Source organism: Aythya marila (genome assembly GCF_965140915.1).
Source record: "Aythya marila genome assembly, chromosome: 13".
Classification (NCBI taxonomy): domain Eukaryota; kingdom Metazoa; phylum Chordata; class Aves; order Anseriformes; family Anatidae; genus Aythya; species Aythya marila.
In genome coordinates this window covers 7,946,438-8,090,616 of record NC_139054.1, presented here as the reverse complement: position 1 = coordinate 8,090,616, position 144,179 = coordinate 7,946,438, and the positions used below count along the sequence as shown (strand labels likewise).

The 144,179-nt window shown below is 45.1% G+C and overlaps 1 protein-coding gene across 1 annotated transcript; it reads right to left on the bottom strand.

The window, feature by feature from the left end:
- Positions 1-64,479: 64,479 nt before the first annotated feature.
- Positions 64,480-135,733, bottom strand: GPC4 (glypican 4). Its single transcript, XM_082771037.1, has 9 exons — positions 135,405-135,733; positions 105,580-105,738; positions 90,345-90,736; positions 78,783-78,948; positions 72,258-72,388; positions 71,991-72,137; positions 71,416-71,552; positions 69,378-69,553; positions 64,480-69,052 (listed from the first exon to the last, which is right to left on the bottom strand). The coding sequence occupies exons 1-9, from the start codon at positions 135,571-135,573 to the stop codon at positions 68,844-68,846; spliced, it is 1,686 nt and encodes a 561-aa protein (XP_082627163.1). The 5' UTR covers positions 135,574-135,733; the 3' UTR covers positions 64,480-68,843.
- Between the last annotated feature and the right edge of the window lie 8,446 nt (positions 135,734-144,179).

Genomic DNA, 144,179 nt, shown 5'->3' with positions numbered 1-144,179 from the left:
CTGGAGTCAGTACCCACCACACTCCGTCTCCCTTCCCCGTGGGTGTTGTGTACCTGGCATGAGCTGTCCTCCAAAGTCCTTTAGAAATGCAGATCACTGTCTCAAGCTGGCTATCCCCAAAAATAACCAAAAAAAAATGTTAAAAAGATCTTCCTGCAAGCATCTGAAGAACACTGTGGTGCAGGACAAAGATACTCCTCCTCCAGCTACCTTCCTACACCAAATCCCTTCAGGGCTGTGCAGCCTTGGTTCAAACCAAGCATCTCATCATCCCGAGCATTCAGTGATTCACCAGCCTAAGCATACACGAGGCAATTCTGCATATGTCTGCTGTTCCTGTCAATCTGTCTCCCTGTGTACAGACAGAGAGAGAGAGAGCAGAGATCTCTGACAGTGGACAGATTAATAATACATTTATTTTCTCCATACATCATGAGGAAGAGGAAGAGCCATAATTCAAGAGCCTCCCTGAGAGTTTTGCAAGTTTTTCACAATAGGAGACAAGAGCAGGAAGGGAGCTTTTGTGCTTCAACTCTTTAAAGCTGGTGCCACTCTGTATTTTAATGTAACATTTATAGGTGCACAAAGAACTGTGCACACCACAAAATACAAAGTGTGGTTATTAAACCAGTCGATACAACCAGGACATAATTTTCTCAAGCTCTCAGGATCAAGAGACAGAGGCTTTACGTAGTTCTTTGTGGCACTGATGGCTCCTCAATATCTTTAAGGAAAAGCTTTTTGGGCACCCATAAAGACTTCAAAGTGAAGTTCTCTGTGGGGAAACCAGAGTGGAGCTAGTCTGAGGCACCAGGAAAGGTCTGGTTCCCCTGTGCTGCTCGCTCCCACTGAACACTTTTTTTCCAGAGTCCCTAGAAAGTTGGTTATGAGGGTGACCTCCCTCCAGGTACACATTTTGTTCATGAAATGGCTGTGGTTATATAAGCAAAATATCAAACCCTTCCAAATTGCCCAGCCGTACAGCCCCAGATTCACTGGTGCTGTGCTGAGCACTGCTTTTGGGGCACCCCTGAGCTCTCAGCCACCCAGAGCCAAAACAGGCGGCTCTGCTGGGGCCCATTTAAAAGCTGGTGCCCTCGAGTCAGGCAGGCAATTGAAGCAACATCTGCTTGGCAAGTGAAACATGCACTTTAAGAAGAAATGCAAAGCCTAAATAGCTGAGGCAGAAATCTGACCTGGCTGGTGTTCCTGCAGGGCTGGGAGGCAGCAGTTCCAGCCCCGCTGCCCATGTCCTCCTTTGCTGGCCAGGAGCTCTGTCCTTACGCCCTTTTCCCTGCTCATCCTTATGAAGTTTCCCCAATGACTGGATGAAAAAGATGATACAGAGAGAGCACACACTGCATTTCTTGTCCACTTAAACATTTGCATTCCAGTTTAGGGAAGGAAATTGTTATTAAAAAAAAAGCCAAAGCTATTTCTCACAGTCTTTATTATTTTTTTCCCTCCTAGCTCATTTGCACATTCACCTACTTTCAAACAAAGGGAAGCAGAAGATGAGATTTTCTGATATCAGCGTTGCTTTACATATCTGACGGGTAGGTACAAAACAGGGCAATAATGAAGGCATGTTGGCGTGTATTAATCAGAAACACACACAGAAAGGCACAGGCTGAGACTAGTAATTTATATGTCTTGCTTTCTTCACAGTTTTTTTGAAATCTTAAGAAGAGGAAAACGCAGAGAAATCTGAATAAAAATTACCATCAGATGTCTGCATTTCAGAGAGCAGATCTGAGCAGGTCTCCCCGAGCGTGCCAGCCCTGCGAGGTCATAGTATCCTTAGGGCTGCACAAAATAGAGCAAAAACAGTGAACTAGAGCAAAAACCCCAAATAAGATATGCAGACAAGGATGTGCTGGGAAAAGCTAAGCTTTTGGCTTAGCCAAGAGACCCATAAGCTAACCTGGCCAAGAAACTGTCTTTCAAATGCATGGTTTGCCTGAGAGTTTGAGGGTAAGGAACGGTATGCAGAAGACCTGTTTCTTAATGGCCAGCTACTGTTTTGAGACCACAGACCCTGTCAGTACAAGCATACTAATCACTTTTGTTTTTTAAAACTCCTAATAAAAATGACAGCACAGGGAAATGCTATTTTACCAATAGGTAGTGCAATCCATACCAATAACCCGCCAAAGACAGCCAGCATGCCCCAATAACCTACCAAAGAAAAGCAGTATATGTGACCTTGAGGGACAGTCTGAGTCCCTACAATACCATGCAGACACTAGGTGCCATAAGGATGAGGGGAAAAAAAAAAAAAAAAAAAAAAAAAAAAACCAACTTCAAAGGAACTAAATTCAGCTAAGAGTGTAAGTCATATTTTTCAATATGCCTGCATTATTGGTAACTCTTATGATCATGACATAGCATTATGCAACCTCATATATGCCTATGCTAGATACTGTTAGGCCATCATTTGAGCCAGTAGAGCTGCTGTTCCATAGGCATTTCAATTATAAAACTCCTTTGCAGAGATTAATAACATAGCTCATGCTTTAAGCCAAGAAGCAATTTTTTCCCCCTTCAAAATTTCATTAAAGTCTGCTGATAGAGCAAAAAAGCACAGTGACTTTTTTTGTACTTTCAGATGCTACTTCCATACTCTCACTATAGAGAAATTATGCTCCAGGCAATTAGTTCTTAGCTGGGACTAGTTGTTCCTGACCTCTAACATTTCAAAAGAAAACCCAGAATCTACACAACTCAAATACCACTGCAAGAAGTCTGTACAACAACAGTGATTCCCCTGCTATAACAATAGCTATAATCTATATAGCAGAACTTATACTAGAACAGAAGTATCAGTCTCAATATATTGACCATATTTTATGCTGTATACAGCCAATTCCCAGTGATATAACATATTTAGACTTAATTCTGCAAACGACTACACACATATTATAGACTTGGGCTGCACTGTGGAGCTTGATGGGTCTAAGATACTACCCCTAAGCACATTGGACTGCTGCATTCCCTGCCTGTTTTCCATCGTAGTAATGGCTACAGACTGAGCAAAACACATTGCTACATCACCTCACATCAGTCCATGATTCCTAACGAATGTCATTGTGATTTACTACCCGCAGTGTGTTCAAGATGGTGGAAATAAAACATCATTTGCAAGAAAGATCCTTCTAGCAAGTCACTGAGCAGTGACTGAAGCTATGTCTGGGAATTACCTCCAAACCTCTGTCCCCACTGCATCTTCTTCCCAAAGCCTCCACCTATGTGAGCCCTTCTGGGATACGGCCAGCTCCATGCAGGATGACCTTGGTCCTGCAAATGGGCAGCAGCAAGTAGGTTGTTAGTAGCCCAGTCCCATCTAACGCATTCCCAGCACCAGTTTAAGTCCTCACTCTAAACAGCATATTGTCTTACAAGGTGCCCTTTACAAAAGCCACCAACCTCATGGAGCCACCTCAAGCATTATTTCTGATCTCCACTGTCCTGCACTAAAGGGCTGCTGTCCCTTAAACACATATCTATGCCTTTTCCACGCTCAATTAATCTGGTGGATTTGGAATATTCTCCCAATTTTCTTTATTTTTTTCGCCAGATCTTAGCCTTCCCTCTGAGTTGTTTTTTTCCTGGGTTTCAGTGAGCCAAACAGCTAGATTGCAGAAACAATCATCTTTAGCTGAAGTGAAATTGAATCATAACATTACAGGATTCCTATCCATAAACATTCAATTCTCAATTTCAGCTTGTTTTGTCTTGCTTTGCCTTAATGGTCAATAGAAAGATTCTCTAAGACCTTGACAGGATAAGAGAAAACTTGTTAACATAATAACATCATCTCGGGGAATTCATTGCAAAGCTGCTGAGGGCTTTCGGCTCCTTACAAGCTGCCTCAGCAGCTTGCTCCTGAGTGATGCTGGCAAAGATCTCATCTCCTTCTCCCAACAGAGTTTTGTAGGATGGGTCCAGAGCCATTTGTAAATCGGAGATTCACATTATTAGGTGTAAAGATGGCTGAATGCACACAAAAATACACCTGCTTCTGTTACTAAAAAAAAATGTGCACAACACAGCGTAGAGTCAGAGAGATAAAATGCCCCATCTTTTATAACATACATCAGGGCTGGGGACATTTGCATGGCTCACCTATGTAGTACAGTCTTTCAGACAACACCTCATGCTGACATATCTTGAAATAGTGTTCCAGAAAGCAGCAAAATTATAATTCTTTCTTCCTTTTTTTCCCCCTCTCGTTTCCCATCTCCAGGGTGAGAACTCTGCAAGAAGTGAAACATTTTGCTTCAGTAAGATCAGGAGTCAAACAAGTCTTTGTGCCAGGAGGGGAGAGCTGAGGTTTGTGATGTTCTTTGGGTACCAGGAAGTTCCTGCCCTTACTTTGGAGATGCTCTCCAGAAAGCTGGGCTGCCAGGACAGACAGCCTTTAGGACAACTGCACCAGGTGCTGTGCAGTGGCTGTCAGTGCTCTCCAGTGTGCAGGTCCCAGGGTTCTCTGTGGTGAAGATGTAAATTCTAGGAAGTGGAAATTAAACCTGGCTTTGTCTGGACTGCTGGCAATAAACCATAGACCTCCAGAGGGTGGTCTGAACCACAGCTTGAAAATCTTTTAATCCACAGCCCTTGCTGCTGACATTTGCATTATCTTTTAAACTATACAGCCACAAGCAAAGGATGCTAAAGGTGAAGACTATGGATTTTTGTTTGTTTGATAAGAAATTTACAGTGGGGAACAAGCAGACCTGTTATCTTTGCAACAGTCCAGCATGGCTCAGCATCGTGTGAGGCTGATGGGGGCACAGCCAGCTGGGAAGTCCTACTCACAGCTGGACCAGCTCCGTAGCCCACATAACACAATCCAGCCTAGCAAAGGCAAAAACACAGCTGTCCCCAAGTTATTAAATCACAACCTGAATATACTTTCACAAGTACAGTAGCTAGTTGTTTGGCTAATTAAACCATTAAATTATGCTGGAAAATAAACATTTGGAAGTTCCAAGAAAGACAAAGCCATGAATACTAAGAACTCCCCAACTTAGCGTGATTGATTATACAAACAAACCCTATGTATTGAAGAAGTGTTACGAAAAAGCATCGTTTTCATCAAGTTTTAAGCGAACAGTTGGGGGGGGGGGGGGGATTAATTAATTACACCCTGAAACATTTTACTGATTGAATCCATGACCCCTGCTCTTGTAAGGTCATCTAATGATAGATTAGTGCTGCACAGAGTATCACAAATGGCATTTGCACTGGGAAGCTCATTGTATGAGACGTCAGGTCATGTAAATCATAGGAAACAAACACAAACATCCATCAGAAAAATGCAGAAAGTCATTACAGGCAGCAGAGAGGAGTTGAATTATTATGCAAAATTTATTTTGACTATTAAAATACAAAGAGGTGACACAAAATTGTCCTTTAAACAAACATAAACTACAAGCAGTCTGACAGGAGGTTTTGTTTATAAATGTTTCATCTTTTCAGTGTACCATGGCTGTAAACAGTACCTGAAAAACAAAGGAGGGAAAAAAATCCACACCACCAACAAAATAATGTTTCAATATTTGGGTCTCCAGATTTTTTATTTTATTCAAGATAGAGCTAGTCTTCCCACATCTGAATAATCAATGCAGGATAGGAAGGAATAGAGTGTAATTACTGCACGTGAGTCATTTGTTACGGATCCTGTCTGCTCAGAGAGAGCAAAGGCAAGCACTGCTTCTAGAGAAGCAATTATCTTTTTTTTTTTAGGGGGATGCAGCAAACACTTTGACAGAAATATGTGGATGCTCAAGAACAGAAAACCAAGAAGCAAGAGACACTAAAACAGAAAGGTTACTACCACCCTCCAGATGTCCACACAGGAATCCACTCACCGGTTCTCAGTACCATGAATGAATCCAAACAGTGAAACAACTTCTTCTGGAGTTCATTTCCTTGCTCAATAAAATAACCCCTCAGGTGTTCTTCCTATTTCTTTTTCATTTGCTCAAAGAAGTCAAACTCATGCCTGTTAACAGAACAGATGAATGTATTTTTGGTTTGTAGACCAGGGAAGCAAGTTCTTTAAGTCCCAAGCACAACAAGAGCTAGACTCTCTAGCCATAACTAATACTGATAATTCTGAAGCACTATAAATTACAACCAAAGTATAATTCCTCCATATTTAATTCAAATAAAAGTATCGTGTGTTTTTGTTTGTTTGTTTGTTTGTTTTTTCTTTTTAAAATTTCACACATTTTCAAGATAACCTTTTTAGAGCAATATCATAAAGTAGACTTAGATGGTCAGGAATGAGTTTGGGGAGCCTTTGTTCTGAATTGCTTGGCTGTTTCACAAAAGATAAAATCAGGGATGGTAGGTCATGTTTTCGGGTGGAACACAGATGCTTTGGTACTGAAACACCTCAAGGGTAGGTCTAAATCCCCCAGACTGCCCTGGAAAATCACAGCATACCCTCCTGAGTGATGCAGGTTCCTTCCAACAGTCACAGGATGATGTCTAATGAGTCACATCTCCTCTGAGTCTTGTTCCATCTTTCACTATTGTAAATCACTCTAATCTCATTTTATGAACACCACACAAGAAGGCAAGCACTGAAAATTACAAATAATAGGTCAAACTGTGATTTGTGAATATGGAATGCAATATCCCTTCCATTACCTGGAAGTTGTTTGTATGATGGAAAGGAGGAACTGGACCTTACAATGAAACAGAATAAAATAGATTTATTGGATCTTTTACCATCTGAAAAAATGTTTACAGTGTTACTAATGTAAGACTGATTGATATCAATTGCACATTTCTTCTACTGCTGCTCCGTGGTGGGATAAATTAGTATGCTCTGAACTTTCCTTGGGTAACAAGCCGTGAGTGCCCGACCACTGCCAGTCGCAGTACATTCAGTACTGCCAATATAAATTGCCTAGTCCCTTTGCAACCAGATAAATGGAGTACAATTCCAGTAAAATAAACACAATTCCAGCACTGAAAGAAATTGCATCTGCTGGTGATCCCTTTTCTATCAAAGCACAGAAGGGGGTTGTGACAAGAAGCTAAACATTGTTGTTGAAGGTGCAGTGAGCAGTCGAGTTCACCCAAAGACAGAGAAGAAAAATACTGTGATATCCAGTTCCTCCTGGCCATGTTTTTGGAAAGCATTGAGAGTACAGCATTTGAAGGAACCTGGTCAGTACTTGGGAAATCCCCTGACCTGGCGAGCAGTGAGCCTGGCAAACCTGCACTGGCAGGTATAAGCACTGTGGAAATGCGAAAACAGGGCAATAGGAATAGGAAGGTTGGGGTGGGGTAGTGGGAGTTTGCAAAAAATGTTTATAAAGTCGATGCAATCAGCTGCTGTGCCATTTCATATCAGGAAAGGTTCCTGACAATATTAGAAACAGTGACCTTGAACAACCATGTACTTGGCAGGCATGGCTGAGTGGGGCAAAGTGTTTCCAAGCTGAGAACAAAGGCAGGTTTGCAGAGGTCTGGTTACAACCTTTGGTGCTGTGACTGCCAGAGCTCCATCTGAATCACCTGGTGCAGAGGCACCCCAGGGAGAGCTTGTATCTTAGGGCAATATGTAGGGGTAAACCTCTACAGAGGCTCTTGGAAAAGGGTGCATGGTGTGATCCATATCTTCCTGCCGCAGCCCTGGCTCACCTCAGTGCTCCACACACTGCAAGTGCTGGCACGGACATCCCCACACACCTTCAATGCTCAGCTTAACAGAGGGCACCACACCGTGGGGGGCTATATGTGTCATGGTGCTACATCGTGGTGTGGCTTAACATATAATCCAAGAGGAGCTCACCTGGTGACATCTTTATCTTGAAAGCAGCAGCAACTGAGGTGTGCTATTTTCAGCTTCACAGGCTTGTTTTGAGCATCTCCCCTGCTGTTTCTTGAGTCGAAGCCCCAGATGAGTTCATCCCAAAGGATAAAGCAGTGATACTGGAGGTGAACACACAGGAAAGTAGAGTAGAGAAGGAGCTTGCTAGTCTGCCCCGACCTCTCCCAACACCAACTCCACACCCCATTCAGCAGCCCTCCCCCCTTTGTCCCTGTTTGAAATGGGGACAATACCAGGCACACGCTTGCTACCAGAGCACCCAGCCCCACTACTGCTCTTCCAGCTTCAGACAACACTACAATAAACTACTGCCGTATTATTTTAAATGGGGGAGGCTTATTAGACTCTCCTGTAAATCAGGCCTGAAATTGCCACTGTGGTTTCACGATAAGCCTGAGTCCTGCTGAACAGCTCATGCAGCTTCTGTTTGAAATTCCTATTTTAAAACCACTTTTGTGGCTCCCCCATGAAAGCAGTTCGATTTGCAGCCATACAGCACGGTACGGTGTGGCCCGCCAAGCTGGGAGAGGCTCTTTCCCTTTAATGACAGCCATCTGCAGGTTCCTATAACTTAGCAATGTTCCCAGCTATGATTTATGGAGGGTGCTTAGCTTTACGGTATAATCTTTACTATTTTACAGGGTTCCCTTTTTCTCAGTTAAATGTTGTTTTCTGAATAATTCCAAGCTGCCAGTAGGTTTACAGAGAAGAAAACCAGAATGAATCTCTCCTTGCTTTTATTTACTTCTATTTGAGTACTGTGTTTCTGCATCCATTTTGGAGATTTACAATGGTATTAAGTTTGCTTCCCTCGTCCTCATTTTATAGATTTCTGCTGCAATCATTTTGAAAGCCAGAAAGCTGACAGGAAAATTAGGAAATTAGATAGCATGTTCCTATTCCCTCCAGTGCCCTGATGAAGAAGTGAGGAAGAAAAAGAAAATGAAAGTGTAATAAATAACAGTATATACCCTGGAGTCCCCTTGCTGGTGCTGGCACCTCCTCTGGGCATCCCCACTACATCCCAGCCTGCCAGCACTGCTCTGACCCCAGGAATGGTGGGCAGCTGAGCCCTACAGCAGCTTCAGGTGGCTCCTGCGGAGGCTGTTGAGGCAGCAGTGATTTGAGTGCCAAGTTCACAGGCTAATTGTTTATCTAATTTTAATTGCTAATGGTGGCCTGTGGTGCAGCAGTTCCCTGTGCTGAAGTTATCTCAGCCGAGTTTTCAAAATTATTGAAAATAATCACCCCAGAAAGAGAGAAGTGATGGCAGTAAACCCTTTAGATTTAGGGGTGATGTTGGGGAGTGATTCCTTTGTAACTTATCATGCATGACTTGCAACTCCAACTCCTTCACTGGCTCCACATGAACACCCTGAGAGCACAGAGGAGCCTCATAGATGTTATGTGCTGGACTCATCCTGCACCACTCCAGGCATCAGAGGGATTTCAGAAACTGCTGAAGAAAACATTTTTCTTTCACTTGAGCTTTACTTTTTGTCTGAGTTGGCCATGATGGCAAAGTGATGCCCTGTAGAGACCCTCCCGCAGCTCATCATGCACTGGGAATTGCGCTAATTTGCTCCTGCACCACCAGCTTGCTAGGAAAACAACCTTCAAATCAGCCCTTCAAATCATCCACATGACTGCATGGACCCGACTTTAAAACCTTTCAAATCAAAATAGGCATGCTGTGAATTGCAAAGGGTTGCTTATCTAGTGACGAGCAAGGGCTGGTTATCTCACAGGAACTGGTACCACCTGCAGCCAGTGACAACCTCATCCATAGCATGAGCAATATTCATCTAGTTGTAGGTTTCTGTTCTGTTTTAGGTGCTAGTTGTTGCAGGCAAAACAAAAATACTGGAAATCATCCCAGCAGGTCACAAAGCTATCTATTTTTTCTGATTTCTTCCCACATCAGATTACAAAGATGGGTTTTTAACATAGTTAGGTGCTGTTTCCAGTGTTGTGTCAACTACAGAAGTGGTTTGCTTGCTCATTTTACCCCCAATACTGTTGATTTTCCACCTACCTTTAAAACCTGACTCATCCATGTTGCACAATACATTGGCCTTGGTTCAGGTTAAGAATAGTTATTTTCATTTAAACAGAGAGAACATTCAATCCAACTTTTCTGCTCTTTATGGAAACATCTGCAAAATGAAGCAACAAAACACATCAAAACACTGAAATTGCCCATCGAATGAAATTCTGAAATTGCATTCTGCCATTGTCATTTAGCCCAATAAGTTAGAAAGAGATTCAAGTATAGTTTTTATTTTGTCTTCACAGACTCAAGCTTTATACAACATAAAATATAACTTTATATTAATGGTTGATATGATATGCAAATAAAAATGTACCTACTTCTTACTGCACATACTTTTTACATTTGTTTATTTTTATATCTTAAAATGCAGGTTTAAAAACTCGTTTAAATTATAATATAAATTATACTCATTGGCTTACTGTTACTTTGATATGACACTTGATATTGTGATAGGTAATGGAGTATTTTCTAGTGCTGCAAGTATATTGAATATAAAAATAAAGGTTAAAATGAAGGAAAAATGTAATACAAATAGACTAACAACAAAGTAAAGAAAAATCAAACAGGCTGCTGGCTGCAGCATGGTAGCCCAGCTGTCCCAGCGAGACAGCCAGCTGGGCAGCAGGCAAGGAGGCTGGGCAGATGTCTGGCTTCTGCTGATGGCTTTGATGGCATTGACGTGTTCCCACAGAGCATCTTGATACCATTGAATCAACATTTTCCAACAGAAAGGGGCTCAGAAAACTATTCTGCTGGAAAATTGTTGACCTGCTCTATTGGCGGCTGATCATTCAGTAATACAGCTGAACATTGTGCTTTAAAATAAATAAATCAAGCAATAAACCCTATTCTTCCCAAATTAGGAGTTTAGTGCTTTTCCTCTTAAATTACAAGCATAACTTGTCCCTATTCACCTTCTCATCACTCATGATGGCCCAGACCTCTACCTTTTTCCCCTTCAGTCTTGTCCTTTGCAGGTAAAAGCCTTAAACTTATTTGGCTTTTTCTTCTGCAGAGGCCGGTCCTTACGTCTAACAATCTCTTTTGCCTTCTCCACACCCTCTGTTGTTCTCCTATGGTATTTCTGCAAGGGGCAATCAGACCTGCAGGCAGGATTTGAGGTGTGGGGATTTAGCGCTGGCATAGCAATGCTTCTTGTTCTCAGAGCCTTCTTCACTCTCCCCATGGCTATGAGAATGGTGCCAACACTTGGAGCAGCTGCAAAGGTGCCAGAACATCTTTCTGTCAAAGGTAAGTGCTAATTTAAAGCCCATCATTCTGTATATGTAGGTAGACCTGTTTTAACAGGGGCATTAATTTGCACTTATCAGTGCTGAATTTCACCTGCCAGTTTATATCATACAGCCACTTATTTCTGTAAATCATTCTGCAAACTACTGCTGTAGGTCTGGCTACCCTGCACAAATCTGTGTCACCTGCAAACTTTGCCACCTCACCACTCACTCATCCCTTTTTCTGGTTCCTTTCTTTTTTGGGCAGTGTTCAGCCCAGATACATGCAAGATTTCTACTGAAATTTCTATCCATTGTAAAAATAGATCGAGGACTTGATTCCTAGTCCTTGTCTCATACCTTTTACCAGTCCAGGAGAAGGTCAGTCTTGTGAGAGCCTAGTCATGTCAAGTCCACTTTGTGATTCTCTATTTTAGAAACTCTTTGGACACATAAAATAGGTTTCTAGTTCTAATATACATCATCCACTGTCATCCTGCTGGCCTGCTTTCTGGTGCATTTGCATGATTTTGGTAAGCATCAAATGAGCAATAGCTGTTTGCAGATAACATTGAGGCAATATACATTTTTTAATTTAATATTTCTTCCAATTTCTTCTTACCCTCTTTCCTCATTCTTCCGTATCATTTCATTCTTTTAATGTGAAATACAGCTTTTCCAGGATGTTTTTCCATAAGGACGCTGAATTCGATAAGAATAGTCACTGCTAAGGAATAGCTCATTTCTGGTTACATCTTCAGTGAGGTCCTCAGGTATAAATCAAGAGTTGCTCCTCATCACCTGGGCTTTCTAATTGTTTCAAATAGAAAAGGTGTCTTAAGGTATTTTCAAACCTGGCCTGTGTCTCATGACCGCTCGTGCTGTGGACAGCTCTTTATGGGGAACACTGCAGTCCCCCCTTGTTACCAAAGAAGGTGCTACCCTCTTTGCACGATTTCTGAAGGTTTATAGGGTTTTAGAGATACTCAGAAAAGCCTAGGCCTAACAGAACTGGGAAGGAGACTTCAAAGCTACCTCGTGGTTGTGTCAGCTTCAGCAAACCACCACCCGCAGCACACTGGGGAGGGCGGGCAGCACAGTCCCGTGGGCAAGAATGCAACATTCATCTCCCGTCTGGTGAAGCAGGGCCGCTCTGTATTGACTGGGTTAGAATTAGAATTGATTTTCATAGAACGATGTTGTTGATCCTCTTGGATTGCGTTACTTCCTTCTCTGGTTTCTTGTTTACTTTTCAACAAAGCTGGAGCTTTCTCCACCACACATTCAGCTGTGTCCAGAGCTCCTGCTAAAGGTGGGAGAGATGGGGAAGGGGCTACTGGCTCTGGGAAGCACGTAATGAAATACTGTACAAATCCTTTCTAGTAAATCAGATTTAATACTTTTATGCTATTACAAGCTCCATTGAAAACAGTGCAAAAACTCTTCGTAAATCTGTCCCCTAGGTGCCTTATGTCTGTATTTATTCTGTCTTTTGAAATTCATTCATTTACCCAGTTCAGTTTTAGCTTCTGGGTGTTAGTTTTTATCCAACATGATTTAATTTTATACTCAGGATTGGGTTTAAAGCTTGCACCATGAACTAAATAAGTTCATTAAATGCTCTAAGTTTCTCTGGTTACAAGCATAAATTCATCAGCATGGAAATAATGACATCTTAAACCTATTAAATTTAAAATATCTTTATGCTCAACCCCAGAGCTCAGATATGCCAACCAATGATAATCAAATGCCACCCGACCACTCAGAAATTCCAGGGAAGAGAAAATGAGCTGGCTTGAGTATGCCTGCGAGGCAAATCAGACTGTCAAAATCCTATCATTCTTGGGAGAAATTTACATAGCTCATATTAAACACACCAGAGAGACTGGGAATCCAGAGTAATTAAATGCTGGAAGGAGGCGTGATGCTGGACGTGACACAGCCAGGAGGCATGGCCCCAGGGATGGCAGTGCTGGAGAGATGCCCAGGGGGACCTGAGTGGCACAGGGGAAGGGGAAGCACTGGGCTGTGCACCCACAAACTCCTTTCTCTGTAGCAGATACCTCTGGTTGCATACTGCACAGGAGGGGGTGAACCCAGGGTGCTGCAGATTAGGAGCAGCCACCAGTTTGCACCATCATTCTTGGCTGTAATACATTAAAGCATTAATAGCTGCCTTGCACTGAATCCCCGCCAGTCCCCAGTCCCAGAACACAACTGGACTGCAGTTTTTTTGTGTGTGTGTGTGTGCATTTGTGGTTTTTTTTTGTGTGTGTTTTTGTTTTATTTCAAAAAGGCAATTGCTTTTGTTTAACACTGGTTTACAGCAGATAGACCCTGTCACTGTACAAAACATAAGGGACTTTAATCCTCCTCTTATTGACATGACATACCGTAATGGCTTCTTTGGTTACCTATCAAGTTACTGTGTACTTAGAAAGCTTTAATCTGTAGATTATTTACTCAATAGACTGTAACGGCTTCGCATAATAGCCCATAACGGCTTCCAGCAGTTATGGTCTATTGTGTCACAGGGAGTTTGTGTTGATTTTTCCCCCCTAAATCTAACACAAAGCATCTAAGGTAATATATGGTATTGTGCCAGCCTAATAAGAAGTGCCTACACTCTCATTTTGTTCAATTCTTTTGCTTTTAAAAAGTCAATATCAAGAATAGCATTTGTTTTCTGAAAAGAGCAAGAAAAATAGAAAGCAGCCCCTGCATGGAGGCTGGGCAGACACCCACTCCTCCACCGACCAGAGAAGAGAATTGTCCCATCACCTCCATCCCTGATCTTGTCTTGCACCATCTTGCACAGGCAATCATTCAGGCTGGTCTCCCTTCCCTCTCCAGCTGTGGACTTTCACAATACCTCTAAGAATTTTGTAACTCTTGAAGCTTCTGTCCCATGGCCAAACGTGGGCAGAAAACTCAGCGATAATTGGGGTTGAACATAAGTTACATCCCCTTGTGCTCAGAAATTACATTAATGACGTGCAAACTAACCTATTTCCACAACTTTCCTATTTACTTGTTAGTGTGAACATTGACAACAAGGGCAATAACGCCCCTTGAGAAGTTGTAATAAAAAAGGAAAAATGCATATTCAAGACTCCATTATCCAGGCTTGGCATGGGTCTGGGTGCTGCACATCTAGAAGATGTCAAGTAAATGCTGACTGCAATGTACACAGACTAAAAGGCTTAATTTTGATGTACTGTCATTATGACAATTACAGTAACATTAGATCATCAGCCTACTGTCCATTCTCTGCACAAATAGGAAAGGGAAAGGAAAATACATGGATGAAATTTCTTAAAGGCATTTTTAATTCTCATTGTCTGTAAGATGTTCACAATTTGAAGGACATTTCCCACCAGGTGAAAACAACTTTAATTTTGAGCCTAACTGCTCCAAATTGATTTGATTTCATTTAAAGCCGAGCTAATTAATTAAAGCCACTTGACAATGCCCCTTTAATGTTTAACCAAAGAGCACACTGTACTCCAGCTGAGCTGCTAAATGTTTATGTCTTATTAGCAGGGATCCCAAAGCTTAGAGAAAAGGATTTCCATGCAAGTTCTCACCACATCTTTTAATTACACCTAAACAACTCATCTCATTACAGTTCTACTATGAGCTTTGCTCATGAGAACACCCTGCCACATGCATTTACCAGGTAAAAACGATGTACACACACTTATGCTCACACATTTCTCTGTTTTTGAGTGGAAATTCCCCAGCTGAAGACCTCAGAAAATCACTCTGCTCCTTTTTTTTTGGCACAGTGAATACCAACACTTGTTTCTACATTAATTGAAAATATGAAATAAATGCATCATTAAGACTTGCATTAAAACAAGTTAGTATCAAGCAATACATAGATTTGCTCCTGGTAATCAATAAACTCACGGAAACTGCAAGTAATGGGGGCCATGGGCGGTGTGGGGAAGGGTGCAAACAGCTTTCCCTGCAGGATCTTTCACCATATGCTTCTCCCCATTTTCCCCCAGAAGAGCTGTGCTGCACTGGAGAGCTGCACGGGCTGAGCGCTTCAGGTACGCTGCTGAGCTCACCCTTTCCAGCCCCTCTCCCTGAGCTCAGGTCTCCATCCCCACTCCAGCACTCTCCGCCCATCCCACTCTAGCATCACCCCGTGTTCATACCCCCCTGCAGCTCCTGCCCAGGGATTTCAAAGGGGAGAGCCAGGCCCTTCAAGCCGAATTTTTGTGTCCCCCCAGCTGCAGGGGCAAGGTGCCAGTGCTGGTGTGTTAGACAGGGATGAAATGGACTTTCAGCAGCTTCGGTGGTGTTTTTCTGCAGTGACGGACTGATTCCTCCCCGTCTGCAGATGGTTAGTCACACAGAGCAGAAATAACTCCAAATGCAGCTTTCAGGTGCCATCAGATCAGGACTCCCTTCTTACCTCAACCTGGGGGCTGAGATGATAATTTGCTTGCACTTGAGTAATTTTTGAAAATATAAACAACATCTTGCCACATGCTGGCCTTTCTCTATTTACTGGGTTTGATTTCACTTCTGAAGAAAGCCCATTGAGACAACAGAGGGGTTCTGCAAAAAAGTATTGGCTGAACGAGTGAAATCATTAATGCCAGCTCAGGAGTCCTAATTGCCCCAAATGAGTTACAAGCTAAAATAGCCTGGCCCAGTTATTAGCAGCCAGCGTACCCTTAAGGGCCAGGCATTGCAGCACAGAGAGGAGGCTGCATGTGAGGCACCATTCTCAGCCCTTTCCCTCTCCCCATTGCTTTTCTAAACAATTCCGTTAGGATTTATACTGTCAATATGGGATTATTCCCTATACTTCTATTTCTTGTTCAAATGTATAGAAATTAATTTTCTGGTCATAATTTCAGTACCTCTGGGACATTAGCAGGATGGAAGTAAAAATAGAACATCATTACAGTGTCAGGTAATGCGGATGAGTGTGACTAATAACCTGAGTGTCATTGATTTAATAATCTAATAATGTCTCTGCACACTCAGCGCTCAGACTCACCGATTGCAGATCAAGATTTAAACCCAGCTGCAGCTGCAGATTAGAATCAGCACCTCAGTTTTAGGGATCAGGACCGATGATAAGCAACCCATGGCTGGTATCCAAAAATGAAAGCAAGGGAAAGAGGCGGATGGCATCTGCAGCTCATGCCGCAAGGGAGGCAGGTTTTCTATTCCCCAGGGTGATAGCACCAGCAGGTCACAGCTCCCCAGCAGAGACATTTTCCTGTCTCAAAAAGGCATGTTCAACAAGTAGGAAAGGTCTGGTAGCTTTCAAACAGCCGCCAGCCAACAAAAACTTGGTCTATGGTGATCTAAAATGCAAAGGAAAAGTGCCTTAAGGTGGAAAAGGTCTGATCCATAGGCTTGAAATGAGAGGGAAAGGAGGGGGCTTTGAATTTGTACTCAAACCTTCTAATTTAGGATAACCTGGATTATTCATTTGGAGAAACTGTACCATGACAGCCCTCAAGCCCCACATAAGGGAGGATTTCCTAGACCTTAGAGCATCCCTGCCGTTCAGCCAGGCACACCCCTCACCATCCTTCCACACCCTGCAGGGTGTACCGGGGGTAAGGTACATTTACACAGGCTGGGTGGCTGCAGGCAGCCTGGGGGACGAGGCTTTGCCCTTCCAGCACAGCCCCTGCTGAGCACCACCACTGGGTCTGGTGCCCCTGGACAGGTGGTAATAGTGTTGCTTCCCCAGCATTCCCAAGGACAAGATGACAAATGGCTGTCACCCACACTGTCATCCCCCCCCCTTGCCACAGTGCATGAAACTGTGCAGAGGTGCCAGCTAATGAGACATGACATCAGGTTTATTATAATTTGGATTCAAACAGGGACTATTGATCTTCTCAAACTGTGTGTGAAAATCCCATTCCCTGGCTAGGAACCTCTAGGCTTAGTGTGTTTGGGCTCTTTGTTTTTAAATAATGTGGGTTTTTTTGTTTGTTTGTTTTTAAGAGTATAGCAAAATTTGACTCTACCTGGGACTGCTCTGGCACCATGGAGGACAAATGCGGTTTATGCAAAACCTTTGAACACAGTAGCTTCAGGCCCCATCCAGCCATCCAGGTGATTCTTTTTTGTTGTTGTTGTTGTTTGTTTGTTTTTTCCAGACCACCACATCAGTCTTCTCCAACACCCCTTCATCTCAAACATATTTATTTTTTTCCACTTAACTTCACTGAGATAACAGGAAAACTCCCCAGGGAATTGCCATAGAAACACCCGATGGAGACCAGGCAAGATTAGGGGCAGTGGAGCCCGAAGATACTGTTAAGATTAAGAGAGATTTAGCCACAACTCTTCAAGTATCATCCTACTGGAAGAGGAGCAAAAACAAGACTTAAGATGGAAAATGTCTTGCATGGTTAGAGATGGAGCAGCAGCTGACAGCTCCTCTCTCTGGGGATACTCAGCACCACAACGCAGCAGAAAAGCTGGTGCTGCCTCACTAGGGATCAAGCAGGACCAGTGCATACTTTGCAAAAGCACTTGGGAAGAGACATTTTGTCTCTTCCAGATGCCTCATTGCAGGCAAACCCTGCAGCAGCAGCACTTTGCCCCCACGATGGGAAACCCTGCTCCACAACTAGGGTCCATTTCTAATTCAGAAATTAATATCTGTGGTAATTAGCTCTTCAGTTGCGCAGCAAGTGACTCTTACACAGAGTCCCTATCACTGGGATTTTCCTAGATGTCAGCCTTTGGAAAGGCTCTCTGACAGCTTTCCAGCCTCAGAAAAGCTCTGCTGAATCTCAATAGTACATGCGACTCCCATCTGCAAAAGTGTTAAAAACGTACCCAGATCTTTTTCTGTGCTTGGTGACATTGATAACCCTTTAAGCAAAGTAGTGTCCTTCTGACTGAGAAGGATGGGATTAAATCCAAGAAGGAAATATAATAAGAAGTGAAGGAGCTGCCTACCATTAGCAGCGATTTGAGTGTCAGGCAGTCTTTTTTCAGGCAATTTACCAGTGCTTTTGTCCAAGCTGTTCATTCAGCAAAACACTATTATGAAAATAGATATCATTGGAAGCACTTTTTAATACAGAAAATATTCTTTTTTATTTTTGCTATTCAAAAGTGTACTTAATTCCATTTTTCTATTAAACGCCGTTAATTTTCCTAGAGTTCAAACAGAAGGCCCTGACTGTAAGAAATTGGGGTCGTGGTTTTCCTTATAAGGAAAATGTTGGGCAGTGTTCCTGTGCTTCCTGCTATTTGATACTCATACACACAAATACTGAGAACCATTAGAAATTAAATATCCTTAACTGCAAAATAGAAGGGAATTCATCAACAATATTGATTTTTTTTTCATGCATGTGTAGCTCCTTTGGCAATTAGCTGTGGAACTGCTGTTTCTTTTCTGTGAACCAAATTTTACTTGCAGTGTTTTCTGTATTCTAATAATAAGCTTTTGTTCGCTTTATTTTTTCTCATGCAAATTGTCATCCTGGATTTGCAGGCATATTTCTCCTACAGCCAATGAGGTGGTTAATTAAAATGTACTCAGTGAGTCAAAGGTGGAGCTGATGAGGGAGCCTAAATAAAACAGGATCTTCATCAGGCAATGGATACACATGTGCTTGGGAGCTCAGGGACAGACAGCCCTAGGAAACAGATAAAAACATGCAAAACCAGAAAACTTCCAAACTAATGAAAAAAACAATTGGTTAGGACCAAATACCTAAAAGACTTTTTTTTTTTGGGGGGGGGGGGGAGGATAATAATAATAATAATAGTAATAATAAAAATAATAATAATAATAATAATAATAATAATAATAATAATAATAATAATAATAATAATGAAATGAATAATAATTTTAAAGGAAAAGAAACAATTTTATAGGAAATGCATATACTATCGACAAATATGTACCTCTCTAATTGTAAGCTGGAAGGTTGGCAGGGCTAGGTGGAATCTTACTGTTAATGTGTGTGTATGAACATTTATCTTAATTGCATTCACGTGGTTGTGGGGTGATTTGATGTGATCTTGAGATAACTGATGTCTGATTTTTATGTGCATTTCTGACAGGTGTGAAGTATGCACAGAGCAGGGAATGTATTGAATGTATGTACAAAGTTGTGGAAAAGGTTCACGATGCCATAACCATCAAGTATTAAATCTCAAAAAGAAACAGGCAAATTCTGCTTCTAACTAATTCTCATGTAAACTTGTAGTGTTAGTAGATGATACTCATTTCTTGGTTTATGAGCACCAGAGAGGCATGTCATAAAAGGGAGAATGATATGATTAAAATTAATGTAAAATATCATAGGAAGCATAGCTTTCAAGTTTCTTTTGTCCAATACTGGGACTTCTAGAACCAGCCAGAATAACAACCTCAGAGCTTATTGATTTCCACTGTAATGACACACAGAAATTAATGCTCACGGACTTTTCAAGAAAACTAGATCTTTCTTGAATAACAGAACTGTAATTGATCACTAACTGGCTTCAGCATCAGAAGAAACACTTAGCTGAATCACTCAGCTGCTCCAGGTTCATTTCTTGGTGTGCTAACATCTTATGCAATAAACACAATAAATGAAATATGGAATTACTCTAATAACAAAATCATTCCTAAATGTTAATCCCTGGCATAGCAAGTTTCAGGAAGGAAATCACACTTCAAATAGCTTCCTGCAAAGTTACCCTCAGAGAGCCTGCACTGAGCCCTCACTGCCACGAAGGAGCAGGAGCCCAGCATTGCCTGGGAAGTTCATTTCCTCCTATGTAACACTTACTCACTGAGGTCACTTGGGTTGCCACAGACTGCTCTTCCAATTCATCACATCTGGTAATTTCTGAGTTTTATTATTTCATGTTAAATTTATTCATTTAAGTTTTGAGAACTTATTTTCAAAACTCTATTTAGATTCTGTTCCCTCATGGAATATTTATCCTTAAGTTCCATGCTGATCCTGTCTAAAACAAGATCTTTTCAAATTTTTAACTCTACATTGGCCAAACCATATAGATTCTTATGGAAAGCATAGCTGCAAAAAAAACTTAAGTCACTGTAATTAACCTATTTACACCTTAATTTTCATATTAGATGCTAAGGAGCTTGAAAAATTAATAAGGTAGTCTGTGTTGTTTCCATCTTTGTGTTGGAGTTCAGACTGTGCCACCTCTCCTCTGCACAACTCCTGCCATATATTGTTTAATCATTTTGAAGATGAGACGATTGCATTTCTGACCCATGAGGGCTCGTCAAGCAGCTCATCACATTTGCAAACCCCTGTAGCTTATATAGAGTCCCCAGACATTCTCTTACATATTCTGAAAAGAACTGCTGCTGTTTGTGCCTCCCATCAGAGCTGCTATTTAATTTCCAACTGGATGTAAATTAACACATTTTATTAATCAGACAGCATTGAAGTCTGAACAAGAAATTTCAGCCATGGCAGAGCCTCCTCTCAAATTCATAGCATGGCCTGTGTGAAAATCCCCTGGCTTTGCTCATGACCAGGAGCAGATCTTTCTCCTGTCAGAGACATGCTTGGAGGCTAATGAAGACAAAGCCCAACAGGAGCACATGCAAAAGGACAAAAAAAATCTTCCATATACTAGCTATAAAAATGCAGCTTACACAGTTCATTGTTCTAGGTGCCAATGAAGTCAAATTATCAGTAGAGTTAACCTTGATGTAAAGCACCTTAAAGTTAACAATATAAAAAGACAAATTAGCCACACAGATGAGTTAGACAGGATATAGGAGTCTGGCTCTGTAGGGCAGTATATAATTCTCCCATTCTCACTGAAATGTAAAAAGCCTTACCTTTGGGCTCATTCAGAAATTTCTGACAAAACTTCCTCTCTCCTTCCTGCTCTCCTTATTCCTCACATGAGGAAAAAAAAAAAAAAAAGGTTGAAATGAAACTTTTTACAGTGATGTGCGAGACCTGGGTGACTTCCAGCATGGAGGGAACTGGCTCTGCAGGCTGCAACGCTGCCAACACAACCCAGGGAAGGAGCACAGGATATCTGCTCTGGACCCAGGCAAATGCCTGTGTTCAACATCTATGGCTTCCTCTCTCCTTTTAAAAATACATCTCCTCATGGTTTTGTTTGGCTGGTTGGTTTTCTGTTACTCCATTTGACTGTGTTCCTCACAGGAACACTGATCATCACTCCCTTTAGTTTTTAGATATAAAATTTAAGAGGCTGCAGGCTCAGCACTGGAAATTCAGCATCATGATGTTTTTCTTAAGGAAACATCAACACTCCAGGTACGAAATAATGCTTAGAAATGCACAGCCTTTGATAAAGCTCTTCCTTGGCAGACCACAGGCAGGACCCCTGCCAGCCTTGCAGCTGCACACCAGCGCTCTTAGGCCAGGGTATAAACGTGGCCCAGCACATCTGAGCTGGAGGGATCAGCACAAGTCTGGTCCCCCCCATCCCAAAGAAACTGATATCCCAAGAGCTGAGACATCTTGTGGGAATTGATATTACCTTTTAGTTTACCAAAGCAGCTGGTCCGTCACCACGTGGTAACTTGCTTCCTTGGGGCTCTGCCAGAATCAGGATCCCCAGATCAGTGGTGACCCCAGAAGTGACCACACTGGCTGATGAACTTATACCCACCAAGGCTTTCATGTAGTGAAGTGACAAGGGTTGCACACACCTCTATTCCCTGCTGCCAGCACCACTTATTGCTGGTTCTGGAAACAAAGTGAAAATCTGTGGTTAATGCCAGGAGATCACGCCTACACACCTTGTGAATTACAATAACATCAAATTGTAAAGTGTTTGGGTTTTGCATGCACCTAGATTTCCAAATGCCCATCAACTCTAACTCCAGGCACAGGACCTCATGTCTAACAGATTTTAGCTGTAGTCTGCCTGAAGTGTTTTGGAGGGTCATCAGAATCCCAAGATGTTTATCCTCATAAGCTTTCTGGATTTAACAGTGACAGCTTCTGCTGGGCAAATTAGGCAAGTCAGTTTTAAAGCCAAGGCAAGACATATATGGTATAATTAATTCAAATTTACACACCCACAAGCTTCTGAAGCCTATCATCAGTCAGGTGGGTATGCCTGCAGAAATGTCCAAGTAGAAGTAATTAGCAAGAGCCTTAAGACTAAACATTTCAGAGGAAAACAGAAATAAGCCATGCAAAAGCAGTCTGGATTGCAGAAAAACAAATTCTATCTTCCTACAGAACTTTGTTATTAACAGTAGCCAACAAAGCAAAACACATCCTGTAAATCTGATTCTTTAACATTACATGTAACTGTTCATTATTCAGCCTCTATGAAGAACTACTGGAGTGTATCCCATGCTACATATGGTCTATGATAGGAAACAATACCTCTGAAACACCAAATAGCACAATGCCATTCAGGAAATTGGAGAATGCTGTGCTTCGCAGTTACAGCCTTAAAACATCACCTGCTGATTTTTTTTTTCATTTACAAAAGCAAAGTGTCCACCACAGATATTTAATATGATCAGGTGATATGAGGGAAAATATCAAGGCCAAAAAAGCTTATCCTGAGACAACAAAGTTATTATTTGGGTGCAGAAGTAATCAATTTTGATGTATTCTAACACGTGGTCTCATAACTTCAGCTTGTTATTTCACGCATTGGACAAGGCTGTTGGAAATAGAGGCCAGGAAGCAATTTCGGACCATTAGGTTGTGGGTGGCTCGTAGGCCATCTCTGGAGCACAGTCAAGCTTTTCTGAGCTGTCAAATGTTAAATAGTTAATTGTACAAAGAGGAACAATAGCCAAAGAAATGTTGCTAAGCACAAAGGGCGGCACTGCTGGTGTACTGACAGCCTAAATATCGTGCATGCTGCCCTGATGCAAACAGGGACCAAACTGGGGTAGGTCTTGCCAGCAGTGCAGCGTGGATGCGCTGCACCAAGTCACTGTTAGGAGAATATTGCTTTGTTTTTGGTATTTGTGTGTGAAGTTCATCTCCAATACAACAAGAATGGCCACATTTGCTTCTATCCAAAAAAGCTTTCCTTGGTGACAAAGTCCCACCTCCAGACCATGGAGGCACAAAAACAGAAATGGAGCTGGATGCTGAGCTCCCAGAGAATGCAGGGCTCCACAGCCCCCAGCAGCTTGCAAGAAACACCAAAACTTTGCCAGCAGAAAAAGCACAGCAGCCTCACACCACCATTACCGCTACACTTACCTTTAGTTCTCCAAAAGAAAGAGAGGCTATCTGAGCAGAGATCCGCATGAGAAGAAATATGCTGGGGGGGGACAGGGAGGAGAGGGAGAGAAGGGCTGGACATGCAGTTCTACCCTGTGCTAACCCCTGCAGCCACTGCTTCTCCACCCCACTCCTGGGGCAGGATCTAGTGGTTCCACAAAAAGCCCAGTAAGCCCTTCTTCTTCACCAACAGCCCAGACAGCAGAGGAGGCAGGTCTCCCTGTGCCAGCTGCACCCCTGCTGCGTTAGATGACTCTGCAAGCACAGAAACCCACCTGGCACCTGTCGTGGTTCCGCTCGAGTGGGCAGCCGAGCTCCACCACAGCCGCTCTCTCACTCCCCCTCCTCAAAGAGGAATGGGGAGAAAATATGTGAAAAGGGCTCAAGGATTGAGATAAGGACGAGAAAATCACGCAATAATTATTGTAACGGGCAAAACAGACTCGGCATAAGGAGATAGTAAGATTTATTGCCTACAACTAACAAGCGAGAGAAGTGAGAAAACAAAGGAAAAAAAAAAAACAAAAGCACCTTCCCCCCCCATCCACCCTTTTCCACCTCCTCCCCCCGAGCGGCGCAGGGGAACGGGGAATGGGGGTTTTGGTCAGTCTACGGCACTTCTTCTCTGCCGCTCCTTCTCGGTCACTCTCGTCCCCTGTGCTGTGGGGTCCCACCCACGGGATGCAGTCCTTGATGAACTGATCCGGCGTGGGCTTCCCAAAGGCAGCAGCTCTTCCAGAACTGCTCCAGATATGGGTCCGTACCACGGGGTCCATCCCTCAGGAGAAAACTGCTCCAACCTGGCTCCCCTACGGGCAGCAGCTCCTGCCAGATCACCTGCTCCTGCGTGGTCTCCTCTCCACGGGCTACAGGTCCGGCCCGGAATCTGCTCCGGCAGGGGTCTTCCACAGGCGGCAGCCTCCGTCGGTGCAGGGCCACCTGCTCCACCGTGGTCTCCTCCACGGGCTGCAGCGTGGAACCCTGCTCCACCGTGGTACTCCATGGGCTGCAGGGGGACATCCTGCTTCACCATGGTCCTCACCACAGGCCGCAGGGGACTTCTGCTCCGGCGCCTGGAGCACCTCTCCCCCTCCTTCTACACTGACCTTGGTGCAAGGCTGTTCTCCCACTCCCTTGACTCTCCCGGCTGCTGTGTGGCGCAGCGTTTTTTCCCTGTCTTAAATATGCTCTCACAGAGGCGCAAAACAACATCGCTTATTGGCTCGGATCTGGAAAACAATGGGGCCCTTCCCAAACATGGGGCAGCTTCTAGATCTTTCTCACAGAAACCACCCCTATGGCTCCCTGCTACCAAAACCTTGCCACGTAAACCCACTACATTCCACCCCTCGCCTCTGTTAAAAGCATATTTAAGACTACTCACAACATACTCTTACTTTACAATTATCACAACAACCTTCACAAAATTCACTTAAATCAAAATGAAAAAGAATTCACCACACCAAAGTAAACATAACATCATCACAGCACCGACAAGGTGGACATTTTACACACACACCACCCCTCGTCCCTTCACCACACTAACATATCGCAGTTACTGCTTTCTTAAATTCTTCACAACTTGTACATTCCTAACAATCATCCTGCACATATTTTTGCCCGTTACTTCTACTAACTATCATCCTTATCTCAAATTCCTCGAGCCCCACGTTGGGCGCCAAAAAAGACTGTCGTGGTTCCGCTCGAGTGGGCAGCCGAGCTCCACCACAGCCGCTCTCTCACTCCCCCTCCTCAAAGAGGAATGGGGAGAAAATATGTGAAAAGGGCTCAAGGATTGAGATAAGGACGAGAAAATCACGCAATAATTATTGTAACGGGCAAAACAGACTCGGCATAAGGAGATAGTAAGATTTATTGCCTACAACTAACAAGCGAGAGAAGTGAGAAAACAAAGGAAAAAAAAAAAACAAAAGCACCTTCCCCCCCCATCCACCCTTTTCCACCTCCTCCCCCCGAGCGGCGCAGGGGAACGGGGAATGGGGGTTTTGGTCAGTCTACGGCACTTCTTCTCTGCCGCTCCTTCTCGGTCACTCTCGTCCCCTGTGCTGTGGGGTCCCACCCACGGGATGCAGTCCTTGATGAACTGATCCGGCGTGGGCTTCCCAAAGGCAGCAGCTCTTCCAGAACTGCTCCAGATATGGGTCCGTACCACGGGGTCCATCCCTCAGGAGAAAACTGCTCCAACCTGGCTCCCCTACGGGCAGCAGCTCCTGCCAGATCACCTGCTCCTGCGTGGTCTCCTCTCCACGGGCTACAGGTCCGGCCCGGAATCTGCTCCGGCAGGGGTCTTCCACAGGCGGCAGCCTCCGTCGGTGCAGGGCCACCTGCTCCACCGTGGTCTCCTCCACGGGCTGCAGCGTGGAACCCTGCTCCACCGTGGTACTCCATGGGCTGCAGGGGGACATCCTGCTTCACCATGGTCCTCACCACAGGCCGCAGGGGACTTCTGCTCCGGCGCCTGGAGCACCTCTCCCCCTCCTTCTACACTGACCTTGGTGCAAGGCTGTTCTCCCACTCCCTTGACTCTCCCGGCTGCTGTGTGGCGCAGCGTTTTTTCCCTGTCTTAAATATGCTCTCACAGAGGCGCAAAACAACATCGCTTATTGGCTCGGATCTGGAAAACAATGGGGCCCTTCCCAAACATGGGGCAGCTTCTAGATCTTTCTCACAGAAACCACCCCTATGGCTCCCTGCTACCAAAACCTTGCCACGTAAACCCACTACAGCACCCCAGGAGCAAGCAGGTGGAAACTTGTGTTAGAGGAGGCAGTCTCAGCAAAGAGGGGCAAATTTTCTCCTGGCTCTTCTCAGATGTAAACGGCACTTCCCTAAGCGACGCTGAATGACACCACCCTCCTCCACCCAACACTCCCAGTTGCCTACTTACATTAGCATTTGCCAGCTGTCAAGCTCTTGCTCAGTTCCAGTGAAATCTCCTGGATTTTCTCTGCTTTCAGTGATTACGTTGAACTGCTGGGATCAGCTCCTGCTGACACTGAAATTGTCAAATCACCCTCTGCTTTTTTAAAAATCTTTATTTTTTTTTTCCCCCTCTTCCTTACTAACCTGAACAATGCAAACCCCAGCACATGTTCTTCAGCAGGATGCACAAATGACAGCCACCCTCCTGGGGAATGTCTCCTCAAGGTGATCTGAGGCTCTTTGTAACAGAAACAGCTCTCGGAGACACCGAGAGCACACATCACTTAACAATGAGATCATACAAACTTAACGTCTTTTAGCGCTGCCTGAAACAGAAATGAAAACAAGTCACCTCCTGTCTCATGTGAATGGCCAAGTTGTCTCAGAGCAGAAGTCCCTCTAACCCAGTGTCTTGTCTCCGACACCAATGAGTTGTGGATGTCCACAGAAGAAGGTTAAGAACAGAATAGGCACACAATAATTGCCTGGGGTGCTCTGACAGTCTCCAGTGAGCTGGGCTTAGCAACTTTCTGAGCTGGAGGCAGTCTCTGGGTGTGTAATAGCCCTTGCTGTATCTTTCTTCCATGAACTCACCTAATTGTTTTTTGCACCATTTAAGCTTTTGGCAACCAGTCTCCTGTGGCAATGAGTGCCACAGTTGAACAGCAGGTTGTGATAGGAAATGGTGTTGTTTGCACCGACAAAGTCCCAAGGGACATCTAGGTATGTTTTTTCACCCTGGGTGACACAACTGGTGTTCACACATCCATGTTTGAAGCCCCCACAGCCAGCCAAGGCACCACCTGCCTGCTAGCCTACCAGCCTCCAGGCTACAAAGCAAGCCCAGCCCTGGGGTCTCACCTGTGTCTTCCAGCCCCAGGGCTGCTTTCTAATGGGCAGAAATAATCATTAGAGGCAGAATGAGACCAGGAACACAGGGTGACCAGCAAATATAAAGGACTAAAAAACTTGGCACAGTCAAAGTTTTACTTTCTCACAGACCCCACAGCTCAGCAGCTGCATTTGGAGAAGCCTTTAAACATTTGGTTTACCTGAACATCTTAGATCCACTCTGGGCTGTAGACCAGAAAATTTTGCCAAAAGGCAGGCATGGAGATGCAAGATGTATGCAGGCATGTAAAGATCCCTCCGTTCCACCCCTTTTTTCTTTAATCATTTTTTCCTAAAGCCCAATTTAGCAATCACAGTAGAGACTTAGTGTTTTTATGCAAATTCTTAAATTTACAGAAGTGCTGAGCTGAGCTGGGATTTGAAGTGAAGGCTTACTTGCTATTCCTCCTGCCATTTAAACACCATGCAGGGGTACACTGGTAGAGGCAGCCAGAAATAGCTTTGAGACTTCAAAAGTGTCAAAATCGAATTCTGAGAAAGTAAGGATGAGAGAGAACCAGCATAGTAGAGCCCAGGTCTGAGCACTCACACAGGGCTTCCAAAAACAAGGTTTAGCTAACAAAGTCATCACTGGTGAGTGCCATAATCCTTGTGCTTTGCTATAACTAGTATTTTCTGCCAGGCTGTATAAACTAATATTTTCTGATGAGAAATTGTTTTGCTGAAAGTTTTTGACTGGCTCTCTGAATCACACAGCACCCTGATGCGGGTTCACAGCTTTGCCAGATAACACATTTCTGCCCCGTGACACCGAGCGTCTTTGCCTCCACCCTAGCACAGGCCAGGCTGCAAGAGTTAATTTACTGTAAGTTGCTGATAGTGTCACTGACAGTTTATCATTCCTGGACTGGTATGTCTTTAGCCTGATTTAAACTGGTAGCAGCATGGATCTCATTTTTTATTACAGTTTGAGCATAGCTGTCTGATTATTAGTATAGGCAAAATATTGACATGCCAATCCGGTCATAAACCATCAGCCGGATCGCATAGAGGAACAGCTAAAATGCCATGTATGCTACTGTCATAAGAATCATTCCTAATAATGATGCACTCTATGACATATAATTTTTAGCAAGTTGTATTTAAAAAACAGATTGCTTTTCTGATATACCCTGCCAACAAGGTATTTAACAGAGCTGCGCTGGCTCTAATGTCCCCTTTTTGCATCCTTTCAGAGACAAGAATAGATACATCACCATCATGACGTTAGCAAACTTGGAGACTGCAGACACTTCATGAAATAAATTGGGAATGGCAGGCTAAGTACTTGAATTGACGATGCAGGAACCACTGGGCCTGTCTTCATCTGACACACTATTGCTGGGAGAATCAACAATGAACCCTGCTGCCTGCAGCATTAATGACTGCAGCTTTGCTGGCTTTGCAGGCTGGGAGTACAGCTGCAATCATCACCTTCACAAGGCCCAGGTGAGTCAAAATTAAGAAGTGACAGCCATGCTTTGGTGGGTGACTTGTTGCTATCCTGCTACTGAGCCTGCCATGTGCTTCACTTGCTACTTTAAATGTGTTTTTTGCTTTGTTCTCTTTTTTGTTTTCCTCTCTAAATGCCTCAAATACACTGCAGCATCAACTTGTCAGAGTACCTTCTTGAACAAAATGACCTGCCAGTCATAAAGCTCTTGACCTGATCCTAGAATTGATAAAAGTCTGGTGAAAAACAACCAAACCAACCAACCTAACAAAAACAAAACAAACAACAGAAATAGCTTACATTAAGGACCAAAAATAAAATAAGTAAAAAGAATGACTTAATTTAAATGATGAACTGAATAGGTAATCAATCTATCAATGTGTTTCTAATTAGTCAGGAAAAGAATGGCATTTCCAGATATTGTATGAAAGCTGTGAAATGGAGTGAATCTGAAGGAAGCACAACCCCCACATTTGGCAGACAAAGACTGCTGATCTAGCGTGTAGTCCTGCCCCCAGTTCTGACCCACTAGCATGGTGCCCTGTTGCCGTACCTACCTTTTCTGCTGCTAGAAGTGCAGGCTCTGAATTTAACCCAGAAGCACCAGCTCTCCTCTGGAGATCCACAGAGGATGGTGTCTCATGGCTGTGCAGGAGGCACCTCAAGAGGTACAGACCCACTGGACAAACTATCTCCTGTGAAAACAAGAGAAAACAACTGAGTACTACACGTGTAGTCCAACTCTAAGAAGGTGGGAAATGACCAATGGATTTCGCAAGCAAATCACATCAAACCAATCTGGCTTCCTCCTCTGACAGGATAATTAGTATGGAGGCAAAGGGGAGCAGTGGATGTGATATATCTTGGCTCAGGAAGGCTCTTGACACCATCCCATTTAACTTTCACATAAGCAAAGTGAGGAAATGGGAACTAAATGAAAATTCACTGCAAATCTACACTTTCAAAGTGCCTATCTGCAGCTCTCCATCACACACAGCCTTGTCCTGTAACCCATGTTTCTGCTAGCATGATGGACAGTTCATCTACAAAACTGTAAGCACATAGCTGCTAGAGGGCACGTCATGCCGGACAACAGGATCATGGTTCAAGATGACCTCTCCAAATGGGAGATACAGCCCAACATCACCGTGGTGGAAGTTCAGTGAGGTTATTTGTGGAATACAATACCACAACAGGTAGTTTGAGACTCTGTAAAGCTGTCCCTTTTCCTTTTGGAGGATTAGGCAGCCCCATTCATTGTGAAAACTTCTGCTGAGTCTGCCTTGAGAGCTTCACCTTGCACTTAAAACTGAGACTATTTCCAGTAACATCTGGGTTTCATTGGTTCTTCATTTTCAGGCAGGTGGCAGTGTGCCTCACTTCTGACCTGTGCTCCTGTTTCTGAGGGACCTGTGTACTTGCCTTCCTCCCTGAGCTTGGGCCAAAAGCTTTTAAGTGATTTCTGCAAGTGAGACCAACTCCTAAAAAATTACGTTCTTTCCCAAATCTAAACTGTACCTTTATATTTTTCCATTTTCAGGGGTGTATTTTTACTCTTCAGCATGATCTTGCCTCTAAAATACCACAAACAACATTTGTGGTATAGATAAATAATGTAAAGAAAATAAAATGGATGCTCTATCAGAGTACCCAGCTGTTCAGCCATCCGGTGGGGCATGCTAGACTGGGATAGTCAAGGGCTGCATGTAAACCTGATTACCCATTAAAGAGACACACATTTCACAATGCTGCAATCAAGGCTCTCTGGAGAATTAAGCATTGTGCCCATGTGTAATATGTCAGTTATTTGCCAGCAGGGGAAACACTGCAAGAAGTGAATGAGTTTTACTCTGTTCAGTGACATTACTAATGATTCATGCAGGATTATGGGTAACAAACCTTTGAAATGAGAGGTTGAGTTGTACACTACATTATACATCTGAATTTCATGGTATATTAGTGACAGTGATTGGTAATACAATATGATGGGAAATTGCTAACATCAGAGAGAAGTTAATATGATGCACTGCAATTTCTCAAAGAGTTCCATACTTTTTCTAGCACCACCCATAATCTGCTCATTACTGTTTGGCAAAGAGCAATCCCTCTCGTGGAGTGAGGGGCACCAGTGCTCTGACAGCTGGCCATAAATTTGAATAGAAGATATGCAATCTGAAACATTCATGTTTCCATGGATCGTTACCCAATTGTATCTCCTCTAAGAAGCAGGTGATTTTTTAACATCCTGCGACAGTTTGTTTCTGCCGATATTTTCTCTCTCCAGATGAATCTGATGCCAGCTCATGTCTTATAGCTTTTTTTCCCATTCTCATTCTATTAAAATGGCTGATACAGTCTATACACACGTTAACTAAACACCAGTTAATGGAGTGTAACTAAGAAGAATGAATATATTTACAAAAAGGGTATTTCTAGGCCATTAAAATAAGCGTAAAACATCTCACATAATGCATTAAATTTACAAATGTAACCACAAATTTATGTTTATAGACTCTGGCAAACCCCGTGACCACATGTGCCCCCTTGGTTATTCCTGATTCAGTCTAAGAAAATTTTAAAATTCTTTACTTGCTGTTATAACCTGGAATGTTTTGTGAGTGATTTACAAGGCCAGTAAATATCCACCTGGCCTTCTCCATTTCTAGATTTAGTGTTTTATGAGGTAAGAGCCCATGAATAAGAGAGTGCCCTAGAGTGATGACCCTGAAGGTCAAACCCAACATACCTGTATAGGAAGATGGACCAAGAGCATCACCCTCCCAAAGGATTCATTTGGAATGGTGATTCATCCCCAGGACAAAGTAGGAACGGCAGTCTCTGTGCCTTGTCCACACTCACCCCAAGCCCACTGTTGCTTACTTTCATTTCTTCACTCGTGTCTACATTGGTAGAGGTGACCATTTGAAATTTTTCTAGCTATTTCAAGGTTCTCTCTGTGTCCAGCTGTGAGTGTATGGAAATACTCCAGGTTTAACAGTGGGAACAGTTCATTTTTATGGGTCATTCATCACTGACACCTAGCACTGACCTGCTGACCCGTGGCAAAAATAATCTCTGCTGTTACATTGCCCTCGGGAGCTGAAGGCATCAACAAAGGGTCATTAATAAGCTTTAGTACCATGAAGTGTCTCAGTGCTTGAAAGCATCAGACCTGCCTAGGAGCATAGGGTTGATCCAGTAAGATCATAAAATCATAGAATAGTTTGGGTTGGAAGGGACCTTAAAGAACATCTAATTCCAACTCCTCTGCCACAGCAAAGGATACCTCTCACCAGACCAGGTTGCCCAAAGCTCCATCCAGCCTGGATTTGACCACTTCCATGAATGGAGCATCCACAGCTTCTCTGGGCAAGATCTTGAAGTTAATGGCTGAGGCCGAAGTGAAGTCACCCTATCGTAGTCACCCACTCCTCTGTGTATCTGTTTCTCTTCTTCCACTGGTCTGTTCTGTGCATCAACACCATCAACCCCCCAGAGCTGTTCACATAGAACGTCCCCCACAAAGGAGTATTCATACATCCTGGAGACTCCTGGTGTTACCTTGAGATAGGTAGAAAACAGAATTACACATTCTGCCACCGACACAGCTCAGCTCCCATAACAAAGCAATGGATTTAAAGACTAATATTTGATTTAATTCTGCTTTTGCTGGAGAAGATCTTGGATGGATGCCCAAAACACTTTGTTGGCAAGTCCATTGAAAGCCATAGCTGAGATTCCATCAGCAGGTAGGGACAGGAACTGGATGGTAATTATGACGAGTGAATGGAAGACAATATCTCCCTCCAGCATTAAATTCAAGCCCTGACCTTTTCCAACATAATGACTAACTCAACCTTTACATAATAATGTGTGTGATATTTGGAGAGTATAACATATGTGTCATTTTAATTAATTGAACAGAAATAGATTTACAGAAGTAAAATGAATTAACCAATCAGCAGTCACCTTTTTATCTATTTGATGTCAGAATAATTAGTTTATTCTCCTAATCTCTTGACTCCTCTAGAAATCATAACCTCACTGACCTCTATGAGAATAGGAGCTCATTTGAATAGTGTCATAATTGTGCTCTGGGTGCATTATCATCTAGTTTCATTTTTATTAAGGTAATCTTATCCCTTCATATTATGTCTCTCTCTCCGAAAGGCTGACCCAAACCCCAGGAAAGATTTCATTTCTTTGCTTAGTAACATCAGTGTACTTTGGATCAAGACCATAGCCAGCTCAGAATCCTTCCTCCAAAAAGGCTGGTCTTGTTGGATGGTGGATCAGCAATGTCTTTACTGTCATTCTGTCTGTCTATTCAGACATGTGTCCTGACATTGGCAGCTGCAGACTGTTGCCAACTAGCAAATGCTTAAACAAGATCACAATTTGTTCCAGAATGATAAAATGACCCTACCAAGTGAATTACACTATGAAAAATAAATGTAAAATACTGTGTAGATGCACAAATGATTATTTCATTATCTGGCCAATGTATGAGCGACAGATACAAATTGTTCCAATCATAGTGTGATGAAAGAGTAATGAACAATGGGTTCTTGAATGAGCACAGGAAGAAAATAATGAATTGCAGTTTAAATGAAATCAGGAGTCAATGGACTGGATCACAGACTGTCCTTCAGACATAGGAATTCTACATTAGTTAAACATTGTCATTTGGAGAAACGTCCTTTAAGAGAAAGAAATCTAAATGGGTCGAGAAAAGAGACAAATAAGATAACCCTGGCCACTGATTTGCCTTTACAGCCTGGATTGGAGCATTTCTATTCCTGCTGCTTTGCTAATTCAGATGGTGATCTACTGCATATTAGTGTCTTGCAGTCTAAAGTTAATAGACCGTTTGCACTAATGCTGTTTCCCTATTTTAACCTTACTCCACCTCTGCTACTCAATTACTTTTAGGTGACATCTGGTGAGATCCCTTGCTCATCACATAACTTCCACACAGAATGAGGACCAAGAAACCAAAAACTTCTGGGGAAGAAAGGGTTAGTGATGTTGAAATAACACGTGACAAAGGCTCCTTTTTTATGTTTGTTGGATATCTTTCTGCAATAGCCAATTTTCTCTTCTTCAGTTTTGTTTCGTACCAATAAACCAAGAATTAGGATTTTTAACATTATTTTCACAGATACATGTCACATTTCATGTATCACATCTATCCATCACATTGCACAACATCTTGTTAGATCTACACAGAAGCTGCATTTCACTTGCAAGTGTGGGACATCTGACCATTTTAGCTCACTGTACAGAATTTCTTTACACTCTAATAAGACATCTTCCTCTGGAAATAGCCCGCAGAAACAAGCTGGTTTCACAGACAGGGCTGGAGGAGTGACATAAACCAGCTCTGTCAGTTTGCCTACTGATGCTCTGCTCCTGCCACATCCAGAGCCCACGCTGCTCCCCAGCACCTGCCCTCCTGTTCCTCACACAAAAGCAAACACAAGAACAAGAGAGACAGCGCTCCAAGTCTCACACACCTCTGTAAAGGACACGGCACTCAGGGCTGGGCATCCCCAAGGGAAAGGTTGTCTTTTGTTGCCTGCTGCTCAATAACCTCAAGATATTTTAAAACAAGAAAGTCCCTTATCAAACAGCCCTGAGGCCTGTCAGAAGCCAGACAGTGATGGCAAGAAAAATTAAAATAAAAATAAAGAAAAATATAAAGTAGGAGAAAGCAGATATTTTAGTGCCTTGCAGACAGAATTAAGTACGTGTTTGGAGGAAAAACTGCAGAAGGGTGGCATCTCTGTTGTGTAAGTGACTGAAAGGCCACCTGCTTCTGCCTGATTCAATGGCATCCTCTGCAAACAGTCTCTCCCCTGAAAGGTCCAGGTAAACTTCATGTGCCTGCTTTGTACATGTGTGATAATGTCCTTCAAGCACTATATACATCCCTAAAGTAGGCAAACTGTCCATGCAGCATCAGGCAAAAGCCAACCACACCACTTAAAGCATTTTGAGATCTTCAGTTAAAAGAGATCTTACCTTACAGTAACCTTACAGAATGAGGTACCTCGTTCTTCAGCTTAACAGATCTGCACTTCAACAGCCCCCAATGTTAAGGATGTGAGCTCCTCCATGGACTTTCCTGCAACTCCATGAGGATCTCCAGGGATGATGGAACACAGGCCAGGACATCAAGCCTGCCACACCACAGGCAGCATACGGATCTATATAGCATTGTTAATGCATAGAGAGCAGAGGTGAAACAACTTCCTAGGGCAGTGCTGAAAACCAAGGAGAAAGCTTTCCTTATAGAAAAAAGGAGACATAATTCTCTGGCTTGCTGATGGATCTCCTAGTTTATTTTAGGTCTTAGATCATCTGTGGCATAGCACAATGTGATTCTTTGTGGTCTCCTCCAAACCTACCAGGTGCCAGATGTTCATTCAGATGTTCATTCAGTCAAGTGACATGGAAGTTCAAACACCCTGAAGAGCCACTCGTCCACCACCTTGGATTTGAAATCCAACTGAAAATATTTGCTGGGGCGTACTATGGAGAGGTCTGCTCCTGTCCAACTGTCAGATCACTTGCAGTGCAAATAATATGGCACTCTTCCTCAGTGATCAGATAGGCCTTGAAAAAACACTGGAACATGGGAGGACAGGAGGATGCTCCCCACTGCCCTAGCCAAGGCTCCAGTCCCTTGTCCTGTTTGATAATGAGCAACAGCACTGTGGTCTCGAAGAGGTGTTGGCTTTGAAAGGCATCAGTCAGCAGGAGCATTTCTCCTGCATGAATAGCTGAGCAACAGTGACAGCACTAGGTTTTAAAAGGTGGAAAAAAAATGCATTAGGCTATTTTGCATTAGGTTATTTTGGGTAGTTAGTCTAGAGATATGATCTGGCATGTGCACGAGGACAACCAGGATGATCCAGAAACTTGGCATTACAGTTCAAAGCCCTGATACAAGGCAATGCTCCAGCTCCCTTGCTTGCAGCTTCCCTGCTGCTGCCTGCAGCAGTGCCTGCAGGAAGCCCTGCGCTGCAGTGCAGAGGAGCCAGCTCTGCCTTGCTGGCATTCCCACGCAGCAGTGACCTAGCCCTGCAGAGCATGACAGCCCTGAGGTGCTGCAAAGGCTCTCTGCAAAGAAAACAAAGTGCAGTTTACAGAGAAGATGCACCCTGTGCTGAGCACTCCAACTTGGGTGGCAGATCACTGCCTACACCAGGAACTCTGTCACCTGCAGATGACAGCACAGTTTGGTCAGCACCAACAAAAACAGCAGCAAATGCTTGGCTAGCTGCTAGCACCCACATTACTCACAGTCCTGACTCATATCAAGGCCCATGCTCTCTCTGCTTCACCACTTTCGTTATCCCACTACTCAGACTACCACTGGCACCATCACCTGTGTGGCAGAACTGTGAGCTGCACACATGCTGTGTGAGAAGGAAGGCCCTGCCCTGCCGTGCCCAGCTGCATCCATCACACCTCCCTGGCTCAGGGTTCAGCCATCACCACACTTCAATCAGGACAGTCACAGCCAGATGGACAGACAGACAAGTCCTGGAGCTGAGCAGTGCCATCCCGCTGTAGCGCTGGACTCTGCTGGCTGCACAAACTCACCTGAGACTGCAGGCAGGGCAGAGCATCCCTGCAGACATTTCTCCATCCAGGTGCTGCTGCTCACACCACACAGGTAGCAGCCACCAAATGCGACACTGCAACATCTCAGTCTGGCATCCAGCAGGACCACTGCCAGGAAAGTTTTGCCCACTGTTGTGGTTTTCCTCAGGTGGGCGTCCAAACTCCACCTCAGCCACTCTCTCACTCCCCCTCCTCAAAGGGAAAGGGGGAGAAAATATGACTCAAAGGGCTCAGGGATTGAGATAAGGATGGGGACATCGCTCAACAATTATCATGACAGGCAAAACCAACTCAGAGTAGGGAGATAGTAAGATTTATTGCCTATTACTAACAAGATAGAGAAGTGAGAAACAAAGGAAAGAAACAAAAAATGCCTTCCCCCCATCACCTTCTTCCACCTCCTTCCCCTGAGTGGCACAGGGGAATGGGGGAGTGGGGGCTGTGGTCTGTCTACAGCACTTTGTCTCCGCCACTCCTCCTTGATTACTCTTGTCCCCTGTGCTGTGGGATCCCTCCCACTGGGTGCAGTCCTTGCCGAACTGATCCAGTGTGGGCTGCCCACAGGCAGCAGCTCTTCCAGAGCTGCTCCAGATATGGCTCCGTACCACGGGGTCCATCCCTCAGGAGAAAACTGCTCCAACCTGGGTCCCCCACGGGCAGCAGCTCCTGCCGGGTCACCTGCTCCTGCGTGGTCTCCTCTCCACGGGCTACAGGTCCGGCCCGGAATCTGCTCTGGCAGGGGTCTTCCGCAGGCGGCAGCCTCCATCGGTGCAGGGCCACCTGCTCCACGGTGGTCTCCTCCACGGGCTGCAACGTGAAACCCTGCTCCACCGTGGTACTCCATGGGCTGCAGGGGGGGACATCCTGCTTCACCATGGTCCTCACCACAGGCCACAGGGGACTTCTGCTCCGGCGCCTGGAGCACCTCTCCCCCTCCTTCCTCACTGACCTTGGCGCCTGCAAGGCTGTTCCTCACTCCTCTCTCTCTCCCAGCTGCTGTATAGCATCAGTTTTTTGTTTTGTTTTCTTAAATATGCTCTCACAGAGGCACAAACAACATTGCTTATTGGCTCAGCTCTGGCCAGCAGCAGGGACATGGGGTAGCTTCTAGATTCTTCTCACAGAAGCCATCCCTATGGCCCCCTGTTACCAAAACCTTGCCATGTAAACCCACTACACCCACTGAGCCCAGCACTCATCTCTTTTGCTGCTCACACCTGAAAGCTGGAAGAAAACTCCACTCCATCTGTGCCACCAGCCCACCTGGCTGGCCATGTCCCCTGCATACAGCACCTGCCAGCTTGAGAAACACCTCAACTGGCAGGAGCTGCCTGCCAAAGGATTGGCCATACCTCCTCACCCCCATTGTTTGCAGATTTTGGAAATAACCACAAATGCCTCCTTGCTTTCCTTGCAGAAGACTGGGGCCAGGCTATGCAGGAGGGAGGGGGTAAACACCAGGAGCCAGCCTTTTCATTAAGAAGCAGTCCACAGCAGGAAAATGCCTGGAAAACAGTTCACTGTGCATCACCCAGAAGAAAGCCAAAAAAGCTGGCATGGGGAGCAGTAAGCATTTACGGTGGGAGAGGTGGGGGGGTTGCAGGCTGCATGTTATGAATGCGCCCGGGTACGTTATTCACCTTCCATGTGAGCATGCGTCAATGCAGGGCTTTCTGTGGTTGTGCATTTGTTTGGTTGGATTTACTCTGTCCTTGTTTCTGTGTGCATAGCTGCACAAGTAATGAATGCGCCTATTAAAATCCAGCCAGAACATTTGTCTCTGTAGCTGGTAGAGAAGATTCCTCACTCCAGCAATGTGCTGCATTTCTTTTTATTTGTTCTGAATGCTCCACGCACTTGGTTCAGTGTTTTTAGACTCCAAGACAGGTGCACTAGATTGATTTTTAATGTAACTCATAATTACATATATCTGGTAATGGTGTCTCTACAAACACCTGAAGCAGACTTGAAGACAGATTTTGCTGCTTTAGACCGTGGCTTCCCACGTCCTTTATGTGGTTACAGAGCACAAGGACTCATTCTGGATTAATATTCGATAAACAGGAGCTTCAGTTGCCCAAATGTACATCAAAGGATAAATGCATTGTCAGCAAGTGAGCACAGCTTCACTGAAATCATTACTGGTTACAGAGCAATTACCTGGTCTTCAGTGTTACATTTGATTGCTTATGTCAGTCAGACTTGGTTGGTTATGCAAAACTTGCATGAGATTTCGAAAGCTCATCAAAAAAATAGTAAATAATAATAAAAGTTCATTGGTCACAGCTCTCAGTAAGGAGCCCGGTGTTGCCTTAATCACCTGCAGAGCTGTTAATGCAGAAGTTAGAGAAGTTCAGAATGGGCTTTCAGCACCGGGCATTTCCTGACTCCCGGACCTTTGGTTTTCTTTTCTTATCGTTACATTAACACTTGTGTTATGGAATATTTATGATGCACACCACACGCTTAATGGATTTCCTCCTTTATTTGCAGTGAGGCTGCATTAATACAATACTCACAGTATTCAATCTGAAATCCATCAAGGATTCATGGGCTTAATATCACCATCATTTTTAATGAGAAAGGAAATCTGTAAATCAAATGAGCAAAAGCAAAAGCAAAGGCTGAGTGGGAGCAGCAAAAGCAGTTCAACAGCATCCCTCATATTAAAAGCACCTGGAAATGAACTCTGATAATTTAGCCAGTTCTAAAGCTGTGAGTTACAATGCAACTCTCTGCCCCAAATTATGGCCATAGTTCCCAGAACAGGTGTCAGCACACCATCACACATTCTTCTCCCTATCTACCTGTACTGCAACATACAGGTATATGAGCACAGTGATAGGTTAGAAGTATTAGAGCTGGCCTTGGGACTCCAGTAGTATCACCAACCACTCCTATTTATTTTTTCTCATGGGAGGAAAAAATCAGCTCAAAACCAGGCATATATTGTGGTATATTTGTTAAGATCTCATTTTCTGGACACGAGCTACTTGGCCTGGTGCTGTTGGCACAATTAGATACAGATGAACACTCACCTTTCCTCAACCTTGTCATCTCTTAGTGCAACAGCAAACTTTCTCTAAGCACATGTACCACCAAGTGGTCATGTCACTGGGGGCAATGTGGACCATCTGCAACGAGGGAATACTTTGCCCAATGTGACTGATCAGCTGTTGTTGCTGACTGACATGATTTCATAGAATTTTCTGATATGTTTTTCATAATAACATGAAAATGTTGATAGGGAAGAATGACTTATCTTCTACATTCACACACACACACACAAGTTAACCCTGACTACTAACAGAAGCAACAGATCTTGCTCCTAGTGAGACCACTATAACACCATATAAATCAGTCCAACTGCTTGAAGTAACAGTACAACACTGAGTGTCATCTAGCCACAAGAGGTGCACAGAAAATGAATATGAAAGTGCAAAGGCAAGCTGATACAAAAAAAAATCTCAGTGGATGATACTTTCATGAAAGGTCTCTAGAAGCCATAAGGGTGGACCTCCTTCTTGGATACACATTAGTACACTTGAACTTTCTGTATTAGTAAATTTGAGTTCCTTGCTTCTGTTGTCAGACTCTGTTTCAGCAAGAGACCTCAGGATATGACCAACTTCCAGCTACTGCTCACTCCCCCTTTGAGGGCAGCAGGGCAATCACACATTTAAAGTAAGATGTCTTTTCCTTTCTTGGTCAAAGATGCCCTTAATATCACCAACTTTAAAGGAAGATCTTACAATGTTTCTATTCATCATCGTGCAAAGGGCAGAAGTTACAGATTTAAGAGTGAAAGGTAATTTCCCCTTCTGCACTCAGCAACAAGGAATAGTGCCATAGGCTTTCAAACAGACAATCCATTTTGTTACTTCACTGACAAGGTTAAAACAGTCAGAAATATATTGTGAACATATTGGAACGGATCATTTTTTTGCTCATATGTATCTAATTTCCACCAAGATGTTAGGTAAGGAAAAAAGTAATTAATAATGTGAGTTCATAACCAGTAGCAGAGTCACCAGATAGGAAGCAGAAGGCAAGGGCTAATTAACTATTTGCAGAACATTTGATTTCCAATGAAATGAATGCATTCAATGAAACAAAGCAAACCTGACAGTGCAGGAACTGAGCTGGGGGATGGCACATCACTCCCTGAGTGCACTGAGGAGAGAAACAGAAACTGTGGAGATGTCACGGGCTGGAGAGAAAATCCTCTAAGACAGTTCTACTCGCTTCTGTAAAACCCTTGCACACACCTGGTCAGAAACAGGATGCAGACATATCCAGGAGCACATCCCAGACAAGACTTGCTCTGCGGCATTTCAGACCATCTCACTGCCCAGACGTGGCTTTGTCAGGGTACTTCTTAGGTGCCTGCAAGCCCCCTCTGCTGAGCTAACACTGCTTGAAGCTCACCGCTGTTCTGCAGCATGACACTGAAGGCAATGGTACCCAGCCTCTGACTGAACACAGACAGGAGGCTGAGATAAACTACAAAGAAAAAGCAGTGTCTAAATCAGCACATGAAAAGAAGCAATCAGAAACAAGCATATTAGTCTGCATTACAGTGTTTCTACTCAACAATGGGTAAGGCTGCTACAAATTCAGACCCATGGCAATAAAAAAGCCCTTAGGAAAGCAGAGGGGCTCAGAAGCATCTCCTGGAACAGGCTCTGCAGCTCCATAAAAAGCCTGTTGAGCAGCTTGCACATCTGGGCCCATTGTGCCCAACTGTTTTCACTGCATTATTTAATCTTTCAAAAAATATAACATTTTGAAGCAAGGTAAATTATTTTTTTCTCTCCCTCCAAAGATTACAAAATGGTGTCAGTGGAAACAGATGATCTCAAAGCTGAAAACATGGTCACTTGGTGCAACTTTGTTTTTTCAAAAACAAAAATCACATTGTAAGAAATAGCAACCTGGGTAGAGTTTGAACTGCCTGTTCCCTTTTTGGCTGCTTGTAGTAATTAGTTCATATAGAGAGTGTGCCCTTGCAAAGCGCTAGCCCCACGTGTAATTCACATAAGCAAAATAAGCCATGGTGCAGAGAAGGGAAGGAAGGTGTGATGGAGCACAGTGGATGAATATTGATCCTGCAAACAGTGTTTAAACTCCACCAGTCAGCACAGAGCAGGTGGTTACCCCTTGCTGTGAGCATACCACATGTGTACTGACATCCAGAGGTGCTGAAATATCCAAGGGAGTGAGCTCAGTCTCTGCAGAGGCCAAAAGAGGGAAATCCAGCCTCGGAAAGGCTCCAGACCAGCACAGATCCTGAGGCAGAGTGGAGAGGGCTGGTGCTACCACTTTCCCATGCAAAGTGATTCAGGGGAGGGAAGAATCACATCAGATAGGGACATACTCTTGAATGACCCATTAAATTCCCCTGGAGGGGATGAGGCCATAATCCACCCCACACCATCCATTTGGGCTCACCATAGCCCAGGCAGTGCTGCTGTATCCCAAATAGCTTCCATCCACGCTGCTGCTAGCTCTGCTGTAACATCTCCAGTGTGCTGTGCTGAGACACACACATCTGGGATGCCAAGTCTTGGCTCCAAGACTGGTGTTGCATCTGGAGGCATAAGTTACATGTGGGTCAGTAAACAACATGCAGAAGCAGCAATTGCAGTGTTGGCTGATCTTGGTTGAAATCCAGCAGGTTCACACCATCAGATTTTGCTGCTAGCTGAAGACAGACCTCCCCCGGCATTTTTAGATGACTTTGTGATACTTATCTTCCCTTTCTACTATTTGCCTTACACTTGAAAAAATGTTATCTCAGGAGTCCTTTGAACATTAAAATTTATGCCATTCATGCTACTTTCTGCAAATATCTTAAAATATTCCAAATATAAGGACCTTGGCACAGTGCCTGGGATCCTGTCTTTTCGGATAAAAGTTTCAGATAACCGACACTTCCAATTACCATTTCTCCCTGAAGAGGTCATCTCCGATTTGGCTCCATAGCAGAGCAGGGAAGGTACCAGGGCTCCCTGAATTTCACAAAAGGTTAAAAAAAACTGCACAGTTGCTAATTAAAGCCAACGCACACTGTGTCTGACCTAGTTCTGCCTTGCGTTCAGGAGGTTTTACCTGAGTATCTTCAAACCACTTAAAAATTAAAATGGTTAATAATGCATCAGAGCCAAATGTTACCCAGGGGCTTGCTACACGGGGAATCTCAGTTTTGCATGTGGATGGCATATTTCTTACTTACTGTGGGAAGGGAAAACTACAAGTCTAAATCCTTGCCTTTATTCAACAGTGCACATGCTTATGTTAATTGATTGATGCCCCATACCTATTTAGGCTGATTTTTAAAAAGTGATAAATAACACACCAGGCAAATCAGGCACCAGGCAGGAGTAGGCCAAGCTATTCATCCAGTCCCCAGCACACCCATATGCACACTCCACAATTACCAAGAAAAATATTTGTGCATTTCCATGGATCCCTGTTATTGCCAGCTCCTCCGTAGGTTTAATTTCTAGGGAAAAAGAGCAGGCCATCTTAGGGCTCAGGAACCAGGGCTTAGAAATATTGTTTATGCTGCCGCGCCTTGTGCTGACATTAGATTAAATATTTATTCAGTAAAGTTTCATTTTACTATAATTTTTACTTGACTGCCACTTAGTGGCAATTTAAAGTAATAGCTTGGGGAGGTTTGTTGGCAAGCCCTACAAATCAATCTAGTATTTCAGTGACTCTTCCCAAACATGTGTGGCGGGTTACTCTTTCAAGGATTTGGTTTTCACTCCACACATTTTCCACGGGTTATGAACAAGGTTACAGAATCTTGTCTTCTGTAAAAAAGCACTAAAACTATCAAGGCAATTACAAAGGCAACCTCCATCTCTGTAGTGCTCTTCTTTCTTAAAAACTTTGCTATTTTCCACCAGCATATACCTGTAAAGGACTTTCAGAGGTCAGGATCAGAAGTACTAAAAGGTTCCTCAGCCCACTGGTAAGGCGGTCACCACACTGCAGTTGGGTTGTTGCTGCTTCACCCCGCAAGAGGGATCTGTCTACTGCAGGGGGGAAAAAAAAAAAAAGAGGGGGGGGGGGGGGGGGGGGAGGAAAGGTTTCTGGCTAAAAAAAGCAGACTTCTGGTAACCCATGCGCACCATTTCTGACATCCCAACACAACACCTCATGGGAATTCACAGTGCAAGGGGAGGACACCTCCCAGCTCCTACCTTGCCCACAGTGTCGGGACTGCATTTCTGAAGAAAAAAAAAATATTTTTTCTGCTGAAATGTCAATATTTGCTATGAGAACAGTGAAAATAAATCATGTCATTTTGATTTTATAGGGGGCAATTACAGCAACAGGAATTATCATGACAGAGTAAAATAAGAAAAGTCAAGTGAAATTTTCAAGAGAGGGACCTTACACATTCCCAGCAGAAGTTCTGTGCTCAAAGTCTGGTATCGTATCCACATCATGCAACAACTTTTATTACTATAAGTTTAATTTCTATCTCCATAATTGCACTGGCGATGTCAAAAAAAGATATAAATATATATATATATTTTTTGGCATTCTACATGCAGGTGGAAGAGAAGGTGCTGATATTACTGTTTGATGGAGCCTTCATATTACAAAGGCTCTGAGTTTGTGTTTGTTTTTTTTTTTTTCTAAAACACACACACACACACACAAAAAATGCATTGATCAATGTTGAGACAAATTTCTTGGTGTGAAATAGAGGTAAGTCCTTGTAACCAGACCCTGAACTCAAACTGCCATTAACATTGCATTTAAAAAACAAGAACAAAAAAGTGCCAGGATAATAATAATATTCAAACCTTAGAGAAGCCCTCAATTTCACCTCCTGCTCTTATCACGGCTCTTGCAGAGGTAAAGCTTTGCAAAGTCATCTGAAGGGCTCTCCGGCACCTCTTCTTGTCTTGTCCCCATCCCTCACACACACCGCAGCGCATCCAGCACTGTATGGGGTGGCTTTTGCTGGAGGGAGTGGCAATGCATCACATATAAGGGATACCCTAATACCCTAACTCCATTTCCTTGCTGTTCCCAAACTCGTTTGAAGAAATCACACTAGGCTGCTGTGTTTTGCCCTGCGTGGCTTAAAATGCCACCCTGGAGAGCAGAGGAGTGCCCCAGGCCATACACACAGGTGCTCAGGACCTCCAGGTCCTGTTCTCAACCTGTATGGGGACTCCTCACCTTGTCCATGGAGACCACAGCAGCACCCCAAGACAGCAAATTCAGAAATAGGTCAAAAGAAGCCATTTCTTGCACCATGGATTTCTTTGTTATGAATTTTAATGGTACTGCAGATTAGTTCAGCTGCTGAGAGCGTTTTGCATCCCATTTGAACATCTCTACCTGCTCCAGCATTAAGATGAAATGTTTACTTTTCATATGGCTGCACTTTAAGCTGTGCTGCAGGAATCCAGCTTTTCAGAGCTTGAGCCTGACTAGGAATTTAGATCCCTTTTCATCCTCTTTATCAATTGTCTCCTTGTGGAAACATTTTGCCAACGCTGTGGATGATTAAAAGCTCAGGAGCACATGCCAGGAGGCAGCCCCTGTGTTCTGCCATGGGCATGTCCCCCAGCAAACACAACAAAACCTGAAGCAGGGTGACTTTGTGCTGCTGCCTTTTCTGTCTAGTGGCAAATGGCACTGCAGACACAGGGAGAGCCTCGTGTTAACCCACAGCAGCAACAGAGGCAGGGTCAGCTCTGCTGCAGCTGCCATCATGGTTGGAAGCTGATGTCCCTTCTTTGGTAGGCAATGTTTTGCTCATTGCACCCCAGAAAGCTCCCATCTCACCTGGCACTCCTCTCTCGTCAGCCCTTAACCATGTCACCAAACCCAGTCCAGTGCCAGGTCTGGGGCTGCTCACAGCATGAGGAAGCTGGAAAGAGAGCTGGACACCAGGCTGGGCATTGCATCCCTGAATTAGCACAGAGCAATGCCTAGCAGAGTGATCTGCTGAAGAAGTTAGCCAAAAAAATACAAATCTTCACAGCTTCCATGACACTGATTTTGCTTGCCTAAATTCCATTGCATTTTACTCCCTTAGAGCCGTAAGAAACATTCAGATGGAGATGCCTTGGCGGGTGCAGATGCACACCCAGCTCTACCTGAGGGTAACTTGAAGGGTTTGGCTGACAATTACAGGCAGTTTCTCAGGTCTAGAAAGAGCCACCCATATCAGGCAGCTGCAGGAGCAGGTAACATTTAGTTTGCTTCTTGACAGGAAAGAGATGATGGTAATAACACGGAATTAAGATATATTAATATACACAATAGAAATAAATAACACAAGTGGGTTAAAACACAATAAAGCTGTCTGTGGTAGAGATACAAACACAGTAAATTTGTTTAAGGCACAACTGGTTATTGGGGGCTCTCTTGATGTGAAGATACTTTGCCTTCCTTGGGAAGACACTTCAAAGCAGGACTTCATGCTTTTTGCTTGCCCATACACAGTGAGAGACAGAGGCAATGGAAGCTTCTAGGAACGCACTTGCAATGCACATTTCATGCTCCCAATGTAAAGTTCAAGGCACTTTGTAGGTGGGAGAGATTCCCCTCTCCAGCATCCCAGAGTAACGGGCTTGGCAGGACAGCACTTTTTCCCTTTGAGCTAATATTTTAGGGGAAATGGGATAACTGCATTTTTTAAAAAGGACAGAGTTAAAATTCTGGCACGCTAGCCTTGCCTTGCCCAGGGCAAGTAATTTTTTTGACAGGTGAATAAAATATCATTAGCTTCTCCACTGCCATCAGTCATCAAAGTGAAGGCTGTGCGAGTAACCTCTCCAGACAGTCCCAGGGGACTGCATTAGCCCCTGGTTTCTAAAGAAGCAGAGAGGGGCCGAGCTGGGAGGCTCCCATTTTATCTAAATGCATGGGAGGCAGACAGCTAAAACCTCTCCACAACTCTGACTTTTTCCCCCCGAGTGTTAAAAGCTGACAACAGCATAGAAATGTAGATTTCACGTTGTCACTCCAGCCTTGACCAGCTATTTGTGCCCAGGTAGCCCGAGAGCTCACAAGCTGCGCTGTATATTGTATCGCGGCATTTCTGAGACTGGCGGCATAAGTTAAGGAGAGAGAATGACAAATCTGAAGCTTTTGTCCAAAGGTCACACACTTGATGCTTCTTTCGCATTTGTGTGAGTTAATTTACTTTAAAAAAAATCTTCACAACAAAGAAAAATGAACAGAAATCTGTCCCTGAGACTGCCGTGGCCATGAACTTCCAAAGCTATTGTGTTTTCTATAGAAGAATAGGAGACACTGCCATCGAAAATGCCATTGATATTGTAACAGATCATTGCCTAAATAGACCATAACAGCCCTCATTTCAATGGTTACTGAGAAACGCTTTAACCCCTTCACTTCTGAGCGCCTGCACAATCTCTGCGTGACACATCAAAGGAGACATACCAGATAGTATGAATTTCACACCCTTTTTCTGCCTCTGTCAGCATTTCTGAGCTTCCCTGTCCCTTTCCTTTTCTACACTGAATCAGAGCTATCTGCAAGTGCAAATCCTTTTAAGCACAGGCAGAAAACCTGGGGTTAGGGCATTGTCTCACCCTCCTCCCCCACCCTGAGCAGCACTCCCTGAACCACCCAAGAGAAGGCAAAAATTTCCAGCATCACCTCTTGCTTGGCAGCAGTTAAAATGTCAAGACTTTACTGCAAGGATATATTTACCTATAGATAGATAGATGTACATACACACACATTTATATATATACATGCACGCATACCTGGTTTTAGTTATCAGTTAGTTATAACTCTAAGCCCTTCCAACTCCAAAAGGATTTTTTAGGAAAAAAAAATTAAAACAAAAAACAGTGACTCTTGTCTTCCAGTCCCAAGGAGGCTGTTGCAGCAGACCCCCACTAAGCTCCTGTTTGAAGTTACTCATTTACCTTGTTCTTGAAACTTTGCCATGTCCCACCACTGGTGCACCTTGCCTTCATCAGGACCTCCTGGAACATTAAGCTAAACTTCATTTAAAACGTGCCACACTTCCTTGTCACCTTGATTTACAGAACCTGGGGGGGAAAGAATGAAAGCAGGTTTCTTCCCATAATGTTGCACTTTAATTGAATTTCAATCCTTTAATTCTTTACTAATTGAGCCTGAAGCCACATTTACCATTATTTAGTGTGGGATAGATGCCAGGCTAACCAGAGTTGATTGCGTAGAGCATCCTGCCTTTCCTGCACCAAGATCCAAACACACACCTCCCTGGATTTGTGCCATGTTTTCATTTCTTCTCATGCTTACACACGTTACCCATGTATGTGTATGAGTAAATATAAATAACGCATGAAAAAAAAACTAGCTTCCCTTCTTATTTGGTTGTTCATCTCAAGTTTCTCTAGATTTTTTTTTTTTCTAAATATCACCCTGTAATACAACAATTCACTGTTTTGTGAGTTTTAAAAGCTCTTTGCCATAGCCTTGCAGTCTCTTCTCCAGAGGGATACAAGCAAGAAACACACAAGAAGCACCCCAACTTTCCATGGGGCTCAGGGCCTGGTGTTTTCTCCCTGCTGAGAGCCCGCTCAGCAATTTGCCACCTGAAAGCAGCATGGGGCCACCAGCCACACAGGCACAGGGACCTTTCAGGAGGCTTCCAACTGTTACCAGTCAGTTTTGAATTAAGAAATAATTGCAGAAAGTGAATACACTTTTTGGTGAATCCCACAAACAGTGGGAGTCATGGGGAGGACACCTCTTGGGCTGAGGGCTTGTTAATCCTAATGGACTTGCACAGCTCAGGCCCAGCCCTTCTCAAGTGCTCTTCAGCTCCTTCTGGCACCCCACGGAGAAACCCAGCCTGTGAGGAGCCTTCTGTGGTACCCACAGGGCACACACACATCCTCCAAAGGGGCTGCTATGGGACTGAAGTGCTTTGCAACCATACACAGATGGACCAACAGCAGCTCTGGGAGGTGCCGCAGTGGCAGTGAGGATGCTTTTGGTGCTGGCATGGACAATGCGGCACCCATGCTTCAGCCCACCTCTCTGCTAATATCTGAGCAACCTGTGCCTTAACAAGACACCAACCAGGACATTATTCCTTTCTCTACCAGCTCTGGGGAGAAGAAGGTGACTACTATTTTTCATTTCAACCCCATTACTTATGAGTCTTAACTACTTTCACATCCCCAGAAGATTCAGCAACAAATAACCACAAAAGCAACCCCCGTCTGCAAACTGAAAGGCAACTGATTCACACAGTTGCCACAAAATGACTCTGATAACCCCGTCCTTTTTCATGTAGGCCTTTGGGAGAGCCCAGTACAATGAGAAATAAAGCTACACTTTGCAGAGCTTCAGTGGCAATTTCCTCCCCATATGTTTCTCAAGACACTCTCTTAATTTAGTTTGCCTATAATGAATTCTGTCATTATTCCAAACATCCATTCTCATGACCTAGTCTTATAGCATATCACCACCAAGTATCTTTTTTTGGCTATACAATCTCCCTGGGGAGCTGAAAATTGTCTCCGTCTGCAGCACAACTATGCTGGGGAGCAGCCTGGAAAACAGATCCGAGATTATTCCTTTCTGTGTCAGTCATTTAAGCTTCTTTGTGCTAAAGTTGACATTTGTCTCAATGCTGTCTCAATAGGCCCCGCTGGCTGGGTTTCATTCAGTGCTTTGAGCTGGGGGAGAACTTGCCTCTTGTTTTACTTTCAGGCCATTATTGTGCCAAAGCGTGAAGGGAGGGAGCTGAATAACCACAAACAGGTGAGGCGGGGAGAGGCTTTCTGTCTCCACTCTCAGCTTGCGAGAGCTGAGCTCTTTGGATGCTTTTCAAAGCCAGGAGAAGCCAAAGGCAATAATCCCCACCATGGGAGCAGGCAGGAAGGAAGGGTATCTGGTGTTGGCCAGAGATGTCCCAGCGCAGGGGAAGCGCATTCCCGCGCAGTGACATCGCGCTGCGCCAGGGCAGCCTCAGTGAGGCCAGAAACTTAGGGTTTGAAAACCATCCAAGCTCCACACCCACCTTGACTGGAGCTGCAGACGAGCAGGGCAGGGAGGGATGCTTTTTTTCTTTTTTTCTTTTCAAGTCTAATTCATAAGAAACAGCTGTTATGAGTGAGGGGTCTTTGCATTAGCCACCGCTGCCTTCCTCTACTTCTGCCTCTGCCTGTCTCCATTAGCAATCTGGAGGTGTCAGAAAAGGGCTTTTCAGTAAATCAGAACCATTTATCTTCCCTTTTCCTCACTACCCCATACCTTCTTTTAATCAGCCTTGTAAAAATGCTCTTCTTGCCTGACCTTCACACAGCTTGAAGGGCTGATTGGCAGTGGATGAGGGCCAGCAGGAAGCACAGGGAGCATCCTCCATGGGACACAGGGCTCCTGGACTCCAGTCACACTGTCCAGTGCATCTCACACCAAAAACTCCTGTACCAAGGGATTAGGGAAGAGGCTGGGAATGTTAAAACTCTCCGCTGCAAACTTGTTTTGAAGTGTTTGCAGCCAACTTGTCCTTTGCTTTGTGAGTCTGAGGGCTGTATGTGCATGGGGCATCCTGCCCAGCAGCAAACACCACTGCCCTGCTGCTGCCCACAAGCTTACCCAACAGCATGGCAAAGACAAAGACTACCAGCAGGAATGTGGTTCCCCAGGATCAACCTGTGCCACATCAAGAACAAGCATCTGTACACATCTTAGTTTCCCATGGCGCAAGTCCCGGTTTAATTCCCAGTTGAACAGGAATGCAGGATGCCCCAGGAGGACAATACTACCTCAAAAAAATTTTTGCAATGGAAACAAGCTCATTCCCTTTGTCATATGCAGGAGCCACATTCACTCATTAGTGATATTGGAGGGGATATCCCTGACTATGCTTGAAGGCATACAGTCACCCACCCCAGCCCAAAATCTAAGGCTTGTATGAAGCAGAATGAATATCCAGGACTTCAGTGAAAAGACGGATAACATTTTCAAGAAGAGGAGGAAAGCAGCAGAGGACATTCACATCACGGTGATGCAATACAACTTCTCTGTATGAACAATATAGGCAAATAACACTCCTAGGTTTGGTTCAAGCAGGTAACCCAAACAGCCCAGAGCCTGATCTGGCCCTTTCAGGTCTTCAGAGATAACCCAGAGTTTTCTCTTGGCATTACACAGAGTTACACCACAGACCCAAGCTCTTAGATGTCCTTTTTCAGCTCTTTCTCAGCCCCTCCTGTCGCATCTTTTTGGAATTTGAACAAGGAGTGTCTCTCACAGGGTGTTTTTGCAACACCCCAACACCAGCAGCTGCTGCACGGTGCAGGCACCATCACACCCACAAGCCCAGAAGAACACAAGTCCTCCCAGCTGGAAAATGCACGTCTTGACCACAATGGGGTTTGAAAGGTTTGTGGTAGAAAACAGTTTCTCAGGGCCTAGTTTGGACTAAAGTATGAAAGAAAACGTTTCCCAGCCAACATTAGCTGGCAGAGCTGGTTCATAATCAGCCAGGACAGATGGGAACACACAATGCCTTGAACCCAATCAAGAAAACATCCCAGGAATGCCTGTTAATGTGAACCTTTAGTGGGGTAAAATGGTCATTCAAATCAGAGCAGGATGATTGATTCCAACCTAAGAGAAAAGCACAAATCAAACTGATTCCTATCCAGGGGACAGAAAGGTTTGATCTGAAGCAAGACTTGACAGCACATGAATTCAAATATTTTCAGCTTCCAAGATAAACTAGTACAATGGAAATCTGGATGCACAGGCATTGAGAAAAGCTGGATAGAGAAAGTCCCATTCGTATATTTTGTAAAATCCAGTGAAGGGTTACATGCCAACTCCTGCAGGCCTGTAGGCATTACTTTCCTCCTAGGTAGTGCCATTTTCCTACCTGAATCAACAGTAAATAGCATTTGCCACCTTGATATAGCACTGTGGAAGCAAGCAAGCACTGGCCCTTTGGAAGGGCTCAGGTTTGTGAGTGCAGTCACCTCCTCTTCTTAAAATTTCCCTCCATGCAGAATTATAATCTTATGTGTCAGTATGCATTTTGGTTTATAAAACAGGCATGCAACACATTTAGAAGAAAAATTGCACCTGTCAAATGTCCTACCCCATGAAATAAACCTGTGTAATTTCACTTTTCACCTAGTAAATACCCAATCATTTTCCAGAACAGCCCCTTCCAGTATTCAAAACTGTTTCCATTAATATTAGAAGTTAGGAGGGTTTGGGAGAAAAGGAAGGAATTGATTAAAAGCAGATGGTATTCATTATCTTGCTAATCACAATCCTGCAGGGTCTTTACAAAGGAAAAAAAAAAAAAAAAAAGAGAGAGAGAGAGAACGAAAAGGCAACATCAAGAAAAGGTCATGCTAGGACTTTTCAAATAAAACATTAGAAAAATAACACTTCCAAGGATTTACTCCACTCTCATGAGAAAATCAGCTTGTTTCATATCACAGCTCAGCCATGCTGGGAAAATGTCTTTGTGATACAGACATCATTCTCACATTTTGTGCTGGGACTGCAAACTTTTGCAGAACATCTGAGAAAAAAATTCTGGCAAGGATGATTACCGTCTGCACGTCCCACTGCCTCTGAGAGCACTGGTGTACCTCCGAGTGGTTTGTTTCCTAAAGGGAAGTCACAAATAAGCAAGCAAAGCAAACAAAACCAAATAGAAATAAAACAAACAAGCAGCTTATTGGCCAAAAACAGCGTAGTGGGAAAACACAGGGATAGATTATGTTCAAACTGACTGGCTAGAGTTCACTCAAAACAATTTTCTTGGGAGGATTTTTGCTGTTGGTATCTGATCCTGCTGCCATTAATGTCAATGAAAATACTGTTATTAACTGTCCATAGCACTGGGACAGGGAGAGATGCTGGTAACAAAGGCACTGGCACTTTTTCACATTATGAAGTCACCAGAATCAAAAGGGTCATGTTCAGCTTTGCTTCAAGACAGCAAAACAGGATGCCACTCACGAGGAGGCGGTTTGCAAGAGAAAATCCCAGTGGTGTTTTGCAACTGCAGGAACACAAGCATTTGCTTGTTCGTGACCACACTCCCCTCTGCCTTTTCAAAATGCACCACTCCTTCACAAAAACTACCCAGAAACTAAACCTGTAGGTGCTCCAGCACATCTCCAATCAGCTAGCACATTAGGACCGGTGCCCCAAAGGTGATGAGTGGGCTCAGGGTCAGGGCCACAGAGGCAAAACTTTCTGAAGACAGGATGCAAAAACTGGTTAGGACACACTCAGCCTCTTGGGCTGAGAGGCACTACAAAACCACCAGCAGTTGTCACTGACAAGAGACCTTATTCTCCTGTGATTTTTTATTTTTTTAATAGGAAGCGGTTTTATGACATGCAGCCAAAATGTTCCACAAGTAGACATGGTGCTACGTAAGCCAGAGAAACTATGCACTGGTGAGATTTTGTGGTCTTCAGGCTGAGATTCCTACGCAGCTATTTATATGATAATTTATTTTTTAAACCACAATGACTCAAGACTGCCTTGAATGGCAGCAGATTCATCGTTAACAGTCTTTCCGTGCCATCTCACAAGATACTAAATAGCTGAGAGGACAACCAACACCACTCCTGCTCCCCATCTGGGTACTGTTAGTACATCTGTGCTGGTATTTAGACTTGACCTAAGGTTTTCCATCAAATATCCCCAAATTCTTCTGCTGTCATTTTCTTATTTCCAGGTCAGTCCTTTTGCTAGGCAAGGGTCTCGTCTGCAATGAATTCCATTTTCAAGATGGTGTGAAAACATGTGAAATGGAAAGAGAGAGATAGGTAGATTTAGGTTTTGTTTGCAAGCACAAGTACAAGAAAAATAAGCAGACCTGTGAACAGTTATAAGCAGAAAACCTAGTTTTCTGCAGCTTTTGCCTGTGGGTTTTCTAAAGGCAACTAACCACCACTGAGACTCACACTGTGACTTTCTTCCCAAGGGGACCAACTTGAGCCCACTTGACCACCCTGGTATTTATTTTCATGAAACCTAGAAAGCTTAATCTCTTTGGGGTATTGACCCACCAGGAGTGGAATCAGGCAGCTGGATCAAAACCTATTCAGAGGGGGAAACACAGCCAGACAGGATGACTCTGTAATTCTCCCCTAAGCACTATTTCTTATGAAACCAAATGAAAACCCCAAGGCCCCTTGGGCATGTAGGGGGCAGCATGTTGTATCTTGATGGGATTATGTCTAGTCTCTGCATCCCAGTTGCATAAGGACGTTCGTGTGCATCAATTTAACCACACAAAAGCAGAACTAAAAAGTCACCAGCATTCACCAGACCTGCTGCAGCATCTCCTCAAGGAGCTCAGCAATATTAAGAGTAGTCATCTCCAAAAGCCCCGTTCGAAGGTCTCCTCTTCCCCAGTACAGTGCTTTAAAGCCTAACCGTATGCACTCTGAGGCATTGCAGGTTGCATTCCTCAGACCATTTTTTTTTGCCTCTTGTTGTGCCTGCAAGGCCAAGTCCCTGTGGTATTTGTGAAAAGAATGCCAGAGAGCATATATTTCTGGTTAGTTAGCACTTACTAAGTAAAAAAAATATCCCAGATAAAAGAAAGGGATACTGTATGAATGCTGACACTGTGGAAAGCTAAGTGCTAGCCCAGAGTAATGTGGGGCACTCGGTTCTCCTGTTCAATGGAAAAACCCCACCCTGCATGCCGAGAACAAAGTAGGGTACACAGTCACGGTGGGCTTGGTGGTGACCGCCCAGTGGTGAGCTCAACCCGACACCCAGCCAAGAGAGACCACCACACCCAGGAGAAGCAAAGCCCTCCAGGAAACGAGATTCTCCTCCATCAGTTTTTGTTTTAATAATTTTGTTTTACTTTCATTCAATTTCCTTGACCTGCAAGCAATTCTGCTGGGTCAATCTTCTGTTACCACAAAGCTGACATCCAACAGCTCCCTCTTCGCTTTCTGTCCTTCTCCATCTACAGGTATAGATGGAGATACCATTAAAGAATTAAAAACACCACCATAATAAATAAACCAACCAGATATCTTTAATTTTAAGTTCATAGTCAGCATCATGCATAGCTATTTTGGCAAAGTGCAAGGAAATAGCCTGTTCTTCATACCTCATCTGCAAGTAAATAGCACCAGACCCCATGTCCATTACTCCTTAGCTGAACACCACAAGCTGTGCCATGACACAATGTGCCACAATCCTTTCTTGGAGCCAAAACCTGAGTCACCTGGTAGAATCAGAAGAAAGGCAAAACATCCCAGTAATGCCCCTCGTCCAGCCAGGGCTTCGTGCTGGGGATGGACACTCAAGCTCAGCAGCTCCTTGGTGGCCCAGCTGTAAACCTTTCCACTGGAGCAAGAGCATTATTTCTCCCTCACACAAGTTACCTGGCCAGACCCAGACTAGATCTTTAAACAATAATCCTTTGGGCTAGGACCATATATGGCAAAACTTCAGCCAAAAAGGCTAACTTTCCAAAGGAAAGTTTGCTTGTCAAGATAGGTGTGGGTGGTCATGGAGAGAAAAGAAATGTTTATCCATCACCCACAGCTAGGCCATCGAAATTTAGCCAGAGGGGGCTTCCTCAACTGGAAAGACATCGCCAGACAAAACAAAAGCAATACAAACAAATGCCAAACATGTTCCTTGCAATATATATTTTTTCCCCCTTATAAATATTGTCACTTGTGGATCATGAGGGAGGTTTGCTGTCCAACTTCCTGGGGGGGGGGGGGTTTCAGCCCTGGGAATCCACCAGTACTACTCCTGCATGCATGGCACAACACAACCATGTTTTCCATGCCTGGGGAGCATCACCAAGCCCTCAGCACAGAGAGCAAAGGAGCAGCCATGGGAACTTCCAGCAGCTCCCTGGGTCTCAGGAGAAGAGCTTTGCAGGAAAGGGCTCCAGCTGAGCAGAAGAAATTTTCCCCAAGACAAAACGCTTTTCCTATTTCCCCACCACTCCCCTGAGTTGATGTGAAACTGTTTGCAAAACTAGAAGTATCCCCCATGGAAAATTCTGAAAGAATTCAAAGAATGAAACAGCTGCATTCTTTAAAAGTCACTGGAGTGGAGTTTGATGGAAGGTAAGATCTTCTCCATAGTGTTTTTTAATGCCTTTAAGAATTCAGTGGCAGAGATCTAATTTTCTGTTAAGTTCCACAAGGAGGTTACGAACAAAATCCATCAAGATAAAACCGGCTGTTCAGTACCATACGCTTGGGTTTTTTTCATTCTTTCTTCCTAGATAATCAAACCTTCACCTAGATACTAAGCAGCAGAGGTTTAGCTGTAATTTTAAGATAGAGCTCACACACTGAAAGACAGATCATGTCTTGAGCATATTCTGAAACATACTTTTAGGTATTAATTCTATTATGAAAGCTCAAACATCAACTTTCGACTATAGACAGAGATGGCTCTGCAGTTACAGAGGTAATCATGCTGGTGCACGTGAAAACCAAGTGCGCCTTCTCCAGCAGACTGCATTGGGAACCTCTGACTAATACTGCAGCATCAAAGCGGGGCTGGGGCCAGGCCCTGCTGACTTGCAAGCTGAACTCACAGGTTTGAAGGTCACTAGGATAATTCAGGAGTTATTACCTCATTTTTGAAGCTTGTCTTCAGAAACCAATGGTTTGTTATCAGACTTCTTTTTACCCCAATTTATTTTAGTTCCAGATCCTCCTCCAACCAAATACCCTTGAAATAGGCTGTTCTAGAAGAAAGGGTGGGAGGATGTTGTTTAGCAGTGAATGGACACCATTCCCTCCTCCAAAATCAGTTCCAAAACAGCAACAGTAAATGTTTGTTATAAACTGAGAACATCCCAGTTTTGCACCCTTTCAGAATAACAGGAATCCAGTACATAGCTAAAAAACACAATAAACAAGCCTAAACCACTGCACTACTATTCCTGATCTGTGGTGCAATGAAGCATAAATTTAGGATCCTGTAAGTTTCCAACACTTGAATTTCTTTTAACTTCTAATAACTACCTGTGCCTGCAAATATGCCGTATGTTATTCATCTGTGGAATAAGCACCACCCTAAGGTAGTCACAGCTAGGGGAAAGGGCTCAGCTTGAGCAGCTGCAGACATCCTTGGTTGGCCACCACAGGTAGTGCAGAAATTACATTGCATTTCACTAACAGCACATCCCACAGAGCCAAAGGAATTGATGCTTGGGTTAAATAAGAAGGCTCTGGGTGTACCTCTATGAAGAGTTTCGAACTTCCAAACAAAGTCACCACAAGGTCATCCAGCTGTAGAGGCAACTCTCATTGAAAGACTTTCTTGAGACTTCAACTGCTTCGATGAGCAATGAGAAATTAAAGTAGACAAGCCTGGCAGAGTGAGGGCCAGCTAAATACTCAGTCAATTTAAGACATAAATATGAGCATCATACTTATTTACCCAGCAGATGAACACCACTCAGACTGGTGCAATGGTAATATTTGGACACTGGTACACCAAGTCCACGCATACAAGTAACTGGTCCCTTTAGTAAAACTGAAGAATTCTGACATTATTTTACCATCCTTCTATAGTCACTTTTGCCTACTGTAGTCTCTAGAATTATGTCCATACATATGCTTCCTAATTCATCCCATTAAGAAGTGCATTAGAGATGATGATGCTTTATTTTCATTGCTTTACATGCTGCACTGCTTGAGGCCTGTTTTTTTTGGAGAGGGAATATAATTGGTTTGAGATCTCGTGAATCTAATGAGGTATTTTTCCTGAGCATGCAGTAAAAATATATATTTCCTGTCCACATCACAGTCCTAGATATAAATGTTCTGGTTCTCTAAACGTCACATTACCCATGTCTAAAGGAACACCTAGGATTGAACTACATTTTTGGTTTGCTTTGAAATCCCATTTGAACAAGCAGTGAAGTGGGGAGGGGAAAAGGTAAGTTTTTATGCTTTATGATGGCACAGTTTTTGATTCCTAAGACAACTGGCTTGCTCGTTTCAATTAGAGAAAAGGAGTCAAAAATTACAACATAGCTCAGCATTAAAATATGAACAACAAATTTTGTGGAGGTTTGCTCAGCAACCTGAGGATGAGATCCAGCAAATCCAGCCAGCTGATGCTAACCATGAAAACTGCTGTAGAAAGTCACATCAGAAATGGCAAAACATCATGCAGGTGGGGCCATTGGCAACATGCAAGAAGGGCAGAAAGCAGGGGGTTAATGGCTCCGAGAGCCTTGGAATAGTGCTTTTAGCTGAAAGCTGTCTTAGTTCTTTCTCACAGATAAGGTTTTATGTCTCTGAGGGGGTAATAGAGGCATAGAAGTGACTTGCCAAAGATCATATAAAATATATCTCAGGCAAAACAAGGCATGAAACCAAGAATCACTGATTGACAGCGCTGCAATGGCCCAAACAAAACACGCAGGCCGAGTCCTTCTTCCTAGAAGCTCAGCTGCTCACAATGCTTTACTTTTCCAAGAGCAGCTCTGCTCATAGCCTTGCAGTGGAAGGAAAGCAGACAGCTCCCCCTTCCATTCAAACTCAAATACTCCACATGGTGTTAGAGCAGCTCTCCATACAACCAGGTGCAGAGAAAAGACTTTTTGCAAGTCTGCAGAGCAGTATTGCATCACGAAGTCTCTGCATTACTAGTTCTTTTGGTGTTTCCAAAAGGAACCCCACAGTGAGCACAGACCTATCTGCCCAGGGGGAGATTAGTTCTGAATGTTTTCCGCAAACATTTCAGCGGTACCAACGCTGATCATGTAGGAGAACAATTTGGAAAGTCCGAGGACATGGATACATTGAAATGCTAATACAACTCGAATAGTACTTCTGTTGATCATTAGATCCACCAGCAGCCACATGCTTGTGCCCTGCACAGATGCCTCCAAGCAACAAAAGGGAACTCTGAATGAAAACCAAGCTGTTGTCAAGCCCGACCACTCCAGCCAGGACTCAGTGCTCAGAAGGACACAAGCAGGAGGCTGCAGACATTTCTAGAGGAGCCTATCCCTCACTGACCACCATCTGGGAATGTAGGACTTCAGTTTTACTTGAATGCTATCCAGGATTTTCAAGAGAAACTGCAAGCAAGGGCAGAAACAAAGACACATTTGAACCTCTGAAGCTCAGGGTTTGCTTTGGCGGGACAGCAGATGCTCAGAGCACAAATACACAAGTGTGCATTGCGCAGTCCCAGGTGCTCTGGTAAAGGACCGCACACCCTGGCATGCAGATACAAACACAAAGAAGAGTATAGAAATAGCAGCAATGCACCTTTGGTTCTTAAAACAAGCTCAGAATCTAAGGAGCAGGCAACAGTTTAGGAAGACTCACAGGCTTCCAATTCCTCTGTTCTTAGGATGCGTTACACATTCAGAACCAGCTGCTGTATTCAAGGAACCAGGTAAAGCCTGCTTGGATGCATCCTCTGCCCACACCTTTTTGCTGCACCTGTCACTGATCCCAGCCTAGTAAAATCCTAAAACAGAGGACTAATGCAAAGCTGTCAGTGAAGATGGCAAAAGGGAATGGCCTGACACAAAAAGGTTGCTGCTGGTGAGGGCAATGGTACCAATGTACCCAGCAAGCATGGGGGCAGCTGGCACGGTATGGGGCCTTGCAGCCCCTCGTCCAAAGCCCTGCCAGAGCCCATTCCCCTTAGCTAAGTTGGCAATGCCATCTAGTGCATATAGGCAGAAATAGCACAGTGTCTGCAGGCAGACAGGCGTGCACAGCACCAGATGTGCAATCCAGATGTGCTCTCAGCTTGGCCCATGAGGCCCACGATGGCACCAGACTCCAGCCTGCTGCCTTCAGTACCAGTGCCCTGGCCATGCTCACAGCCCTCACAACGCAGGTTTATGGGGCCTCAAACATCACCTGCCCTGGATTCTTCCCACCAAAAAAAGAGACTAGCCTTATCCAGAAAGCTCCACTTGCCTCGAGAGGAAGGGGAAATCCTTCCCTTTCCCCAAAGGGTTTCAATTTAATTGTTCCAGCTTTACCAGCTTGTGGTCTTTACGGCCAATATAGCTCAACATTTTGGCTCTCTGGCGTCACTCGAATGTAAAACATCTCCCAAAGAAACATGTTTTTCACGCAAGACAAACACTCTCTCAGTAACAAGAAACATTTTTCTTAGACATGAACAAAGGGTGAGGTTTCTGCAGACAAAGGAACTGAAGGTTTCATTTTATGGATCGCATTCTCTGACGCAGACCAAAATCTTTTTGTGTTTTGGGGTTGTTTTTTTCCTGAGTGCCTACTTTTTCCAAAAATATGTCTCATCTGATTATAATTTTCACTTGTGATTTAAAACTTTAATGGAAATAATTTGGCTTTTAGAGTACTTTAACCAAAAAAATGCATCTTTCACTACAAACGCACGACCTCTATAAGCAAAGTATGTTGACAGCTATTGAAAGCAGATATTTTGTGAGGAATATAAGTTGTGAACTTTTTGCTTTGTTAAAAAATGGATCTATTTCTAGCTCTGTAAGATACAACTTTCTCCTAGTATTCTCCTAAGCTGTTACTCAACCTGATTTAAAGGAGACAAGTTTATTTAAAGCTTTCAACTTCTTCCATATCATTAACACAAAGCATTCATAGTAGGATGATTTGCACGTAGAGCAAAGATATTTCTCTATAGCTACTGGTGTGCTTAGAGGGTCACATTCACCTAGGCCATGCAGGGACTGGGCACAAGGCTCCCTGCACACAGGGCCTGAGGTGGGACAGGCTCAACCCCAGCGCTGCTGGAGGCAGCGGGAGCTCCTCCACAGACTTGGAGCAAAGTCAGGGCTTAAGTAGCAAGTGGAAGGATAAAAGCTTGTGGGATCAGGCCTTAAACCAACAGCTCCTGACTCATGACAGCCTTGGAGAATGTCTGAAATAACCAATATTGTTACAGGCCCGCATGTTAAAATAAATGAAAATCCATAATGTTAATAGACATTAATTCATGCTAATGGAATCACTGCTCCAAAAGCCGAGTTAATAAGCCCAGCTAGACCACTACCACCGTCTACACATTAAAAAGATCCAAAACATTTAAATATTGACCACATTCCTTTGAAATTAATAGTATTTCCTTTGGATTACGCATTGATCTCAGCTGAGCTGTGCTTGACATCTGGAGCAGTTAAAACAGCAACCTGAACAGCCATAGTCTGCCACTAATTTTGAAAGGAGAAAACCAATTTTAACTTATGTGCTCTCATTAAAACCACTCGGCTGTCTCAGTGCTGGGTCCAGCAGAGCTGCAAAACCACTGCCTGCAATCGGCTGAGCCAGAGTGGCTGCCAGTGCTTTAGCCCTGGAGCTGGCTTGCATGGGTCCCCAAAATCCCTGTCTTCCTGGGGAAAGGCCCCTTGAGCACAGCTCCGATGGTGGAGAAACCATTTCATTGCTCTTTGCATTGCCTCGCCTGATCAGCGTGCACGTGGTGGGGAGGTTGGAGAACTTTTAGGTTTTGGTATTTTATTTTATTTTTTTTTCCTCTTCCCCTCTTTCCTCCCTCCCCCCCCCCCCCGCTTTAACACTTTTGAAAAATCCAAGGATGCAATACCTTGCTTCTTCCATGCACTGAGACAGGACAACTCACAGTTGTGTTCTTGGCTGTACTCAAGTTCTCCACGCAGCTCTTAATTGCACAGGTTTAGCAACTGCTCACAGTGGGAACTCCTAAAATGATCCTGGTGTGAGCAGCAAGGGCACGAAGCTGAGGAAGCAGCAAACCACCCTTTGCAATGCACCAGCAGCAAATCCTGCTGGAGAAGGTTTTCCCTTCCAGAATCCTCCAACTCATCTCTGGTTCTTGGCATTCCCTGAATGGTACAGCACTAAACTTGTGTGAAAACCTGACTCCTACCACCCCACCAGCTACCCAGGGACCTTGCCCCCATCCACCCCGTCCCTGTGAAGCTCCCCAGCAGCTTCTCCTGCCTGATACTGTATATGCAAAGCATAGCCCTTATGTTTTCCCATAGGTGCTGCCTCCAGCAGCACAACAGCAGCAAGCAGGGGTGTTGTGGGAGCACCTTATGAGACCAGCAGAGCTATCTGCTGTCTGTACATTACCCCCTTCAGCTAGGAAGCCAAATGTCAGAATTATTTAGCATAAAACACACAGGCAATATAACACACCTAATTTATTTGGCTAATTATTTTCAGACAATGATGCTCCAGAAGACCTCAGTCAAAGACAACGGCTTCTTTGTAATCTGTCCTCTTGGCCTCTGGCTGGCAGCAAACACTCCCTCTCACCCACACAAACGCTGGTCCCCAAAACTGTCCGTTCTGGTGGGAACGCTGCTCAAACCCCAAAATCCCACCACTACATTACAGCAACAAATGCTCACTTGATACTCAAGTCTAATATTTTTGGAGGCATAAACATCCTAAAAAAATACATAATGAATAAATAGTGATTATGTATTCTAAACTTCTCCAAATGTGGACTTTTTTTTTTTTTTTTTTTTTTTTTTTACCCCCTATGGGAATAGGGGAAGAAACAATGCCATGACACCAGCCAAATTTCCACACTTGCCCCCGGCCATGGAGGCACCAGAGCCTGACACAAGTCAGTGCCTCGTCTTCATTTCCTGACATATTTTACCTGGAACATCCTCAAAAAGCCAACACAGACCATGCTAGTGCATGGAAAATTCAGAGCAAACAAACTCATTTAGGTCTGGTAGAGTGGCAGACACTTTTCCTGTTATGCCACACACCCATCCACGCATCAGAGTACCCAGCTCCTCACCTGCAAACAGGACACGCTTTGACCACCCCAAAGCCAGAGGGATGTTTTGAAGAAAAACACATTGAATCATGCCTCTAGAACCCAGCCACACAGGCACAGATTTATTCAGGATTTCCTATAGCAGCTCTGATACATATTCACTCCATCATGGAGATTCAAATGAAGGCAGCCATTAAAAAAGAAAATGAACTCAAACAAGCCTCTTTGTTAAACCAGAATAGCTTCTCTACAGCAGCAGCCTAGTTGATACAAATCTGTGGCCTTGTCCGGATAAAAGTCCCTGGAAATGCAGATGCACCTCCTGTTAACATCAGTGAAAAGCCTCCTGTGGACTTAACCATCTTCAGATCTGCTTCTTGCAGAAGACAACAAGCGCGTGTGTGGTATTGGCATGGGGGCAACGGCTGAACATGTACAACAATTAGCTTTATAAATGTAAGATTTCAGCTATTGTTTTAGTTGCCTGTCCCTAGGGATCCTCAGCATTACTGTATTATTGATGATGCTAAATTGGGTTTTCAGCAAAGCTGTTCTGAAGGCTCGTGAATGCCAAAACAGCATTTCAAGCCATTAAACTTAACAGACGAAACAATTTCTTCTAAAAATAATCATAATTTCTTTCCACCAGAAAAAAATAAAAGCCTGGCCAATTCCTAACGTGCCAAGTTTCAAGCAGGCCTGAATTTTACAGCTAGACTTGCAAAGTTCTGAAAAAAATCAATTTACATTGGAAGCAGCAACAGACCTGGACTGTAGGTAAAGAGCAGCCACTCTACACAATGGGGCTGTGAGCAACTACAGGCTAACACATTCCACCTTGCTAATCCTGAATTTTCCTGTTCGAAGGAAAAAAATGCGATGTCTTAACTACTGCTAACATCCTCACCATTATGTTGATGCAAATACAGTCACGAGGCAATTACCAGCCCAGCCAAGGGCCAGGCATTGTGGGGCTGACAATAAGTCGTCGAGCCACTTAGAGGAGAAACAAATAGCCTTAAACTCCTCCAAGATTTTAAGTCTCATTAGTATAAATCAGTAACCCAATTAATGAGGGTTTTAGCATATTGATTTGCATCAGATTACATGAATTAATGGCACACATAGCAGGAGACAACGTGGTGGGAACCACTGGGAATACAAACAGCTATGTAAAGGAAGGCTCTGGGAAGATGAACAGCTATGTAAAAGAAGGCGATGCAGAGCACCGATTTTGACTGAGTGTGGCAGAAGGCTCCTTCCAGACATGAACACAGTTCCTCCATCATCTTGGTCATCCTCTGGTAGACAGATGGGACAGCTACAAGGACACGGCCCCAGCTTTTTCCACCCTCTCCTCAACCATACTGCAGTGCACCCAGCAGCCCAGCAAATACCCACATTGGCAGTACTGGGCCAAAAACCCAAGTAGGTCTGTAGCCTATTTGGTGCCCTTCCCCATCAAATGGCCCATTCCTGGGCTTCCAAGAGAAACTGGCTTCTGAAATGTGTAACATGGTTAGGTGGGTTTGCCAGTGTAAATTGTAAGAGCTGCTTTAGGAAGAATATGGAAACTCCAGTTTAACAGTTGCGGTGCTCTGTGGCTGGGGATTAAAAGGACAGATTCTGGAGGAGATGACACAAGCAAGAGCAAGATCCACAACAGTGCAAGAACTATGGGAAGAACCAGCCAAGTCAGCAAGGAATAAGGGGCAAAGGCAGTGAGAGTGGGCTGGAAGGAGCCCAAACAAGCTGCCAACAAGGCAGAGCAGACTCAGGAGGAAAAGCAGCTCCACCAACTGCCCCAGCATCAAGCCCCCCACACTTGGGAGAGAAACCAACGCTGGGACATGCCACCAGCATCCCCCGGATGGAATTATGCCCGGGGATGAAATGTTCATTCGTCATCCGGTAACTCTGCAAGACCTGCAGGGTTCAGCAAACACCTCCTGCCCAGCCCTCCCCCCCATCTCGGCAGGCTGCCCAGCCCCACAGACTGCCAAAGAGGACGGCCCTTTCAGAGAAGAGGGACAAAGGGGACGCCTTCCCCTCCTCCCGAGGCAGGCAGCCCCTCCTTGATCCAGCAGTTATAAAAGGGCTCTCAATCCATGTAATCCATTAGATACAAATTACAGCAATTTAAGCACACTTGACCCAGAATTACAGCAAGCCCATAAAGAGCTGCATCTTCCCAGGCAATTTACACTGTTACATGCCCTCAAACAAGCCAAAGCAGAGGATTTAAAACAGAAACAAAAACAAACCATAAAAACAACACCAAACAACCCCCCAGAAAACATGCCTGCAACAGCAGTATCAAGAAGAACTGAAAACCAGTACTAAAGGTTGGCTTACATTCAGGTTGTCCTTAAAAAAAAAAAAAAAAAAAAAAAAAAAAAAAAAAAAAAAAAGCCACAGTTACACAATCTCTAATCAACACGTGTCTTGCAGATATGGATCACCTTATGCCATTAAATCACAGCCACATGAAAGAAGATGCTGTGAAGTGTGGCATGACACCACACGACTGTTTGGGACATGGAAGATAACCACACCAAGCACAGGGGACACTGGCGCAAGGCCAGCATGGGACAGTGCTGACTAAGGTGGCTGCTCCACCCTCCCAGGGCAGCTACTTGCTGCAAATCTCACCCTGGGGTGTAACCCTCACCATCCAGGTTGGGGATTGCAATACTCCTACATCAATTTTACCACTCTGCTTTCATTTCTATGTTTTTAAATTATGACTATCCTTATAGACAGCATCCAAAGAAAAGCAGCAGCAGAGGAAGGCCCCCTCAGCCCATCCTAAATGGGAAAATAAAACCAACAGCATTAAGGAAAAAGACAAAACAAACAAACAAGCAAGCTGTTTTCTTCCAGCAATGGGAGATGGATATATCCAGGTTTGGGTTTTCAGCCACAGCCACCAGCTTCCACTGGCACAATCCTTGTTCTTCAGCATCCCCAACATGCGTCAGGAGTGTCTGTGTTGGCAGGAGATGCTCATTACTGCTCCCAGCTGTAGGGATGTGCAAGTGCATAGGCCTTCCCACCAACAAGAAACACTGAGGTTTTGTGCTGGAAAGTGAAGTGCACAAGAGCAGCAGCACTGGTGCAGAGCGCCACTGGTGTGGTTTACTGTTGCTGCCAGCATGTCAGCCATGCACCATGCATCACTGCTTTCACAACAGGGGACTGCACAAGAGAAGTGTGAGGGTAGAGGGTGCCCGTGGTGGTGGTGGTGTGACAAACAGAGCCATTGGTTACTGTAGGACATGCTACAAAAACATCCAAAGAAATTGAAAGGATTTTTGTGCGCCTTGCCCTGAAATGTCTGATACCAGATGCTACCATGACCAAGGAGCCAGGACCAGGTTAGAGGCCTTACCTGGTTCAGCAAGTCTTGCATCCAGCTAAAGCAATTAGAGGATGGGGAGGGAAAGTTCATCATCATCAGGTATAAGAAATAATTAAAGTACTGAGAAGTTGCACCTTTCAAAAATACATATGCCAACTTGCCTGTGAGGACAAATGCCAGGTTAAGCTCAGCCTTCACTGAAGCATCACCCATTTTGCTGCCCAGAAGCCTCCCAACAAGAATCACCTCAACAGGAGGCAGTGCCAAGGCCAGAACAGCACCAGAGGGACTCCTCCTGCCGCTCCAGTCACCGGTCTCGACTTCGGGCCACACCATCCATCACAGGATGAAATGAGAGGCTGTTTGAATACAGGAGTGCCATTGTTTGCTCTCTTTTTCACCCTTCGTTACTATCAGAAGTGTAAATAGGCAGGCTGGTCTGCTGGGGAAACACATAGCGACCTGTACGTGTACATCACCTGAACAGCTGTCGCAGCACAGGGTGGCGTGTGCTTCACTCAGAAGAGCGAAAGAGTCACTGATCTGTTACAGCAGATCCTTTCAGAGGCTGGATTTTTTTTTTATTCAACTCTGGGAGACAGCACCTCAATGCCACCAAGAATACCACCTTCTCTGGTTAACTTTGTTTTTGAAGCTCATTAGTACTTGCATTAATAATTAATTTATACATGGGAATTTTTCTTTAAAGCACGACCATAATGGCAATGGTTATTTGGAAAAAAACAAACACTGGAAGAAATGGAGCAGATGCCTTCTGACGAGCAAGCAGCCAGCAGCATGCCTCAGTCCCCACCCGTATGGTTTAGTTTACAAGCTCATGTCAGAGAGCCAATTTCACACACAAACACAAAATAAAAGCAGGAACACAACTTTTCATCATCCTACATTGATGTTTACTCTTGTTTCCTGTAGCCCCAGGTGACAAATCTGTCCTTGATATAGTGGAGGATTGTTGTGCTATTAACAACGTCAACTGGACAAGTTTAAAACTCACGTCAGGTCTTTGCATTGTTTGCTTTTACCAAACTAATGAATAATAATTAGTAAGCAATTAGATGTAAAATGATAAATATAAATTCAGAAATGTTTTTCTTTAAGTACACACTGGGCAGAATGCTTAAAAGCAGGAGAATTTACAAGCAACTTTCTTACATATGAACATTTTTGCCAAAAACTGAGATCTTGGAAAAGTCAGCCACTCTGAACACAGGGCTTTTGTTTCACCATTCTCTGAGCTCTGAAGAAGTTTAATTTTTTTTTCTTCATTTAACTTTGCCGGCCTGCCAGCTGGGTATAAGCCAGAAGGGTTATCCAGTCAGACCTTACTGTGATATATTTACAATGGTAGTGCATCTAAGGTTTGTTTATTTCAGGATTAAAATTCAAATGGTTAGAACCATTTAAATAATTAAAGGGCAATCAGAAAATGCCATGAAACCAAACAAATCAGTAAAAGTCATGGAAACCATCAGCAATATTTAATTCAGAAATTCTCTTTGTTAAGGAACTTAGCTGAAAGAAAACAGCTGGATGTAGTTCAACCCTCTAAATTAAAAACAATCTAACAAGGTCTATAGGGATAACTCTTTCAGCTACATATTGGAGACCAGATTCACTTCTACCAAGTAAATGTAATAGCACTCAAAGCTAGAAAGGAAATTCCTCAGAACTGAGGTAGTTTCTAAGTATCAGCACATTTTCCAATTCCTCACAAGGCAACTTAGCTATTTACAATCCATTTTTTCCCACACATAAATTTATAACTTTTTCAATTTTATGCTTCCATGATTTATTTTCTAAAGAAAAATAATCTAGCCAGAATATCCCTACTCTACTAACATCATGTTTTAATAAATAACGGGCTACTTCTAGTAAAATTAAGCCTTCAGGATTGTTTATACCAGCCAAGAATATTCCATCTTTATAGCTTTGCAGAAATTTGGTGTGAAAATAAAGTTGAATATAACACTGACCCTGAGCTAACAAGTAATTAATGCTTCAATATAAAAATAGAAAATCATCCTTACAACACAAGGGTGGAATACAGCAAACCCTCCCTCTCTCTGGATTGCTCTCCTGGCTGGATCCCAGCATCCAGCCAGACCTAAAGGCTACCCTAAAGCAGGAGGAGACACACGCAGAATAATTTTGAGTCTTTCTGAAGACTTCCCCCCCCCCCACTCTTTTAAAAATTATTTAATATCTTTTTCTTAAAAATATACTTTTCCTTTATTAATGAGTTGTTGTACCACAAGACTGTTCCAACTGCAAAAGCATACGTAGAGAGAGACGGGCGTCTTGCATAGCTTCGAAAAGCTGCAGTCACTCTGTGCTTGAGCACTGGCTCCCAGGGGACCAAGAGCACCAAAAAGGAGGCGTCTTCAGCCCTGCCAGCTCCTGCCTGCAACAGTGCCACAGGGCATTCTGCCCAGCCTTCCCTTCTTCCCCTGGTCAGAGAGGAGACAAAACTCTTGCAAAAACAAAACCAACAGTTCTCCCTCCTTCACCCCCAGCAAAGTTTTCCTAAAAATAAGAAATAGAAAAAAAAATCAATCCAGCATTCATCTAACAAATTTGCAGACAAGACACGTGTTGGCATTTGGATCTGTGACACAACAAGTTGCTTCCAACCAAACAAGTTTAATGCCTTATTCCCACTGGAGATGCACTTCAGGAACTGACCTACATGAGTTACAGCTAATTGCAAGGATCCTGGGGAACAACTGATAACTCTTCTTAGCATCTGCAAAACTGGAATTCTCTGTAGTCTCTTCCAATTTAACCAAACATCCTGTAAAGAAAGTACAACCTGCTCCTGGCATTACCACCTTATGCAAATGGGGCACTTGGCACACTGACCGGTTCTGTCTTCATGTTGTTTCGCTGCATAATAAAGACAAATTACTTCCACTTTTTTCCAGATAAGGCAACTAACATTACGTGGATAAACGGGAAGTTAACTACATGAAACATGTTTTCTGCTTGTTTGGTAATTATTTTTCCCCATAAGATAACATGATAAATAAAACCTGCTTCTGTACAGATATTTCTCATTTCAGAAACACATACTTGTTACATGCCAAGAAAGGACCCTGGGTTTCTTCTTTTTGTAAGAAATGTGGTAAAATAAAAATAAAAAATAAAAAAGTGATAAAGACAAATGCAGAGCTAACTACAGGCTTGTATATACATTTCTGTTATCCACCTCTATCATGGACTCTTGGTGAACGGGACAGACTGGTAGGCCCCATTCCTGTTATTCCCAGAATAGCAAGGGAAAAAAATCAGTATCTTAAAACCAGTGGCAACATAGTAAAAACTGTACACTGTTGTCCATTAACTTAAAAAGCAAAGTCACTAGATGGTATAAAAGTGAAAGCAGGTGCCTTCTAACTTTGATAATAAAAGTCTTTTTTTCCCCCCTATGCTGCACAATTATCTCCATTGTCTTTGCATGGCCAAGAACAAAATGCTAAGGAACAAGGCTGCTTGTGATAAACCGCTACTGGTAGCGGCAGAAGTGTTCGCTTTTTTATCACTCTTGTTGGAGTTTCCAGTAACTTCGGTTGCATTGAACTCGAACTCCGGGGAACACTGCTGGAACTCGCAGCCGCTGCCGCTCTCCTCCCCGCTGCTCTCCTCACCTGCAGGAAACACACACACACGCTGTAGCCCTCTGCAGCTCAATGCTTTGTTTGCAAAAGGCAGCAAGGAAAAGAAAAAAACAAAATCACAATATGCAGATGCCTCTGTGACGCTCCTGGTGTAAGGAGAATGCCGACACTTCACAGCGCACAGTATTTCAGCATTTATGAGACTCTGCACGCAGCCTGCCAGAGATGCAATTTCTGACCCTCCTTACTAACTCACAGATAGCTGAAGCTTAGCTAGTTACTCTGTGTTAGCATGAACTCCAATTAAAAGGAGGAAGAAAAAAGTAAAGCAAAAGGCAAACAAAAGCAAACGTACTGATGTCAATGAAGTCAACGTCATTCCCACTGTATGCATTCTTCAGCTTGTTGGTCATCACCCGCAGAGCCATGATTTGCCGGCGAATCACCATGTCTGGCTTGGTAATATCGACTTCCACCTCTGGGTTATTCACTTGACTTGCCAAGCCGTTTCCAGTCACTGCAAAGTCATATCTAAAAAGAAACCATTCCTGGTGTTACTGGAGCTGCAGCTCAGCAGCGACCACGCTGAGGGGTGAGAGTGTGGAAAGACAGTGATGCCAACCCCGCTTCTCCACTCAGGTGGTTTTCTGAGCCTAATGCTTTCTTCCCACATGCTAGCCCACATGGAGCACTTCTCTGGCTTCTTAGCATGAGAAATTAATCAGTGTTCTTATGTATCCTGTGCCTTTTACATGCCTTGCCTTCTACCTGGGGTTGGGGAATTTTCTCCTCCGTTTGAAAAAAGAAGGAAGATATAGGGTTTATAATAATAATGGCTTAACAGCAGCATAAATCAGCTTGCTGCAAGGCAACAGAGCAACACAAGCTATTGAGATGCCCTGATGTCCGGTTAGATGACACTTGTAGGAAAACAGCCTTTGGGGTCATAGCTATGCCAGAGAAACCTACAGGAACTGTTGGAGGCAAGAGCCTTTCTGGCTTTGTATAATACACCTCAACAATAAAGCTGCTACATATGGACTGTTCACCACATAGACATGAGATGCAATTTCTCTAATAACCCCAGCAGGAAAAACATCTGTGATTTTGAAAATAAGATAACATAACTCAACTTATTGGTAGACAACAGCCACCCTACTCTGCCTGAGGATGTGCGTATGTTCAGGTCTGCGCTGCTGCACATCTAAACACAAGGACAATCTGCTGGTTTAAATGAGCTACTGAGCAACAAAACCCAACAGAATATATCTCCTGAAACAGGCATTTGTAGTATCATCTTATAGAGTAGGAATGACACCTTTTATCTTACAGACCAGATATATGACACTGCTTTCTAAATCCAATTACCTGACTTGCAAGAAAAATCATTGTTTAACAGAAGAAAATATTACTCTCGCTTAATTACAGTACCAACATTAGTTCCTGCAGACAGGAGGGCAGAGCCATTTCTTGTGACAGAGACCACAACCATAAAGCTAGCTGAGCAATGCAGAGTTTCAGGCACCCATGAAACAGTGTAAAATTTATGCAGTAATCCTGCACACCAGAAATATCTAAATATTAAGAACAAAAGCTGTAAATATGAAGAAAAACAGCTGGAAAACCATGGACTTTTATATATATATATATATATATATATATATATACACACACACATATATATATATTTATATATATACACACACAATGAACATCTTGGATTTTGCTTATTTCCTCAGTAAGCGAGCAGGAAAAAAAAAAAACCTTCTATTTCCAAAATAAAAGTTAAACAGTTACATAAACCATATGACAGAAATCCTTTGGCTTATTTATGTGTTGGTAATTTCTTTCTTAGGAAAAAAAAAAAAAAAAAAAAAAAGGTTTTGTAACTGTTTTTCCACAAAAAGTGGGCATGAAAACCACTGGTCCCATTGTGCCAGTGTCCTCAGCAGCAGAGAAGCAGACCTTTCTCTGGCTTCCAACTCCTTTGCCCTTGCTTAACAAGAAACCCAGAAATAGCTCCTGGTAAGCATCATGCAAGAAGCACAAAGTGGGGGCACTGAAGCAACAACACAATGTGAGCATCTCCAGTGTTTTAGCCAAGGCTTTGTACACCTCACCTCCCCAGACCTGTGAGTGGTCAGTAAGAGTCTTAAGTGCGAAGAGAGAAACCGCATCTGGGTATCTTTTAAAACAATCCACCACACAGAGCTCAGACAACCCTTTAGCTTTGCATCCAAGCTCTCTTGCCTACAAGAAGATGAGCCAAAGGAGCAGCCAGGCTCAGGGGAGATGTGTGTAAGCCTTGGAAGAGCAGTGGCTCATGGTGTTAGGCCAGCATATGGGGACAAACTGAGGGGAAGCGTTCACCCAGGGCAGGGGTTTCTCCAAACCTGCTCTTGGCGCTCCCGTTCCAGCACTCGTTCTCGTTGACAGTGCCTACAGACATCTTTTCATCATTGCAAATGTTGCCAGGGAGAGATGACCAAAATTTTTTGGCTTGCTTCAGCTTTTCTTTTACATCAGTAACCTATTAAAAAAAAAAAAAAAAAAAAAAAAAGAGAGAGACATAATCCAGAATACCAAACACTCATTAAAAGCAAAGCTGGAAAGGTATTTTTATCACAACAGACGTGTACAAGCCAGATCTTTAGGCTGCATGTAAAGTTGTGTCGTTTTGATGGTTGATTTACTTTTTAATACAAAATTAAACACCACTCTTCAAACACATATTACTCATAAGCAAAGCCTTTAAACAGGCACTTTCTGACACACAAGTATTGAGGTAATTTACATCCAGAGCCATGGACAGATTACACCCCTCGGAGAGTTTAAGGCAGCCAAGGAATATTTAAGAAAGAAAAAGAGAAAACCACCAACCAACAACTACAAATTACAAGTGGAAAAAGAACACCACAGTACATAGGGGAGTAGCACCTGCATAGTACTGGCCAGACAGGGCACTCACCAGCCTGTCCAAACTCGTGCCAGCGGCTGTAGTTGGCCGCTCCTCCGGGTTGTATGGTCTAAAGCGAGCACTGAAACCACTTTCAGAGACAGAGCGAGCGGTTCGACCTTGTGCAAGTGTTTTTGGCTGGCCACATCCCTGGAAAACCTATGCAAGAGAAGGAAATGGTTTTACGAAACGGGAGTTACAAGAGACCTCCTCTTCAGAACCCAGAGGGAAATACAATACACTAGGCAAATAAAGCCAATGTCCCCACTGCCCATTTACCTTCTGAGACACCTGCATGCTGTTCTCCTGCATGTTCATGATTGCATCTGAAATTTTCACATCAATGGGATCCATGACTGACTCAATATTAAAAGGCCCCTCCAGCCTCTCTGCTACCAGCAGCATTGAATCTAACACAAAGAGAGAAATGAAAGCTTTTAATGAAGCTGCTTTAAGGATAACACACATCAAGCACACGGGGATGCACAGACCCTCTGCTCCAAAATGGGCATTTCAAGCATGCTCCTGAGCAGAACAACATCCCCTCCCCATCACTCATTAAAGGCAGTGTGGTGTTGCATTTGAAACTCCTCACAATCCGATGTGAACAAGTGACTAGTTTGCTCTGTACGAAGACATCAAGGCAAGACGTGGCCATGACCAGCCCAGCAGTGCTGACCAAGGAGAACCACACAGGTGCCACAGCAGTACACAGATGTTCACCACCACAGCATCACTTCTGACTAGCGCATGTCTGCAGGAAACCTTGTGCTGCATTCCCAAGGCCTATAACTTCAACAGACTGGCTGGCACTTACTGGGCTGCCAGCACTCAGCCACGGGCTCATACACATCAAAAGCAGCGCTAAGTGAGGGAGAGCCTTCGCAGTCTGCCAAAATGTAGTCTGTAATCAGCTACTCCCACTAAAACTAGCATTACTAAAACCCTCCTCTCCATGCTTATTTATTAAAGGTTTCCTTGTGTCACTTGTTTTTAAAGACTGCTTTCAGAGCTGAAAGAGAGAGAGCCACCAGCTTCGTCATGCCAGTCCTGACCAGCAGACACTGACACGGAAGGGTCCAAGAGCACCACCGCTGCGGCCTCTCCCTTACAGGGAGCTCCAGACTTGGCTGTCTGGAGAATACATGGGACTGTATGATCTGGCATTACATGGGCACAAGGGAGACTGCAGGAGCGTAAGACAAATGCTGTGCGCTGATGATATATATGGCACGTGTTCTATGCAAGGGCAGATGGAAAAGTCCCTCAGACAACACCAGCTCGGTCCTCCCGTGCTGACACGCACGTACTCTTCAAATACATCATTAAACGTGGCAGCTACTGTACTTCCATCACTTCCTCTGGGAAATTATTATTGGCATTAAAGATTTCACCCTGCACTGCATTTAATTTAAGCCTTGTCTGAGCCTCCCCTAAACAGCACCTGCAGGCCCATGTCTTGTGCTGGGCAATCACCTCCTCTTGTCCATCACAACCTTTATTTAACATCAGTTTCCTCTGCAATCCCTCAATTTCTGAAGCACTGTTTTCTGCTCTCCTCTCCCGTGTCGCTTCATGCTGCTTTGCCACAAATTCTTAACTTTGCAGTTGTATTATTATTATTTATTTATTTTTAATTTTTCTAGCCTGTGTGACACAGAGGTGAGCATAACAGCACCTACAGCCCCAAGGAAGCCCTCTCCCAAGGAGTGGTTCCCCATTCCCAAGGATACACCCATTCCCTTTCATTAAGGAAGAAATGAGTGTTTTACATTCAGTCTATCAATTTCTCTATTAATTTCTCTTGAAAAGTGTTTTTTGTGATGTTCATTCTCTTAAGTGCAGAAAGTACTTTTCACAAGCAGAAAATTTCTGTGGGCTTCAGTTACCAATTACAGTCCTATAAAGATACTCCAAATACTAAAACATTGACTAATAGCTCTGCCTGCATGTCCAATTCCTTTCAAGCTACACTAAAAAATAAAAAAATAAAATATGCAATTTATCTACTTACGTATTTAATAATAATAAAAATAAATCCCAAAAATTCAACACAAAAAACACCACACAAGTTGCAGAAGCATTCCTAACCTGGAAATCCACTCTGTAAAGACAAATCTGTTTTAAAGATTTGCTGGGCATGGATTGATCAGGGGACCAAGAGACCCTAAAAATTCCTTTGGAGGAGCTGGAGCCTCAGTGAGGACCAGTGGTGCCATCCAAGGGATGCTTAGGGATGAAACCCACAAGGAGCTCAAGCCCCAGGAAACATCCTCACCCCTCAGATGCACACAACCAGCATTAATGACAGAGCTGCTGCAGGGCATGGCTGGAATTTAGCCGTCACTGACTACAAACAGGTCTGAAATAAATGCATTTTTTTAAAGAAGGTAATAACAAATGAAACAAAGAGTCTTAGACTGTATTGTGGTGGGCTCCAATAAAGTGATGCTTCAAATCTCTGAGTAATGACTACTAGCATGAATATACCATTGTGCTGGAGGAGAGAAAAATGCTTTTGATGTGCTACCAAATAGAGACTTTTGTAAACAAGTGGAGCACAACTTAAATGTGTTCATCATTGTCAAAGCTTTTGGGGTTTTTCACGCACATAAAGAACATCCCATCGCAGTTTGGAGGAAGCCGCTCATTTCAAATAAAAATATTATGAATAGACAGATAATAAAACATACAAAAATGCATAATTTTTAAAAAAGAAAATCATTCCATTTTGTAACTACTTAATTCTCGGAGTGGCCAGGAAAGGCCGCAGATCAATAAAGTGTTTGTGAAAGACTGAAAGGAAACATAAACCCCAATTCTTCTGGCTGTTTGGCGTCTTTGTAAACTTTGAGCCGGGCAGGCCATACACAAGACCATGGGAATGTAGAGCGAATTGGGTCCTTTGTTACTGATGGTGCCATGGCGTTACATGTATCACAGCAAAGGAATGCAGCCACTGCTTTGACTGCTGATATAGAAAATGCATTCGGCCTCCAGCAGAGCTGCCAAAGCTGGCTATAAAAGATAAGGAAAGCAATAATTGCCCTTGGAGAATATATTCAACTGTAGCTCTTCAGGAGTAGTGATAGATACTGACAAGAAGCACTAAATGAAATAAACTTTCATTAAAAAGAGGAGGGGGAGGGGAATGGGGGACTCTACCCAGCCCACAGTCTTGATTTGGGGGTGATCCTGCAAACTTTTACCTCCCACCAGGAGCTGGCTGGTGTCCTCACCAGCAGTCATAGCGAGCAGTAGATTCCCTCTGGCAGCCACATTTGACATTAATAAGGTTGGCTGGGATTCAAGATAACATTAGCACTGCTGCACTTTGAGAGGGGAGGCAAGTTGCACTAAAATCATAAACTAAGCTTAGGTGTAACTTGTCTCCCAGAAAGATTTTCTTCCCCGCTCCCCCTCCCCAGCTCCAGTTCAAAATAACCGGCACTTACAAGCCACGGCAAGGTGGCTCTGCAAGTTTGATCTACTTCACAAAAGAAGTCTGGCAGAGTTAAAAACATACGCTGGTCATTTATTACAAACACAGAGCACGACAAAGACTGTCTTTCCTCACTGCTGGGGAGACAGAAGTGGATTTGGAGAGGGGAAAAAACAACAACAACAAAACAAAAACCCTACACCACACCATATAGCATCATCCCTTAAAGACTCTTTTCCTCCTGCATACATTTGTCCTTGCTACTGGCATTGAGACAATCCTTGGCGACAAAGCACCTCGCACTCATGAAGGAAAGCAATTCTTTTGCATTGTGCCACCAATAATCAGAAACCCACATCGTCAGCCTCACTGTCTGACTTGAAGAACAAAAGGCAGTTTTCAGTCTTAACCCCAAGATCTGATTTAAAAGGAGAGGGAAGGAGGGGGAAGACCTTGACCATTCATTAACAACAATCATTTTTTTTAAAAGGAAAAAATTCTTTGCACACAAAGTAGTACTCCAGATATGTATATGGGGAGCCTGAATTCTACATCTTTGAGCAGAGTAAACCTTTGTGGAAAAAAAATCATGAAAAGGCACTGGAGATTAACATTGTTAATTCAGGAAAGCCTTTACATATACTCCCACCCCAAAGCTTGTCTGAAACAAAGTATACCGCTGCCTAATTGGTGTACAATTGTGTCGAGAATGGATGGCAAAATAATTTAAAGATAGTTAAATGAGAATAAAAGAATACAATTCAGTCATTGTTTCATACATTGCAACTTAAATGGTACTTTGCAAAAGTAAGGCAGGAGGAAGCCTTTGTCTTGAAGAGCCTACAAACTCAGCATCCCAGTTTGGAAAAGCTTTACATAAGTGACTTACATAGAGAGCCACTAACTTTAGGGGTGCTATTCTTCTATTAAACATTGTCAATCTGGGCATAACCAGGCAATGAAGACAGAGATAAATAAAGGTTACTGAAAAGAAAGACAATGGTAAAAAAGAATCAGTAAGCTATACTATAGTCAGAAATAATCTTACAAATTAATGTGTGTGTGTTTTTTTTTTTAAACAGAAACATGTACACAAACATTCAGATGCATATTTTACACACACATACACATAAATTCACACATACTTCCAGTATCTATTGCTAGTTCCCCTCTTTAACTATCTTTAAATTATTTCACTCACTTCAAAATCTGTTTTTGGCACACAAATTATCATAGCTTAGTATTTACGCCCACAGTGCAAACCAGGATTAAGCACAAGCACATGCAAGTGAGTTGTTGTTGTTTTTTTGTTTGCTTTTAAACTTAAAAACACGCAAAGGACATTTGCCACATATGCACTCCCCAAAAAAAACACCAGATCTGTTTAATTTAGTTTGCCTCAAGTGTCAAATTGAGACGGAAAACAAAATCTGCAACATAACCAGCACCTGTTCAGTTATTAAATTGACTGAAGAAAGCACAGCTTAAGTTCTTGGTATCTGTGCTCCACCACAAGTGCAAATAGTGCCAGTAAACGTAACAAAGCGTAATACTGTACTTCAGTAATGAGTGGGCAAGACGCCTTTAGGGAGCAAGCGCTGCAAGAAGAAAGCTTTGCTTCCAACCTGGAATTGCACTTATTTATTTTGTCTTGTTTAATAGTCTTAATTATCGTATGTAGTCCCTGATCAGTCTCGTGTGACAGGGCTTGCTGGCTTCCCCCAAGTTTCGTTTTTAGTTGCATACCACCTACAGCAATTAGCTGCTTGTGCTTTTGTCTGTTTTCTGGCATTATGCCCTTCCCTTTCATGGGATTCCTCTTTTCTACTTGGACTAGATGTTTGCAAGTCTCCTGGCTTTGAGCTATTTCAGCAACAATTGTAGCTGAAATACTTAATATTCTCATGAGAAAGACGGCTGGCAGGAATGGGGGGGGAGTGGGGGGGGAGGAATGACAGCCTCCCAGAGAATGACTTAGAAACCCAATTTAGTGTCACATTTAACTCCCTACATGGAACACACAGGAAAAAAACACCTTCTGAAATAATACCCTTCATACATCCAGTTGGCACAAGCAATTAAATGAAAAGCCTGTACACAAAACACAAGTTCTACAATTTAAATCTAGCCTAGGACACCAATTATCAGCAATTTCCCTTTTTTATCTCACAGTTTAATGAAAGGGACTTTTTTTCTAACCGTTCATTTTTTTTCCCCTCCAAGAGCAGAATTGGAAGAGTACCACAGCCTTGTCAGTAGCTGCAGAAACTTTACACGTGCACTTCATCATACATTAAAACTATAGCGAAGTGACTGTTCCCAAAAGATGCTTTCACAGATAAATCAAAGCTCCTTGAAAAGGAGCACAAATGAAAACATTTAACATTATCTTGCCTGTGCCCAAAAAACATGATGTGTCACAGATTCTGCAGTCTTGACTGAACGTAGAATTTAATATTTCTGTCTACTCATGTATTAGACTAGTCAGTTTACTGCATATATCAAATAATAAAATTTATAAGCATGGAAAAGAAATAAACGGGAAGAAGATGATGGCAAAAGTATTTGCAAAGCACCACATACAGCCTATTGACAAAGATGGTAGCTTAGCACCAAATAAGCTGTTTACAGATTTAGACACTTTACGTTTCAATTTTTGCTATAAAATACAGGTCTACAGCCAAAGCTCACAATGGCTGATGAAGCCTCCCAGACTGCATAGCAAGAAAAACGACTTTGGGAAGAACAGACGTATGGTAACAACAACGTACAAGGAGTCATATGGAAAGAAACAGCTTATACCTACACCAGAGAGAAACCAGTGAAAGGATGGGAAGGCTGCGCAATGGGAGTCCTTGGAAGCAGAGGCAAAAGGACAGGGACCAAGTCAGCAAGAGAGGAGAGCAGATCCAAGGGCAGTATGGACCAACCATCCAACCAACGTGGCTTTACAGGTTGCAAGTCTTTGCACCAAAACAGGACACTGTTTCCCTATTTCTAACTGGCATTTGGTCTTTATTGACCTCAGCCTTTATGTTTTTGGACACCGTAATGCATCAAGACAGAGGAGATGCTGGAGCAAGCCCAGCTGTGACATAAGAGACATTCCAGGCCTACAAGCACATGGCAGCTCTATCTGCCTAGTTTCCTGCAATGGAGGTCACTGGTGCAATGAAAGTCTCGTGTATTTAGAAATTAATGTGAACTACAACAGCTTTGTTCTACACAGAGATGTGGAAGAAAATGCTAACCGATCAGACACCTAAAAATCTGCTGTAGCACACGTGGCTGCTCCTAAAAGCCATTCAAATGGGGGAAACAATATCAGGGTATCCTTACACACAGTTTTAACAGGACCTTACCCATAAAGGTATTCCATTCGGTGTCCAAATCCCCTTGGTTGGCCAAGCAGCCTCTCATAACATTAAAACAGTAATTGTAACAGGGCTTCACCGATACCAGACCTCGGCAGTACGGGCAGTACATCATTTTCAGCAGTGCTCTTGTACCCTGTGGTGTGGGGTTCACCTTTAAAAGAGAAAAAGGAGAAGAAAATTAGCCCTCAGTCACTAGAGCAAAGAAAACAAAACAAACAAAGAAACAAAAGCAAACAAACAACACATTTACCAGGGGGCTAGTTGGAATGGAACTGTGCAAAGGAGGTGTAATGAGGCATGATGCACAGGTACACAGTCCCAGAGATCTGGGTTGTGGATGAGGATTTTGGCTTACTTCCTTGGGCACACCTGCTAGTCATGGATCACAGCCAGTCCTCCCCTCTTCAGAATGTAATCTGCACTGTCATGCACCCACAGAGATGCTGAGGGACCTCTGCTTGGGCTGCAAGGACAGGCACCCCAAGGGAGACATGCAGAATTTGAGCTTAGTGAAAATGATCAAGCCAAAAGGGAAACCACAAGGCTGCATTACCCATGCCCTGCTTCAAATACACACCGAAGATGACGACTCCGGACTTTCTCAAGGAAAAGTGGCAGAAATGTGATGCTTGCTGATACTCCCCCCACAAAACCCATGAAGAGCAGCTCTTCCCTGACAATCACCCAGCACGGCTCTCTCACAGCCAGACCATCTCCTTTATCTGACATTCAAACCCTGCAACATAACATTTACATGACAGACACCCAGCTTCTTTTATACTCAGCACCCACCATGCTAAATAGCATAACTCTTTCTCCATGGAGGTAGCCACGATTGGTGGAGGTGGCAGCCTCTCGGCACAGAGTGCCAAAAGACAAGCCTGGAGGACTCCCAAAGCCAACATACCTGCAATTTTGCACTGTGGCCCGTGCAGGCGGAGCTATCTGCAGCAGGCAAGTCACCTCTGAACCCTCAACAGGGCTGTTTTCAGAAGTGACTCATGGTCATTCACGTTTGATTCACTCTCTGGCCCAGCTTCAAAACATTCATTGAAACAAATTCCACACCATTGGCCTGAGAAGCGTTAGTGCTAGCACCACGTATTGCTACTGACCATTTGGTGGGTCCATCTGAGGCACCAAACAGTCTCCCCAGGAGCCAGTCTGAGGGTTGATTAAGCATATGTGAAAATACAAAATTAGGACAGGATCGGAGATATGCTGACAAAATATAAACAGTCTCTAGAGTTTTAAGCCATGTACTTGCTACTTCTTTTAAGGCGTTTACAGAGTGCTCTAAATAGGTTATGATCCAAGACCATGCCAAGGGGAGGAGACACTGTGTGTCCTCACAAGGAAGAGAAGAGGTCATTCGGTACAAGTGGAACATCTCTGCCGGCCGCATGGGTTTTGTGGCAAAGAGGATGAGAAAGCTGAGAAGAGGCAAACTAACGTGAGGAAGCCCTCATACTGCACATAACGGCCTTGCTATTATGAAGCCCAGCATAGCATGAGGGCTATAGAGAAAGCACAACTGCTCCCTGCTTATTCTGGTACAAAATTGTTTAGCAGCACACAGAACTAGCAAGCAACAGATTTAAAAACAAAGAAAACCCGTCACATAATCAGTTCTTTGCACAAGATTAAATAGAGGGCCGCAACTCTGTCACAGATCTCCCATGCTGAAAGCTTTCATCAACTCCAGGGAAGGGTGGAAAAAGCTCAAGCAACAGTTTTTACTAGCACACACACGCACAACACCCCACACACTCAGGACTATGAAAATCTGCGGAAGAAAAGATCCACACAGAACTACCACATTCACAGAAGCACCACATCCATCTCCACCGGTCTGCACAGCGGTTTTTAAAAGGTGGGAGAACATCCTAAGGAAGTGACCCCATCACCGGCTGTGTGCTTGTGCTTTTCCCCAGGCACCACTGCTGGCTCCAGACAAATCTCCAACGCCTGACATCCCTGGGAACAGGCTAGCTTCGCCAATAATAGCAGCAGAGTTTTAAAACCTCATCTCTTTTCTTACAAAAAGAGATTGGGGACAGAAATCTGCTGTCTTTCTGCTAACTTCAGAAAGACCACGGTTTCTCTTCAACAGGCATGGAAACTGAGTAGAAAAACAGAAGGACAATCTTCTGTGGTTTAGAGAGCTTCGAGCTGGATTTTGGCTGGCCAGCAGTATTCAGACATCATCTGTACCCCGCTTATTTGCGGCTCCAGGGTACAGCTACAACTGCTCAGGCATTCAGGGCAACTGAGCTTGCTGCTGTCAACAAGAGCCACTTTAATTTTTAGAAAGGAAACAAGATGCCTTCATACACACTCCAAACAGAGGGCCTGCGACAGCTCTGAGACATGAGCTAAGATCCCAAGAAACAGCTCCCTGCAAATGAGGCAGACAGGGAAGATGCCATCAGAAACCACCACGTCTGGCCAAGACAAAATCATTTGCCGTCATGCTGCACCGAGCACACAGGACAAAGAACGGTTGTCCCTTGTCCTGCCGGCTGAGCCGAGCCTCTTGGGGACTTCACAAAACCAAGAATTCATGGCATTGTGGCAGGAGCACACGTGGTCTCAAGCCCTCACAAAAGCCCCCACGATAGGGGAATCCTGCCTACAAGAGGAGCCATCCACAGAGCCAAGAGGCCAGTCAAACACATCCTTGCAGAGCAAACCGAACAAATGCTGCTTTCTGTGAAGGCATCGTGTAAAAAAGCGAGCGAGACGGAGCCCATTTAGCAGAGCGAAAGGAGGTGGGGTGCTCAGTGCAGAAAACCGCTTGCGGTGGTGGGGGAATCCGATTTGGAGGCTTCAGAGCACACCCGTTTGGGAGGCTCAGCAGGAGCAGGAGCCCCAGCAGATAACTCCTCATTGGGGCAGCATAGCTTTAAAGCAGGGCTAGTTCAAGTGCTGGGAAGAGCTCATGCAACAGAAAACAGCTAAATCAGATGATTTATAGTAAGAAAACTGAAAACAGACAAACGTAAAGGTATCATCTGCCAGCCAGATGGTTCAGTCTTTGCACAACAAAAAAAGTTAAGGGGGGGAACTAAACATTATCTCATACCCAGAGACAGAACTTTTGAGGAACCCCCACACTGTTGTTTTTTGTGACAAAAAAACCTTTTCATGCCACCCCGCAGTAGGCGCCAGGACCTCCGCACTTATTGGAGGCTCGTCAGCAGATCCCAGCTTGTCCCACCACTGCTTGCTCTCACAAAAATGCTCTGCATCCTCCTTGGGAAGGAAGTTAGCAAGAGGTTCATAGGACCAGCCAGGTGCTAGAGCAGTGTAAAGTGCGCCGGGGGCTCCATTAACACTCTGATAGAAAGCTGAAGTTTCGTGAAAGAGATTGCATGGCAGAATGTTACGAAAAATCACCAGCCAGGCTGTGACCCAGGAGGCGCCTTCCCATCTTAGGTTCCCCATCCGCGCCGAGCGGCTGCAACCTCACAGCATCTGCCCTGCTTTGATATTTCATCGGGTTGATCTTTATGAATCCCAGCAGATGCATGGGAAACCGAAGCTGCTTTCCCACGTTCCATGGCAGACGAACCACGCTACGAAGACACCGGCCGCTCACTCAGATTAGACACCACACGCTTCCTTTGAACAAAGACCTCGCATGATTTTAAAAACAAACAGGGTTTTGCTTCCTTTCCTATACAGGTTTCTAACTCTACACAAAACTGAGCAGAGGATCATGCCAAGTGACAGAACGCCAGTTCCTTCAAACCTCAGCCTGCAGCAACTGCCTGGAGGAGCCATAGCTCATGATGGACACAACCCACAGGTAAGCTCCTGTTTTGCAATACAACTGCAGGTGAAGAGGAAGATAAAGTGGGAATTCACTAGTCCAGGTTTGTCGTTTTATAGCTTCAGAGAAGCAACAGGAAGGCACAAATAGAGATCGCCTGTAAGAGAGAGTTTCAGGAAAGATTACGAGTAATTACACCTCGTTACAACAGTGATAAATGCTTAACTGCTGCGTATCGCTGCAATGAGAACCTTACCCCTGGCAATGGGCCCACGCCCAGTCCAGACCAATTCTAGATCTGTCAGAGGGATGTGCCATATGTTGCACTGGCAATTCTTCACAAGCTTTTAATGTTCACTCTGCCATGCCAGGTGCAAGCTCTTAAAACACCATTGTATGTAACAGTAAACCCAGATATGCTTTGTTCTGGGGTTGTGTTTATCTTGGAAAGCAACTCAAGTTCATTCAAACTCTACTCTAGAATGACCCTCAAAACCAAATAATCTCCTTTCTAATAAAGCAGAGTCCCAAAGAAAGCTTTATTTGCTGAAGAGGATTTAGTCCAGTAGATTTGAACCCAGGTAGTACATTGTAGTGCACATACCCTGTAAAAGCTTATAATAGAAGTAAATGCACTCCAAACCCTTCCTTTTATCTTGTGAAATTTATTTCCTTTCTGTGCCGTTCCATGCCACTGCAGCAATCCATCACCCTGTGGTTTCATCATGTAAATTACAATTTGTCCATGTCTGTACGCTTTGTCAAACGTGAAGATTAAAAGCTGTTAACAGATGTGTTTTGGCACCAATCTTCACATTCGTATTGGACTCGCTATTTAAAAATTCAAGATTTTCACACAAACACAAGAACTAAGCAGAAAGCAAACAATTATGGGATTTCTGTGGTTAACTCAAACGTTTCATATCATATTTGTTGAGTACCCCCCCACACACTTACATTTACTGGGGAAGATGCATTCATGTTCCTGTAAAAATTATGTGCTCTCAGTGTAACAAAAATCTATGTGTTTTTGTTGTTGTTGTTGTTTTATGGATACATTGCCATTTTCATCACATTTTAGAATCTCACATAAGGGAAATGGTTTGCCCTGTGTCCTTAGACTTCTCCTAGTAGTTAGCAAGTGCATCTGGATGCATGCTTCTGGTACAAGCTTCACCTATCAAGTGAAATGCCTTGTTAACACCCTACATAAAGCCACTAAAGCTCAAGAAAACTGATCCATGCAAGCAGCTAAGGTTCAGAGACTCAACCAGTTTTTTTTCCTCCTGCTTCCAAAAGTAAGGAAGAACTGAGGAAGGGTGGTACAAGTCCAGCTGTGGATGGTCCTGCAATGCGCTGCAGCCAGACTGGCAACTCCTTCCAGCTGCCAGACAGCCAGAGCCACATTTTATGCTCTCACTCTACCCTGAAGTTAACATTAAGAATGTTAATAACAACATTTAAAACCCTGTCAACTTTAATAACTATTTGTAATAACACTGATAATTCAGGCTTTCTTATCTTCCAAGCTTACACAGTAATAGCGTTGCCATGCCAGCAGCACAGCCATCAGAAAACAAAATCCCACAATTTGAAAATAGATGCAGTGAAATTACTTTTGATTTATGTTGTGTTTTCTTTAAAAAACAATGAATTAGAGCAATACTAGATAAATAAGATTCAAAGAGTGACTTCTCAGTGACACAAAGATGATTTCACGGAAAAAAAAAAACACACAGCAAAACAAACAAAAGCCTCCAAAAGCAACTAAAGTAATGGTGGATGCTCCAAGTGAGCAGCCAATTTTAAGACAGGAGTCATCAATTTTGAGGATCTACACAACCTTACTTGTATAATTTTTTCCTCCACTGTCTTCTACAAGAGCATCATCTTGGCACATGCCAGTCAAACATCCAGCTCATCGTGAAACAGATCACTGCCATTTCTTGGAATACCCCACCCCAAATATTCCAATGAAAGTGTTTTGGAATTAACAACGCATTTCAGCATTTAACTGAATCTGCTGGCCTTGTGTTAGCATATGAATAATTTAGAAAGCATCTCATTCAACCGCAGATTTGGGCCTCCAAGGTCTTGCACAAGAGAGCACATTTAACAGCAATATTTGGTAACTACACAGCTCTGTGCCTTGTCCATATTCGCTACCCATGGTGACGTTTCTGCAGCTTTATCTGTCTGGTTATAGTCACCTCCGCATGAGGAAAAGTTCAAGAGTGCATTTACGCTTGATTCACTACTTACAGTTTGCTTGTCCCCCCCCCCAAAGCATATGCAGATGTCACCCTACCAGGGAGGAACAGAACTCCTGAAAACCAAAACACTTGACCTGCTAGGTTTTAATTTTAATGTCTTAAAAGGAGAGCACTGTGTGCTTGTCTTGGGAGATGCCATGGAGGATCTGTATTCTTTAGCTGTTGCTCTCCATGAGACATAGCATTGTACCATCCTGTCTGCTGCCACCACGCTACCCCTGCTGCAGGTCTCTGAAGTCAACCCTGGGCTTTCCTGAGGGCATTTGCATGGCAGAAGCAAGTGCAAGAGATGCGGAGCTGCCTGCATCCTGCCCAGGTGCAGGCACCCCAAGCCTATGCACGGCCATGCAGACACCTCTTCCAAATGACTCCCGGGTGAGCAGCTCCTTCTTTCCGTGTCCTCAGAAGCAGCATGCCCTCCAAACAAAGCTTCTTTAAAGCACCGGCCTCTCCCCAACCCAGAGACACAGAGGATAATTATGAGCATTTTGTTTGCTATAATGAGCCAAACAGTGAGAGCATTTATCTTGGCAGTGATACCAAAAAAACTTTCTTAGTTATCCCTCATATCATTTTCAGAATTAACAGCTGAGTCACAATGTGGAGGGGGGCAAAGAAATAAAAAGAAAGAAAAAATCCCAATGGACTGAGATACTCCTACGTGATGCCATGAGCTCCAAACCTGCAGCCACATCCATCCATGCACACTCTCAGCCTGTTAAATCCGTGATGACTGCTGCTCGAGTATGCTTTGAAGGCTATGTCTAGCACAGACCCTCAGATGGCTGGAGCTCAGGCAGATGCAGCCACATTCTTGGCAGGTCTTCTCAGGGTCATCTTTGATGTAGAGAAGTGCTTAGTATTGTTTTCTGCATTGATGTTTGCCCTTGACACATGGATGGAAACGTCCTTGTGCACGGTGGCCCCTCTGTTCAGCTCAGCAGCTTGCAACTTACTGCCTGGACATAACTTTTTTTGGAGGTCCCTTTGTAACACTACAAGGGCTCCTTTGCTCTTCTGGCTGGTTCTCAGTTGCTCATGAAGCAGCAGCATCTGCTTCCCATCTCCTCTCAATACACTCATACAAGCAACAAATTTCATTTCGATCTGTCACTTCACTGGGAGGATCTGCTCTTGCCCAACAGGTGTCCAGCTTCAGATATAGAAACATGAACTTCTTTCTGATTTAGGATTAAGGACACGTGCCCCATAAGTCCAACCAAGGACAAAGAACTCACAAAAGGAGATTGGACCTTTGCTCACTGACTAAACTCTTAGATCCAGATCATCAAATGGCAGTGGTGAGGGACACAACATTTACAGAAGTAAGAGTTCAGCTCCCAAATATATTTGCTGATAAAGGTTTAAATTCTTATTCTTTTAGTGTTTCATCATTTTCATCACCACTTCTCCTAAGCTGATGCCTGGTTCGCATTCAACATCCATATAGAAAAGCTCAGGAGCCACGGTTAAGGCACAGCAGCTGGAGGTAAGGGAGTTCACACAGGCCAAGAGTAAGTTGGTCTACGCAGGTTCACGTTTCACCTTGTGCTTAATGGATGCCTGATTAGAGATGAGGCAGCTCAGAGCAAAGAGGTTTAAAAAGCCATCAGGCTCTTTCTCCAGCTTTCAAGCAGCTGTGGGAAGGCAGATTACCTGCCCTCTCCCACAGTTATCTTCCATAAATGGTTTCAACAGAATTCCCTCTTTGGCTGCTATCATCACACTTCATTAGGAAAGAAATGCCGATACCAAAGAAGCTTTTCCACCCACTACAAACACCTCCAGCAGCTTCCTCTTAGTTTTTACCATCTCTCAAGGACCGCAGATCACAAAGTAGGTGCATTCTTCATATGAAGCCGTGCATCTATTTCATATGGCTTATACCTGTACTTAACAACTGAAATACCATTTTTTGCACATAATTTAGAAGCTGCTGCCTATCCTTGACAAAGCACACAGGGTTCCCAAGGACCATTTCCCTGAAATACCCTTTCCAGCTGCTAGGCTGCTCTGTAGACAACTGCATCTCATGTGGCTTTCAGCATGCCAGGGAAGAAATTCAAGAGTCTCCAGTGCTCTGATCAGACATAAGCATAGGAGGAAAAAGTGGTAATAGAACCTCAAGACAACAACTTAACAGCATCAATCCCCTGGGGAGCTACAGAAAACTCAGCACCATCACAACTGTGGCAGGGTCCTATCAGCACATCCCCACCTGCAGCTCTGTGGAGAGACTGGTGATGCAAACACAGCAATTCAGTGTCACACGGCTGCACGCTTCATCCTGCAACTGGCATTTGTTTCTGACTTTTAACCTCTAACTAGACTTCTCCTGTTACCCCTTGGGTCAAGCACGCTCCTCCTGACCCTACAAAACGCTGTCAGTGGGCTCAGTCCTTGACTTCACTTCTCTCTTCTCCCCCAACAACGGGGACCTCTGTCCCATACCTGCATGCAGCAAGCCTCCAGGCACTTTGCCCTCGAAGGTGTCACGACCCTGGACAGAGCCACGGGTTTAACCGCGTGTCACTAATTAAGGGAACGTCTCTGCAGCTTGAGAACTGCAGGATTGCCAGTTCTCACCCTTTCTCGGTCATTCTGGGCTCTGGCTTGTGTTTGCTCCTTTTTTCCCCAGAAAAGAGCCCTCTCAGCTGGGGCAGGAAATGTCAATGCTGGCAGCAATTTAACCCTGCTGATTTCAGAGCTTGTCAAGGGCTAAGTAGCAAGAAGTGATTACGGGATGGGCAGATTTCCGTCTCCCAAAGGCAGGGGCAGGAAGGTCAGAGAGAAAGTACCAGGCTTCAGCAGATGACAAAGGAAAGCATTGGAGGCCTACAGCCATCCACAGACAAAATCAGATGCAGGAAACATTTCAAGCAGGCAGAAATGACAACCTAGGCTTTTTTCTTAGATTTGCTGATCAGGACAGATCTAGAGAACTTTGTACTTCAGGTCCAAAGGAGGGAATTTGAGGAGAGAAGATTTAAATGGAAAACAAAAATGCATATATATGTTTTTTAAACACAATCTGAAAAAAGTCTGTGCTTTCAAAATCATACAGTGTTTTACAGTTGTATATTTGGGCAGCAACACGCCTTCTGATCCAATCACTTCTGAATTAAAGTTATTTTCTAGCACTCTGGATCTGAAATCAAGCACCCACAGCTTTTCAATATTCTCTCTTCCTTTCTCCCTTTCCTCAAACTTATGCAAGAACAATACCTTTCTAAATGCATCTCCCTAGCGAAGATGTAAAAATATATAGTATCATTAAAAAGGCATCAATGCTGTACCACTGTAAAGTGCTCTTTGCTCTCCTAATAGTACCATGTGAAAGTGAAAAACAGCTGGATCCTTTAGTAGTTTGTATTTCTCCTTCTGAGGATTCTCAATTAAGAATTTTTGACTTGCTTGTTACAAAAAGCATTACAACTAATTTGCATTACTTTGGTCATTTTTCATAAAGATGAAGATTTATCCCTCAAGTTAATCCATGATACAAGCAGTTATCCCACTACAACTCTTCAGTAAAAATAATAAGGAAGCCAAGTCAATAGAGTCATTATCTAGATCTCAGCAGAGCTGGGCTAATCTATATGTAATGTGGGAAGCCCCAAAACACAACCACAAAGCAGCAGGCATAAAAGCATCAGCTTTTAAACTCACGTATAGAACTTCCCACTGTGTCTTGCAGAAATGTGATGTTAGGCTTCCACTGAATGAGACTCACACACTATTAGAAAAGCTTATTCTTTCCACTACTGCAACGAAAGCTTAGGTATTCAGCAGCACAGACCCCTGCTACCACTTCGAAAAGCAGATCTGTTGCACGATCTCCAGTGCAACTTGTGAAACTGAAGTGGAAAGTGCAGTAACTTAATTCTTCACGGAGCAGGAGCTATTTTTGCAGCTGAGTGGGTCTCTGGATAACCTTGCACACTCGAGCAATTAATTCCAGAGTTGAAGGCAACTCTACACTCAAGGATCTTCAAAAGGAAAAAAGAAATCACGGTGCCACCTTGGGTTCATGACTTTTATTCATAACAGATGCAGGGACCATAGCCCTCATGGTACTGTGTCAAGTCTGGAGACGTTTTGATGAATTCTGAGCAGATGGGGCATAAACACAATCCCTCAATCACACACGTTTACTGTCTATCAAGTGATTGCACATTCCCCAAAACCATACTGGGGTTCAGCATTCGGATCTCTGGAATACTTCATCTTAATGGCCTAGCACTGAAAATTCCATCGCCTCCTGCCCTTTTTTTTTTTTTTTTTTTTTTTTGACCACGATACCTGCCACAACATAAAGCAGCCAGAAAGAAGCCACCAAATCTGAAACCCCAACCAAGATGTCAACAGACTTTTCCAATGACCTGACGTGGAGGCACGCTTAGCCTGATCCAACACCAACCCTCCCACCCACATCTTCCCACCACAGGATGGCATCCCTGAGGCTGGAGGATTCTGTGGTCTCATCTATTTTTTTTTCCCCTCCTTTTTTTTTTTTTCCTGGCACTTAGGGTGATTCAAACTACTGCCTGCCCTTCCAGCCTAGTGCTTTACTGCTCTGCAACCAAGTCGAGAGAAAGTAAACCCCTCTGCTTGATTAAATGATTATACTAAATCTTCTAGCCCACGGGAAATGAACTAAGTTTGTTAAAAGGAAGTCACTTTTTTTTTTTTTTTTTTATAAATCTTATATAATCACTTTAAGGGGATTATCTAATACACCTGTTCCATCTACCATACAACTCAAACTAAATTACAGACAAATCTAATGTGTAAAACAAACAAACAAAAAACACAACAACTCATCCTACTTAAACCACTCTAAGGTGATTTATATGAACGGAGAGGTAAACATTAAGGTGACCAACACAGCTGTTTGACAACCCAGAAAAAGTGACTTAACCATGAAAGTCTGTGGCCTAACTTATGCTGTGTGTGTGGCACCAAACACAACTGGCTCCTGCCCTGTACATATGACTCCAGCTTACTGTTATCATAAAAGTACTGTTTGCTTGTGCTAACAGCCTCTCCCCATGCCTGGGAGCAGGGAGCAAATCATCAGCTGCTCCGTAAGATGCCCATGACTCGTTGTAATTTCAGAGCTATATTAAGAAGAAGTTACAGTCATTATACAAGCAAACATGGTTATTTCCACTGCAGATGGTAGTTAATTTCCTGCCTGTTGCTGTTCCATAGACAGGAGGACAAGCACCAACAGGGGAAACGTCCCTGCTGCTGGACTGCAACGCAGGACAGTGGTGGCCAACACTGTCCACAACCCTACCACACGATGCACAGCTGGGCTCTCCCCACCAACAGATGGAATTTGGCCCCATCTCTGCTCAACTATCAGCAACTCATTTAGGTACCTACATAAGAGTCAAGCGCATCTATCCCATTCTACAGAACTGGGACAACACAGAAAGATTTTACCCACAGGAAGTCCATGGGAAACAGGCATAAGTGCAAGAGGGAGCTCACCGCAGACACTTTGCTGATAACATCCCTTGCGACAGCAAGGCCCTGCGCGAAGGTACGGGCCGCCACAAATGCTCGTGTCACTTGTAGCTTGAGCTTGCGCGGCACATCCCCAAAGGGCTTCAGCTGCTCTGTGTACTTGCTGACGCACTCGAGGTACTCGTCCGTGAAGTGGTACTGCGGGTTTACCAGCCGGAACATGCGCTCCAGCAGGCGTGCCCAGAACTCATTGAGCATCTCCTCTAGGTTGACGTTGCCACCCACATAGTACCGCTTCAGCTCCACGAAGAGGTCCTTGAACAGCTCCGAGTTCTGCATGTACAAGCGGCCGTACGTCCTCACAAACATGTCGTTCAGCGACTTCTCAGCATTTTCAAGAAGTTCTTTGAAGAACTCTACAAAACAGCAAAAGAAGCCATGGTGAACACTAGCAATGGGTTGCGCATTTGCACACTGCTTAACTTGAAAATCCAATGCAATGAAACCATCCTTGAAATGAAATGGATTTCGAAGAATTTCTATATCAAATTCTCAAAGGATTTCTATATTTCAAAATTATTTTCATAAATAAATGATTCTCAGAAAAACCCTGTTCCCAATCCTAAGACTCGGGTGAGTGAAATATCTTTTGATCCATACTAAAAACCATAACAAAAGTCAGCAAACTGGAAAAAACAAACAAACAAACAAAAAAAACAAAACAAACAAACAAACAAAAACTTTACATTACCTTTAAGATAGCTAAAAATAACTTATTTTGAAGCATAATGTTATCAGAAATCAAAATGTGTTTTGCTTTAAAACAGCTGTTTTGAACAAAGTGCATCTTTCTTTTCGGTTACTGTTGATTCATTTTATGGAATAATCATAAACCAGCCTAAAAAAACTAACAAGTTTAATACAGTTTTAAAAACAGACCCAAAAAATCTACCTTTGGGTTCTTTCTCCTGTCTTTCAAGTTTGTCAGATCTCCGGGCAGGGCCTGTCTCCAATTATGTAATTGCTCCTGATTGCAGACAGGGCTTCATATGTTTGTGGCAGTACAAAGAAAGTGCAATTAAGTGAGAATTTTCTCAAAATCTAAAGGCTGAACACTTGACACTGACAAGAAGGCCAAGAGATTTTTCAGATGACAGAAAATGGTTGGGGGCCTTGGGGTTTCATGGCTTTCAAAAAGCAAACCCCAGCTTCACTTCACTGTCCGAGAGCACCAGACAGACCGGTGCCGGAGAACAGACACTGCTGAAACACCATCACTGCCTCTTGGCAGTGCCACACACACCTCTGACGCTGGTAGTGAGTTGAGCCAATGACATCTGGCCAGGTCAATTTAAAGAATATTCCCCACCAAGTCAGGGCTGCCAAAACCTCGACACTTGGGGAAAATGCTTTGTTTCTGACAGACGAAAGTGCAGGTATCACTGAGGTAGTTTGGACACAGAGAATAAGCTGACCCACACCACCACAAATGAAAAGGAATCCTCCTCCCATAAAAGTGGCAACAGTACAAATAAAGAAAAAACAAATAGCATTTAGGTAGCTTTGATGAAAAATCACCCACCCTACTGGATAGACTTCACCTTGGATATGCAACACAGAAGAGTTAAAATGAAAAAACAGGGGAGGGGTCCACTAAGTCAAATTCATTTGGGCCATTTTGTAACAAAACTCTACATTATATGGGCGTGGGAAGGAGCTAAGGAGACCAAGAGTAAGTGCCACAGGGACTTCCATCATTCTGGCGACCAGCACACACTCCTCATAGCTGAGGTTTTCCCTGCCTACCCGACAGGATCTGCAAAACTCCCCCAGGCAAACAGAAATCATGCAGTGTGGGTGCCTGGTGCTCACCATGTGCTCCCAGCACCCAGGGTGCAGCTGTGCCACTGCCCCACGTTGCAGGGATGAGGGAACCAGTTATTTTATGCATGCCATTCACAACTGAGGATTCTGACCTCTGCTTTTCTGTAACTCATATTCAATAAATATTTTTTAATAAAACATGCCTCTAATTTTTTTTTTAATCCTCAAAGGAGTAATGTTTAGAGACAGAAGTTGTTAGAAGGAGGGGGTAATATATTCTGGCGCGGTGTGAATTTAAACCTTGTTAAAACGTATTAAAAGTATGCTGAAGTTCAGATTTTAGTGCTTCAAAGTGCTCCAGTACAAACAAAGACTAACTCAGAAAACATTTTCTGGAAAAACTGAAACATTCTTCGAGTTCCTGACGAACAAAGTCATGGGGCTTGGTGGTTGACATAGCTGTATATAATGCAGCCTCTTAGGAGCACAAGAGAAATGATCCAGGGAAGAAGAGATTGATTTCAAACACCCGACACGTCCTCTGTCCAATATCAGCAGGAACCTCCACTTTCGTTCCCATGACTGGCATTTCCTCTCCAGGAAGATTTTTTTCTGTTGAGTTTATACTACAGAGATTAGCTTGGTGTATATTAATTTCTAATTCACTTAATCATTGTGAAGGCTCACTTCCTTCCTTTGCTCAGACCTTTTAATATCACCAAATAACTTGTTTATTTAAACACTTTAGTACCAGGCACAAGAGCTGGCAGATGCATCAGCAAAACTCTTCAGCAAGAATTATATTTTGAAATGACATTGATGTGAAATCTATTATTTTCAACTGTCAGTCAAAAGGAATCCAAATGAATGTTTTAAGCCAGGAAAGTTATAATCTTGATACATCCATTATTTTATTGGTTACAATCCAAACAGAAAGTTGAATAAACTGATCCAAGCTTTAGATCAATTCATCTCTTTGCAAATTTTAATCTAGGCTAGAACCATGTATGTTCATTACTTATCCTAAAGCAAGAACACTAATTAGCTGTTAATATCTGTGCACCTGCAGTCTTAGAGACAGCAGCTTTTACTTGCTTAAAAGGAAGGTAAATACAGGAACTGAAAGTTTCCCACCAGAACCAGCCACGTCTAAAACCCCAACACAGCATTGCTGAAGGAAGTACCATGTATGTGCAAAACTGTTTCTGGCTTGAGCACCAGCAATCATTTTCATAGTCAGGAAACACACATTCAAGTGTCACTCCCCAGCTCAGAAGAGGAAAAGGACAGAAGAGCCTCCGTGTTTGCAACACAGAGCTGGCATTCGCCCTCCTGCCCTGCAAGGCTTTCCCTCAGCATCCTCAGCACAGCCCAGACTGTGCCATCTGGGGCACCCTGGGACTGGCATGGGTGGCTTGGCTGCATGAGGCCTCACTGGGCACGTGGAGGCTCCTGGGGTGGAATGAGAGGTTGAGATGCCAGAGAAAACAGCCACTGAGCATGGCACTATGGCAAAGGGTGAACCCCACACCAGCAAGCAGGGATGGACGAGCAGCAGGACATGCGCAATGTCTAGTGCAACGTACAGTCATTGCATTAGCACTCTTAACTCGGTCAGCAGCAGGGATTAAATGGTAGATACGTGTTTTACTCTGGCTGTTGGCACATATCAAGTCTGCAGCCTCAGTTTCTGTCCTCTATCTTAAAGAAATCAGCTTTGGCACAAAGGAACATCAAACTTATCTGTATAAACCATGGGCAAAGACATCTGCAGTGAAGAGAGGAAGTTACACTCTCCAAAAGTCCTTTTTATGACTTAAATGCTAAACTGTCTAGTAATTCACTCCATCTAATTAGATATTAATTCGCCCCTTCACAGAAACAAGCTGATTAGCAAATGCCAGTGTAACCCAGCATTAACCTTGCCACCACAAGAAGAAAAATGGCAGGTTCCTCTCTTACGTCCTGACTGTTTGCTGGGTAAAATAAATGACCACCTTTCATTTGTATTAGAAGTTGACTTGTTCTCAAACAAAGCAAACACACAAAGGACTCGGTTGCTTATTTTACAGCACTGTAAAAGCACGTTTTACAGCTGTGTTGCAAGCAATCTGTACTCATTAAATTATCACTCTGACAGGCTTCCTGTGAAAAGCTGTCAAATGCAAACATTTTTCACAGACGACAAATCATACTTTGCCGGTGCTCTCTGAGACTCTGCTATCCAGAGAGATATCAGGCTCTCATTTGCCTACCAGTTATCTTGCTTAAACTCACAGACCAAGGGGCAGGGAGGCCTCTAACAAACAAGCAAAATCAAGGAACACACAAAATTGGGAAGGGTTTCACAAACTGATTCCCAGGAGCATCAACATGGTTTTCAAGGAAATCTCACATGTCCCATCTTCCCGGTCTCCTAGCTAGTAGTAGAGTGTGTAGAGTTGTCTGAGTTACATGGAGAAAATTGCCACTTTGCTGGGTTTAATCTTTACAGATACAGGTCACAGGCATGCACTGGTAGGACTGTGGCACAGGCTGGGTCCGCTGGACAGACAGCAGATGAGACACTGGGAATGACAGACAGTGGCACCACATTCAGGTGGGTCCATCAGCTCTGGTCCAACCCATGAAAGACAGAGCTGCATAAAATTAAGGGACAGCATCTGTGGAGCTCTTACCAATGCAGAATTCCCACAGGAACAGAAGTCACTTGAAACAGGAATCCTCTGCAAGCAGTGTTCCTGAAAACCCACTTATGAGCCACCTCTGCTGATCACTCTGCATTTGGTATCGGTGTTATTCATGACTTTACCGAACACTGCAAACTATGAGGAGGTGTATAATGAGCTGTCACCTCCCTAAGAATTCTCAGTGCTGCCTTCCCAGCACCTTACATACTGCTTGTAAATTTATTTCTGCTTGCACATTTTACTACTTTGCCCATCTCAGCTGAGCCCCACTGATGCAAAACCATCTTCCAGTTCAGGAAGGTGCCACAGAGGAAGAAAAGCAGGGCTCAACCATGCCATCCCTCTGCAAGGGTACCAGTGCTGCCATCCACAAAATGCAGCTGAGCTGCCCTGTAGGATACCAAGCCAGAAAACCTTTCCTAATACAAAGACGAAACTTTGAAATTTGTAAATAAATCCTCTGGACCCTATGGACTTTGATGCTCAGAGGAAGATGACATTTCTAATGCAGTTGACTTCTAGAGATAGAAAAGGATGTAATCTGCAGTCAGGCAATCTACAGCTCTGGGCTCTGTTTATTCTTTTAACACATTTGAATTTCAGTGTAGAATTTCAATGCCAACACTCAGGGAAAACCTAGGGATGTCATGAAACAGTAAGAAAGACTGGACGTGAGATATATGGTATTTCTGTAATAAGAGTCCTGGAGGAAAAGAAATCCCTGCTTTTAAACAAACCCTCCATAAAAGATTTTTCCACAAGAAGAAAACTTAACCATAGTTACTTGGCAATTTCCTTTTTTCAGGTAACAAGACTTATTACCTGTTTGCAGCTTGAGGGCAGACCAGCCCTGCCAGTAACCCTGCACTGGAGAATGCTGCACCCCCCCGAAGGTGCTTCCACCACCAGAATAATTCAAAACAATCACTTCCAAAGTACGGGTACGTTAGCTATTTGAAAAAACGCAATCGCTCCACCCACTGCAAGGCACAGGGCAAATTCCACCTACAGACAATAAATCCACTTCCTTGGACTTTTTTAATCTTGGATTCATAGGTCTCATCTGAAAATATCCTCCTCTTAGGAACAGACACAATGTTTTCCTATTCCTCGTGCTAACGTTTTCAGATATATTAAGGTTGGATTTTCATATTAGAGGGCTTTTGATGGGAAAGCCCTCTGCTGCAGGGTACAGCTCTACCTAAATCAATGGCAGCTCCCGGAGATTAGAGAAGCACATCAAGGAGGTGCATTCCACTTCGCCCGGAGCCAGCTCTGGCATTTCCTAACAAACACTGGTGATGAAGGCAGAAGCAGCAGGACTACCCGGTCCAAGTTGCCTCCTGACCCCCAGCAGGACCCTGTGCCCTCCAAGGCAGCTGTGCCCCAAAGGGTGAGCTCTCCGGGCTGAACTCACAGCCGATCATCCTACAGTGTGAAGTTTTGCCTTGAATTTCTTCATTGTCAGGGATGAAACGTTTATTTTTCAAACAAAACCTCTTTATGGAGAGGCACAACATTCTGCTTGAGAAACGCTTCCTCTTCCAGCAACTGCAAGGAGTACAAGCATGAGTGAGTAGGGGCTCAGCACCAAAAAGCCCACGTTTTCATCGAGGAGAAAACCTTAACTGCAGTGCAAAAAAGGCAGAGTTTCATCCACCTCTGAGTCCGTTAAGCTAATGCCCCCTCCACAGATGCCTGTGTTAGGGTGTACTTGTGTCTTTCCAAATGAAGGTCAGATCTACGCTGCACCTTTCCATTTCCAGTGGCCTTAGGACGTGCTAAATTTCCCACGCACTGGCTTTGCTTATTTTATAGCCATGTTTTCAACTGGCCTTAGAGGTATTCTATTCAGGGTTTCCAAATTAACTATGCAAACTGATACCAGGTAGACGTGCAATTACTCAACACACCTTAAAAACAAACAAAACTAGACTCAAGGACACAGAGGGAATATACTGCATTTTTACGGGCACAGTTAATTAGTTTCAGATAATTTGCCACCCAGCTTTTCAGGTATACTTTTAATATGTTGTCCAGATTATGATTAATTAAGGACCGTCTGTCTTACCGAAACCTTTAATTTGCTTGTCTGTATAGACAATTACGTTTCCTAGTGTATATGGGAGAACACTGCCACAGAACAGATTAATTATATTTTCCTGTGAAAGGGTTTACTCATAAAAAGCACACCACAGCAAGATGGATTCCTAGCTGAATGTTCTTGTTTGAGCCACGTCCCCAAAGGCTGCGCCACGAGGGGCCAGCACCATCCCCATCCCCACACCCTCACAGACTTTGCATCTGTGGATGCAAAGTCCAACCCGTAGCTGCTCCTGCTATGTGAACAGAATGCAAGCCAGACAGATAGAATGGATTTGGAGGAAAAGCCACAAACGTTCCACAGCTCTTTTCACCTCAAAGTTGAAGCCATCCATAGCTACACCACCTACTCCAAAGGAAAAAGATTTTTTTTTTCCTAAATGTGCCTCATTACTTTTAATATGCCTTCACTTCCTTTATTGCATATACTGCATTTGTAATTTCCACCAGGGAAAAACAAACCATAGCTTAACAACCTTTTTCCAGAAGTGTTGAGAAACCGATGAATACATAGTGTTAACACATTTATTGAATATGAACTCAGGAAGGGCAGGGCAAATCCACAAGCTGTTTCTCTGTCCTGTTTTCAAACATGTGTTAGCACTTACTGACATGGGAAGAACTCTTCCGCATAGTTTGAAGAAATACAGGCTTAAATCATGCCAGTGTCACAGCAACAGCCCTGACATGCGAACCTCAGAGAGCTGGGAAGCACTAGAAAATCTCCCAAAACTTTGCTTAATTACTGAAAGGTTTCAAGACAAAAGCAACAATTAGCTCATAGCCCCCTACGGGGGGAAGAGGGAAGGGGGGGGGGGGGGAGAAAACAGGATTTCTAGAACTTCTCGGGCCCACCAGAAACAAGATCATTATTTGTACTTCAGGAAATCGAAAGAGCTAACATACAGCCCAAGAGCAGTGCTGTCACACAGTGACCAAGCTCCTTTAAAGGAGTAAGAAGCAACAAAGAAGGTAGGAAAAAAAAAAACACACTGCATGGTATTGAAACTGATGTCTGTGATTCAAGCAGCAAGTAACAGCACCACAAATTCTGTTACATCTCACAGCCATCCTAAGGAAAGCAATACCAGCAGAAATGACCTTGGTCCCCTCTCGGTCCACCCCACAGGACAAACCCTGGCTTTGCAGCCTGCTCACTCCCGTTCCCAGAAACCTTCCCTGCTTACGCTTGCAGTTCTGGGCCAGCTACAGCGGGCTTCTCCCACTGCCTGCTCCTCCAGCAGAATGTCCTCCATCCTCAGCTCGCATCTCCCTTGTGACCACAACTCAGTCATCTTCCCCAACACACCTCCTTGTCACTTCTCTCCTCTCCCTTGTTCTTCTCTCCCCCGCTGCTCTCCAGTCTCCCCATGACTAATTTTCACCGCACCCAGTCCCCAGTCTCACTGACTCAAACACTTCTATCGCTTCCCAGCTGCTTTAGCCTGCTGACCCAAGTCCATTCAGTACCAGAACACCAACCTCCCACCCCAACACAGCAAACGTCAGCTGAAAGATTTTAAAGCAAACCCCTTCAAGCTGCCTCCCACATACCCCATTTCAAAGGAGCCTTCTGGAAGGCTGGGAAATGTATTTCACACGTCTTTTTTTTCCAAGCCTCCCTTCTTTCAACTGCTGTTGAAGAGCTTGAAGAGGACCTGTGCCACTGAACAATGTTGACAGCTTTCTTGCTGCCATAACCTCAGATCCCCTTGTCTCCTATTTGCACTGAGATCTCTTCCAGCCAGGGCCACCGCTCTTATTCATCTGGTGTGCAAGCAGCTGGATGCTAAGACACTGCAGTCCATTGTACACTGATAAAGCCACAGCACAAGTCAGCCCTGTACCAGCAGGATATCACACTCTCAAGCCCACCACAAGAACCCAAAGCACAACCATCTCCATCCGCATCCAGGGGAGTAGTTCCCAAGACTACACAAGCAATCGGAGCCTGCACATACACTAGGTGATTTTCTCTAGGAGGAAAAGAGAGTTAATTTTAAACAGACAAACAATAGCTCATTGACTGGTTGACAGCAATTAGTAACCAGAGAGCACCAGACACATTTCCTGTAGCGAAGTATAAAGTGTGCTGCCCAATCTTTGTTTTCTGAAAAAACAAAAGGGGTAAGAGCAGTTTACCTGCAATCTTAACAGCAGAACCGCTTGGACATGAGATGGCAGAAGACTGTTTGATCCCTCTAAGCCCATAGAAAGTGGCTTTGCCCATTGCTGAACTCTTCATTCAGAAAAATCTCATCCCCTGCACACCTCCATGGGGCAGGAGGCTCCTCCCCCCTTGAGATATCCTCCCTCCAAGGATGTCTTGACCTGATCACCCTTCCGAGCCTCCCCAGACAGAGATCTGGTCCCCCTCACTGATAGATGAACATTGCCCTCCTCAATAAAGAGGAAAAATCACAGTGGTTTTGTATCTTTTTAAAGATCTACAGATGGAGAGATGGCAGTTAAAAGAAAAGAAAGAATAAACAAACTTCCACTGTACAGAAAGCAGAGAAAGCAGACAATTTGTTTCATTATTGTTGGAGTGAGTGGGAACGGGCAAACAAAAGCCCTCAAGTGGGATATTTTAAAGAAATTTTTGTTGGTGGTTGCTCTCTCCCCGTTTCTCCTAAATCACTCCACCCCCATCCCAGACAAGCGCAGGTCCAAAACCAAGCCTGAAGGACTGGCTCTCAGCAGGAGGCAACTGCTTCCACTGCAAAACACGAGGTGTCTTCCCACCATCCTCTGCCCTGGTTTGGCGTGTGAGGTTTGGTGCCATCCTCTTCTGGAGAGGCAAGAATGAGGCTATGCCTTTGCCTAGACGTGAGTGGCAGCAAGACAGACAACACTGCTGTGTTATTTGTATGTTAACGATGCAGTCATCACCAGAGCCTTTGCCAGAGGAAAGGTTGCAATGGTAGAGCTCTCTCCACCAAGTAGATTTATTCAACAACATAAAAGCCACATGACTCTTGCACAAGAAGCATTAAAGGTCCACTACATCTCCAGTCTCCCTCTGTGAAAGCCCCACTACACCGAGACTCCTGGGAGCAGCCTTCTGCAGAGCTCATTGCACCAGAGCCAGCATGAGGCCAGCGGGTCCCGCAACACGAGGGGTCCTGGCACATGAGCAGCATGAAGCCCCAGTTCTCTGCTCCTGCAGGCAGCTTCCAATAAAAGAGTTAACAAGACATTAAGGTCCCAAAAGGGCAGTTATTTTGGTAAGGCGGAGCGTCCTGATTGTCTGCCAAATTCTAACTATAGGAACTGGACACCCGCGGGGTTCGTCTTTCACCATTTGCCTCCGCGCCCTCTGGAACAGTGGGAAGGAGACCACTGAGACAGATGACAGTGAAGAAAGGCCACCATGAAGGGAAAGCCTCCCCTCTACCCTCAGGACAGAGGAGGGCTCTCCTCCAGCTCCCTGCCTGCACACACGCTGTACCCACCGCACAGCGCAACACAAAGCCACACCAACACCACACGTCATCTGCGAGGAGGCGATGGACCAGCAGCAGCTGCTCTGGTCTCTCCCCAGCTCACCTATGCTCCTGCTCTCTATCAGGACCACTGAGTTAGCAGACAAGGTGCATTCAGCCCACAGGAGGGTCAGCCCAAGACACCCACTAATTCAGCCTACTCTTTATACTCACTTATACCACGTGACTAAGCGAGAAATCAAGAATTTGGGGTTGAATGCAGTTAAACTCCCAGAGGTCCCAGCATACCTCCCAGCCAACTCTGACCTGGAGACAGCAGCTGGGAAGCCAAGGGTTATCTGAAAAATATCTAAATAAAGGAATTAGATTAGAGGTTATTTTTTTCCCAGATTCAACCAGAAACCACCTCTTTCAGGGGGGCTACGTCCTACTCTGCTTTCTCAAAATCTACAGAACACCTAAAGACACTGACCCACAGCCAGCCCCAAAGAAATAACCCCCGCAGGACCCAACCTGTGGCGTGCTGTATTACAGGGCCCCCTCCATCCCCTCTGCCTATCCCTCGGTGGATGCACCATGGCCCCACACACCCCTTTGGGGACCACTGCCCAGCTCCTGCTCAGATTCTTTCTTTCCACTCAATTTTCCCGCAGGGGTTTCATTTTACACTTCCATATTTGTTTTATCTTAGATGTTAATGGGAAAGTCAGAGGGGAGCAGGGAAGAGCAGAGCAGAAACGGGACACTCAACGTTTAATAGCTTCCCAGATGCTGGCTGGGGCTGAGCAATTCTGAAGTGACAAATCCTCCTGTCGCTTGGGCACAGTGAGCACCAAACCTACTGTCAGCCCAGCCCACTGCGAGTTTGCCTCCTTATGGGTGCGTAATACTCCTACACAACATGGGAAGCAAAAGCTTGCTTGCCTTTCCTAAACCCAGAGCACACAGAAGAAAGGGACCAGACTTGGTTTAAATGAAACAGCTTCTTAAATGCAGTGGCAACAATAAAACAGCCAGCACTTCACAGACTCAAACCACTACAGCAGTCATCTACCAGACCCTCTGCTCATGGGGTTTTGGGGATTTGTCTTCCCCTCATTCACCATTCAGTCGCAATAAGCCTACAAAACATCACTTCTCCCTAGAACAGGCCTGGCACAACAGTTACATCTTCTGAGAGATTCAGTGGGTGTCTTTAATTAAAGAATGAAAAAAAAAAAAAAAAGCAACCAAAGAACATTTTATCTCGGTAGCAACCGGATAGCGGAAATGCTGAAGAAGAGTTATCTGCTGCTTCCTGCCCCTACTCCAATTCCTCCAAACAGCTGAGCAATTTCTGTTCTGGTATTCACCTCGTCTTCCCCAAACCACCGCTCTCCTAGCACAGCCCCCAGCATGGAAAACTTCAGCCTGAAAGGGCAATGGAGATGAAAGCTCAAGTTTAATAAAAGGGACTGAGTATTTACACAGCCTTAATGTCACCATTAATCCTTTTAACATTATTAAACCTTGGGAGAGAGAAGAGGAGGGACACTGACTGGCAAAAGAGATTTTAAACATTCCTCCCTACTTTTTTTTATGTCCCTTATGTCCCTTACTGCTGAAAATATATACTTTGCTGCTAGACTGGGATTGGGCTAGCAATTTGAATTACAACAGGAGAGAACCCTGGGAGCATACAGAACTGTACTGTAAGAAAATATGCAAGATACTGAACTCTAAAGCTTTGATCTTCTCCCAGTGTCTGCAAACCAAACATGCAGAGAAGGATCTGATGCTGTACAATTACGTATTAGGAGCTGAAGTGATTTCTGGTCAGCCATGTGAGGACAGAATCAGAAATTTGTTTGATACTCCTGATTAAGAGGAGATAATCCACTGCTGAAGTGTATGGCTTTGGTGTCAGATCAGAGCTATTCTGGCAACCATTAGAAAAGCACGCAGAGCTTGAGCAACAGCTGATGCAAACACTCCAACAGCCACAAGGCATTACAGCCTCCATCCAAAGGACATGCTGCCAACTTCAACTGTCCTTTTACGTTGGCAACTGCTGCAAAGGTCAAGCACATAAAGGAGGCAGCACAAGTTTGCCTCTCCTCTCAGACCTGAGCATCAAGGCTAAGAGATTAGCAGCCAGGGAACCTACACCACAGATTGCCAGAGAGCTGGGGGTCACAGTTGCTTCTTGTCACACGAGAGCTGCAAGTGCTGTCACCAAAGCACCCATGATGTTGCCCTGCAAGAGGAGTGGTTGTTCCACTTGCTGAGAGACCAGTGAAATCAAGGGAATTTAGGTCTCCACAATAACTCATCTTGCCTGTTCAGTCTAGCCACACAGCTTAGATGATTTCTTGTTAAACAGGAAGATGCATGGCTGATTTTCTGTCAGCTTTACTTTCATTTGAATGGATTTGGCTACTGCTAATGAGGTAGCCCTAAAGAGCTCCAAATGCTAAAATCAAAGCAAGGGCCCATGCAAAGGAAGAGCTTTGGGAGGGATCACGTACTTTTCAAATCTTATCTCCAGAGGTCAGGACACACACATAGGTCTTGATCATCTCCCTCTCCTCTAGGCTGGAGCCGTTACATCAAAGTAACTGTCAAGGTACTTCAAATTGGATTCGTGTCCCATTCAACTTCCTCCTTCCAGTTACTTCGACTGAAACTATCTTTAGAGTGCACCAAGATGCAAAGTTACACCCAAAATACAATTATCAGGGGCATCAAACTGGAAGAAAATCTTAAGGCAGTGTCCCAGCAGTCTCCCAGCCTCCACTCCACCCAAGGCTATCATTAACCACTTGGATAAAGGAATAAAGGGATCCTTGCAGAGCCCATAAAGGAAAGGATTGCCACATCCTAGGGGCAGAAAAGCCAGACCAAACTCAGAAGTGTTGGAAAACTGTAGTATTGGTCCAGAAACAGGAAAAGGAATGCCCCTCCCAAGGGACATATGACAAGGAGAAATCAAGTATGCAAGGAAAAATCAGAACACACCTGACCAGCTGACCAAGCATAGGGACTGTACTGAGGAAACAACCACCTCAAACAGTCTATCAGTCCACAGGAAGCTCTTTTAAAACAAACATGCAAAAACACCAAAGCAGTCTAAGCACAGCACTCCAAAAGCTTGCCAATTTTTTGCACGGAATTGGAGAACCTCCGAGGAAGACTTCTCAGCCACCACCAACAGTGCTCCTGGGAACTGAGTGCATTCAGCCTCCAGGTGACTCGGTCAGTGGGAGGGAAGCAGTCTTGATTAAAAGTCTTCCAAGAGGTAAATGATAGAGGATGGTAATCAGTTAATCTCTTCTTCTACCCCAGGTAAGATTAAAAAAAATCCCTAAATCAGCTTTGTCTACAGCAAACGAAGATTTAGATCTGATATTATCAAATGCTCAAAGATGGGCCATTAGGCTTTGGGACAAGTTGAGGAGGTTGCTAGTTCTTCATTAGTTTCATAAAGGGCAGAGAAACATGCTTCAGGGACAGGCTGGGTACAGCAAATCTAGCTTCCAGGAACAGGATCACAGCATCCCCTTCCAAATTTGCCTTTCAAGGACTCCCAGGGTTAAGATCAGAGGAGCCAGTGTTGAGACCAGCAGCAGGCATGCTGAGAGGTGCTGACAGAAACAGCACATAGCACAAACAGAACAGCTTTGCAGGGCTCCCTACCAAAATCTCCCCCATTTTGAAGCATTCCACTTTGAGAGGTATCCAGCTTAGCCTTATACCCCCCTGCCATCAAGCAGCCCTGCAGCCATCTCTCACCATAAAAACAAGCAGACACACCTAACAATACGTCTGCACCACGTCAGAGATGCTAATACAGTGAACTGGGCATGCTCTTTGTTTTCAGTGCAGCATTTTAAGCAGCCTTGTCATTCATTTAAGGTGAAGCAGATGCTGTTCCTCTGGCCTCTTTGAAAGGGCTTATCTATGGGCTGGATTTCATTAAGTGTCTTGTTCTGCGTTTAATAAGCTTGCAAGTCTAGACACTTAGGTTCTTTCTCTATCACCCCTTTGGTGTACCAGCAGGTAGAGACAACAGAGGTTAAGAGGGAAATATTTAGCTGGTAGATTGAGATGCTATCAAGATGATTGCATAATTTCATTTTGACTCATTGCAATTTCACACCCAGGGACTTTTTCGTTCACCCAAGTGCCAACATCCTTTGAAAGAAAGGGTCTCCTACCTGCTGCAGCAGCAAAGAGGAGGTCCCTGGTAGGTTCAAGACACAAACTTCAGGGTATTGGTTCAACATGGATTTTCTAGTGACTGAACAAGGGAGAACAAGTCCAGAGGAACTATGCAGTGGAATCACCCTCTGCTACCAAATGGAAATGAAGCTGTATGGGCACAACACAAGTCTTGGCAACCCAGCCCACCTAACTAATCAGATACTTCCACGTCTAGCTAGATGTCAGCTCATCACTGCAGCCAACAAGGACAGCCCAGGCAGGCAGGAGCCTGATACCTTACTACTCCCTCCCTGTTAAAGGGCTGCTGGGGCACGCAGTGAATACAGGACACTGGCACAGGTGTGTGGCAGCTACTTGTAAAGAAGTTTCTTCCATCAAGATAAGGAGACAGTGCAGCCCTCCTGTGCCTCAGTATCGCTGATCTGAAGGCAATGCTGAGACCAGAACTTTGCTTATCAGTCAGTAGCTGGTGTCACTTGAGCAATGGGAACTCGGCTGAGACTTAGTTGATTTTGCTTCTGACCCTACATCACAGTTGAACCTTCAGCCTCTGTGCAAAGACATCTCTGTATTTACTTGCTGCTTTACTTAGCCCTAAAGGCTAAGTGAGATGGATACAAATCATGTTGGTTCATAACAGACCGAGGAAGATCAGCATTTTTGTGGATCAGGGCTGTGAGATGTGCACATTACAATTACGTGTACTGTGAGGATATGCAAACAAAACTAACTGCAATCTAATAGCAAAATAGTTTTTCGAAAGAATAATCAGAGAAATCTCTTTAGGAAACAAATGACTGTAATCAGCAAATATTACTCTCACATGGGATTGCAAAACAAGCCATGCTCTACCCTCACCATTATGAGTCATGAACTTCACCAGCAAAGGGGGAGGCAGAGAACAATTGCATATAGTACAACAGGATGGGATTTTATTTTATTTTTTTTTTAATTTCATGCAAAGGAGATCAAGTTCAAGGTCTCTGCACTTACCATCAAACTTCTTGTATCGGGAACTAAACATTGTTTGTAAGTGATTGCTAAGCTCTACAACAGCATTTCTGAAGTCATGTTTACTCTGTTGACTGTACTTCTCTTCCATTTCTTGAGAGCAGCATGTGTAGGCTTGCGAGCAGACTTTCAAGTGGTCACCTGAAAAGCAGAGAAGAAAATATTCCAAGTTAGAATTCCCTATGCAATGCAAAAAGTTCAGCTCATGAGGCCCCACAGCTGCATCATCTATTCTTGAGATGCTCCTGTTGGGCTCTGGCACATCAGAAGTTAATTCTGAAAAAGAGCTTTATAGCAACACATATAGATACCACGACTTATCATCCTGTAAGAACATTAAGAAGTATCCTCTTATTTATTCAGTTTATTAACTGAATAAACAGATATTCATCTTGCACAATATAATCTGAAGAACCAGCAATTTGACCTGTCTACACTATGATATCTTCCATGAAGTTTCTGCCGAGTATTGTAATTACTTTCAATTCACTCAGTTTATTCATAACACAATATCAATGACAATGGTCCTTTTTGCACAGATAGGCCATTTAGTCTTCATCCCCGCCTCCAGTTATCACTGGAGAAGTACTCTTTCTCAGAATCACAGTCATCACAGACATCAAAATAAATATGTTTTATACAACTACTTATCACAAGGCTTTCCTATCACATTTCTGACTTCTAATTTTACAGCTTTCTGTCATCACCTTGGGTGAAACTGGGTGTTTGTTCTGGAGAATTCAAACAATTTTCTTCCTTCACCTTGAAAGTTAATGACCAAAACAAGCAGTTAAGATGAGCAGCTCCTACTTCCAAGTCAGGCAGTATTTAGAAGACACTAAATACATGCAAGCTGCTGCGATCCCTCCCATTTTCACACCCTGCTGCCAAACCCTAACCTTCAGCCCACAGAAAGGGATGGAGAGAAGAAGTCTACTCCCTACTTGCTCGCACCCCAAAAGTCAGCAGCAACCTCCAGCACTGCCAAGGCTCACCAAGACTCACCCCAAGAGCTGCAGGGGACTTGGCAACCCACTGCCCAGAAAAATCTCTTCACGACAGGCTATGAACCATGTAACTACCTGATCTGCTAAAGCATGAGATGTGTTTGTAGAGAAATGAGAGCAATATTGGTACTGAGCAAAACAAGAGCCCAAGACCAACACAAGCGGTTGTTCCTCTGCCAGCCTAGTGCAAACACCTGGTCCCACAGCTGCATGATCTGCCCAGCTATTCAACCTTCAGTTCACTTTGCATGACTTTCTTGCCTAAAAACATTAGCCTCCCTCCTTTCAGACACTTATGGTACTTTTAAAAGCAAAAAGGAAACAAAAACTTATACATATTATTTATACAAACACATACACTTCATCCTAAGAACCTCTTCTCCTAAACTTGTTTTCCTTTTGCACTACAGGGTTTGTTTGTTTTCTCTGGCATTACAGAGAGACCTTGACCAACCCATAATTCTGCCACAACTAATTTATTGCACAGGACTGTTGACTGCTTGTGAATTATGGAAATCTCCGGGACTGTTACAGGAAACAGCCCTGCTTAGACAGTAAGTTTTTTCTTTGTTTTCTGAAGGCTATCTCCTTCCAGACATTTTTTTCCTTCCCGTTTGCGCACTCCTTTTCCTCCCAGGACCATCTCCTGTGGCAAGCAGAATGGGTTAAAGCGAGGGGAGGCAAGGCAGTCACAATGCCAAGCTGAGCCTGGGCACGCAGAGCCCTGTGGCACTGCCTCTGCCACTGATGGCCATGCTCAGCTTGATCAGCCATTTAGCATGGAGGAAGAGGTGCAGCCAGGATTTTTAGATCCTGCCCACCAAATCCGCCTCCGTGATTTACAAGCACAGGTTGCAAACACTGCAGCCAGCACCAGCTGGCAACTCAACAGCATCAGGCAAAGCCATCGGGAGCACAACACCTCTCTAACAAACCTGCCTCACTAGCGAACATTTAAAAACCAAGAAATTCCCCAGGCAAAGCCACACTATTTCTTTTTGCATCCCTTTGCTCCGATTCCAATACAGAACTAAGCCGCTTTGACACAACGGAAAACACATAAATAGCAAGGAAATGATAATTACTGCTACAGCCACGGCTTGTTTTGACGTGTCAAAACAATTTAATTTCAAAACTCTCGAAACTCTTTCTAAATTTCTGATGGAGGGGAACTATGTTGGAAATACCTTACCTGAAATGCACTTCATTATGTCAGTACCATTTTCATTAAGGATTCCTTTCTTTGGTGATTACAATTTACATACTCCTATTTTATTTTGTGCTGGAGGGGTACACCTCCACCCTACTTGGCAAACTCAAGCCTGCTGACAGCAGGGTTTATTTTCCTTGTTACGTTTCACAGACACTCTGAAGTTGTCCACAGATGCCTTGGGATCCCCTCAGCAGCCATCTCTAACAACCACTCCAATTTATTTATTGATAAAAAAACAAAATGTAAAAAGCCCAACATATTTCATAATTACAAGGAACAGTTTTATATCTATTTACACTACTAAACTGAAGTTAGAATCCCATCTATTTGACAATGCCTTTTTCCATTATGTTATGTTGTTTTATATTTCAGAGTAATAGATCAGGAGCTAACACTACAAAGCAAAGTTGTCTTTCTTTGATCACATTTGCACAGCGCTTCTTTGGTACACGCTGGAAAGCCAGGCAAGGAGAACACTACTGACAGGATCTGTGCAAGCTTGATTTACTATTTGGTTGAGCATTAAGAAATTATGCTCCAAACTGCAACTCAGTCATTCAAAAATGAATGACCAAGCAATCTAATTATGGAAGATATTTCTCAGTCATGTCAGCACTATGTGGTCTTGGCTTATGATCAAGAATTAGCTCTGTCTGGAGCTGAGGAGCTCCTGCTACTAAGTGCTAATGCAGGGGAGGATGCACTGTATTACCCAGTGGTAAAAACCCTAAAAGTTTAGGACTGTGGGCTGCTTTTATTACAGCTTCCTTATGCCACAGTGGAAAATACCAATGGGAAATCAATTGAAGCTCCTGCCTTCCTGCAGGGTTGTCCTTAGCACCTCTGTACCCCTCGCTCAAGCAAAGCAACAGGCATTGATAGCTTGCAAGGAATCTCATTTCTAGCTTTCACTTCACATCAGCTAGCAGGGCTCTGTGCTTCCTTCCTCCACGCAGCCCCCATGCACAGGGCTCACTCCCATCCATAAGCCTGCAGGGAGAGAGCAGCACGACATCCCAACGCTGCATCACCTCCCACCCTGGCACCGAGTGGCCACAGCGTCGGGAGCGGCCCATGTCTCCTCGGACACACACGGTGCTGCCAGACAAACGCATCGGAGCGCAGCAGTGCGAGACGCCTGGCACACAGGAATGAGAACTTGAAAACCTGGCAAGCAACCGCTGCCAGCGCTCCACACGAGCATGGGCACGCTTCGCCACCCAGCACACAGCAACCTGGAGCTCAGGGCGAAGACGGCGCTCCCTGTGCTTCCTGCAGCCAGCCAGGACTCCTCTAAGAAAAAGGAGCGAAAAATACGAGTGTTTAGGTCCACTTAAGCAGATATCCAATGTTTATGTACATTATATAAAGAACACTCATTGTGTGTGCTCATTGTCAAGGACACATTCGGCAATAATTATTTCTCAAGTTAAAACTCATCAAACAATGCCCATACAAGGCAACTCTTCATCTACTGTTGATTGCTAAAGACACTGCTGCTTTTGTAATTTATCACCATATGAGCACAGCAAAATATAACTCTGCCACAGCTTCCTTTCAAGTTATGCTTTTTATTGAATCATTTGGCAGGGTTTGCAATCATCACATCAGGGGCTGCATGGCAAAAAGAGCTTAAGTAGCAGAGAACTACTTGAAATATCTACTGCATATGCACACCATACCTGCAACATCTCAAGGACTTACTTGCAGCAGATCTTTTCCGTGGCCTCTTGCAGCAAAACCTCTTTATTTTATATTAGATGTAATATAGAGAGAATTACATTCTATATAGAGAGAAGTGATGGACCAAAATGATAAAAGCATTTTGCTCCATGGCTAGTTAACAATACACCTCTGGGGAATGGAAGTGGTGAGGTTAAACATAGAAATGCAATGGTACACACTGTTACTATCTGCAAATCTAAGGAAATGTACTCAGAAAGGTAATCTTACAAACTTATGATTTAAGCCATTACAAAAATGCCACATTTAGCAGACTCCAAGCACATGGAGTTTCTTCCAAATCAAGTAACTATTTCGCAAAGCATTGGAAAACATGTTTTCATCGAATGAGTAAGCATGCAGTGAAAACTCAGGGGCTCCATTATCCTGAAAAGCAATTCCCTTCACCAATTTTCCAAGACCTTTTCAAAATGTTGTTTCTGGACTTCCAGGCTAACATGCCATTCCCACCCTGCTTCTCATTGCCTTGACCAAGTACATACTCCAAATACATCTGGCTGCAAAAACAGCTAAACTTTCAGGAGCAGTTAACTGGGAGGCAGAGGGGTATTATTTCTTGAAAACTCTCCTGCGCAGTCTGGCCCTTCTTCGCAGCTCAGCGAACAAGCCAAAAGCACTTTATGGCAGAGACATTACTCTTGGACTTCACCACCCACTGCTCTAGCAGCCCAGCTTACCGCAGCCCATTTCTGCACATGGGAACAAATGCTGCCCTGGAAGATGGGCGAGCAGGGCCACCACCACCTCATCCTCGCACCCTGCCTCTGCCCTCTAGCACACATCAGCTCGTGTCATCTTTAAAAGAGCTTTATGACTTCCTCTGAACCGACTACAAAAGGAATCCCGGACTGTAATGCCGGACTCTAATCCGATTTCACACTAGACTTACGTTCTAATTATCACAGAATATTAGGCTTCCACCCATCATATATAATTGACATGCTACTGAGGCTTTGCAAAACCCCCAACAAAGATGACAAGGAACACTAGCATCACCCCCTGAGCACGGCTCCACTGCTCCAGCCCCACATTAACAAGAGACGAGAAGAATAAAGAAAAGTGTGAGCGTGCAGTCAACTCCGGCAGAGTCATTGAGAAAGACATGGCTATCGAACTGTTCCCTCAACTTGATCACTTCTAAAATACCCCAAATACCAGAAGTTTCCCATTTTTCCTGGCTACAAAAGGAGCTGGGGGTGCAGGAACAGCCCCGGAGCTCTCACCTGCCTGCCGCAGTGGTGCCGTAATGCCCGCGTGCCATGGGCACAGCCACAAACGGCACAGCCTCAGCCACAGCAAGGCTGGGTCACTCTGGTCACTGCCTGTGGTGCTTTTAGATACTCACTAATGAAAAGCACTACAAAAACACATAGTGGCTTGGCACTGAAATACTTGTAGGTGAAACAACATTAAGTTGCAAATACCAAAGGGAGGGGAAAAAAAAAAAATCCTGCTCTGGGGTATACCACACACCCAAAGCAACCCTAGAGAATCCTCCCAGACTGCCTCACATATGCACAATGCTTCAAGGCACGCACGTTGCATAGCGTAAGCAGCAAACTTGAATTTTCAGTTGATGGCTCTTATCCGAGCTTTCCTTTTCCAACGCTTGGTCAGACTTCACCGCTTGCTTTAAAGCAGTGCTGCTGCGGCACTTGTGTTTATTTTCCTAGGGAGAATACTCCTGCAGAGATGGTCGCGTGCCAGGAAGGAAGAGATGTAAAACAGCACTGAGATCCTGCTAACGGAGGCAACGCATCCACCACGGGCAGTGGAATTAGAAGTTTCTGAGCCCTCATCCTGCAGATGATGCAGTGCTGCCAGTACCCTCTGGTCACAGCAGGTCAGACCAGGCTGGGACATTCAGACCACATCTCCCGCGATGCTCCTGAGCACATGGTGCTACCACAATTTCAAATGTAGCCTGCTCATTTCGACCAGAAGTGCTGCGTGCAGCCACCTACCCATATTTCTCACCATCAGACAGAAAACGACATGCCCCATTTCTGATGTGAATCGATTCCCATCCTAAAGGCCACCATCACACAACCAGAAGCAGCTTTCCTTTCTTCTCCTTCTGCAAGTCTTGCTGGGATTTGAAACCCAAAAGGCACCAGAAGCAAAACCAAACCCAGATCCTCACCGTAGAGGTCTGCAGCCAGCATCACTCTTGGGCCAGGTGCCAGCCCCTTCGCAGCCCCAGAAGCCCTGCCCTCCATCCAGCCACCACAGCCGTTTGTCCACCCCCTTCTTCCAGCCACACAGCAGCTTTTAAAGCCAGAAGACATGCTCACGTATAGCCGGGTTATGGAAGTACAGAAATTTGGCAGCATATGCCAGTGTACAGTGTATTTAACATCCCACTCAATTAGCAACCGTTTTATATAAATGGTTTATTTGCCTTATTAATATTAAAGCCACTTGTTTCCCATGCGCTTCCACTTAGGTTATTAATCAATGTGTGTTTCAGCTTTTTGCTGATTACTCTAATGGCACAGAAAAATTCCCCAGACTCACAGAGAAAGCTTATAATATTGAAATGATTTTTTGCAAACTTGTCAAGTAGTCAAAACACACTCTTTGATACCCAAACCAAAGCCCTTTCACCTACGCTTAACAACAGTGAACTATTTTCGGTCAAGCTTTACTGCATCTGTTAACTCAGCTGCTAATCCATCTTGCAGGCATGGGGAATGCCAGCGCACACAATACCTCAGTGACATACCTCTGTTCAACGCAACAAATAACCCTAATTATTTCCATCATGCGTACCTACAGTTACTTAAAATATCGTACACAACCAAGGTCTGTCTGGCTTTTATTTTTCCATTTTGCTTTGTTGACAGCTTCAGGTTCACAAATTTACTGCCAAGAGGGTCAGGGACCGAAAAGAACAAAAGATTTATGTGTGTGCATGTACATTAAGCCAAATGCACATTAGGAGCCTTAATTTTTTTTTTCTGGAAAGAGCAACTTAGGACACAAAGTGGGCCCTTGCCTTCTACCCGTTTGAGTCCAAATTGTGACAGTAGTGCTTATCTTCCACTTGATGACAGGGCAACGTCCCTGAACAACCAAGCCTGGGCCACCACTGCCACTGAGGCCAATGTAAGTGATTTCAGAGCATCCCAGGCTACTAATGCAGCTCTTCAACCCCAAACAAGAGGAAAGCCTGCCTGTCTCCTCAGCTGCCTCCAAAGCATCACCAGTTAACCCTGCCAGACTCTACACTGGGGCAAGAGTGAGGTCCAGATGCACCTATGGAGGCCACCAAAAGCTGCCCCAGCCTCACCTGCAGGCCTCTGGCGCCCTTCACAAACGCCATCTGCAGCTCCACAAGTCAGCTCCAAGTCAAAAACCTGTTTACCTGAGGAAAAACACCACTGCAATTTCGTTTCCACAGTGACTTCCTCTCTGGCAGGGTGGCCTGAGTATTGCAGGGTTTTACACCTTGGAAAACGCTGCTATGATAGAGTACTTTCGTTTCCACAAACAGGATATTGAGTCAATTAGTGGCACACCAAACATAAAACAGACAGATGAAGATAATGCATTTCTGCAAACATCAAAAGGGAGAGAAACCACACAAAGACCTGAATATACAAATAAGTCAAGGAGAAGAAAAAAAAAACAACACTACATAATTAAACTTATTATTTAAGCAAGCCTAGGGAGCAAAATAGCTCTGGTTAACTAGAGGATTCTCTCTGGGTATTGCTAAGACAGAAACCTTCAACGAAAACCATGAGTTGTTTCTTAATTAAAAAAACAAAACCAAAAAAAAACAAAACAAAACACTTCACTTTGCTGAGTGAGAACCTGGGAAATGCAAATTCTCCTTATTATCACTGAATTCTTTAGACATGAAATAGTTTTCATAATGCATCTCTGCGTACATGCCTTATGAGAGATGTGTTACACAACGGGCAATTTGTGATGGAAAAACAAACAAAAGCTTCTCAGGCGAGGAAGACAAGGCACACAGCGCATAGGAGACCTGTCTTCAGGACTGCTGAGACAGGTAGTGGCCCTGTCCCTCCACTGGCCACTAAGAACAACTAGAAAGCCAGACACTTTCAGCTGGTAATACTGGGTACACTAAAAGGCAAGAATAGACAGCCGTGATAAAACCTATTAAAAAGCTGTGTATAGTCAGTAATCAGACTTCATAATTCAACAAAATAGTCCAGCAGATCTTAAAGGGGTAACATACATCCCCACCACCCTTAAAAAAAAAAAAAAAAAAAAAAAAAAAAAAAAAAAAAAGAAAAAAACACAACTCGCCACTGAGTATGATTTTATGCAATTAAATGGGGAAGGAAGAAAAAAAAAAGAATCCACTGGGAACAGCAAATACACAGAATTACTGAAACCTCAGGCACAAGGAACAGTAAATAGAAGAGATCTGGCTCGGAGACAGTTACTTTCTTTGTAAGACTTCTCATTTTTTCCTCAAATTCCCCATCAAGAAGGCAAACAAAGCCAAAAAACTGCCTGTTTGGTTTTTTTCCATAAAGATTCAGGATATTTGCCAAAAAAGCAGCTTTTAACCCAAACGGATTCTGCCACAAACACTTATGTGAACTGGAATATTTTTCATTCCTAACAATATTTTCCCGTGACACTTCCAGCCACTTCATCCTGCACTGCCCAGACCCACCGGCACGCACCCCCCGGGATGCTCGCTGGTTCAGGGCGGCACCACACGCAGGCAGGCAGCAGCACACAGAAATACACCACTGGCAACAGCTCTTCCACTTTCCTCCCCCCGCCTCTTTATAAACATAGCTGATTCCAGCCTTGATGCACAAAACCATGCTTCAGAATCGCACAGTAGGTTCTTGTGAGTTGCACCCAGCCTGGCCGGTGTGTGCCAGCAGCTTGGTCATCTGCTGGCTCAGCTCAGCTCTGGCAGTGCTGTGCCCCTGCGGTCAGCCCCCCAGTGCCCTGCCCCTCGGATCCCACACAGGGGCTCAAAAGAAGTGAAGTTTTGTTGAAGTAAAAACCAGTACACATCATCACTCAAAATGGAGCTAACGTGTCCGTGTGCTGAAGTGCATCAAAAGGAAGAGAAGTAATAGCGGCATGCGACTCAGCAGCAAAAGCAAAAATGTAAGAAAGCCCCCAAAGATGTTTGTAATCCCTTAAACAAGAAACAAAGCTCGTGAAAATCAGCCACTATTTCCTGATTTTGACTTAAAGTGAGATTAAAAAAAAAATACACTGGACTTTATACAAACAATAATCTAATCTATAAATTGGAGAAGGAGAGAAAGACGTTAGTTAACTTCCAGAGAGATTAATTCTCTGTTGCAAGACCTGTAATAGACACTGCAGAGCTTGCAGCAGTTCTGCAACAAACTTTCCTAGAGGGAGACATAAACAGAAGCCCCCAGACCAAACTGCAAAGCACTGTGTTAAAGGGCAGCATACAAATACACTAACGCATGAAAAATGGCAGGGTAATTTTTTTCCCATCCTTTAATATGCAGCTAATTCACCCTGCCTTTCACAGGGTTGGTCTTGTTCAGGGAGGGCATGCAGGGGCTCTGCAAAGAGACAGGACCAGCCAGGGCCACCCAAAAGTCACAGGTGACACAGAGGGACGTGCTTCTGCACCCACACGTGCCACAGCACCCAACACGACCCTTTCCTGGGGAAGGACAAAGGTAAGAGCTCTGCACCAAGGGGAAATGCTCCATCTCATCTATCTGCAAGAGCACCACTCGCTTGCTCGGGGAAAGTATAAACAAAAAGATGAAAAGCTTTAAGGCTTCAAGTGTAGCCAAGTCCAGCTGTAAACTAAAAGCCATCCCATGCTACAAAATAGGGCACCCCCCCTGCCACCACACATCTGCCTCATCCACTAAGACTCCAAAGAGACAAAATGGTGAGCTTTAGGTGCCATTATTCAAAATGGTTAAAGCCCAAGAACCAAGGAGGAATTAATGCATGCAGGAAAGCTGCCCATCCACTCACAAATCCCCACTTATTCAAGCCGAGGGATACCAGTGGCCTCTGCAAGACTACAGCCACTAGCCCGAACTGCAAGAGAAGGCAAGGTCCCCAAAACACCTCTGACAGCATCATGTCTTTTCTCAAAATGAACCTGCCGGCACACAAGGTCCATCAGTGAGAGGCCTCCATTGGCACTGAGCCCCCCCACTACAGGGCCTGCTGGGGGCCATCACCTCCCCACACAGAGGGACAGCTCTGCAACACCAGCAAAAAAAGAGAGCCCAGGCATGATGAGAGTCATCCACTTGGAGTACCCATGCCACCAGCTGCAGAAATATTTGCTACAACATGCTCAAAACCTTTGAGAAGGAAGAACTGAACCTTTATTTCTTTTTTTTTTTTCCCCTCTCTTTCCAAGCTACTACTTTCCATTCCTTCACACAGCGAGCAAACCTACCAAGCCTACGCACGTCCTCCGTAAAGAGACCGTAACCGCTGGATTTTCCTACTGCATCACTCCCCGCATGGCCACATCCTGCCACCCTTCATGGAACAGGGCAGACAATTAGCCTTAATCCTCGTTAGTTCTGTATGTTTCCTTTAAATCCTGTTACCGCATTCCTGCATGCAAGCAAGCGCTGCCCAAGCGCAGGGAGGCCCAGCCTCCGCCGCCCGCAGCCTGACCTTTGCTTCTCACTCGAGCTGCACCAGCCCGAAGGACTGCAGTACTGGCACACTGATCCATCTTCGCTGATTACTTCTTCATCAGAAGGGCAGGTGTGAAGTAAGAGTGCAGGCCAGAGGCAAGCGAATAGAGAAAGTTGAGGGGGAGTATTAAATAAAGATTTGCTTGAAGGAAACATTCTCCTTTGACGCTATAGGAGACAACTGTGAAAACTTTGTCCAAGAGAAGTGTTTGAAGTCTAGCTGCTTTCATATTTATAACGTTTGAGTCACTCCACAAAACCTCCGCCAAAGGAGACTGAGCGGACTGCTATGTTAATTTATTTTGGAAGTTTATCCAAGCCTCTGGTCAAAGATAAACAAGGCGCCTGGATGTGAGAGAACATCGGAGCTGGGCTGCCTGAGCGGTGGGGAACTTCCACCAGCTTTGATAGCACAAATGCATGAGATGGTATCAGCATGACCTGAAGTGTATTACTCCATGCCAGAGAAGAAAGGTGAAAACCCTGAGAAGTTAACTGATTTTTCTTAGGAGATGTTCTTACATCAAATACAGAGGATTCAGCTTAGAAATTTCAAGTACAATCACGGCATTTATACCTGGCTCATTAATGGCCAACAGTTAATAGGCTGAAGCTGTAATTCCTCCGTCTGGGGGCTTAGTGGTGTTTCAGCCAAATATGTGAATTATTACAGCTGAGCTACCGATCTGTTACTACAGGTAGAAAACAACTTCCAGTCCTAACACCCTGAGAACCAAAAGTAAAATTAGACCTTATCAGCAGCTCATTTCAGCTCTTCACTTCCTCCTGAAGCCAGTAAGTGCATTATTGTTCTTAAACCTGCTTCCAGCAGGGACGTGGAAAAAAAGTTAACAGTAGCATGTCTTAGAAGTTACAAGAAACACTCAGTGCTCTTTAACACACCCAAGGAAAATCCTCCCTGAAACAGAAGTTTTTACAGAGCATAATGCCTTCAAGAACAGCACCTGCATGTCAAGACTGCAAATTAGTCTTTGCAGTCTGCCCTACTCCTTTCAATTCAAAGTTTAAGGCAAGAACACCTTTCCTGTTTCCCCCTTCCCTCTCCCCCCCCCCCCAAAAAAAAAGCATACTTTCTTGTGAAAAGATCATCTGAAAACACATGGTTAACATATTGCCAAATTTGAGAGACACCCCAAAAGAGTGATGATGCTAACTTTTGGTACTTCAAATAAACAAATTTGAACTAATCAATCTGGAAAGTCTGTTTTCTATTTGTGGGTTTGGGTTTGCTGTTTTATGTTTCTTTTTTTGTCTTTGCTGTTTGTTTGTTTTCAATTATGCAGCCCCTCCTTATTCTAACCTCTAAAACTCAATATTGCATGCTTACTCAGGGGCGGATAACAATACATAATATTCGTGCCATTTGCAAGCTCAAACTAGAGGTTGGGCTGCATCTAACAGCAGGAAAACACCTCTCAAGTCGGCCAGCCTCTAAAGCATCACCACAGCCTCCTTCCCCTCTGATAAATGCTTTGTTCCTCCCTCAAAAGCCGCTGCTTCATTCTTAAATGAACTATTTTGCCTGCCCGGTGGCGGGTGCTGGATGGCCGCGTGCCCACAGTTGGGCACGGCACCGCCACACAGGGCTCCAGCGTCCTTGCCTCTCCAGCAGGGGTTATTTGCCTCTCTCTCAGGTCATCAGGAGGTAGCAAGCAAAGTTTGCCAGATGTGGCTTTTATCACCTCAAGTGGAACTACTATTTTCTTTATGGGACCCCTGTTTTTTAAGGTTTTATCAGATTACCGTGATTACAAAAGCTTCACTTAAATGCTCAAAAGCTCCTATAAAACCTCTAGCTCAAGGTTTATTTGGTCTAGGTGTTTTTCAACTTGGAGAAATGACTTGCAGACACAAGTAATTTGTCCTGTGAGCTTTGAGTGACCACTTGGTCAGTGAGCTCGAACTGCATCTGCCTCCTGAGCAAAATTCCATAAACTCACTGACCAAAAGATGTTCTTTTAAAAACGTCTTTAAAGAAGGAAGAAAAAAAAAAGCTTGCAGCAAAAAAGGAAGTTTCAATTACTTTGTGAAATCAAGCAGAAAAATTAAGATCCAAGCACACTTTATTAGCTCTGACAAGCAAATGTTGGAGCTTTTGTTTCCGATGTGCACAAAACATTTACTAAGGGCGTGCGTGTGTGTATGTTTTAGGGTTTTTTTCTTCTTTTTAAGCCAAAGAAATATGCATCCTTTTCTACAACATGCTTTGTTAGGACTGGATTTTGTACAGACATTCAATCTAAGGAACTGACAAAGAGCTATCACAAAGCAGGTGATTCTTCTCTAAGCATCCATGAACATTTCCATGTGTCAATACTACTTCACAACTGTATTTATCTATGTAAAACCCACATGAATAAACACTTCCCCTGTCTACAGAGCTTGCCAAGCACTGTAGAGATAACTTAAGAATTATAGCAGGTTAAGAGACACTGGAAAAAGATATAAAAAATGCCAGATTTTTCAAATGCATTTTGAATCCATACCTCCTCCCCCTCTCCCCCCCCCCAAGACAGTTTGGGTCTTATGAAACGTTTAATATTCAGTTTGTGATCTGCTGTACTGGGGCGACTAGAGGAGTCTGTGGAAGCACACACACAGGCAGGAGACTAAAGCCTGAGATGGAGGGGGCTGTGGCTCCTCTGGAAATAATTTTTTTGGGGGCCCACAAAATAAGAGAGTTCAGAAGATCTATTATTCACTTCAATGCTCAGCCCTGCACAGCTCCTGCTCAACAAATTATCTCCTTCACCAGTTCATAGCTAGCTGTTCCCCCAGGGCTGATGGGCTGCTAGGTGGCAGAATGGTTAGTGTCCCCCATACCCCTTCAAGGGCCAAAAAGCCTCATTTGTTTAGAAAACAACATTGAGTCCAAGAGCAGGTCTTGGGCAGACATACGTGAAACTTCTTACAAGCAGAAAGTTTTCCACAAGACGTTTTCACAGCAACATGATGTACATTTTGGCAGCCAGGGAGAAGGCACTGCACTCACTCTGGTCCACACCTGCAGTTCCACAGGCTTCTCTACAGTTTAGTTCAGCACAAGGATGTGCGTCTCAGCCCAGACATACGCAAAGCCCTCTCCCCAGAAAGCCAAACCTTTCAATTAGGAGGCTTCTCTTGTAAAGGACGCAGAGCAGCTTTGTCAGTCTGTGCAGGTGGATGCAAGCTCCTGGTGCTAACTCCCAAAATAAAAACAAGAGAAAGCAAAGTAGACTCGGTCATTTTCAGCCCTGCACACAAAAGCACAGTAAGGCTTTACCTTTTTCACCACTGACATTGCCAAACCCTCAACCAGCCTGACTTCGATGGGATCAGAGTAGCCATGGCCATGTGTGACGTGGCTCTGCTCCACATCTTCCCTCTGCTCCTCACTGCAGAGCCTCCTTCCCAATTGCAGCTGGACTGGAGTCACCAACCCAGAGGGGTTCAAAAATAATTACCTCACATCAATCCTATGCAAACCAGGGTGGGGAAAACAAGTCCAAATTAAGGGATCTGGGAGGGACAGCCATCAGAGCTCGGTCTCATGCCTCCTCTTCTACCACAGCTGCAAGGCCAAGGCATGCACAAGGGCTTCCCCGCTCACCCTCTCCTGCAGATTTACCAGGAGCTATCAGGACACGTGACAGGCTCTGTGTAGCTATCAGATCCTTATAATCCAGCCAGCCTGAGAAAGCCACATTGCTTTGGCAGAAGACACAAAGATCAGTACAACAAGGAGGCCAGCTCACAGGAGTAGGACATTTGTTCAAGGATATTCTATTTCTGCACACAGCCAAGAGATCATATAAAGCTGGCAAAACTCTCACTGCAAATTAATTCAATGACACGCAGAGATTTCCAGCCTTGCTCCACTCACCACCAACCTCAGAAGGCCAGAGATAGCCATAAACACCCTCCTTCCACTACGGGATAAAGGAAAGCCAAACCAACCATGGTGTTCGTCATCTCCACTACCTTGAGGTCTGTGCTCCCAGCCATGGCATAGCCCCCATCCTATCCAGCTGGCCTACCCACTGGCAGGAAGGCTACACAGGAATTTCCCAAGCAATCTGTGTATACAGCATTGTGGGGAAAATCATACGCTGCCGTCTACAGCAGGACACTGCAGTGTGACGTGAGTTTCCAATTCTAAAGGTTAAAAACTCACACCACGTGTTATTGCAAAAGGCAGGAAAGAACACGTTCCTCAAAGAGAAAGTCAGCACCAAAAACAAGGAGATGGGTCAGATTTAAATCTAAACAGGTCCACCACACATCCATCCTAGGGCCACTGTTTATAAGCAGAGAAAGGCAACTATATACACAAAGATTTCACATTAGTGGTTCCTGCCTTTTCCCAGGAAGAAAAGTTGCTTTTCAGCTGAACTTTCTGAGAACTGCTAGTGTAAATATGACAAGCCTCCAAAAACGCGCACGGCTGGGCCTAAAACGTCGCATGGAGAAAGGCAAATAAGCAGTGCAACTGGAGACAGATGAAGTCTAGCACCAAAAACATGAGGTGAAACTTTCCCAAGACCTTTGAAACGCCCTGAAATCAGGCCATTGCAAGATGAAACCCTCTCTCCAGCAAGCAGAGCCCCATGCCACAACAGCAAGCCTCTAGAAATGGCTTTGGCCCCCTAAAGAAGGGAATGTAGATCCCTTCTGCACCACAGAGAAGCAAGAGGCACTGATCCAGCCCTGCCTCTCCCAGTGCAAGGCAGCAGGACATCAGCCTGGAGATTCCACCACAGCTGAGCCTGACGCTGGGGTTGCTGACACCTACCTAGGGGCATTTATCTGGAGGAAAAATCCTGGGACCAGAGCAGAGCCCCTGAGCCCCAGTGACAGTCTGAACCATCACCTACACCTCCCATGTCCCACCTTCATTTCCCCTTAAATAAATCACCTTGGAGCTAAGACCACAACTGAGTTTGTAAATAAGGTTTTTACCTGAAAAACGTGCTTTCAAGCCCTTGCCTCCTATTCCCATCAAGCGCTACTTTTTTTTTTTTAATAATAAAAAAAAAAAAAAAAAAAAAAAGAAAACTGCCTGGGTATCTGTTGTCCAAGCCACCCAGCTCACACAAGCAGTGCACTGTGCTCAGCCAGCATAATGTGACCTATGTCCAAAAAAACATCCCGCTGGTGGAACAGACCCCTCATATATTCCCCTGGTCTGGAACCAGGCGGTGATCAGTATTTGTGGAAAAGGCAAAGCTGAGCCGTTTAACCCACCCTGAAAGGTTGAGAAGGGGGGCAGGAGAGAGGGTAGAAAGGATTAAGATAAGGATATCTCAAAATTAAGAATTCCTCCTCCTCTCCCCCACAAAGCAGACAAGAACCCTATCTGCTTCCCGGTGCAGCTGTGAACACCGGCATTATCTGCCTGCAGGTTCACAGGGGCACTCCTCATCACATTAGCATAGATAAATCTTTTCAACAATTTGCAAGCCAGCTTCTTCACCTCACGCTTTGTTTGAGGAAAATCCTCCCAGAATGGGAGTCCCAGACGTAGGACGCAGCTGCAGGGGACAACTGGCCGCAAGAAGGGTAGGAGAGCACAGGAGGCCATTTCAGTCTCTTAAGATGAGCCCATCTTTCTGGTTTCACAAATCATCCTTCCTAACTCATATTTCATCTCCTGAAGACAGGAGCAGGAGCTGCGCAGGGACACACTCCTGCCTGGTGCCCATCTCAGGGCTTGTACTGCCTCCCATGCTGAGCCACCCCTGCCCTGCCCCAAGCCTGGAAGGGGACCAAAGCGTAAGTCTGCCTCCCAATCACGGCCCTATGCCCCATCTTCCCTGCCAAGGAAGGTCTCTTCCCTCTAACCAACACAGTATTGCATCCCTTCATGGGTATTTTGGAACAAGCAAAGCTGGGAGACTTCAGCACTGAGTGCAGAAGAGAAGCCCAGGTATCACAGAGACTTTCTGCCACTGAACCTGTATTTTGGCAACATCACCCCCATACCACAGCTCAGTGACTGCACGTGCAAAGCGGCTGTGACTGTGCAAACAGCTACACAAGGGCACTGCGATCTGGTTCAGCAGTGTGGAAAAGAAACAAGCCTGTCTGAAAGCACCTTATCATAACAGGGGACAACCACATCCAGGCTTTTGCTGGCAGGTATCAAATGGGTCAATTTTGTCTTTTTAAGCATGCCCCAATCAGCCTGGCTCAGCTGGGGGGGAGGAGGGAGTGCAAACAGGACCTTTGCCATCTCTCTTCCAGGCAGCACTAAGTCTGCTCACAGAAAGGTAAACAGCCCCCAGCGCAGGGCAAACCCCAGGGAGGGAGCCCACAGCAGGGGCAGCAACACAGGAACATCCTGCCCACATGCTGGGGGCTGGTCGAGCAATGGGACATTCACCTGTGCCATGCCAGAGCCACCCTCACCCATCCAGGACAGTCAGCAGTGCCGATTAGAAGGGTCGGTCAGGTTTAGAAGTTAAGTCTTTTCCAAGCAGGCAGAGGGTCTCTCCCCTCCCATCCCCTTGTCTGCTTTGTTATCCAAGCACCTCCTGAAGCAACAACACTATAAAAAGTTTGGAGCTAAAAAAAGAACAGAGGAGAGGAGAGGAGAGAAGTCCCTGCAGCAGGGAGGCATTTAGCAACCCACAGCCAACACAAAGCGATGCTGCCAGGGCTGCAGCAAGGCTGTAACATGGGTCTCCCGTGCAGTCCGGGTGTCCCGAGGGGGATGGAGGACCTGCCCCATGGGTGCACCAGAACAAAACTGGTCCAGAAGCACCCAGAGAGAGCCCCTCTCTTGCTCCCACGCTGTTTTCGAACAATGATAGGTTTCCAAAACAAAGTGTTTCGCAATCCTTGAGCAATCCTTTCCTTTTCAAATAAAAAGCGATATTCTCTTCATTCTCCTCCGGTCGAGACGCACAACCACAGGAGCAACCACCAGCTCCAAATATACCCACCCCGCAGACAGCTATGTCAGAGCGGGGCGCCAGAGCCGGCCCCCCGCCTGGGGCTGCCACGAAGCACATCTTGCTGCACCAGCAGCTCCTCACAGCAGATTTCGGGAATTCTCCAAAGTTAAAATTTAACTTGAAACTCTCCTGCTAAACAGCTCATCTTGTCTTCTGAACCTAGCTACTGTAATTGAGGGATTTCACATTATTCAACTAACAAGTGTGCTTCTTGTCTTATAACTTGTTTCCCACAAAGACAATGCCCAATGTCTCAGAACATTAACATACATACATATATACATAACTAAAGATGACCTGTTTCTCATATCAGTGTACACAATTTCCAGGTCCTAACAAATGCACAAGAAGAGTAGCACTACATCAAAATGCAATTGAAGCCAAGCGTGATTTGCTCTGAAAGAAATTAATACGAATCAAATCCTAAGGAAGCGGATTTCGTGACACAATCCTCCTATGTTAACTGCCCAGTAGTCTTTCAAACTGCCAGTCCAAAGGCAATATACAGTAAAATTTACATTCTGTGGTCGCTCAGACACACATCTGGTAAAAAGGCCTACACTTGAAAATAAAAACCCATTGAAAACATTTCTGGAAGAGATTCACTTTAAAAAAAAAAAAAAAGAGAGAGAGAAACGAGAAACACCCATAAGCTGAGTCTGAGCAATTTAATCACAGAAAACACGAATGTGGCTCCAGCACATATCCCTAGATTCAGCTGGGGAACACAAGGGTTAAAATTTTCGGTGGCCTCATACAGCAGGAGCATGAAGGGTCCATTTAAGAAGAAGAATCAGAAATAAGGAATTTTGCCAGTTTTTACCCCTGATAAATCCGCATTCCAATCTGTCAGCTATCTTGTTATCCCCAGAGCTGCTGAAGTGTCTCTGGCTGTAACTATGCATGACTCCGGCTTTGAGTAATGGAAATAAAGTATGTGCACTGAAACTGCAGCGCTCCTTTCTCAAACCCAGAAAAAGAAACGCTCAGCAGGAAGAGACCCCGGAGCAGCTCAGGGTCTCTGTACAGCAAGCAGGAAAGTTGCAAGCACCATACCTCGGCTGCCCACCCCAACAACCCTGCATGGGAGAGGATACCTAGAAGTTTTAAACGAGATGCCAAGTTTTAGTTTAATTCAGCAGCTTTTATTGTCTCCAATAACAAACAAACAAATACTCTTCCAGATTCACAAGTCCATTTTGCTTGGCAATTCATAACCAGCAAACATTTGGAAGCAGTATTGTAAAATTAAACAAAGCTATCATTTACAGGAAACCCTGCCTCGAGTACAAATTATAGAGTTGTTAAGTTTATCTGGCAATGCCTTGCCCCTGAGTGCTATATAATTATTCCTAAATCTTTCAGGAAAGAATGCAAATATTTTAAAGCCGTAATTCACTGACACGGAGGAAGTCTCATTTAACCTTTTGTGCATATTTTGATACCTAGAAATTAACCCTTACACGTCACAGCTATTTCTCAGTTGCCTGTTGAGCTCACTGCCTGGCAAGCAGACCCATCTCTGGCTTTGGAAACCCTGGAAAACCGTCCATGGAGCGCCAGCCATGCCTGGCATCCTCGCCCGCACACAGGCTGGGTTTTCCAAGCAGCGTCGGCGACGGTCTGGAGCAGCGCCGTGCCAGCACGGCTGCTCCCGCTCGGGAGCCTTCCCGGCAAGGGAAGTTTCAGGCTGCTGAAAAGGCTGGCTGTTCTGGCGGGTCTTACGACAGAACGTTATAAAGGAGCCTTTAATAAAGCGGAGGACTGAGTTATGCAAAGTTTTGCTGGCTGTGCCCCTTCCACAGGGCTCTCTGCGTCCCTTCAGCAGGGTGGTTTCAGCGGGGGCAGGAACAGCACTAAGCCCCATCCCTTCACTTTTTCAACCAGCCACCCGCCAAGCCTCTGCTCTCCAATTAACTCTCCTTAATTACCTGAAGCCATGCAGCTGAGAACAGTGCCACCTTCCCCAGTCCACCCAGGCAAATCACAGCGAGGAGCCTGCCCCAGGTGGCTCTGTGGCCATAAGGTCCCTGCAAGCTCCGGCCCTTCGTCAGGAGTAGCCAAAATCCCAAGGTTTGGGGCTGGCTCCTTCCTTGCCTATCAAAGGACCAGCTGGAACAATGAGCTGCAGGAACAGTTCAGAACTGAGACAATGGATGGAAAAATATTTTTAGCAGTTTTTTTTGGAGAAGAAGGTGGTGAATCCATCTTCTGTTTCGGATCTCATCCGAGCCATTAACCTACCACGTTTGGGGCACTTTTCTAAAGAAACAGTCATCTGCAGCCAAAGGGGACAGGCGAGCACCCACTCCTCGCAGGACTCACCCCACTTCAAAGTGGCACTGTGCCTGCAGGGTCAGCTGTGCCCACACTGCCTCTGGCACAGATCTTAAACCACAACACGCTCACTGTTGAGTTAAAAAGGGGAAGAGTGGGGAAAACAACATCCAACTTTACCTTTTCAAAAGGTAGCACTCAGGCTATTGTATTCTCCATCGAGCAACATTATTTATTTAGTAAGAGCTCAGCACTAGGTTGTGTCCGCCAGCAGTTTCCAGGCTCTGCTGCTCAGGCAGCGGTAGCTGTGGCAGGCAGACACTGCACAAACACCCCCTTCCCAATTATTCGGACACAGAAAGCAAACAAGCACTGTACCAAGGTGAGGCTGCAGCATCTAGTCCAGGAGCATCTCACACACACAACCAATATCTGTGATGTAGAGATTAGTTCTTCCAACAGGTGAAAGATCCTGGCTTTTTCCTCCTGGTGGAAGCAGGTCAGTGGATTTCCTTCCTCGCCACTATGTAGCACCAAGTGTTCTTAGTGCAAACATTAAGCGCTGCACTGAGAAATCACCCAAACTGGATGTGAACTCCACTCTGTGGAGATGCACCATTACCTGGGTCTTTCAGGGGCTGCCCAGGCAGCACACGTCCCCCTCCCCTCTGCAGCAAGGAGCCCATCACTGTGCTTGCAGAGGGGCCGCAGCCCAGTCTCACTGCCCCCTGCCACAACAGTGTGAAACCAAACAGAGAAGCAACCGCGCTAAAGGAAAGCTATCTCATTACGAGAGCTAATGAAAGCCAACCACAATTATTATGTAAACAGCACTGAATCATTAGCAGACGCTATCAAAGCCATTTTTTTCCCCCCCACCAAGGAGAAAAACATATGGTCCTGTGGCACTCGCAGCTCCACATCTGAACGGAGCCAAAAATCAGCTTGTTTTGCTTCAACCCAAACAAAACCGGTGGCACTGCTCCCACCTCTTATCTGCGCACAGGGTTTGTGCCCTGACGGGAGACCATTGCCATCACAGACAAAGGCACCTTGTCCTCTCCCCAGACCTGCCACCAGTGTGGTTCAAAAACCCACAGCCAGTTGGGTGGGCAAGCTGCTGGCTGTCCCTTGCTAGAGCGGGCTGCCAGGGAAGTAAAGCTGCTCCTACCCCAGCATCACTGCACAGCTGTGCCACCCCAGTACCTCCTGATCACCAGCATCCCACAGACAGATGCTGCTGCTCCCATGCCACAATGAAGGGCAGGCCCCAGAAACAGTCCATTTTCCTCCTGCAATCCTTGGTGGGAATAATAATTAAAAAAAAAAAAAAAAAAAAAAAAAAAAACAGCCACCCCACACATCTTGGAGCAAAGGCAAACCCTGCCCAGCCCCAGGTACCCACACGTACCTGGCAAGGGAATTATTTTCCACCAGGCCTTTGATTGTTATGGTTCCTTTGATCATACAAATGCCCAGTCCTCCCATGGGAACGGGCCAAGGAAATGAAGGGTACATGCACAAGGTTGTTTTTCCCCCTCACTGCTATCACGCAAATCCTCTCCCTATCACAGGTAAACTTTTTTCTAACAGTACCCACTGGAGCTGGGCAAAACCCAGCTCTTTCATCCCTCACGAGGCAAAGTTACCTTTAAAACAAACAAACAAACAGGCGCCTTTGCGGAATGGCTCCTGGTAGCCAGCTGGCTATAAAGATGCTCCAACAAGATCCTCATGTTTGTAGGAAAACCAAAAAACAGCATTTCGGCCCAGTAAAACCCTGGCTCCATCTTTAGATTCCAAGAACGCTGAATCAAAACAGGCTCCGCTCTTTAGAAAGGGAGCCCATAAAGGACAGTACAAAGAAACAAAAAGTTTGCATTAAAACCCATGTAATCTTTTTAAAACACCATTATTGGAACCTGTAGCACCAGCCAAGAGTGATTTATCACTGCCTGTCATCGCAGCCTGCAACACAGAGCTTTTTATACCAAACCGTCAATGCTACCAAGCTCCAGCCCCAACTCATAATTTCTTAAAGCTGGCCCTTCTCTGCCAGAAAAATCCCTAAATCCCTGGATTTCCGGGGGGTACCAGCCATGCAGGGCAATGCGACCTGGCACCAGGCAGCAAGCACAGGGTCTGCAGGACCCAAAACAAAGGTGTTTTTGAGCAGGAGGATGTTATAAGTCAACGTAAGTAAACAATACAACAGACAGTTATTCCGGCTTCTTTCAAAAGGAGAGTCAGTGGGCCATAAAGACTTTAACTGCATTTTCCAAAGTGAGAGCGTCCCTTTCGAGGGACGTACCATAAGGTGCCCGGCTCTCACAGAGCAAGCGGTCAGAGCTCACCGAAAACCAGACACCCTGACATTTGGGGTTTTCCTGTGAAGCTGTTACTCTAACACACCCCAAATCACCAGCAATTTCTAGAATAGCACTACAAACCACAAGAGGTTAAACCTCCTGCACATTACTTAAACTAACCTAACTGTGACCCCTGGAAAGGAACAGCCATTGGATGTTGTGGTTCTGTAGAAACTCAATTACCAAAGCCAATTTCCTATGAGCATTTAAAAAACGGGAAGAAAAGCAGTAACAATGCCGACAATGTGTAAGGGCCACATATTTTCACCTCCCGAAGGCTGCAGCCTAGCCTGTATAAGAACAGTTTCTATTCCCACAAAAATGTTGAAACATATTTTAAACATTTCATCATTGTTTGCTCCCATCTGAATTTGCTTAAAATCCAGACAATTCTCAACTTCTAAATTGGAAACATTAAGAGAAATACTCCTTCAACATCCTTCAGTCCAGGCAGCTCCTCTGCTGACCATGTACCTTTCCTACACCAAAAGCAGAGCGAGAGGTGCCTCACACCGAGCTCACACACCTCTTGGTCCATCCACCACTGCACATGCAAACCACAGAAAAACTGAGCAGGAAGAATGGAAACTAGTATTTTTAGAAGTGCTTTATTCAATAACCGGGGGGCGGGGGGGAATTGAGCACCATTTTGCTTCGGGCAAGAGGCTCTGAGATACTTCCCCAGCACGCCCATGGGTTATGTCTCAGCACCTCCCAGGTACAGTGGGGATGCGAGGTGCTGGGCTGCACAGCACAGACTGCAGGGGTGTGGGCAGAGCTGCCAGCCACAGCCATTTGCAAATAGGTGATGTTATCCCAAGAAAACCCATGTAGCTGCATCCTCGTAGAGGCAAAGCCTGCTGACAGCCCAAGTGGCCAGCACCAGCCCCGCATGTGTGTAACCTCCAATCCCTCCTCCTCTCTTGCCAGCACATTACTTCTATCCAAGCTCTGTTCTCAGAGCAGAAAGAGCTAAACAAGAATAAAATCCCCTGGAATAAGCACAGTGTTTCTGCCACAGGCTCTGCTGGGCTGCACATGTGTGAAGTTGGGGGGGGGAGAAATCACAAGAGTGATGGCAGCTTGAAACCTCTGCTAAGAAGGCAAAACAGTTCACACAACATTAAGAAAAGTCCTTGAACTGGGAAGCAGGTAAAACACGCTACAACAAAGTTATTCTTTTTTAATTAAAGTACTTCATAATTAAAAAAATAACAACAACATAAGAAGCAGCAGCTTTCTTCCAGAGATGCACAAATAACAGTGAACAGTGCAGACTGGAAGTGGTTGCTACAGGGGATTTCAGTGGAGATCACAAAGTAATTCAGGGAGCAGGGGGGAAAATTCAAGAGTTTTCCCGGGCCCTCACATTGCTTAGCAATGGGAGAAGGAAGTTATCTTCATAATCTCAGAAGAAAGAGAAAGCACAAGGAATGTAAGGAATGCAAGGAGGTTATTGCCCCGGAGACCAGCGCTGGCAGCCCCGCGCCTCCGGGAGCTGGGAAGGGGGGCACCCAGAGGTTTTTTCTTGCTAACAAGAACTTCCTTAAAGGAATAATAATAATAATAATAATAATAATAATAATAATAATAATAATAATAATAATAATAATAATAATAATAATAATAATAATAATAATAATAAAAAGGGCAAAACAAAAAGCAGGGAATCAGTCCCAGGGGATTACTCCTCTTCTGGGACGAGGTGAAGGAGCTATTTTTTTGCAGAAAATAGGGCAGCCCTGATGCTCCATCCATCAGGGTGCTGCCCAAACCTCCTCTGCCCACATAGGTTTCACAGCACTTCCAGCCTGAACTCCCCTTACTGCTCCCCTACGAGGGGCAAATAACGAGGGGCGAATAATGTGGACCGCCCCACACAGGGGCTGCCGGTAGCAGGGACAGGCAGCATCCCACAGCAAGTCAGCTCTGCCCAGCGCCTCGCCGCCGCCTTGGCCATGCTCTGGTGCAGTTTCAGTGAGAATAAAAAGTCTGTTGACATATGAAAGCCACAGAAAATCTCCCTGAAATTACAGAACAGTACTAGAAACATTGTGCAGCTCAGGCCTCCTGCACAATGTACACACTTCTATTCAGCCTTTTAAAAAACAGCTACATGTCTAAGGAAACATCTGATAATTAAGGCAATTTTAACAATAGATAATAATTTGACTATGAATTGTATGGAATGTAATGACTGCTTATTCTGGCAGAAAAAACAGAACTTTCTATGAAGTGTCTGCCAAGGAAAACGATACTCCCACTCAGCCCGGACCACTGCGCGCAGTTGCTGTTAACCACATGCTTAGCGCTGCAGTCTGCTAGGACACAATGCGCTGCTGTAGTCGAACAAGACACTGCTCTGGAAGCTGAAAGAGAGAAAGTGGAGTCCCGGGTGCACGGCAGTTGGAGGAACAAGGTGCTCAGAGGCCGTCCCTGGCTCTCCTCAAGTGCTCACTGAGCGATGGCCCCACCAGACGGGACCGGGTGCTTACCAGTGGCCACGGGTGGCTTGCATACTGCCAGCTCAACCCCCTTCTCCTCCCCCCCCCCCGCTGTTTCCAGTTGCTAAATGACATTAGAAGCAGCTAAAAATACTTCAAGCGATTTTCTCGTTTACTTTTCCATGCCAGCGCTCGCATTTGCCGCAAGGACGTTCTCCGACAGCTACCTCCCCACCCACGGGTGGCCAGACAATCGCTCTATTAATACATGCCGGGCACGAGAACCCACCCTACCCGCCAAGACAGCCGTGTGACGAGAGCCACCACCAACAGAGCTGCTGCTGGTGGGCAGGGAGCTCCGCACCTTCAAACAGAAGGTGAAGAGGACGTGGCCTTGTCCGGTGCTCCTCGTAGCGCACCAAGACTGGCCCAGCCTCCCCTGGGACGCGGTAGTATCGCCATCACTGCAGGTTTGGGAGATGCAGTTGGTCAGGCTGCTGGACAATCTCATCTAGGCTCCCTTCTACTTAGGGTTGGACTTCACAATCTTTCCAGGCGCCTTCCAGCCTGGGCTGTTCTGTGGTCAAGTCCCCGAGCTGTTCTGTGCAGACACCCAGGACCAGGATCAACAACAGCTTTTCCATGTGGCCTCTTTCACCAAGAAGCATACGAAGAAGTGTTTGTAGAATTTTATACATTGGGAGAGAAGCCTTTCCCATCAACCAAGGCACACCTGGGGGACACACTGGTGACAGCACTCAGGTGACAACTATAAACACAACAGGGGTGAGCAAGCAGCAAGGCACCCCTCCAGCAGCTACTTTGGGCAGCTGTTAAGTCCCATAAGCCCAAAATTGAAGGGCAAACAATTTTCTCTGTCACGATGAAAGAACCTCTCTCAATCACCACAGACAAACAGATGCAACTATTCCATTTACTTGGTTTAAATAGAGAGACAAAGACTATCTCTGCTAAGACAGCACATGGAGTGCTGCCTGCTTTCAGCTCCCTGCAAAGGCTGGCGTTTCCCCCAGGTCTGCCTCCAAGCCCCCATGAAATCCACGCAAGAAGAAACCAGAACAGCAGTGCTGTTGAAGGAACTCATTACACTTCTATAGGACACTCACAGGCCAACTTACAACATTTTTCCATTGACTGGCAAGGTCTTTTTTCCTTTTTAATTAGGGAAAAGAAACATCCATTCCCTCCAGTTAGTAGGAAAAGGGAAGAAATTTCCATCTATTTCACACCTTAGAGCAAGAAAGAGCCTCAGTTAAAAGGAATGTTGTAATTTTTTTTAATTTTTTTTTTTTTTAAATAACAGCCACCTAGCAGGGTCTTATGGATGCTGCCACCACCATGGTCTCGCAGATGCCACCACCACCAGCTCGCTTTGCATTTCATCCTGCACAAGACCAACTGATGCAAGCAGCCACTGCAGACAATTGCCCCAGGGAATTACGCTCCACCACCACCACGGACAACCCTGAGACGTATGGATTCAATACAGAGCAATACTTTTGGGTAGTGCATGAACAAAGTGAGCAGCAACAGGCTGCAGGACTAGTACCTTCCTGGGATGTGCCCTTTCCACAGAAAGCCTTTAAAGGAAATTTATAGAAAAAAAAAAAAAAACAAACCAGCCACATATGCTTTGTGAAGTCTCTACTTTTCCAACAAAAAGAAGTTGAGACTTTCACCTACATCTTTCCAAGTCATCCCTGCCCAGGCTGGGAAAATGCAGCCAAAAAAAAAAAAAAAAAAAAAAAGAAACCCTTTACTGATTCACAGGCCATCCCCCTGGAACAGGCACTGCAGGAACCACCCTGTTCCCATCTGCAGGGTACCTCAGAGTCACCAACAGCAGCCAGCTCCTGCAGAGCAACACCAGACCTCCACCATCCCAGCACCTCACACCAAATATCAGGCAGGATGCAGTTACCTTCCCCAAAGATTTAGGGGTGAAGTCCTGAAGTTGCAGCCTTCACCTTTGAGACACAGAGCATCACAGGGCTATAGGTGCAGAAGCTCCTAAAGATCACTCAGATGTAAGGCAGCACCAAAGGGCCACGACTTATGAAATGCTTCCATGCAGATTTCTCACACTAACATCTCTTTACACCTCCAACACCAAGTTAACATAAAAGGAAACAATTTCTCTGTATTCCACACTACAAAGAACACATTATACACCTCTTATCAAGCAAGCCATGAGCTGACCAGCTGTGCACTTCTTTCAGAAATGCCCATGTATGTCTGCAAGACATAACCTATCATTTACACATACTCTAATTAGGTCCCAAACCTAGTCTAAACAAATATTAAATGAAACTCCTAGGTAATTATGAACAAACAATAGTCATTTAATGAAACTAAAACAGCAATGACACGGATGAAAAGATTAAAAGAAATGCCCATTTCAGCAAAGAAAGACATTGCACATACCTACTGCTCCAGAAGAACACAAAAATAGAAAAGAAAAAAAAAAAGAAAAAGAGAAATGCCGCTATATCCTGGAATGATTCCTGAGCCCATCAGGTGAGGACGCATCACTCACTGTCTCACAGCTCAGGGTAGGAACACGTCTGCCCATGCAGACGTGCCCATACAGTCTGCCCACTCTGACAATTCAAGGCCAACGGTTTTGTACATCAGTAAGCCCTGCTTTAACATTTAAGAAATCACCTGACTTACAGAAACTAGTTTGCCACAGCTTTTAGGGCACTTTTTTGGAGAGGTGCTAGGAAGTTTCTGCCTGTCCACTGCATTCTGAAGCAATTCTGCAGGAGAATAACAGGCAATCTACCAAACCAGCACTAAAATCTAAAACAGAACTTGACAGACTTTGGACTGAACTCAAGCCCTGTAACAACCGTGTTTCTGTACCTCCCCCACCAGCACTACAGCCCACTGAATACTCCCCAACCTGTTTGCAGCCACGTTGCAGCCAGGGGAGAGAGGCTACCAAGCATAAGTCCCATTTCTAGAGCCATACACGTCAAAACACACAGCTCCTTCCCTCATACACGTTTATCTTGTTCTCACTGATTAGCCAACCTGGTGGGTAACTGCCTTCCCAGCTCACCCTGGTGAGTGAAAACACATCGCTATCACCTGAAACACCACCTGAAATCAGAGGTTTGGTGGGTGACTCATTTCTGAGATGCAATATTCACTAGGGACCTTTAGACCTCATGTCAGACCTCAGCCTCCATTCAGCATTATGAATGCTGAATTCATAATTCAGGGACCTAGTTCCCTGCTCGATGGGACCCCCCAGGCTCCTGCACCCCCCAGAGACACTGCAGCAGGTGAACTATCACATGCTCAGGAAGTCAACTGCCAGCAGCAGCACGAGCTGTTACCATCTCCCTATTTGCATACAATAGCTGAGCAGCAAGAGGGAAGATCAGGAGCCCTTAAACACCACACCAAAACCGAAACAGCGCCAAAAACACTGAACTTGCAGAGGGAATATGAAACTATAGCAGGTGATGCACCCCACGCAAGCTTAAATTTCAAGCACAATCATACCTGCGGTGTACACAGCAGGCTTCCTTTAAGGACTTCCACCATCCCCTCCGAAACGCCCCGCAGGGTAGGATGACATTTAAAACGTAACTTCATGAGACCTGTTGCTTTCCAAGCCAGGCCAGACACCGACCTCCCACACCCCTGGAACAGCAATATAACCCGGCTGAGATTTTCAGCATGTCACTGCGGAAAGCCTTTCTTTTGTCAAATAATCTTACCTTGCTCATCATATTTCTCTGAGCCCTCACTGCAACAGGGCACAGACAACAGCTTCAGAGCCTCCGATGGAAGCCATGCCAGCAGGATCTAGTCCTGACATCCTCCAAAGCTAGCCAAGTCATCTTAAGTAACAATACACAAAATAAGTTAAGGGTCAAACTTTCCAGATACCAGGCATATGAGGAAGCCTGCCCGTGCCCTGATCCTACACCCACAAGGGCTGGACTCGAACCAAATGCAAGGCTATTTATTAAAGACTATTTTACAAAGCAGGGAGGGCGAAGTGGAGAGAGTATTTTAACTGCAACCAGTCAGACGTTTCTCATTAAAATATTTCTTGGAGAAGTAAATGGACCCTCAATTTTACTCAAACAGATGTAAGCTAAATGCATATCATTAGTCTGACAATATAAAAGTGGAACCGACTGAAATCATTTTAGTTTGTCAGTGAAAAGGATAATGTATGCATATCTGGAGGGCACACCGATGGTAAAGATTACCCCCAGCTTCTATATTAGCCATCTAAAGGTATTTACTTGGGGTCTGTCTGTGTTGTGACAGTGTCCTAGACTGAAATGAATGCCTCTAACACTCCACATTTTTGAGCCATTCAGTCATGCATTTTTGTTATTGTTGAAAGTAGTGCGAAATTGCAGTGCATGAGCTGGAGTCCTTGGTGGTCTCCGAGGATTCCAGCTAAAAAGGCACTTCCTTTGTTCCGCGGAGAATGCGGTCCAGTAGGTCATTCAGAAGGGGAAATAAAAGCAGCAGCCCTGGGAGGGAGATGAAGGATGAAACAAAAAGAATAAAATGTTTTGGGTGTGAGCACATTAGCTACCATTTCCTACTGCTGCCGGCTGCGAGCACTCCTGTCCCCGGGATGCGCAAGTATCTCGGGACGAATGTGGAGGGAAAAAGGGGAAGGAAAAAATAAATAAATAAATAAAAGAAGAAAAAAAAAAATCATTTCTCCCCTACTTCGGCAGCAGCAGGGCACCTGGGCGGGACGGCTGCGCTGCCCTGCCCGGTCCCGGCCACCTCGCAGCGCTGCCCGGGTCGCCCCCCCGGCCGCGGGGCAGCGGCAGCCCGGGGGCACGGAGCCGGCTGCGGGGAGGGGAACCGGCAACAGGCACGGTCCCGCCCGCCTCCCCTGCACGGCACAGCACGGCACGGCGAAGGGGGGAGCCCGGAGGAGCCGCGCCGAGCTCCGGGAGCCTCACGCCCGAGGCCGGGAAGCCGTGCGCCCCGCGGGGTGCTTCCTTCCCGGGGAGCCGCGTCCCCGCAGCCCCGGCCGGGCCGTGCCGAGCCGGGCGAGCCGCGGGCGCTCCCCGGGGCCCGGCCGAGGCTCGCACAAAGGCGGCGGCGCTGCCCCCGACTCACCGCTGATCTCGTGGCTGGGCGCCTCGCTCTGGCTGAAGCCCTTGGCGGCGTAGAGCCTCCGCACTTCGGAGCAACTTTTGGCACGGGGCTCGGCGGCCAGCAGCAGCGGCAGGCTGAGGGCGGCTAAAGTGCAGACGAGGGGCGGCAGGCAGCCGCGCCGCCGCGGCATGGTGCGGGCGGGCAGGGGCCGGGGAGAGCGCCCGGAGCCGGAGCCAGCCCCTCCGCCGAGCCTGCCCTGCCCTGCCCTGCCCTAGTCCGGCACGGCTTGGCCCGGCCCCGCCGCCGTGCTCCGTGCTCCCCGCTCGGCTCCGCTCCGCTGCGGCTCCGCTCCGCTGGCCCGGCGTGCGGCGGCGCTCTGCAAACTTGGCCCGGCAGGAAGCACATGGGGTGGTGGAGGAGGAGGAGGAGGAGGAGGAGGTGGAGGAGGAGGAGGAGGAGGGAGGCGGGGAGGGCGGCAGCCAAGCAGGATCGCGCAGGGCCGGGACAAGCCTCTGCAGCCCCCGGGAAAATCAGGAGCCGGGATCCGCCCGCCCGGCCAGGAGGAGCGGAGCGGAGCACGGCGCTGCCCGCCCGCCGACGGCGTGGTGTCCCCCCCAGCGGGTGCCCCCTGCCCGTGTCCCCCCTCTCCGGACCCCGCGGGGAGCCCCCGAGCCCGATCTCCGTCGAGCCTCGCAGGGCTGAACGGCCCCGGGCTTTGGGGGCATCCCGCCGGGCATCCACGCCGGCTCCAAAATGCCCCACGAGGAAAAGCGAAATGCCCCGAGCCGGGCTGGGAACGGCTGGGTTGGCTGCTCTTTTGTGGCTGGAGCTGTAGATGGTGCAGCTCTGCTCCAGGTTTAACGGAGCCACTAAGCTGGTGAATTTTGACGGCGCTGTCACAGGTTTGAACGATGTGCGTGAAAGACTCGTCAAAACCGACCGTGCTTTTTTGTTTGTTTGTTTGTTTGTTTTTCCCCACCAATCCTCTGTTTCCAAGAGTTTGGCAGGACAGAGGCCGAATGAGCGCAGCCCCAAACTGCTCTGGATGCTCTTCCTCCCTCATCCTTCCAGCCCCGCAAACAGGCACGGGAATAAATGCAAACAAGCAAGGCAGACGGCTGGCACGTGCTGCCTTGGGGTGCCGGGGGCAGCCCGTGCGTAAGCACCAGAGGTTTCAGCCCAACAGCTGCTGCTTGCTGCTGTTTACTGAAAAGCACGGAAATAGTACTGCAAGAGCAGCAGGCACCATCCTAACTTCACTGGGCTTTGATGTCACTCAGGCTGCTTAAGCCCAGATGAAGATGCTCCACTATTAAGAGCAAATCATTAGCCTCTGACAGAGGGTTTCTAAAGGCAAGGGACAGGGGAACTCGGTTGTCCCACACTAACACCAGGTCCCCCAGTGCTCCAAGAGCCCTTGGTCAAACCCAGCTGTGGCCCCACACATGTGTCAGGGGCAGGACAGGAGCTGGCAGCCTTCGGACAAAGGCCTGGCTCTCGGTGAGCCAAGGGTGGAAAGCACAGGGAGGGGAACATGGCACATGCTGGAGCAGGGAGTTTGTTGGTGGTGTGTTGTTTTTTTCAAAAAAAGATGGAGTGGCCCCTGCATCTGGAAAGGTTGCAAAGCAGCAGGCTGCCTGTCCTTCATCGGCTGTTGCTTTTTTCCTGCAGTGTCTGGCACGGTGAGGGCTCAGTGTGCCTGTGTCTGTGCCAGGTGCTGTGCCAGGACAGTGCCCAAAGGGGTAAATCGCCCTGCTGCAGAGGAATGGCCTAGTGATAGCATCATTTAAACAAAGAAACACACGTTTTAGTATGCTCATTTATTATGCTCATTTCTCCCTGTGCAACACTGGGGAAAGACACAGAACAACTACGGCAAAGATGCCAACTTCACCCTCCCCACCTCTGAAGCTTTTGTCAGTGCAATGTGGTGCAATGTGGGTCAGAGGAAAGAGCCCTCCAGTCATTTCCCTGTCAAGAGCCTCTCAGACAGCAAGGCACAGTCACACTGCCCCACCAGCCACTTCTTGGGGGACAGGGAATTGTGCTTCAGCTGAAGCCTTACAGCAGTGAAGCCAGCAGCTCTCAGCATGCAGGATGCTGCAGTCGAGGAACCGCACCAAAAGTCACGGAAAGACACATAACCACAGCCCGGCCTGGGACAGCCACGGTGGAAAGGATAAAGCAGGGTGAAAAGCTTGGTTCTGACCTGTGGGCTCAGAGAGGGTCACCCTGCCATCCACTGGGGCCGCTCACGCTTGGCTGGTGAGACAAGTCAGGCCAGAAGTTCTCATGAAGTTATAAAGTGTCCTGAGAGAGAATAATCCTCTAGGATCTGGCCCTGCAATGTATGACTGAGTTCTGGTTTTCAAAGCACTACCTCACCCTCCCAGCCTTTATTTGAAGAGACAATGTGAATTTTAAAGAGAACTCAGCAGGGAGCACTGCATTTTTTATTCCAAACCGAGAGAGAAAACGAGAGTGAGAAAGTCTGTGGGGTTAGAGACAGCTTGCCATTTGTTGTTTCTCATAATCCCATACCTCGGCAGGATTTAAGAAACCTCCTGAAAAACACGGAGGGTTTTGTCAAATACTTGATCAAGTAGTTAAATCAAAGGCTGCAACAAAACAATGGGACTGCCTGAAATTTTTCACGAAAAACTTTTTTTTTAAGGAATGAAAAAGTGGCCGCTCTCAAAAGGAAAATTTTCACTGATTTATTTTTTTTTTCTATTTCTTCAGTGTTTTCTTGTTTCTGGCAGAACATTCTCAGCCTGCACACCCCAAACTTCTTCAGTGATTCCCCTTTCCCATTTCTTTCTATTTCCTGGGAGAAAAAGGAGAAAAATGGAGGGGAAAACTTGCATTTTAGTTTTAAAAGGATGCTGAGGGTTTTTTCAGGGCAAAAAAAAATCTGACTTGCGTATCCTTCCTGCTTCTCCCAAACTCTTCCCCGTTACTATCTCTACTACCAGCCTCGATGTTTCTTTCCCAGCCCTAGTGAACACCTTGTGCCCTGCCACAACAGAGACTAAGGGCACGGAGCAGCAGCACATGGAGACAATCTCTTGAAGCATAGGTATCCTGATGATCCACACCATCGGGGTGGGGGCTGATGTCCCCCTTCTCCCCGACCTGTGCAGACAGCTGAGCCCATGCTGTCACTTGGGGGCCCCTGAATACATCCTGCCACCCTCACAGGGGCACCTGACTCGGCAGAGCCAGCTCCTGCCCGGTCCTGCTGACACAGACCTTGTGCCAAAGGCTGGGCATGCTGCTTCTGCCAGACAAAATGCCAGGGGCATCATCCTGCACCCCATATTTCATCTGCACAACAACGTTGTGTCGAATTAATTAAGGTCACTTTAAATCCTCTCTGGAGGAACTGGGACAAACCTTTCATGGGGATGTAGGTAAGTCAGTATGAATCTTATTGGTATTGATCAGGTTCACATCAGCAATATACCAGCTTAGGGTAAAAATCAGTTCAAATCCTTCCCATGTATTCAGGTTTCACTGGCTTGATTTTAACTTCAGGTTGGTCAGCACAGGACAGTCCTCTAGCACCAACAATTCTTAGCATTAGAGAACAGCCTAAACCCAGAACTGGCACCAATTACATCTACAAACCCCACTGGGGTCCAAGGAGGGCTTAAGCTATCTATTCTGTTTAATTCTGGTCCTGGCTTGAAGCCTACCACAGCCCTGCTGTGTTTCCAGTCATTTGTCAGGGAATTTAATGGGGGGAGGTATGTAGATAAAGATTTCAGATGGAGCCCTTTAGGAAAACCTGGCTGATAGCCCTTGGGTTGGCTATCATTAAGGGTGATTAAATCTTACGCTCTGGCAGGAAAGCCTATGCCACAAGAAGGTTAGAAAGTGTTGAAAAGGAGCTGGACAGGCGTGTCTTCCCAGACACCGCTCATCAGCAGGAGCCGGCTCATTGCAACCCTGAACCAGGCGTGTTCGCTCTCCTGCGGTGGAGGAGCCGGGCTGGAACGAGGGCAGCTCAAGTGGAAACACTCTCTTTTGATAAAACCCCAAATACCACAAATTCAGAGGGTGTTTAATCCGGGGCATGTGTCACGAGGATGGGGGGGATTCTGCTTGTTGCAAAATGAGGCTTTGAATATGGGTTTCAAATGTCAATGGCCTGATATTTTAGGGCAAGCAGATACAGTGTTTCAGCTTGGGCTGATGTCTCCATTTATTTTTATCACTTATTTTTATCCCAGGGCTCCTTTACTTCATCCAGTGCACAGAAACCTCCCAAAGTAGCTGCTAGGCATTGGGTTAAGGTGTGGGTTGGCTTCTTTGTGCCTCCTGCAGCAGGGAGATGCTGGATGTCCGCTGCATGTTTCCCAAAGCAATGCAAAATGATGCAAAATGGGAAGATGTTAGGAGGGCAGTGGGAAACAGGCTGGACAATGCAATGAGGCTGCTGCCACTGTTTCACTCAGCTGCCTGTTTCCAAACTGGTTTGCAAGGCATGGGGCTTGCTGTGTGGAGCTCAAGACCATCTCCATTTTAGGGAATGCAAGCGCTTGTCTTTCCCCCAGAGAAGCACAAGTCATCTCTGCCCTGTCCCCGGACGCTGCATGGAGGAGACTTGGGGACACAGAGCTTTGAAGGGCACAGGAATGCACTCACTTTCACAGATTTTCATGCCTGCACTTCCCAGCTCTCCCCAAAACGACTGCAGCAGATGGCTCTGACGTGCAGCACACTCACACCCAGCAGATAAAAATATTCCCCAACAGATTCCCGGCAAGCTCACGTCAGTCACTGTCACTCCAGAGCTGGCCACAGCTTCCTCTCCTCCGCCAGCCCCTGGGTCACATCCTGCCCATTGCCACCACGTGGCAGCAGGGCTGGTGGCCCCACTCCACGACAGTGGCACATGAGGCTCGCCCGCACCTCTTCCCACAGCCATGCCCAGCATCCCCAGGACATGTTGCAGGGGGGTTGCACCGTGTCCCCTCTCCTCCCCATCCCAGGGGCCGTACGCCCCATGCCTGTGTTAGCTTGCCAGCACGTCCAACTGCCAGCGGGGAGGCTGGGTGGCAGGATGGGATCCTGCATCTGCCTCTTGCGGTCCTTCCTCGGTGTAAATCACCACCAAGACATCTAATTCTCTGCCTGTACTCACACAATCGTATTGTAGATGTGAAAGGGGGTGGGAGTGCATAGGGTGGGGCGGCTGGAGGGGGAGCAGCATTTACGTGGCAGGGGAGAAGATGAATAGCATAATTCAGGGATGACGGGGAAACAATCCCACAAGTCATTCTTGCATTTCCATCCTTCCCAAGTGGCAGCTCCTCACTCAGCCCTTCCCCAGACCCCAGGTGGTCTGGGCTATATTTACAGCAGACATCACTGCCTGGGCTGAACTTTATATTTTTTCCCTTTTAAAACCTCATTCTGTAATGGAGCCAGTCCAGCCCCAGGTGGGTACAGCCAAGGCAGGGGTAGAATGAAGTTTTTGGGGTGCCTGGGCCACCAGAGAGTCTTTGAATGGCCACAGGAGCTCCTGCAGCCCCATATGCATCCAGACCTCAGTGCCAGGGAGGTCAGTCATAACAAAGAGCTTTGGTGAGCTCATATTAATGAATGACAAGAAAATATCTAGCAAGGGGCAAAGGACTAAAGAGGGAAAGCAGGATGCACTTGGTTAAGGGTAAACCCTCCCTCATGCTTGGCCAGCCAGCAGGGCAGAGTTCAGCTGGGCCACATGCTCCAATCTTTGCATTTTGCCCATTAAAACTAGGGCCTCTCAGCACCCAGATAAGCACATCACCCCTCTGGTGGGCTCACAAAAGCCTGGAGCCACAGAGATTAGACCTGGAAAAAGCTTCAGATACCTGATGCCTCCCTCTGGCCAGTCAGGACCAACCTTGAGCTGTACCTTCCCCTCTGTACAAATCCATCCCCAAATCCTTCCTCGATGAAGACCCATGCAGCAGAGCCAGGGTAAGAGGGAGCCCATTGCTCTGCTGTGGCCAGCGAGACCATGCCAGTCCCCTCTGATGCTGGGCATCACCGTTGGGCAGTGATTTCTCCCTTGGGGCTGGAGGCTGGTTCCCACCATCAGTGCTGGCACGGTGTTTCACCAGCTCCTCTGCCCCACCTGGGTCAAGCTGCACCTCTCCAGGGCTGGAGCTGCACTGTGGTGTTCAGCAGCAAAGTAAGGGGTAGGTCCTCAGGACCTGGATATATAAGTGGGGTTGTCAAGATGAGCTCTGCTGATCCTAATTACTGCACCCAGCACTTAATCTGGGCTCTTTCATTTCCCTCAGAGCACTTCTACCTGGGCACCAGTCCAGCCAGTGTGTTGTTCGGAGGCATCTGCCTCGCTATGGCAGGGATGCGTTACAGCAGTGAGCATGTCATTAGCAGACTGGAGCAGAAGTGGCTAAGCCCTCTAACTTCACCAGCAAGGCAGGATGCAAAACAGGCCAGCAGGACAGCAGAGGGACTGCTGGCACAGGGAACTTGTCCCAGCCAAGCCCTAAAAACATCTTCAGTACCAATCCCCAAAACAGGCAGGATGCCCATCCTCCACAAGGGGCATTGCTAGCCCTTGCCTTCTTCCCCCAAAACTGCAAATGCTTTGCATTTTGCTCCTTCTTCCCCGCCTGGCAAAGAGGACAGGCACAAGGGCTTCCAGACATGCGTGGTTATATTGGTGATGTCTGCAGTCCTATTTTTTTAAAATCTTTTTTACTCCCCTCCACTCTCGCCCCTCACCCCCCATGGTTTAAAGTTTTCAAATGAAAATATGCGAGTTGTGACTTGTGGTAGCAAGTCGGAGCTTGCAAGGAAAGCGGGGAGGGAGGAGGGAGAAAAAGACAGAGAGATCTGATCCAAGAGCCAGCAATTGTTTTTATCCTTTCCAGATGAAGGAAAAAGATCATGTTATTTGCTCAGCGTAAAGTTCCAGATTTTCAGGAATGAAATCTGAGAGCAACATGTCAACAGTCTGTCTTGGGAGCTACAGTGGATGGTGTCCTTTGTGCTCCCAAACAGCAGTGAGGCCGGTATGCTCGGCTGGTAAAAAAAGGCTCCATTCTCACACTCTGAAGTGGTGGCATTAGATATCAGCAAGATAATGGGCCCAGTGCCTAGCCTTATTGCTGCTCCCAACAGAATGGCCCCAGGCAGCTGGCTTTGATGCGCTCATTTATTTGCCTTTTCGCAGATGATATTTTTAACCAATATTGAGGTTTGGGCATAGACTGGAGAGAAAGGGGAAAAAATGAAAGTCATTTCATTGCAATCGTTGATCAGGAGGAAGAATGGGGGAAAGAAAAAAAAAAAAAAAAAAAAAAAAGAATAGGAAAAATCTCAGCCATTTGTTACTCTGCAGGCCAACATTTCCTGCTGTAAATCACCCGGGATGTGTGGTCACACAGCTGGAGGGACATGGGACATCCCGCGCCAGCCACAAGGGCCATGTCCGGCAGTGCCAGGGGCTGTCCAGCGTGCAGCCCCAAGGCATTTGCACTTGAATCCGCAGGGAAAAGGAGGGAGATAGTGGGGTCAGGGAGGTGGCCAGTGGCGAGATTCAGCAGGGCTGATTGATGTGCACAGCAACATGGGTGGTCCTGCGCCACGGGGCTGGAAGCGTGCCCCACATGAGATGGGGACAGCAGGAGCAGCTCCTGCTCTTTGATGCACTGCCCTGGATGTCCCCACTGCAGAGGCACAGATGACTGTGGGGTGAGGCTGGCATCCCAGAGGGTGCTACATCCACATTTTGCACGCCCTTGGCTCTAACCCGGATCAAAATGGCAGGTCCAAGGGTGTCCCCTCTGTGCTGGCACACTTGCCACGTTCACGCCTCTCTTCTGAAACCACCTTCATGCCAAACAGCCAGCTCTCCTCTGTGCAGCACACTCATGGTCCTGTCCTCGCCAGCAAAACCAGCCCCTCTCCAGTTCCCCCCTCCCCCCAGCTCTTGAATGAGAGGAAAAACATTCAGCATTTTCTGGTATTAACAGCCAAGCAAAAGTTCCCCATGGAAAATTTCATTCTGACTCACAGCACCTTTACTTCAGTTGAGAAAGCAAAGCACCAGGTAGCTGCAACACAGGTCTGAAAGTAACCACCGGTGCTGCTGAGCTGTTGCAATTTAGGTTTCACAATACTTAACTGAAGTGCCCAGCACTTGAAATTGTTGTCTTAGCTTTTTGAAGGTTTTTTCCCCCCCCCTTTTTTCAGGTCCCACGGCTGCAGTGTAAAAGCTAAAAACTCACACCCAAAATATGCAAAACCAGATGGTAGGAATGGAACTCCAAATTAATTATTTTTTAATTTAAAAATTCTTTTAAATTTAATTAGGTTCCTAAAGCAGGCCTGTCTGCCTTGGAGCCTCACTCAACACTCGCACACTGCTGGGATGACAATACCGTGACATTTATAACAGCACCAGCTCTCACGGGCGTTTTTCTCCAGAGCCCCCAAACCGGCACACTCGTCCCAGACACACAAATGCCACTCGACAAACTCAACACACTCGAGCCACACCCCATGTGCAGGACCTGGCCCAACCTGGCCCTGTTGTGTCTGGGCAACACTTTGAGTGTTGTCCAGCACTGGCAGAGCTGTGCATGAACCCAAGCTTCCCCCCCGCTCAGCTGCTCCAGATCACAAAACCCCCAGCAGAGCCCACACTTTCTGTGGCTGTGCACGCTTGCAGACTTTCCAACTGTGTCATCCTCACTCCCTAGCACAGCCCATACCTGCTAACTGGCTGCTTTGGGTTTTTCAGACCCCAAGCAGGAGGCAGATTTGGCA

Bases quoted from the DNA above. Each gene is read 5' to 3' on its own strand.
- GPC4 (XM_082771037.1), bottom strand. From the start codon at position 135,573: ATGCCGCGGCGGCGCGGCTGCCTGCCGCCCCTCGTCTGCACTTTAGCC. The intron at 72,138-72,257 runs GTAAATGGGCAG...TCTCTTGCATAG, and splicing joins GCATGCAGGTGTCTCAGAAG to GTTTTCCAGGGATGTGGCCA. The intron at 71,553-71,990 runs GTGAGTGCCCTG...TTTTTTTAATAG, and splicing joins GCACGAGTTTGGACAGGCTG to GTTACTGATGTAAAAGAAAA.